Source organism: Siniperca chuatsi, linkage group LG16, assembly GCF_020085105.1.
Source record: "Siniperca chuatsi isolate FFG_IHB_CAS linkage group LG16, ASM2008510v1, whole genome shotgun sequence".
In the NCBI taxonomy this organism is placed as follows: Eukaryota; Metazoa; Chordata; class Actinopteri; order Centrarchiformes; family Sinipercidae; genus Siniperca; species Siniperca chuatsi.
Genome location: NC_058057.1, coordinates 6,286,320 through 6,388,977, shown reverse-complemented (window position 1 = coordinate 6,388,977; position 102,658 = coordinate 6,286,320). Strand labels below are relative to the sequence as shown.

General features: G+C 39.1%; 1 protein-coding gene and 1 long non-coding RNA gene across 7 annotated transcripts; one reads left to right on the top strand and one right to left on the bottom strand.

The window, feature by feature from the left end:
* Positions 1-8,886: 8,886 nt before the first annotated feature.
* LOC122863195 (CD2-associated protein) lies at positions 8,887-86,465 on the top strand. Of its 6 annotated transcripts, none has more exons than XM_044169419.1 (18): positions 8,899-9,263; positions 30,676-30,833; positions 40,978-41,155; positions 45,437-45,537; positions 46,376-46,511; positions 47,496-47,674; positions 50,380-50,467; positions 50,942-51,036; positions 54,898-54,996; positions 57,657-57,693; positions 61,472-61,534; positions 70,189-70,339; positions 70,673-70,782; positions 71,657-71,772; positions 73,491-73,574; positions 77,981-78,201; positions 80,959-81,022; positions 83,176-86,465. In XM_044169419.1, exons 1-18 carry the CDS (start codon positions 9,260-9,262, stop codon positions 83,215-83,217), a joined length of 1,926 nt encoding a protein of 641 aa, XP_044025354.1. In that variant the 5' UTR covers positions 8,899-9,259; the 3' UTR covers positions 83,218-86,465. The 6 variants fall into 6 exon arrangements, with proteins under 6 accessions (XP_044025356.1, XP_044025359.1, XP_044025354.1 ...); XM_044169420.1 differs by having other exon boundaries at positions 8,902-9,263; positions 46,376-46,502; XM_044169421.1 differs by lacking the exon at positions 73,491-73,574 and having other exon boundaries at positions 8,887-9,263.
* On the bottom strand, positions 33,393-35,339 carry LOC122863196. The gene is made up of 2 exons (XR_006374943.1): positions 33,807-35,339; positions 33,393-33,701 (listed from the first exon to the last, which is right to left on the bottom strand). It is a non-coding gene; the product is annotated as an uncharacterized LOC122863196 (long non-coding RNA).
* Positions 86,466-102,658: the final 16,193 nt, after the last annotated feature.

The following is a 102,658-nucleotide window of genomic DNA, read 5'->3' as shown; positions in this document are numbered from 1 at the left end:
ATTATAATAAAATGATATTGCCTACTTCACCTTTAATTAGTTAACTTTAGAGGTGCTGGTAGCAGATTTTTTTTTACCTTTGGACAGAGCCAGACTAGCTGTGTCCCCCTGCTTTCACTTTTTATGCTAAGCTAAGCTTACCGTCTCCTTTGTTCCAGCTTTATATTTAACAGACAGACAGATTTAACATGAGATAGAGAGTTGTATTGAGCTTCTCAGCTAACTCTCAGCAAGAAAGCAAATAAGCATATTAGTTTTAGTTGCTCAAACATACAGCTTGCAGAACAGAAAATTCTCACACACATAGTTTTGGGCACAGTTATATGGACCTCTTTTGCCATGTAGAAATGAGGACTTGTTGGTGTTAAACAATGATCCACTACATAATCACAGCCACCTGATTGGTTTCTACTGGACAAATCTTTCATCATGATATCAGGCACCAACTGTGCGACGGCCACTGTCCCATATGTGTCATTGGAGCAAACATGGCGGCTTGAGCCAGCCACTCAGTCATCTGTTGCGCGCAGTCAACCTGTCATCCATCCTGTCCTGCTGTCGACATTTACAGACACAACACATGCAGTGTTTTGGACCGTCAGGCTGGCCGTTAGTAAACAGTCTGCATAACACACAAGCTGGCGTGCTCAAACATCACTGCAAATAGCAGCAGCCGATAAAAGACTGGAGCACCATCTGCCCTGCACGTGGAGCGGAAGAGAGTGGACACGGAGTAGCGGGGGGGGGGATAAAGGGATGAAATTTGCTGCTTTGCTTTTGCTGGTGGAGAAAGAACTGAATATAAGTGGGTCAGTGACTCAGTCGGATGATGGAAGGGAAAATCCACGCAAAGTTAAGAATGATGGCAATCCTCATTGATATAGAAAGGTATGAGAAATGCCAAGAGAAGTAGACAGAAAGAGGGACCCTAGAGAGCAGGATGCAGAAGATAAACTGCACATATGTCCTGACCAATATTGCTGCTCACTCGTGCTGCAGAGCAGAGCCGACGTTCAGTGGGCCTGAGTGGCTGCAGGGCCACACATATGCTCAGACTGCAGTTACTAGGTGAAGTTGCCTTATATAAAACTCAAGTAAAAACGGGGGCTATTATGGGGAAAATAGGTTTGGTCTGTGTGTTTGAGAAAGTGTGTTTATATATGAAAAAGAGAGCAACACACTGAGCGAGAAAACAAGAAGCACACACTCAAACACAAGCTCAAATCCTCTAAGCATGCATGGACCATCTACTATTAACACCCACAAACAGCAGCCACCCTACACACAAACATGCTACTTGACAAACATTTTAATCGCTGCTGTTGTTAAAGGATAATTCCAGTTTATTAGAACTTGAGTCTTATATTTTCATTGTTTTGGCAACATTGGTAAAAAGAAGTCAGATGATGCAAGCTGTGCGACCATATAGGTTGTAAACATATCCCCGGGTTAACTTATTTCGAAGAGAAAATGAAGGCAAACAGTAAAATAGTAACTCAAAATGTAACCTGCCATATTTACTGGGGTTGTGCACGCACAGTTTCCTGTGCAATTAAGAAATATTACTGACACTTCTTTCAGTTTTACCTCCAAAAAAGGTGGTTTAGATAATCTTGCTAAACTGTTGGTTTCTGCTGGTCGTGTGTCTTGCTCCATCTGACTTTGTTGCCGCATTCCCAGATCTTAGCAATTACTTTTATAAGCACAATGTTATCATCAGACCAAGATGGCGGTGCGTGTACATTGTGAGGCTCAGTGTCTCTTCAGTTATTTTCATAATACTGCTCTATCCTGCATTTATGCACACACTTTATATCCTGCACTTGCTTATTGCACTTCTGGTTAGACCTAAACTGCATTTCGTTGCCTTGTGCATGTAAATGTGTAATGACAATAAAGTTAGATCTAATCTGAATCTAATAACTGAAAGAAATGATGACCAAAGCTATGAAAATAAAACCTTAAATGTAATAAACCAGACCTTTAAACGGAGCTTTCTACTCATTATTATGCACAATGACACGCATCCCCATTAGACATCACTGAAATTCTGAAAGCCTATGTTTTAGCTTCACTGTGCACGATGATGTATGTGCAGAGTTTGACACTAAAAGGCTGTTTTCACATTCATCTACTGAAGGAGGAACGTTTCTCCGTGCTCACCTTAAATCTGAGTTTTAGATGTGCAGGATTTTGTAACATTGCAACAAGTTTGGAGCCAATCATAGTCCAGTATGCAACTTACACATGTGTGATGTCAGTGCACATACACTGAGAATGGACTTGTTTTGTGTGTGAAGTCGGGGACATCTTGTCTCCAGTAGTTAAAATTTTGAGATGAAGAATATTTGCATATTTATAGATTCTGGATTTTTTAATGAGGGAGAAGGAGTAGATGTCATTTTAACCAGATAATTGAACTTTTTTGTGGAAAAAAATGTATTAGACAAATTATTATTCAGAGTATTTTTATATGTCTTGAAATGGAGGAGATCTTTAACATGGACAAAAATGTCTATGTCAGTACCGCCTTATGTTAGGCATGGTTCAACTCTACCTTCATTCTGGTGTATTTTGGGATGAAAGGATAAGTTTTAAGACACACACACAGAGAGAGAGAGAGAGAGGGAGCGACAATCTGTCTGTGATATTGATACTGTTGTTATGGTTTCCTGGCAGAATATGCTTTAAAACGTTAAATTCACTACTGTAGGAGGGATCATTGTGAGCCTGTTACCATTGTGCTTGAGAATGTCAAACATATAAGGGCTAAAATGAGCCAGCCAATTAACTTTAAACCCTTTTTGACCCCATCCTACTCATTTTTCTCTCTTCAACTCTTCAACAATGGGTGTTCAATACGTAAGTAAGCTTTGGTTCTCAAGGCAGAAAAGCAAATAGCTGAGCAGCGCTTTCTGTTGTGATATATTGTATTAATCTTCACAGCACATCTTTGTTGGGGGTCTGCTGTTATCGCCTACCTCACTCAGTTCTGTTGTGAAAATGTGACTTTAGTGCTTATACCCATCACAGGCGGCAGGCACGCTTCTCTGTGCCAGAAACCTGCTACATACATTTGTTAATGCCTCTTCAAATCTACCAGTCTGTATTAACAGTCACTATTTCTATACACATCTATAGTTATAAGTTTATTGATGCTGTAATATAGCTGTAACTGAGTGAGTTACTGACTCACTCATTATCTCTCTAAAAGTCTCTAGATGCTCCTTAAAAGCCCAATTGTTTAACAACCCAAATATGTTTGTGTGAAGCATTGCATTTCCATTTTAATCCATTATCCATATTATGGCCAAATGTTCATTTTTGCTATACCTGAATTCAAAGCTAAGCCAGCCATGATGATCTAAATAGAATGATGCATGTAAAGAAGGATCCTTCAGAGGTTTGGGCGTAAACTAAATGCTTTTGATGACTTGTTGTAAATGCTTGACTCCCTCTCAGACAACCAAAGCAAAGGAAAAGAGCAAAACTTTGCTCCTAAAAGGAAATATTTTTGAGTGTAAGGCTTCAGCAGCAGCTGTGAAGTGGGGTCTCCTGGTAACAGACCAAACTCAAAGACACTTCTGCTTATACTAACATTCACAAGTGTTAGATTCCAAAGTTTAACCAACTGCACCATCATGTTCAGAAAAATATTTTTATTTGAAAGTTGAAACAAAAACTGAAACAAAATGTACATTATGACTTTACATATGCCAAGTGGTAATTAGAAAACATACTTGTCACAGTGAGTCAGTGGGTGGCACAGATTTCCTTTAAAGTGGTAAATGTCAACATGTAACATATTTGTTATACCTTCTTGTTGCATCAAGAAATAAGTATTAAGTCATAGTTTAATTTGACCCCAAAAAAACCCAATACAGTATTTACAATAAAAATATATTCTTAGGAATACAATACTTTCACAGAATTTCATAGATTTAGCATGGACCTTTAAATTTGTAAAAACAACTGAGGGAGAAAAACTTGCTTAAGTTGATAATGCATCAAAATAAAACTAAGGTTAGTCTGACCTCTATTGGACAAACTTGGTGATTACAACTTAAATACAGAACCAGACTCTACTCACACATCAGATTGTTTTCAATTGCAGTTACCAGTAGTTCCTGCTTAATTAAAAAAAATCCATGATGATGTTAACAATAGCCTACATGTTACTGCATACCCTTTGATGAATTCCCTTCTTTAATGATAAAATGACACGTGCTCCTGTTATGGGGCAGCTGTAATGAAACTGGCAAATAAAGTGAGTGAGTCAAAATCTATTTAGATCTCCCAGTAAAGATGCTCAGTGTGTAAATGTATGCATACAGAGTACACAGAGGTATAAATTGCAATAATAATGAATACGTGGGCATTTATAAGCAGTATATGAACATTTAATGAATTGTTTATAACACACTATAATGTAGATGTAAGCAGCTATAAGGACGTGTGTTTATTAATGTACAGTATTTGACAGCAATTATAACATATTTTATATTACTAGAACGGTGTTTTACTATATTGTCATTCATTACCTTGATCTTGACCTTGACAGGTACACACAGGAGGAGTTGTAGTTGTTGACAAACACATTAATAAACACTGATATCTGCTTATAACTACATTATAGTGCGTTATAAACCATTTATTAAAAGTTTATATACTGCTATGAATGCTAAATAGGGGACAGAATATTTAAATGTCTCCCATTGTCCACTGAAAGTTTAATTGCTTGGTTGTAATGCATTTTTGCTCTTTATTATCATCATTAAAAATGGTGGACCCATTTAAAATAGTCAGTATTACAGGTGCGCTTCAGTGTTTTGTGTGCTGACTTCACTTTACAGTTCTGTAGATAATATATAGATAACAGCTCTGACATATACTATAAGCTGTTCAATACACTTCACAATGCAGGCTGAAATATGAGCTGACATATGATTGTTTGCATTTTCACATTTTACCCACAAGGTGGCTCTAGATTACACAGTGAAGCCAAGTTCCATGAAGTAACATATGTTTTTTGGAACAGTTATTGTAGATGATGCAGTGAGACAGGACTGGAGGGATTTATAGTCAATATGTTATGCTACAGCATAAATGTGTAAATATAAAGCTTTGTTTTCATCCAGTTACTGACCAGCAGTACCTGCTCCTTGCATTCTCATGTAATTTGTCTTTGTTTTTTCAGACAGTCACAGGTCACTTAAGTGCAAATTCTAAATGAACATCACCAACGTAAGAGCTACCATCACTCTTATACCTGGGAACTGCTCCTTATCACTGTTGGGCACTGAACAGCTTCATTGGAGGTGTTGGTGTAAGGTGCCCTTTCTCAAGGGTTCCTTAATAGTAGCTTTTTACACAGAAACAGCTGCTGTTGAGCCATGTATGGAAGCCTGGGCTAGGAAGTTTCCTGAAAAGAACTACTAAGAATTACTTTAAAAGAACTGCTCTATTGCTCTATCTATAAACCCAAATAAATAATCAGTCATTATTAATTGGTTATTTAAATGTATGCAGTCAATTGGAATTAATTAATTGGAAGTGTACCAGTTGTACATTGTCTCTATTTTCCTTACAACTAAGTTATTTTAAGGAAACTTCAAGGAAACTGTTAGGAAATTGCAGTCCCATAAAATAAAGCATTACCAAACAGATATAATAAATGAATAATAAATGAACATTTATGAGGGTTTACTAGAGCTTTTCATATGAGGACATTCCTATTTTCTTTACAATTAGCACTAAACTACATAGTTCTTAATGGAAACTGTACAGAATTATGTGTTGAATTTTAGGCTTGCCTGTAGACAATTTTCACATTTTTTCATGTTCAGCTGACATGCTGATATGACATGACTCATACTAAAGGACTTGGCTAAGCAATTAACTGGAATTTATTAATTAGAAGCTTACCAACTGAACACTGCCTCTGTTTTCCCCAAATTTAGTATTGATTTAGTTCTTTCCAACAGTCTCTCATCTTTTGGTGGACTCAGCAATGAATAATCTACACTTTTCATGGTATCTTTAATTAGCTAAATGTATTGATTAAATAAAAAAAGGCACTGTGCTTCTAGTGATCTCAAAACTTTGAGAATAAATGCATAAATGTGGATAACACCATGAAGGCTTCCACTACTGGCCAACAATGAAACATGCTCAGTGTGTCTGTGTGTGTGTGTGTGTGTGTGTGTGTGTGTGTGTGTGTGGTACTTATGTGGTCAAACACATTTGCATAGAATTTGTGTTTACGCTGCCTTTTGAAAGGTTGTTGACATTTTGCTTAAATGGATCCTGTTAGGATGAATTTGCCGTCAACTACTTCCTTTTTTAACAGCTCATTCTCTGGTGTTACAAAGATAAGCTAGGTAATTGACAGCGGGCACCGTACCTACTGCACAGGTGAAAATCAAAATCAAAAGGCTATTATAGAAAATCTAAAATCCTAGAGATTTTTTTTTCTTGGAGCAAAAAGTAATTAAAGCCATTGAAAATGTACACCATATACTGTATTAGGGCACAGGATTTGAAGATAACTTGAAGTTATTTCTGCCCGTGGGAAATGAATATGTATGTGGCAGCCAAAGTCTTGTGTCTATCAGAATCATTTAAGCAAGCATGTTTAAAAGCAAGTCCTGTTTGAAATTTTTATTATTTGACACAAATTTTCCCACATCTCAGCTGTATGATTGTTTTATGAACATGAATCAATTTTTCATTTCACTTCCTTCCCTGCAATTATGTTGTTTGGGGTGTGGTGTGAATGTTTCAAATAGCTTGTTGTCACTCAGCAGACGGGAAAGACCTTATTGTGCCCTTGGACGCCAACCCATTTATGACACTGCCAAAACTCATTATATCAAAATGGAATTAAATCAGAAACACAGAAAGTGCTGGGGAAAACAAGAGGGGAGGGGAAAGGGAGTGAAATTAGAAACATGGAGGAAGAGTTTGGAGGAAAATGTGTAATCAAACAAGTGCACCCTTTTCAGGGTCAACTGGCTACTGAAATAAGCCTCAACACTATTATGGAGCCAGAATATAGAGATGTTTTGAATTTAAAAAAATGTATCTGACAGTTTGGTTTTTCAACACATGAGAAAAGATGAGGTGACATTGGTGGTAAAGCAGCTTTGATTCTCACCCTGAACAACAAACCACTACAGACACCTGTACCTATCTACCTCTCAGACCTCATTACAATGTATAAACCTGTGTGCACTCTACTTTATTTTGATTCTAGTTACAAATTGGTTATTGTGCTTTTATATTGGTATACTGTACACTATATCATAGTATTCTCTTCCATTTCTATTATATATGCTTCATATTATTGTATCATTACTGTATAGTGTGTATATTACATAAACTGTACATATATTACATATAACATTATACTTAATTTATTATTATGTGTATTGTACTTATTATTCATACCTATATATGTTTATACTATATATATATATATATATATATATATATATATATATATATATATATATATATATATATATATATATATATATATATATATTGCACACATCATGGCTGCTGGAGATGCACTACTGGACTTCTACACTTCTACTCTTCTACTTCTTCTACAAATATTTGCACAATTTACTTATATAGTGTAAGGTATTGTAATGTATACAATATATTGTACAAAGCTTTTTAATTTATTCAATTTCTGATTTTATTTTGTATTTATTTTATTCAAAGAGTTCTCTACCTGTTTTCTTACCTTTCAGCTTGTCTCTGTGCTGCTGTGAAGTGAATTTCCCCTCTGGGATCACAAAAGTCTTCTCTTATCTTAAGATACATAGAACATAGATATAATATTTTCCTTCCTTGGTCCTTGGTTCTTTGGGTCTTTACTTTTGGAACAGTTTCCCACCAACAATAGAACAGCTTTTTCTTTTTTTTTTACCGAGAACTATCAAAGCCAGTCTTGAAAACCACATGTTCTCATTGTCCTACAAGGTGTAACCCATCAACACCTGTGTCTGCTTTAACATACAGTCTGTACTTTACAATTAAGTAATTGTCATAGTGTCAAGTCATTGTTTTATCATTAATCATGCCTTAAAACACATTTTCATAGACTTGTATTCTTGTCAGACCACTAGACTTATTTGTTCTCATAATACAGCTAGTTTTTACTGTTGTTGATTGTTTTTTGTTTTACCTTATTGGTTGTTTTATATGTAACTGTCTTTTTATGCAGTTATTTTTATGTGTGATCATTATTTCTGTTATTGCTGTTGTTTTTCATATCTTGTCTTAATTTCTCTTATCTCTAAATGTGTGTTGGTGCTAATACTTTTTTTTTATTGTTATGCTTGTTAAGATACTTGTTTTGGTGCTTTGGTTCCTTTAAATGTATCATGACTTGAAGTTTTTGTGGTGAAGAGTTTTTTTGGTTAGCTTTTCATTTCTGCATGTTAAACTTTTCATTTCTGTGTGTTAATGGCCAGAAACATTAAAGAGCTCAAATTAAATTATTCTTTTGTTTAAATCAACTGACTTGAATCATGTTTAAAAGTCCCCTCAAACAACACAAGGCATGTGAACTCTCATGTGAACAGAAGCAGTCTCGAGTCAACCATGCAACCAAGATAAAGCCAGCATCAGTTCACATGAGTGGTAATAGTATTTGTAAAGTATTTTTTTAAGAGTTGTTTCCCATTCCCATAAAATTCCTGAAACGCTAATGATTAGTGGTTCAGTAGAAAACAACCACAAATGTCACAATGGTTGGGAGGAGCTGAATTAAGTCTTTCGCTCTGTCTCTCTCACACACATAAACATACATACAGTAGTTAGTGTAGTGTACTTGCTGAGTGGGCCAATATTACAAGAGGGGATCAACATTCCATTAAAGATTCCTCTCGCGGGACTGTCTTGCCTGAAACATCGCGAAGTTTCCTGCTATTTTGTATTTTGGTGGCAGCAGGCAGCCAGCAACCCGTAACCCGTGAAGGCAAGTCCAAGAAAGGTGGAGACTCCTGGTTAACTTCCTGCACAATAATCTTAAAGCACCACCAAGAGAGAACTGGAGAGGCTGCTGCTGGGGCAAGGGCGAATGGATATACGGCTCACTTGACTTCTTTTTCGGCGGTGAATCGACAAAAAAAAAAACACTTTGCGGTTGATTATACACATCTACCTGGCGAGTAGCTAGCTAGCAGTGAGGCTGCTGGATAAGAGATTCCCAACGTTTGATAGCGAGGCGGTGCGAAGGACAGGAATGGGTGAGTTTTCAATGATGTGGCGCTTGTGTTGTGTTTATATGTTAACGTTAAGTGCTCCTTCTTTTCGACTCAACATACAAAGCAAGTCGAACACACGTAAGGCATTAAACCAAGTGTCAGTGACATAAATCATGCTATCAGCTTTTGCCAGCAGGGAGTTAAAGTTAGCAAGCCAGTTAGCTAGCTGGTTAGCCGAGCTAGCTAGCTGTCTGGTTAACTGGATAACGCCACCTCCATCCTTGGATTTGGCTGCATTTCTAGCTAATGTTAACATGAGCTACCTCAAAGCTGATGTCATTACGGCCTCTGCAAAATTACTTACTGTACTAAAACTACTGCAATAGCTTGAAATGTACAAGTTTATTGTCGTCTGGCTGTGCACACAGATTGATTTGCTTGTCTCCACTTAACACTGGACCAAAACGGACTAAGGGTCTGTTTTTAATGTGGACCCATGACCCCATCCTTTAACCTTACAACAGGGTATAAAACTAACCTGATGCTCAAGGTGATGGCACTTCTCTTTACGCTGACATCTCATATTCAGGGTCTTTCACTGCCAAACTTGAAAACTTTGTTAGAAAGATAGTTGCTATCTTTGATGCATGAGTTTAAAAAAAGACACCAGGAGTGGATGGTGCTCCTTGTTACTTTGTCACAGAGAGTGGTTGTTGTGATGGTCATGCTGACTGAATGTAGAGGAAACACTCTGATCTTTGTGTGTATAGTGCAAACCTTCTATACTGTATCATGCAACCTGCCTACTGCATCTCGCTAGATGTGCAGTCTGTGGTTTGTGTGGTTGTGTGCAGTAAGACTTGTTCAAGAACTATGCTATGTTGTAAAACAGGTTTTAAGCTCAGCCTCGCTTAGCCTTCAGATGTGTAAGGTTGCAGACTGTTGTTTTGACATTCTAAGAGAAGTGCTTAAAAAACTGCTTTACATGAACTCTGTTGCTTAAACTTAGTATTAACTGTATGTTTTAGTATTACAGTGATGCGCCACAGTTAGGGTCTAGCAGGCATATGAAACTAACACTTTACTGAAATAGCAAAGAGAGTAACAAAAACAGTGCAGAAGATATTTGGACAACAAGCTGGGGAGTTTTTAAAAATGTGAACCCAAGAGAAAAATGTATCTCTCTGACAATCACTACATATAAGAATCCACCAAAACAGGCTTCTTAGCTAGTGTCCATTTATAGGGCACTAGGTTCACGTGAGTTTGTAATGCATTGTACTCTTTTTGGTTTGCCTTTTCTCAGGCGGCTCATCACTGAAGATATCTCAGCTGTGTTTGAACATGTCCGAGCTCTGTGTGTGTGTGTGTGTGTGTGTGAGAGAGAGAGAGAGAGAGAGAGAGAGAGAGAAAGAGAAAGAGACCCTCACATTCCGTGTTTGCTTTCTCTGAACTTGGCTTAGGCTACATGCAGCCTGCTACTGGTTGCAAAACTTGAGAAAAACGTGAAAGGCCCTATCTAGAGCCAGTGTTTGGTTAGTCCGTTCTGGGCAACTGTAGAAACATGGCAGTGCAACATGGCAGACTCCGTGGAAGGGGACCTGCTCCCTCTGTAGATTATTAAGGGCTTATTTTAAAGGTAATGAAAACACAACAATTCTTATTTTCAAGTGTTTATACAGTCACGAAAACATAGTCTACTTATAAATATTATATTCCATTTCTGCCAATAGATCATCCTAAATGTTACACACTGGACCTTTTTAAGTGGTTGGAAATACTGATGCTTTGACTGGTCTGCTCCCCACCTCTGCCAGCAGCCGTGCGTCAATCTTGAATTGTATTTTGTTTGGCATTTTTCCCTTTTATTTTGATAGCGGATAGCACAGACAAGGAAGGAAAAGAGGAGAGAAATTACATGCAACAAAGGTCCTCAGCTAGACATGAACTGGGGACATTGTGATTACATGGACAACTTCTTAAACCCTTAGACCACCAGGACACCCCAGTTAATATTCTATTTCATTAGCCAACTGCAGGATTTCATTGAACCATCCAAACAAAGACTGGACATGTGCCAAAATGTCAGATTGAATATTAACCTCACTGGCCTTGACCAGTATTTACCAGCATATGGTTCGTGTTAATTTCCCACCCTCGTTTTAACTTAACTGATGAAGGTCAGTTTTGGTTAATCTAGTGCTTAAAAGTTGATTCATTTGTAATAAAAATAACCTAATTTGGTCCTATAAAGAAGTATTTATTATTATTCCGTTTAATTTTGCACCTATTCACGTGAGAGAAAAGACAATTATCACAAACATCTGAAACCGAACACCGATTAATGAGTTAATTAATTAATATCGGCGTGCACACTTGTAGAGAGTTGAAAACAACACACCTTTGAACATTGTCTTCAAATATGAAATTGTGCTGCAGGAACGCTGCGTTCTCTGTCGCTACAGTTATACAGTCTTTCAATTGTGAAAAATATCGAGTAGTTCATAATCATTATGCATGCATTTGTCACATTTCATTGGAACAAAGGCCTTCTTGGAATTAAGGTAATGCCAAATGCTGTAGCCAGGCATTTCACTGGATCCAGAAGGAAGGGGGGGACATGTTAGGCAGAATTCAGCATCTTTACACCAGCCACCATTGCATTTTGAATTGAATTTGATGTGAAAGTCCCCACACTCCCAGTCGCAAACACGCTATGCCTGCAACTAACAAATATGTTAGAGGGAAGTGGTATCATGTAAAAAAGGGATGTCATTTCTTTGTATCTGACCTTATTACCCCATATGATCTGGGGCGAACTGTGTGTTCCTCAGACACGACTCTGCTTGTGGACCCAAGGACTAGCCCTAAGACTGAGGGTAAAGTACAGTTAAGTCCTTTTTAAAGCTTCTAAAGACAAACTTTTCACACTTATATATTGGCTATTTTTAGACCTTTACACCAGCTACGCCTATTTCCTAGCTACACTTAACTTGACAGTACATGCACTATTACTTATTACTTATATTATTACATTGTATTATTATACCGTACATACTTATCGTCAACTGGTAAATCCACTTTGTACTTTACACTTATTTTAATTTTATACTTATCCACTTTGTACTTAATTTGTATAATATTTTGATTTGCTTAGTACTTCTATTCCTGTGTGCACTGACATGATAGTGAGCAGCTGTAACAAAAGAGTTTCCCCTCTGGGATAAATAAAGTATTTCTGATTCTGATCTGATTCTGATTTCTCTCCTCTCCATGCTCTATTCTTTCCCTATACTCTTTCTCCTCTGCTACATATTTTTCCACTTGATGATAACTTTGTTAAAAAAAATTTGTAGGAGAAACGCCATCTGATTGGCGACTTAAAGGTGCAGCATCGTATATTTTACAAATTGAGCAGCTCATTAATTGGATATTAATTACTATTTCTATTTTTTGCACATTTGAGCCCATTCACAGCCCATCCTCACCTACTCACTCGGTCTATAGCCTGTTGAGAGTAGAGTGGCTCCTTTAAGGAACAGGGCAGTGGCTGTGCTCAGAGCAGACAGGTGTTGGCAATCGGAGCAGAGGGAAAAGTTAGTAGTGAAGCTGTCCAGCAGACCAAGACGTTCCAATGTCTTGCCTCCCAGCTGCTGGGTAAAAGTGAAGGGGGGTTACAAAAACATACTTCCTGACCACGGTCTGGAATCTGCAGCAGGAACGGTTAACACTATGCTTAAGCTACTTCATTAAGCAGATCATTTGATGATGATGATTATTATGATTATTATAATAAAATTACCCGGACCTTAAGCATATGCTTCCACATCGTGCGGCCCATAGAGCAAGTGCACTAGAGACTCCGCTAACTAACTAACTAACTTCCAGTTTAGCTCTCCGCTAACTTGAATGGAGATACAATGCTTTAATTGTGTGGCTCTTCTAGACTTTCCAAATGTTATCAGACCGAATGGATCAAATTCTGATAGTGAAACGAGTCATTTCGCGGGGGTTGTGATGCTCAAAAAAATGTATCCACCGTTTTACAGCTGCTTCTTTCACAATGTAAGTCTATGGGGAAAAAGTCGTTTTGGGCCAGTGTACATCACATGACAGACCTGGGAGTTGTAATTACACGGTTTGGCTGCTATGTCAAATTGGCTTCAAAGCCTGGTGCACTTCCCGGGGGCTTGGACAAATGCTGCAACAGCAGAGGGGGCTCGTAGCCTTACAGAGAGAAGGAGAGAGAGCGCAAGTGGGTTGTCCAGGGCGAAGGTAGCAGTCGTCCCGCATTCCGCACATGATTGCGCACTGGAGGAACCGTTGACTGACCATTATGAGACATTGCTGTAAATGTGTGCGGGAATTTCCTGCATGATAAGTGCTAGATTTGCGGGAATCGATGAAATTATGTGCAATCTACGGCTGGGTGATTTTATTTTCAATTACAATTTTGACTATTTGACAAGATAATCGAGATAAAACGATTATTTTTGCCGCATTCCATTTCACAATGGTGCTCTCGTTTTGTCTTGTTATAAATCCAAGGCACCCCTTTTGCTTTACAGTAGTGAGCTCTCGACCCTCCCTTATAGCCCAAACTCACTCTCAGCCAGGCTCCGTATGTGTGTAGGGGGTGGGGTGGGGGGATTATAAATGCTATAACTTGCTAGTCACCATTATCTTTAGCCTATGGATTTTACACTGCATAAATTAGCCTAGCGGCTAGAGGACTTTTTCTCTAACTTACTCATACCTTAACGAATTACATATTATTTATACTTTTCTTACTCACTTAGTCACTGAATCTCCTGACAGAACACCACGGTTGAATTTCAGCGTTATGTAATGTAACGAGTTGTCATCAACTCAAGTAGTTCACCTGTCTCTCCTCTGCTCCACTCCGTATGTGCTAAACCCACACACACACTGAGCCCCCTCAGCTGAAATTCAGGCCCTGACATGTTTGGTCTTTGACATTTGACAGGCACAGCCTGCCACTGTTTGCCCATGGCTGTATACATTTTGTTTGCTCATGGAACTATTGGTGATGTAATTTGTGAAGCAGGATAACTTGAATAATAGTTTAATAACTTAAATAATAGTGAAAGACACTGTTTTGAAGTGTGTTTGATTGTCTACTTGCCCAGACTTAGCTTCCAGGTATGTGTAATGTGTGGCGGGTTATTGGTAAAAAGTACACATGTTCAGCTATTATCTTCAAAGTCTGTGCTCTGGGTATATAAAGGTGAACAGGGGGATTCAGGCTTTCATTTAGAATAGCAACACCTTTCTCTTCTCCCTCTCACTTTACCCCTCATATCAGCTACCTATCAGATCAGTGGGAAGGAATGCAGTTGTGAGTTTCCTCTTTACTGATTGTGTGTGTGAGTGACTGATAGAAGCACAGAGAGCACACTGATTTAGACAGTCTGCCTGGCAGTCAGCTCACCTGCATGGCCTTGCGTATCCCCCCTTCTTCCTTCCCTCCTCTCCCCCCTCTCTCCCTCCCCTGTAACATCCTCCTGTCTGTCACCGGCTTATATAAGACCCATATTGTACAAACTCTTTACCTGGAAGCATTGTGTGAAGAGATGAAAATAATAACCTTTCCTTTCCTTCTGCTGAAACTTGACCCAGCACACAGACAGGAAGTGAGTTCAAAATTTGCTCTACACTCTTAGTAGTTTGATTGCTACACTTGAAAGCAGAGAACGCAATTAATTAATTAATACAGTTGATTAATAAGACTTGCAAATATGTAGTGAGACTGAAATTCTCAGCTCGAATACTGGTCATAATAGTGAGCAGCGTTTGAGTCAGTCTCTCAATTTAACTCTTGGAGAATTCTTTGAGGAGAAAGAAAGAAATTGTATCTGATACGAACACGACTCAAAGCAAGACTGAACATGATGGAGGTATGCTGAAGAGACAATACACACACAACCAGACATTCATAAGCTGGATACAGGCAATAGCATTAGCGTAGATTCTCTGTGATTACAATAATCCAAAATACTTCAGTTTCATAGAATACAGTTATCCCATTTTAGAGAGAGACAATAGAATTAGAAAATATTCTAGTTTGATTGACATGTACAGGACAAAGTATCGTTTGAAAGATTTTGGGGCCAGTACAGGTATCTTGAAATTGACCGTATTGAATTAAAGCCCTACTATGCAAGAATTTGTATTTTTTGCGACTTGGTGCCCATACAGTGTCGAAGTGCCCATAGAAAAATAAATAGATAGGAAGTAAGTGCCCTTCTTTCATAGATTCTTGCTTGGAGGACCCAATGACAGTTGTTGCTGTAGTGGATACTGACACATCAGTGGGCTGAACGAAGATCGATCGGCTAGTGATTGTTATCGGCCGATGTTCGCTAAAAATATGTGAGTCGGAGATCGGAGTCGGATTAATGCTCTCTAGTCACCGATCGCGAAAATCGATCGATGACGCAAAAAACATGAGCCAATTCTCTGCTGAGTTGATGTCATTGTCGCATGCTAACTAACCTAAAGAAGCACTTTATAGTTTAAATTACACTTACACAAAAGTTACTCAAGTTTTGAAGAAAAAGGAAAGTGAGAAGTTGGAAAAAGTAAGACAACGAGACGGAGCAACGGCAACAGGCAGCATACACGTTGGAGCATGTGCACATTCTCTCTATTACGAGATAGCTTATTCACCTTGAACCAATTTGCACCCTTACACATCTCCATGTTAATGAATTTCAGCAATATTTCAAAATTTTTATAAGATAAAAACACACTGGTGTTTCTGAGGGATCCAGCTTTTGTCAAGATCAGTTGTGCGGGTATGGCTGCACCCGGGTGTGGCAGCATTAAAACTGCGCCCACAATCTCCCCTCACTCTACCCCTCCCATGTGGTCTACTGACAGTCACACATGCTCTGCAGAGAAACACACACAGAGAGAGTCTCCTGTTTATGTAGGCCTACTTAAGTCGTTTTGTCCTCCACATGTGTCTCACCTGCTGCTGTGAAAACGGAATCGCGGGTGAAAAAAATCCAAAACGGGAGTTGTTTTTTAAATTTTTATTTAGGTGACTTTATAATACATAGTGCTGATGAAAAAAGTCAACAGAGTAGACACATAGCCTACGGGGAGAGAGAAACAGAAAGAGGCATGTGGGGCAAGCTGGTGTGTGTGTGTGTGTGTGTGAGAGAGAGAGAGAATTGAAGGGAAAAGCAAGGTGAGCAGATTAGTTGTGGTGGGTCGCACTCAATCTTAATGTGTTTAGAGTCTAGTTTGAGATTCTTGATTAAAATGTCACATACTTTCACCTCTGTTTCAGCCTGTTTCCCACAAGTTATCACCTTCAACTCCATCTATTAACAGTATTATTCCTTTTACTTTGGTTTTCAATTTTCTTTGTGGATATTTGTGCTGCATGCTTAGGGTCACACACAGCTGTATCTTCCAGGGCGTCAATTCGACTATCCACAACCTTGACAGCTACTGAGAATTCTTTTAGCTGCACTCGGAGTCTAACTCGGATTGTGAGTTAGACAGCTTGGAGCGTTTCGAGCTCTTGTACCTCCCTGACCAGGGAATCTATTCTCTTGTTGGGAGAATCCATCAGCATTTGCGTAAGTCTTAAAATGTGATTCTTGTCAGTTTAAAATCTCATCATATAGTCTTTTGTTGTTACCACATTTCTTTTAAGTGCAGAAACAGTGACTGGGTCATCATCAGTTAGTGCTTTCCTACTTCGAGACATGATTACAACAAGGAAGGCACAGGAATGCTCCCATGCTTGCGTCTTGACAAACAAACTCTGCACCTCTGTTTGTTTTGTCTGAAGACCGTAGCCTCTCTGAAGTCATTAGCCTCTGTGATGTCGTTAGCCTCTCTGATGCCAATGCCGTATTTATGTCTTCTACTCGCATGCGATTAACAGAAATTCTGTAGCGCGATTTCTTTTCCTCCCGGAAAATTTTGGCAGCGCACCAGTTGCTGCCTATCAGCTGTAGCATGCTAGTTGGCTTAGCCTGCTTAGCCAGGTTTGTCAAGCTCATGTAGTGTCTGTTTCCCAGTTTGTTACAGTGAAAATGGGCAACGATTAGTGTCAAACTGTATGTCGACATTGTTCAACTGAAGTCGGGTCTGACTGTGGAAACACTTCAAACATTTACGATGACGTCATCCAAATGTGTCAATTAGCTGAACGAGACAAAAACAGTCTGGAAGGCGAGTTTCTCCCCACAGCATTAAGGCAGCCTCTTACTGCAGATTCAGAATGTGCAAAAGTAATAACTAATGCATTAGTAATGTTTATCGCTGCATATATGCGACCATACTTAGTCGTGGAGAATACAGAATTTAAACATATGGTCAAAGTGCTTGAGCCCCTCTACAATGTTTCTTCACATGTACATTTTAGTCGGTCTGTTGTGCCTGCCCTGTATAAGCGAGCGCAAACTGCATTTGTTAGGTACTATAGACAGGTCAGATTCTTATGATGGAGCATTACTGACATTTGTGTTATTTTTATTTATTTGTTCTTATTGACAATATGCCAGTATCTGAGTGCCTTGACTGTTACAGTTAGAATAATGGCCAATGAGCCACCGGTGAATGTTTACGTTTTTAAAAATAAATGACAAATGTTTTTTTCTACATTTTTTTTCCCTACATTTTTTTTTGTTTTGTTTTCCGTGCTGTACCGAAAATGTATTGAAACTTTGACCCCAAAACCGAGGTACATACAGAATTGTGAATTTTGTCTATTGTTACACCTCTACCCAAAATACTCCCAAACAGGAGCAGAGGCATTTTTCTTTTTTACTAGTCCTGTAACATTATCCCCATCGCTTGCATTCACCATCTTTCTCAACTCAGCTGCCTGTTCCACCAGTAGAGACTGACCTTTGGTGACACGCGCTGTGCGCTACAATACATCACCTCAATACAGCATCTCCATATCAGTTTAATAGAAAGAGGTGCGTCTGCATTTTTGACGGTATTGAAAATCATACCTTTTGGGATTTCTAAATACCCTAGTCTACCGTAATACCACCCAAGCCTAATGTATTCCTTTTTTCCCCTCTTTCACTCCTTTTTATCTTTATCTCTCCCCACTCTTTTAACACCCACAGCAGAGACAGATAACTTTGTTTACCCTTTGTTGCTGGTGGTTCATAAATCTGTGGGCAATGCTAAATAATCTGCCAGGAAATGACATGGTGTGGTTTGTATCAGTCTAAAAGATGTCACTGTTCTTTATCTCTGTATCATTCAGTCAAACACAGTGTTTAGGCTACTGAATGGAAATATTTTTAGTCATTTCATATCTCAGTCCATATCTATTACACACAAGAAGAAGCAGGATAGGCTGCTGAAGTCCCTGCAGTGGAAGGAGTTTATTTCATGTCTGTATAATTTGCCATTCTGTCCAGAAGTCAAAGACAACTGGACTTGCTGTTTTGTCTTGTACACATTTCATCATTTATCCAACAAATTTCAGTCTTGAACTTTGTTCCCATCACTATCATTTTGCTCAGCGCTCAAAGCTATTGGTTATACAAAGAGCAATTGCATTTTAGTACATCTTACCTACAGCTGAGGTTAGGTTCTCTTTTTCACTGTCCAGAAGTGTAGACTGTGTCATGTGCCATGTGCATTTGATATTATGCAAATAATTGTTACATGGTTACTCTGGACAAGTCTTCAATAACACCCAGCAACCCCCCGTTCCCCTGGTTATGGATTTCATCTCATTCTTGTACAGTTGCTGGACTCCTGCTATCCTCATCTGCTTGACAGCACACCACTTAGTGGATGCACATTTTGGCCATACAGGGCTCTACAGTGAGAGTATTTCACTCGCATTTGCCCCTAAAAATAGATATGTGCCAACCAGAGAAAGTGTGAGTAAAGATTACAACCTACCATAATCTTTTCTTCCCCCGCTGCTAATCGTTCAAAATATAGTGTGACTGGCCATTGGGGCCGGTCGCTCTGTGGGCTGTTTGAGCAGCCCATTATACAAAAACAAGAGCAAGAGAGATGCGTCGTTGGTCCACTTTGATTATGCACCAGCCCACATCCTCCTCCTCAACATTCTCAATACCAGTTAGTCAAGGTTTTGCAGCTGAAGCCGTAAGACAGAAGACAATAGGGATAAGATAAGCAAGGTTTGGGTTTGGCTAGCTGGCTATTTAGCTATGTCGGTTGCCTTTTGTTGAAAGGTTGAAACATGTTTAACCTTTCATAAAATCGATGCATTTGTCAATGTCACTTTTCGTCAACCAACCAATCACAGCCTGGATGGGTCGGGACATTAAAAAAGTTTGACATGCTACATCAAACTTTTGAAATGTTAAACTCATTATGCATGAATGGTTATGATTATTGTCAAGTTAACAAAGCATTAACAAATTTTAACAAATTATTCTTAAACTGCTGTATTGTCCAACTGGAATTAATATTATGCCAGTACCACATTCCACAAGCCGTAATGTGCCACAGTGTCACAGTAGAGTTTTCTGTGATGAGTGTTTCCACTAATAACTGTGATGAGTGATCATTGTTTTAAAAAGCCGTGTCCATGTTTTTAAAAGCTGTTTTTCAATGTGTCAAATGTTAAAAAAAATCTGTTTCAGAAACCTTTGTCAATATTCTAAGGCCCATGCCTAGTGTCTAGATACTAGGGTCTTTCACTTCCATAGTCCTCCACTGGTTTTCACATCATAATTGCACAAAAGGAGAAGGAGCACACACACGCAGTATATATATATGTATGTAATAAATTGTTTGTTAATAAACTCTGTGTTACTTCACTCTATTCCTAAATTTCTTTGTGTGGAGCACACATACTCCTTGGGGAAAAAAGTTACTGTAGAGCCCTGCCATAGCTCTTAGCTTTTTGACCTATTTCTGCATTTATGACAGGATAACAGAACAACTCTTGCAGCATGGTTATGGCTGCTGCTGGGCCTTATGATGTTGTTTTTGAAAGCTGTATATAGAATCTTTATTGTTCAATAATGTGTTCAGATTGGACTGGAATTAAAGAAAAATGTAAATTATTTTCACATCATACACTTTTGAGTACTCTTTATGTGTGACACTAGTAACAGGATGTAAGGATCATATTATACTGTTGTAGAGTCTAACATCACGTAGGCCATGAATGACTGGCAGATCCACATATTAATACAAAGGCAGCCATGGAGACATGCTTGCAAGCCAGCAGGGCTGGACCTGAATATTTGACTGTTCGAATATTCACACACAGACCTATACCTCTGTCTCGGCTTGCACCACCCCACCTCTTTCTGTTTCTCTCTCCCTGTATGTGTCTGCTCTGTTGACTTTCTTTGTCAGCAGAATGTTTTATAAAGTCGCCCAACAACATCTTGCGTTTTGGATTTTTTCACCCGCAATTCCGTTTTCACAACAGCAGCTGAGCCACGTGTGAAGGACAAAAACAGTAATTTTATGTTGCAGAACACAGGAGTTGCTGGTCCACTTCTACCTCATTCAGTTAGTTTGGTTGTTTTATTGTGTGACTATGGTGCTTTAACACATTAGTTGCTGTGGGTTGAGGCAGCGGTAGACCAGCAACTCCCGGGTTCTGCAACGTAAAAATGACTTTTTGTCAAATGAGTCTGGTGGTGGCTTAAGAGGGAGCGAAATAAAGCTTCAGTTCCCTGTTGGAAAGGCTGTCTGACGGTAAGGTAGTGAAAATATTCAAAGTATAGTGTACGCTTAAAAAAACTGTTTTTTTTTTTGTTTTTTTTAGGTGGGCCTTTTTCAAGTGGCTAAAACACATTTGTTGCTTCCCAAGTCCACAGACGTGCATTGCTTAGCTTCTGTGCTGGTACTCTGTACTGTTTACTTCTCCAAACTATTGATACTTTTGACAATCTTACTCCAATCTTAGCAAAAACCTTAGGGTAAACCCTGATTGAAGGCCCTTATGTGATTTGACCTTGGATAGTTGTAGTCCAGGCTACTTTGCTGTTGTTAGCAGGTTTTTCTTCACTTTCATTATTCAAGAATCAGTTTTATTCTCTGGGCCACCTCCTTGAGTCAATAGAACTATTTAGACCAGAATCCCCCTGCTGCCGCCTGACTGCAGTGAACTAGCAGGAAGTTTGCTCCTGCCACACACACACACACACACACACACACACACACACACACACACACACACCACCTGTACGCTGACTGTTTTTGGCTGCGTTTAATGTATTTAGAAAGGCATTTCCTCTGAGGAACAAACTAGGAAGACTTTGTCCACTGCCCCACTGCTGGTATTTCACAGGCCACCACCCATCACTCACTGTACCCATTCAGTAGCACGGCCAGAGTTTGTGAGAAAAATGCCTGACTACTAGAGAAGTGTCCATCAGATACCTGCTTTTATCAAGAATTGCCCCTTCTAAAATTAACTACCCACACGGCCAGTTTAGCACGCCCTGTTTTGAACTGGCCATTGTGCTCTAAAAAGAAAGTTGCAGATCTCCTCATTTACAACTGTATGTGACGCAAGCAAAATATACCCAGCTGTCAAAAAACCTTTTTCTTACCGTCTCCGCATATACCTCTCCAGCACCAAACGGGAAGCAGCAAACTACTTCAACAGGTAGTTACTTTGGTAACAGCTGAAAAAACTCCTCAAGTACTGTCACACACACACGATACATGGTAAATTGACAGTGTTATGAGTCTGTGCTTAATTCAGTGTGTATCTGATCCACCAACCAGCATGTATTTTAGTGAGAAACCTTAATTTTTGGAACGGTTCAAATCTCATCCCCACAGCCTTCTCCAACTAAAAAAGCACAGCTAACCAACGGAGGCTGGTAGAGATTTGAATCATTTTTGTGACTGCTCCTATCTCAGACTCAAATGCTAATAGTTGCATGGGTGTTGAAACTTGTTCAGATTAATTTTGATCACCCATAGCCTATTTATCAACTTTATTTTATCATTAAAATATAACAATTGCAATTAATATAATGAATTGTTCACATTTAAAAAAATCAGACAGCATTTTGTGGTCACAAAAACATTCACAGTTTAAATAAACTCATTAGTTTGTTGATTGTATCCTGTTTTGAATTCATACAATGCAATGTAATTATCACTTATTGTTATTGCACTTTTGGTTTTGGCCTTGGTGCCCTACATTTTGGCCTCAACGCTCCAATAAATTTGTATTTATCAAAGGCCAAAGTGGCCTTGCCCTAAAAATTACTTAATTCCAGGCCAGATAGTCATCAAATGCTGTTAAAATCTACAAAACTTAAGCTTTTCAATGAAACTTAGCCCAGCGTTGGACAAAAGCAGTACATTAACGTTATTTTTTTTTCAAACATTGTGTCATAATTAATGTCACACTAGTGTTGAGACTGAATAACTTATACACTCACACAAACTATCATTTGTCATAAGGGGTGATTGCAGACTGTGATCAACCCAAACATCCCTGCTTTCACTGTCACTGTGAAAATGTATTCAGTTCAGCTTTGCCACCGCACATACTGCAGCGTCGCTAGAGAACACAACCCATGATTCAGCTGACTATTCGTCTATAGCTATCCTTCTGAAACTTGCCATTTAATGTCATACACAGGACACATTACATTGGTCTGTTTAAATTGCTGCAACAACTAGCTATAGTAGTATTATTGGGTGAGGCGGGCTGAAACCAGCCACCTGTGACGGCACCCACGTGTCACTCAAAGCACAACTTTAAGTCTTAATAAAATTTAAATGGGTGAGTAAATTCACTCGCCGTACAATTGTCATGAACAGGGACATTAGCTATAGAGAAAACCGTTTTTTGTACCAGACTGTAAACATGTTTATTTCTGCGGTGAAGTTGGGCATTTTAACATGGGGTTTATGGAGATTGACTCCCTTTTGGAGCCAGCCTTAAGTGGCTATTTGAGGAACTGCAGTTTTTGGCACTTTACGTTGGCTTCATTTTTCAGCCCCGGAGGTTGTCGCTTGGATCATACACAGTATTGGAAGCTAAATGGACAGTTTTTGACATATGTCCAAAAATGTATTTTTTTCTCTCCCTACAATGTAAATGATTTTGACAAAAAAAGGTTACTTAGGTTGGATTATGGGTAATAAAACTGTAAATTTTTATGTCACATCATGTTCTTCATGTTATTTTGTTTTGTGTTTTGTTGAGCTGTTTTCACAGTACCGCATTCATTTAAAAAATGGATTTAAATTAACAGGAAATGTCAAAAAATTGCTTAAAAATGTTTGCTGTTTTACAAGATTGTTGCTTTTCCTCCACTTAAGACCACAATAAGAATAATTTAGGAAACACTGTTATCTGGTATCTTAAAGATAACAGGGCAAAATCCAAAACGTAACGTTTAAGTAGTGTGTTTAGAAGTGATACTGATTTGGCTGGCCTGTGTTCCTCAGGCAGAGTGTGTTTATGTGGTTGCTGAGGCGCTGTAATCTGTGTGGTTGCAGAAAGTCCCTCTGCTCCACATCCAACCATCTGGAAGATGAGGACTGCCCTATGTGTTGCATTATGTATGAGTATGATTCTGTCTATCAGTCAATTCAATTCAAGGAATTCGGGGAAGCACAATGCAAATACCACCTAGAATTTTAAAATAGTAATAAAGTAATGGTAGTGGTAATATTAATAAATTAATAATAATAGGAATGACAGTCATAGGAACAATAATGACAATAATAGTAACAGAGCTAATGACAACTGTAGTAGCAGTTGTCGAGCAGGAACACAGGGGCCGCAGGTGGCCCACAACCACAGATCCAGTCTCTGCAGCACCAGAGGCAGAAATACCTGCTGAAAGCGACAGAGGAGAGAAACGAAAAAGCAAAGAACTACGGGAGAGAGAAGATGTTGAGTTAGTAACATGCAGTAATGGGATAAAAATGCATACAGATGGAGAGAGGAGCAGCATAACTAAGGGATGGTTCAGGACTCACCCATGCCAGCCCTAACTATAAGCTTTATCAAAGAGGAAAGTCTTAAGCCTACTCTTAAATGTGGAGATTGTGTCTGCAGCCCGAACCCAAACTGGGACCTGATTCCACAGGAGAAAAGCTTGATAACTGAAGGCTCTGACTCCCATTCTACTTTTGGAGACTCTAGGAACTACAAGTATCCCTGCATCCTGGGAGTGCAGTGTTCTTCAGTGTTGCCTCTTGTTTTGTTTACTACAGCAGACCTTATCTCTTCCTGTGGTTACATGGACAGATAGTCCCAAATTACTCTCTGGGGCTGTGGCTGAGTTGTTTATTTGTGTGTTGTTCAGCTTGTGTTGTGTGTTTTTTGTGCTTCATGTGTCTAGACTGTTGGTTACAGTACACTACTTAGAGCTGACTAGTTAAGTTTAAATATAATCTTATCAACAGTTCATCTACACTGCTTGTGGGAAAGGGAGTTCAGGGTAGCTAGAACCCACTGGACAGCATCTGGACTAACTTCTGACAGAGACTGAAAGAATATGAGTTTTTCTCGCCTCGCCTTGTCTGTCAGTAAATTAAGCTGAGAGTGGTTTGACCCATAATGTCTGCCTGGTCTCCACCAAACCGGAGCTGAGGCAGTTTATAATCCTGTCCAGCACCATACGTATACTAGATGGTGCTTTTGACCATGGTGGGACTGAGGTGGAACAGTATCTTGGGATTTCTGGTACTAAGTGAGTGCTGGGATCCTGCAGTAGCATGCTAGGAGCTAATGGAGCTGACAGAACTGGTGAGGACGTTCTGTCTAAAATAAAACAGATGTGTGTCAGAGTCATATTTTTGTTGCACAGTTTCACTTTTGCAATTCAGCTATTAAGACTAGTTTGCAAGTCATCATCTGTTCAAACTGCTCTGAGATCATCTGGAGAGACATAGAATTTACTAGAATGCACTGACATAGGTGACAAATGTTATGGAATACAGCAAGCTGTTAGAAATTACTTTTGAAATGAGTAGAGGGCTGTGTTAATATTTTAGAATTGTGGGTCTTAAAAAATAACCTTGATTACACTTGTTAAAGTGTTGCTTTGCAGGTTGTCTTCTGCTGCATTTATGTGATGTCTGCAGAGTGAGATGTCTGCAGAGTGGGATGAAGTGTACCTTATTTATAATGAGATGGAGGATATGGCACAGCAGTAATAGAGGTATGAATAAATATTTATTGATATTTTTTCATACCTCTATTACTGCTGTGCAATATCCTCCGTCTCATTATAAATAAGCTACACTTAACTTGGCAGTTCATGCACTATTACTTTATACCATATTATTATCATCAACCGGTAAACCCACTTTGTACTAAACACTTATTTTATTTTATACTTATACCCACTTGGTACTTAATTTATTTTCTGGCCTGTATTATAGTGTATTCAATTTTTTTTTGCTTAATACTTCTATTCCTGTGTGCACTGACGTGATAGTTAGCTGCTGTAGCAAAAGAGTTTCCCCTCGGGGATCAATAAAGTATTTCTGATTCTGATTCTGAACAGGAAAACCCTAGTTTTTTCCAACTTTGGAGTCTTTTTACACAGCTCCATTACTTGCTAGCTGCTGCAGACTGGTTGAGAAGCGAGAGTGAATAATGCCAAAAGTAAAAAAAAAACCAAAAAACTCTTGAGCTTTCCTCCCGCCGGTTAACCGCTCCGGATCAGAGCAGAATCCGGTGTGACTCCAGGTGTTTATTCCTCCAGCAGCAGCTCTGGCGAGCAGCAGCTCTGTCCCTCCACTCTGCCTGGTCCTCCCCACACAACAAGCCCCGCGATATGCGTTAATTTTTTCGCCGAAGTTGAATATTTTCAACTCATTGGCATCATTTGTGTTGCCGTCTTTGCGTTGATTTTTGTATGTAATTGCACTGTGCGAAAAATTGTTGGCCTGCATGACATATGCTGAACTGCTGCTGCTACACTCTTAGTTTATAATTGTAGCTCCGTAGTCCAACTAAGTATTAATAATATGCTTAGTATTTTAAATTTTTTTTTAAATTTATTTAATTAATTTAATTTTTTAGTTTTTTTAATTTAACGAACGTGGGCACTGATAAGCGTAATCAAACCAAATGGATTGTATTCTATTAAAAAAAGCAAGATGCCATTGTCCATTGACGATGGCTGACAGTCATTCCCCCCTTTTGGCGAGTAAAATCGAAACTAAACTGTCTTCCTCTCACCTTAACAAAGTTGTCGGGGAAGAGGCTCCTTTTCCTGTTGAGGTCTCCCTCCATCCAGCCATCCTTTTTATATACCACACGTTCTTGATGATGTTGCCCAGTCGCAGGGTCAGCTCGTCATCATGGAGCGCGTCATACTCAAACTCCACCACAACCTCTACTCGAGACAGGATGAGAGAGGAAATAGACAGGAAAAGAAAAGGAAGGGGAAGAATGGTATAAGACAGAGAGGAGGCCAATACAAGGGGGAAAGAGACAACAGGAGTGAGAGAGAGCACCACAGAAAAGAGAAAAACAAGGAAGAGAAGAAAAAGTTGCAGGAAGGGCATAAGGGTAAGAGTGATATGATGAAGAAGTTTAGGGAAAGAAAGGGTTTGAAGGGAGTGGTAGGAGAAACAATAAGTCACAGAAATTAACAAAATATCAGTGACATCTTAAAATAACAACAGCAGCAACTAAATATTTTTCTAGCATCTATTCCAGAGTGAGAAAACATAATGGTTACTTCACTGAGTAGGGTTTGGCTGATGAACATTGTTATTGTCAATCGTTGATGGCTGACAAGCCATCGACCACTAGCCCTCTACCATCTTAACATTGTGATTTTAAGGTTACTTAAGCATAGTGTTAACTGTTCCTGCTTCAGCTTCCAGACCGTGGTCAGGAAGCACAGGGAAGTTTTTGTAACCCACTTTTATCCAATAGCTGGGAGGCAAGAAATGGGAATGTCTTGGGTATTGAGGAGCTGCAGCATTTATTCATGGGCAAACTCTAACCTACACATTTACTTCCACTAGACAACTTCACTGCTAACTTTTCCCTTTGCTCTGATCGCCAACACCTGTCTGCTCTGAGTGCAGCCACCGTCACTGTCTCTTGCTCGCTGAGTGTTTTGATGTAGAGGGGAAGGCTGGTCTGAGATCATTGGCCAGTTTCTCCTTTAGAAGTTACTCAAGCGACTCAATCTCCATAAGCCCCCATGTTAAAATACCCAACCTCACTGCAGAAATAAATGTTTACAGCCTGGCACAAAAAACGGTTTTGATCTCTATAGTTATAGCTCTATAGCTTTTCCTGTTCATGACAACTGTACGGGGGGTGAAATTACTCACCCGTTTAAATTATATTAAGGCTTAAAGTTGTACATAATTAAGGACATGGCTGCTTTGACATGTCGGTGCCGTCACAGGTGGCTGGTTTCAGCAACCAGGCTTCATTCAGCCCACCTCAGCTCCACCCATACTCCACTTCTTTGCCCATTTTTGGATGAGCTGGGAGCCGGTGGAGTAAGGCACTGCCAAGATGGGGTCGGCCGGAGCACCAAACTGAACTTCACACACGCTCTTTAGAAACCCATGGATGACGTGATGGAGACTACGTCCATATTTTATACAGTCTATGGTTGTAGGGTGTGTATGTTGCAGTGCACCCTTCATGTTTTTGTTTTGGCTGTGCTTGGTGTGAAGCCAGCCATGCCAGTGGAGTCACTCTGCTATGAGTCATGTGTTAAAGGGCCACGCCACGTAGTAAAATACCTCACTACCAGTTAGTCCTCTGCAGCCCGTTTATTTTTAGAGGCTGCTCAACCTGCTGCACTGGAAGCAGTCAGGCAGCCTGTCGATTTCCCCCGCCTCTCTCTTTCACTCAATGTTTATCACTTTGTGATCAGAAATGTATTTTATTCTATCGGAAGATTACACACATCGTATACATTGATACTTAAATACCTCTTTGCATGGTCTGTATTTGTAGGCTTTGTTTTTCTATGTAGAAATGTTTTTTTTTTTGGCTGTTTCTTTGAGTCCTCACGGCAGGATATATTTTCAGCTGTTTGACAAACAGCCAGGAAACAAAAAACAGAATGCATGGTTATGACAAATATAATTCCACTATTTTGCTGAAAATCGGAATCGCAATTTCAGATGATTAATCGAGATGTGTTGCCTCAGTTTCAGGAAGTGATTACTTTATTGCAGCTTTGTACCTCAACATTTTAAATGCAGTATCCTGCAAAGCAGCAGCATATTCAAAGTCTTTGAACACTCTTGTCGTTTCTTAAACATTCTTATTGTGGCCCTTATTTACAATCATTTTATGTCTATGTCTATTTTGGAGCTCAAACAGTAATTTCACAATCAAGAAGAAGGATTTTTCTATGTTATGTTGAACCAGCATTCTTGTTCTCATGTTTTTGTAAAGGTATCTTTGGTCTCATGGTGCATGTTACCCATTCAAAGATTGTGATTGGCCAGGCATAATTACTGTACTCTGTATACCCAACCAGCACTTGAATGGTAATCGAAATTATAAAACATTTGATATTGTCAAATTACTGTTTTAACCATGTAAACGTAAAATAGTAATATATCTAAGATGAATTTGTGTTGCTCTTGCACCATGACTACAAAGTTCCAATTTCACTGGATACTTGCCCTGTTTTACTAACCAGTCAGAATTTTAGAAATATTTTAGGTCTTCAAATTGATGGTTTGGTGTAGGACCAGACACTAAACCAAAGTTCTGGACTGACTGCAATTGAGCTCCAGACTAACTTTTTTTCACCACCATCCCTGAACCCTCCCAAAAACAATTTTTGTTACTTTGTTAGTATCATCTATAGTTGGTAGTTGTTAGTGGCATAATAAAAACACCATTAAAATGTTGAGGAAATAATAATTGTATTTATTTTGCTCCATTCAAAGAAATAGGTTTAAAACAAAATCTAAAAAAAGTTACCTGTAAACTGTCATAAACAGAGTTAAGAAAAAATAAATAGGACACAGAATTTAGTAACACAGCAGCGGTGTTTACGACACCACGACACCCATACAAATACAAACAAGTCAAGGGAGATTGATAAGACAGAGAACTGATGAATGTCATTCAGACTTACATAAAATCATATTGTAAACATTACTATCCGTGCTGGCAATTATTTGTCAACTAGGAAAGCTACCATGGATTTTGCCCTGTCGGCCCACATTGTTGTTTGTTTTGTCAGCTGACAATTACGTGGTTGCTGCCGCTGGCTGACAGATTCCACTCTTTTTTAAACAGTTTTCCCCGCCCTCGCCGTTATGTTTTAAGTGTTGCACCAGCGCAATGGAGTGGACCCAGTGTTTAGCTTCGTTAGCCGTTAACTCTATAAGTTCTGTTAGCTGTAAACACACCACATGACTCTGCTGCCTACTCGCTGCAATCAGCTCCTGCCGATTTTAGCACGGATTTGTTGTTCACAATGTAGCATTATCAGGGAAAAAATAATATACTCGCACACAGCCAGGGTAGCACTTGGCTAAAGTTAGCTAGCTAGTAGCAAGCAGCTGTCTAGACTGTTTCAATCAAATGATGTGCTCCATCTGTAACCAGCACAACATATTTGCGAGGTCCTGCCAGCAAGCCCTTTGTGACTGAGGGGATAGATGGACCGGTACCGTGGGGAACATTTCAGAATCTTCATATTTCTCGTCAGCCATTGATAGTGATTATAGTAACAGCAAAAGAAGACGCACTCGGTTCAGTTTGTCATTTGCTAAGCGATAGTTATACACACATACAAACAAAAAACCCTTTTGTTCCGGTGAAGATCTCTGTTCGTCCCAAACACCTTTTCTGTCTAACCATTTCTTCTTACAACCTGAATGTACTCACTGTAATGTTCAGAACATTTGTCTGGATGCCACATAACTAAACGGTTGATAACTATAACAACCAATGACATGTAACCGGAAGCTCAAATAACCAATCACTGCAGAGTCCAGTCCAGAAGTTCAGAATCTTTTTTGCTTTTCTTTGTCTGATTATTGTGACTATTGCAGGCCATTGTAACTATTGAATTACTCTTCAGTTTCCCCTACAAACTGCTGTTTCTGCCAGAAATATAAAAGTTGTTACTAGTCGTCAATAGTAGTAACCACCATTGTGCTTTCTCACTCTGGAAAAGATGCTAGAAAAATATTTAGTTGCTGCTGTTGTTATTTTAAGATGTCACTGCTATTTTGTTAATTTCTGTGACTTATTGTTTCTCTTATCACTCCCTTCAAACCCTTTCTTTTCCTAAACTTTCCCATCTTATCACTCTTACCCTTATGCCCTTCCTGCAACTTTCTTTTCCTTTTCTTTTCTCTTCCTTGTTTTTCTCTTTTTCTCTGTGGTGCTCTCTCTCACTTCTTTTGTCTCTTTCCCCCTTGTATTGGCCTCCTCTCTGTCTTATACCACACTATCTTCCCCTTCCTTTTCTTTTCCTGTCTATTTCCTCTCTCATCCTGTCTTGAGTAGAGGTTGTGGTGGAGTTTGAGTATGACGCGCTCCATGATGACGAGCTGACTCTGCGATTGGGCGACATCATCAAGAACGTGCGGTATATAGAGGAGGATGGCTGGATGGAGGGAGACCTCAACGGAAAAAGGGGCCTCTTCCCTGACAACTTTGTTAAGGTGAGAGGAAGACAGTTTAGTGTATGTTCATATTATAATATTGCTCTTTTGTCATGTCACTTATTGATGATATTAACTCCTGAGTTTTAATAGGGTTAGCTTGTTTACACTGGAGAGCTGACCGTGCATTTCCTCTGTGGTTTTAAATGTCTGTTGTTGTTCCATTAGAAATAATCCTATTGAATCTGCAAGCATTATCAGACCATATAAGTCTGGAGCTGAGAATGTTGGTCACAGGCTACAGCAGATGTGGTCACTGATTTCTTAGAGATGCACCCACATCTGGGAGTGGAAATGAAAGACATTTCTTTGTGAAATCATGTGAAAGTTTTTGCAGAAAAACACAGAAAACTAGAAGGGCACTCTGAGAGCGCAGACCTCCGCCGAGGCCAGTAGTATGAAAATTATCATAACAATATTTATTTAAAAAACCCACACAGGTTGTAGTTTTTCACATTACACTTAGATATTAGCAAGAAAAAAAGTGAAACAAATATGCTTACTGATGAAGCGTGATGTTCTGAAGTAATCCTTCACATTTCTGTGAGTGATCGCACTGTGTGCTATAACAAATGATAATCACAATATAACATTGGTTAAACAAGGCTTAAAGTGAAGGGATTACAACTACGATTTGCTCATCCTCCCAAAGTCAGGGTGAAGCCACTAACCAGCTGTAGGGGTGAGTATCATTAGGATTTTATCTTTTTCTTATCCATACTCTTATCAGCCTAATTCTTTATCAGTATTCTTACCGGTTCTTTTTCATTACTAAATAATGGTTGTTTTTTTTTAAATTATCATTTAAAAAAGAATACATTCAGAACAGGATCAGAATTGATTTATATTTTAAATATAACAGAATATTGTTTCTAGAGCAGCAACAGTAAAGTTTACAACAGCAAAATCACATATTTAAAATGTAAAATAAATAGCCTAATATTCCTGACATCAAAATGAGTGAAGTTTAGAACAAATGAAGAACACAGACATCAATCAGTATCAGTCCGTCCTCCAGTCCTCCCTCTGCTACTGTTGTGATTCACTGCCTACAGGTACCGCTTGAAGAGAGAGGAGGGGCTGGTTTGGAGGGGGCTGCTGTCCTAGCCAGCAAGTTTACAAGAATTTGCCAAATTTTAAGCTTTGTGTCAAACTAAGATAAACAGTTAGGCTATTTACAGACAGCTTTCGTTTTAGATTGTTCGTAACAATTTGTTATTAGCTTAACAAGCGTGCTGTGGTTGTAACAACAAATGCGAACAAAGCAGGTGGAAATATCACTTTTCTACTTTTTCTACTCTTTACTCTAAAGTTACCTTCACTTCGCCATGTTTATTGTCTCCACCGCAGCCTCTCTGCTGTAATGTCAGCTCTGTTTGTTTGTGTGTGTGTGTGTGGGAGCTCACCCCCACCCTCGGTCAAACACGCAGAGGAGAGGACAGAGAAGCTAGCGCCATCATAAAATATTTTAAAATATATTTTTGCCATGGATCAGTTACAAATTTAATGGGTTCTTCCTTGGCCCATGCCACACCCTTCTTCCAAGTTTTATGAAAATCGGGCCAGTATTTTTTCTGTAATCCTGCTGACAGACAAACAAATGGCACCGAAAATATAACCTCCTTGGCGGAGGTAATGAGCAGGTGTTATGATGTTACAGTATGGAGATGACTCAATTTTAGTAGACTTTCCATTATTAGATTTTACTCTACTGCTCTGGTAGAAGGCAAAGTTTGTATGAATACAGAAATCTTGCTGTGTATGCAGAGCCTTTTCTTGGCATTCTTAGAGTATGTGTATCTGTAAATCACTACACACTGTTAAGTGTGTAAACAAACAGTGCAGACATGAAGAGGCTGTTGTTTTGCTGGTTTTGATGAAGGATGTGAGTCGATTGATGGTAAAAAGTTTTATTCGGTACAAGACGTTCGGCTCAGTATGCGACTCCCTTGGTTCAGGAGGCCCTCTGACCCAAACAGTTACTGTCAAAATAGTCTATTAATGTCTACTACTCGCATGCGCAAAACAAAAATTCTAGAGCGAGTTTTACCCGAAATGTTTTGGCAGTACCATCAGCTGTAGCATGCAAGTCGGCTTAGCTCGGTTAGCCAGGTTAGTCAAGCTCATGTAGTGTCACTGCCTCTGAATGACAAACACAAATGAGAACCAACTAGGCTGCTTAAAGAAGTTTTACCAAGGGAGTCGCATACTGAGTCGAACGTCTTGTACCGAATGGTTTGGAACGAATACACATACCGTTACACCCCTAGCACTAACTCATGCTTTCAGTCCAGTGTTATCAGTACCTTGTAGGACAAGGGCAGAAACACAGGGTCGATTTAGTGCTGCTTTTAAATAGTACTTGGTTGTTATATCAACTCTGATTTCAATAAAGGCTGGACTAAAACTTTTTACCATCAATCGACTCACATCCTTCATCAAAACAAGCTGTAGTTGTTTAGGAATTAGACAGGTCAGAGTCTTATGATGGAGCATTACTTGTCGTAATATATGATTACTGAACCCAAAATGTAGAACACAACAGAGCAGAGCTGGGTATTATAGCAACAGATTTATTTAGATGTTAAACTTGATATCTGTGCAGAAGTCCGACGTAGTTCACTGTCGCTTCCGTGGACTCGACCGGCCCGGGTCGAGGAAGGAGAGGCGACGCGCTGGAGGGAGACTGAATACGACAGGTTCTGGTCTGGCAGGCGTGGTGGATCTGGGCTGAGCCGTCCAGGCTGTGGATCCGATTGGCGGCAGGCTCCGGGGGTGAGGTCGGCAGGGCAGGTGTGGCAGCTAGCTCGTGTAGCGTGGCGTGAGGTCCAAGGACAGACTGTGGCTGAGATCACCGGCGGAGAGTAACTGAAATTGACAAAGACAGAGTCAAATTACTGACAGTCAAGACAGCGAAAATGAACTGATCACTTAACTGGATTCGAGGTAGGAGCCGTTACGTGGTTGTCGTACGTGAGTACGGAGACGATCTGGCGCTGGTAGTGTGGGAGAGCCTGGTAGATATGCAGTGGAGACTGATGAGTGATTGAAGACAGGTGTGCCGGTGATCTCAGCAGGCAGAGGATCAGGAAGCCAGACCAAAACGTACACACACACACACACACACACACACACATACACACCATACACAGGAACGAACAGGGGACAGCCAGGAAACACAAGGAGGGGAAACATATTGGAGCACACGGGGAACTAGAGGCTGACTATAACATTACTGACATTTTGTGTTGTTTATTTTTTCTTATTGACATTATGCCAGTATTTGAGTGCCTCAACTCTTAAAGTGAGAATTATGGCCAATTAGGCCTGTCATGATAACTACTTTTGTCAGACGATATGTTGTCCCAGAAATAATTGTGTAATAATCCAAGTACACCCTTTTAATTAACTTAAAATCCTTAAGAATATTCATACATTGGAAGTGGAATGTGAAAAAAATATTAAAACATCCTAAATAAAAACATAAACAAAATCAAACAACCAAAACAATAAATAAAATGGACTCTTGCACTTAAACATTTGGCACAGGTGTAGACTGTAGAGTCATTCATTCGTTAACAGGCAATATAGTAATGGTATGGAAAACCCTGCTGTTTATTCTGGCATCATGTTGGCTAAAATATTGGTGACATTCTTTGTCCCTGTAGTACAAGGTTAATTCAGTTATCAGGAACCTTTTTGTTTTTCGTGGCTGTTAAGGAAAATTAGATACAGCACAGGGCTACATGATTGTCTTCCACTCATCATGGCTAGAAAAAAATCCTTGTGATTGTCTAGATATTGTCACCTATGAGGATTTTTAAGGACAACACACATTTTCCTCCACATTTTACTAGTCAGAGTAGAGCTGGGCGATATAGTGAATTCATTCAATTCATTCTAATGTTTGTTTTGCATGATGTATAAAATGTCTACATCATGAAAACCAAGTTATTACAACACGCACAAAGGTTACTTTCAGTCAAAAGTAACAGTGATGAGAACTGGCTACATTAGCTGTCTTGAGTCACGCCAATCCTGTAGACTGTGGCGTGAATAAGTGCACCAAATGAACATGTGCTGCCCTGTAAGAGACTGTCCTGATTTCAGTTGTCTCTGCTCGTCTCCATGTGGCTAGCTGGCTCAGGCTATCTAGTAGTGAATTTAACAGCCACATGTACAAGAGGAACAGACTGATAATAGACTCAGCACGCTGAACTGAGCTCTTGGTATGCGTTTGTTGATGAGATATCACCTCTGGTTATGAGAGGTGAAGCCTCGGGAGTCGACAGAACAGTGCTCAGATTTTACTTTGTTCAATCTGTCAATAAATGCTGGGTAGCTACATTCGCTAGCCAGCTCTCTCCAGATAACAGGCTGATGTCTTGTTAGGAAACACACCAGTAGCAGATGAATTAGTGTGCAGACCTTTCTGCTCTAACTGTGCTGAAACTGATTATTAAAGTGGATGTTTGTGCTCTCCTTAGTTGAAGCATGTGGTACTGACATTCCATGGGCTAACCTGTAATTTAAATACAGGTGACTTGGGGGTGATGCAGGTCTTTTATTATTCTTGCTCAACTGACTTACTCACGAAGACTTAAAATCTGATGTTTTAATAAGGTTTTTTATGTTGCTGTAATTTGCAGGGGAAAAAACAGGATTACATTTTTTGGCCATATCCTCCAGACCTAACTCAGAGAGAACTGTGATAAGCAATATTCTTTGAAAACGTTTTATCGTGTCATTTTCCAATTTTTTGTTACCAGAATGAATCGTTTTGGTAAAACATAGACTCCACTTTTGTGTTTACTCCTGCAAAGGTCAACGATGTTAAGACTGCAGGCTTACCTTGATGACACATTCATGTGTCAAAATGTCATGCCTGGATTTAATTTGCTCCCCTTGGTGAATTTACGATTATGACATTTCCATTGAAATAAATTGAATTCAGAGTGAAATGTAGCTGACATACTGTAAAATGGTGGTGTGACTGGGCTCTAGCACTAAATTAAAATTAGGTGCTAAAAATTGAACTGGTCAACATCCTGTTTATTTAAAGAACTGTGAAAAATGCGCATGTAGATCCAGTGGCTGGTAGCTCCTTCAAACTTGCCACATTTTTGTTTCAAATTGGGGGTTTTTCAGCTTTACTCTTTAGCTTTTGTAGACCAATAAATACACATTATCTGTGATTTTGAGAGAGTAGAGTTGTCATAGCCATCTCTTGTTATGACTGGTAGTACTAATGTCAAATCTGCCTTTTCTGTGCAAGATATTTACACAGCTAATGCACTGGGAAATGAGTCACTACAGTGCGGTTGGCTTCTCTTCTCTCTTGCCTTCTTTTTTCGCTCCTCACTTCTCTCTCATCTCTCTCCTGTTTTTCCCATTCTATAATCTTACATAGTGAGATAGGTAATCTTCTAAGCAGCCTGGCGCAGTCACTGAGCTTGGATAGTTAATCCTCTAAGGAGACTGCTGGCTGTTGAACTTTGCTCCTGACGACGTTACTGTCATCTGAGATGTTGTCTTCTTCCTGCTTCCTTTAATTGGTGTTGTAGCTGAAAAATCGGGGCACATGAAACATTTCTGGGGGGGGGAAATGGTAAGTAATTTAAGAGTGCTTCATCATGGTTAGTTAGGATTAACTGACACATGTATCTTGTAGGAAATGCTCAATAAACACTCACAGCTACTAGCCTCACCTCTTCACTAAGAGCATAATATTTCTTAGAAGTTAATTGTGTTGTTGTGTTGACTAAGTTCACTACCTCAACAATGAGACTTGTCAAATATGTCATGGAAGACAAAAGAACTTGCAAAAACATACTGAGAAAGGTCCTTTGTTAGCTGAGTATGCTGGAAGAAGAGATGATGCTCATATTTTATGCTCACAATGTATGTACAGTCTCATTAACACCCCAGATGTGTGAGTGGAAAACACTTTTTAAGCTCTCAGCAGAGACCCACACACACACACACACACACACACACAAAAATGAGCGAGGCAGGCAGGCATTTAATTGCTCTGAGCTCCCAGTGTGATATTTTATTTATATTTTTTAAGGGCTGAAAAATGCTGTGCACGAGTCTAGTCTCTTTGTGGAGTAATAATCGTGATTATTTCTTTATGTAAGAAGTTTGTTATGAGATTTCAAAATGAGATACTGACATGGTGGGCCTGTTTCTCTTGACAGCAAAGGCTCACCTTTTCTACAGACAGGAGTGACCTGTCTGAGGATTGTAGGATATGCTTAGGATCATAAGAAAGTTATGCCACTTGCTTGGCCTCGTCCTTAAAAGTGTGATCACACCCAAATATTGTTCCTGAGTTTCCTGTGACAGGCTTGCTTTGAGAGGCCAGACTGCAAAGTTGATAAAGAACCGGATACATAGAGTGAGAACTAAAAAGAATAGCATCTGGTGTGCCTTCATTTTTCAGATGTTAAACAGGCAGTTGTTGAGAGTCAGAATACAGTTAGCATCTACTGGTTTTAGTAGAAGGCATACTTGGGAATCGTTTCCATAATAATTAAAAGGGGGCATTATTCCAATGGTTATATCACCAAGAGAGAAGAGGAACCTAATATTCATCCTTAATAACCGAAATATTCTGCAGCTTTAGAAGATGAGGAATCTCCTCCTCCAGGGAATGATCTGTGAGTTTGGTGATTGATTTAAAATAGCATGACTGACTGTGTCAGAAACTGCACTGAGGTTCAAAAGGACCTAAAAAGCATGGTCAGTGGTATCAACAGCTAAGAAGAAGTCATTACTGACTTTGAGTAGTGCAAGCAGAAGACATTCAGTCTGGATATACCAGACAAAGCTATTTTATAAGTCACTTTGACCTCTAGCAATGAGTTTTATAGTCACCATATAGTTTGCTCATTTATTGTTGTGTCAAATAATGTCATGTACATTCAGAGGCGGCTCAGTGGTTAAGGCATCAGTATGTTTTAATCAATGCTTCAGACTGACTTTAGCTCTGCGGGGAAAAAACGTAGCCCTCTCATTGATTTGAATGAGGCAAGTCCGTCATCGCAGCTAGGGTGCCAATGCAGAGGGCTCAGGCAAAAAAAATGCAGGGTCGTTGCAAGTTGGACCTGGCTCCGAACAGGTAAAATAAAACAACCATTGAGCTCAAACATGAGGGCCAGCCTGGAGCTGATATGTCGGTGAAACTGGTTTTGTCCGCTTGCCAAAGGAGGAGGAGTTTCGGGTGTGGAGGAAGGCTTTCGCGCCGAAAACTCTATTCCTTTGTTTGAGTATGTGATCTTTTGCACGTAAAACTTAAATTAAATTCACTAGAGTCAGAAAATATGATGAGCCGTACTAAAAGTTTTAAACCTCGTTATGGCCGTACAATCACGATTTGAGACATAAACATAGCATAGTGGTTATAAAACATTCAGAGATAAATTATTCAACCAAGAACTATTTCAGCAGATCATTCAATCATGTATCTGAGACTTTTCATTAATTTTAACACACATTTTTAACACTACTAAGTGGCATAAGTTTAAAAATACAGTTTGCTTAGTACAGTATAATAGCTACAATATTATACAGATTCATAATGGCGATGGTTGCAGAGATCTCTATCTGTTGGTCAGTAGGTGGCAATGCTGTCACCTGGTAAACAAGAGGTTAAATCCCTAAATTAATAACTTGCTCATTTCATGTCCTACAAAAATAATATAGTTGGGTTATACATCAGGGAAGCATGCACTGATTAATGTTAGCTGGTTGGTTATATAGCTAATTCACATTAGTTCAGACTTGGGTTACAAAGCAAAAATATCACAGTTCTTTCACTTAGGAATGTACTTAACTTTTATGATAGGTGTCTTGCAAACCTTATCTCAGACCACATCAGGGGATGAGAGAAGAAAGGGTGTCTTGATTTGCATGTGTGTATGTGTGACATGTGTTTGTGTGAGACAGATAAGGGAGGAGAAGATGTTTTTAGTTTCTCTTCCTTTAGTTAAACAAATCTAGAAAGTCAATTTATTGTCTTTAAATTTTGCTGTTGCTCTATTAGCATGACAAGACATGTCTTTCCGTTCTTTCAGTTTGCAGATCCAGAGGTCTGAGCAGAGTTTATTCAAACCTCTCCTCCATGGAATTCCACCGGGTCGTAGACGATGTTGCTGTGTTGGTGAATGTGGGTAGACATTCGCGCCCCCCCGTTTTCACTACATGGGCATAGAAAACGGACTGATGTATACTGATGTACTAGTGTCCCTCATCTGTATCCTCCTGTCACTATTTAGTGAAGGTGTGATGTGGACTTTGTGCTGTTGTCAGGGAGTTCCCCAGGCTGGGAGAATGTGCCAGCTGTTTTACAGCCTGGCTTGTGACGTGATTGGGATCATTAGCGATTGCTAGATTTAGCATGAGTGGGCTGTAACTAGTATAATGCTGCATTGAGTACTGACGCAGTTTGTCATAGTTATGGTTTACTTTTTGTCTCTTAAGCTCACTTTACACAATTTACATAACATAAGGGGAAGTGACAACATTGTTTTTATCTCAGCTCCCTGCCTCCTGTATGATATACATTTTTGTGCACATAGGTCCTGTATGCAGAATGCAGATGTGTATTGTTTCCGACATCGAAAAAGGGGTCTAGATGACCACACTGTGTGTTTTGGCTGCAGTCCTGGGATTTTTGGGGTTGTTTTTTGCCGTCCAGTTACAATCTACTGACAAAGTATGCATATCCTCACCTCCTTAATGGGTTAATTTGGGGTTTACGGTTGGGAGTTAGAAAATTAGGATTATGGTCAGTGGTAAGGAAAAGAGTGACACCACAGAACATTAAGAAAGCCTTTAACTTTTGTCTACTACCAGATAAACTACGTGGATAAATAAAGTCACCAGCTGAAGACAAATGTTTCAAATGATATTCTAATTTAAAGTTATGGATTCTTTTACATCCATGTAACAGATCTGTCACTGTTGTGCTCTCTGAGAAGAATTCTTAGTCTTGTGTGTATGTCTACTGCTCTAGTGATAACTCTCTCTGTAGGGCAGTACTTCTTCTTGTTTTACCTTTACCTCACTGACCTATTGTGTCCCACTGTCCCTGGTGTCCCTCATTTGTAGCTTAGTTCATTTTCATGTTGTTTTATATTTTTACACTTATATTTTGGTTAAGGGTGCTCCGATTGATCGGCCACATATCGCTGATATTCTTTCTAAATTTTTTAATCGGCGGTCTCTGTAAAGGTTGATCAAAAGAGCCAATAAGATGGCACAGTGCCGCCCAGGTTTATTAACGGCCGGTGACCCATTTCAGCATTTTGTGAAACAGAGAGTGAGTGAGTTTTGATAGGCTACCTCATTAACAACAAGCCTCCTCCACACACGGCTCACCTGCAGCTGGGTGTTTTTTGGGCGACTTTATAAAGAATACTGGTGATGAGAGAAACAGAAGGCCGGCGGGGATGGCCGGTGAGACATAGGTGTGTGTGTGTGTGGGGGGGGGGGATTAAAGTAGTTCGTGAGTAAAGACTACAATAAGGTGGAGAATTAAGTGGAATTAAAATGGTGAAATAAGAAATAACCTGCTAGAAACAGAAATATACCCCCCTCCCCACCACAATTACTCTGTAATGTAGATTGCTGTCATTCTGTGGGAAACACTGTAACATCAGTGTCTGTGAAATAAAACGTATTACAAAATCCACTTTATTGATTACAATTTTCAAAATAATTTTTTAAGTCATTTTCATTTTTATGTAAAATTTGCTCAAGATAATCCACATACCTTGTTGTGAACAGTTTCATGTAGGAACTTTTTTCTTTCTTCAGATAGTTCCTACATGAAACTGATTTCTGGAAAGAGACTGCTGTTAAGTTTTTCAAATGTGTTTTTTGGTGCTTTGAGCACCACAAGCCGAATGCCATATAGTTACATAATATTGAAAAAATGCAGACATCTCTACGGCCGATATCTCCAAAACTGGGCAACTCCAAAACAACACCAAAACAGCACCAAAACAATCTAGACGGATAAATAGCACTACAGGCAAGAGGAAAAACATGTATTTTTGATATCGGGGTGATCTGTCCCTTTAAAGACAGAGTGGAAAAAGTGCTTCCCACTTATTGCTTTGTGTCTGGTGTTTTTTAGGAGTTGAAGAAGGAATCCAGAGAGATCAAGGAAACAAAGAATGAGCCAAAAGAGGAGACCTCTCAGCCTCCAAGAAAAGAGAAGAGTACAGGGAACGTGGCCAACCTAGTTCAGAGGATGAGCACTATCGGCTTCCCAACGGGTGGCTTCCAGCCTCAGCCACCAGCAGCTGCAAAGAGTAAGATGTTGTAGCAGTTTTTCCTACAGGATTTTGTGAGACTGTGGCGGACCTTGGATTCTCTAAGGGGGACTGGTGGCATGCTCCTCCGGAAGAAAGTTTTGTACATTTTAAAGTTAAATGCATCAATCTGGTGAATTTTGAAAGCAAAATTAAGAGGCTAGATCTATGAATAACTTTGTGCTCTTGTAAACAATTTAATCTTAAAAACATTATGCAGGGTTTCCCATACGTTTCTGGAGGGCTTAGGTGTGCTTAGTCGTGGAGTTTCAGGGTCTGCCCCCAATAAAATTTGTTGTTATTTGACTAAAAACTATGCGCTTTTACATAATTTTAGACTATTATCATTACAGTATTTATTTAAAAAACACACAGGTTGTAGTTTTTCACATTATACTAGGACATTAGCAAGAAAAATAGTGAAACAAATATGCTCACTGATGAAGTAGGCACGATTTCCTGAAGTAATCTGTCACATTTTTGTGTGTGATAGCACTGCTATAACAAATGATAATCACAATATAACATTGGTTAAACAAGGCTTAAAGTGAAGGGATTTCATCTACGATTTGCTCATCCTCCCAAAGTCAGGGTGAAGCCACTAACCAGCTGTAGGGGTGGGTATCATTAGGATTTTATCTTTTTCTTATCCATACTCTTATCAGCCTAATTCTTTATCAGTATTCTTACCGGTTCTTTTTCATTACTAAATAATAGTAAAAGAAAGAATACATTCAGAACAGGATTAGAATTGATTTATATTTTAAATATAACTAAATATTGTTTCTAGAGCAGCAACAGTAAAGTCACTATATACACTCAATATTTCACTGGAAACAAATCTAAAATGTCAGTAAAATAATTAATATTCCTGACATAAACATATTGAGCAAAGTTTAGAACGAATGAAGAACACAGACATCAGTTAGGAGGAGGAAGGACTGATGCTGAAGGACCTCCTGTCCTCTGTCCATCTCCCTCTGTTGCTGGTGTGATTCACTGCCTGCAGGTACCACTTGTAGAGAGAGGAGGGGCTGGTTTGGAGGGTGGTTGCCGTCTGCTGTAGCTGTGTGTATGTGTGTGTGTCTGTGGGTGGGTGTGGGTGAAATAATACCTGTAAATAATTGTCAAGAGTTTGCTTGGTGTACAGGATGAGTGTGATTTACTGTTATAGTGGAGTCTGAATTGTTATTGACAGGAACATAATGACTTCAAAAATACTTGCACCATTTTTATATTCCTGCCACTGATTTGCATTACCTTGCTGCAAATCCCATTAATGTGGCATCTGACAGGTTAAAACAAAGTTAACACTTATTTGCAAATATTATTTCACCGGCATCTATTGTGTGTGAGCTCAAGTGTCCTTTTTATGCATACGTATGTGTGTTGCGTTTGGCTTATAGAGCTCAACAAGGAAAAATTCAGCAGTAAACGCAATAAAATAGTTAAACCCTGCTAATGGTGATGTTTCTTGCATTTGTGTCACCACTTTTATGTGATATACGGTAGGGGTGTAACGGTACACAAAATTCATGGTTCGGTATGTACCTTTGTTTTAGGGTCATGGTTGGGTGCATTTTCGATACAGCAGGAATACAAAAAAAAATCCAAAAAAAATTATTTTTGTAATTTATTTAGAAAAATGTTAACATTTAACAGTGGCTCATTGGCCATGATTCTTACTGTAACAGTTAATGCACTCAAATACTGTCATATTGTCAATAAGAAAAAATAAACAACAAATAAATAACACAAATGTCAGTAATGCTCCATCATAAGACTGTTGATAAATCCTGAACAACTGCAGCTTGTGCTCGTTTATACAGAGCAGCACAACAGACTGACTGAAATGCACACGTGAAGGCACGTTGTAGCGTGGCTCAAGCACTTTGACCATATGCTTAAATTCTGTATTCTCTACGAGTATGGTCGCATATCTGCAGCGATAAATACTCCTATAGCATTAGTTATTGATTTGGTACGGTCTGAATCTGCAGTGAGAGGCTGCCTGAACGCTGTGGGGAGAAGGACTCAACTTCCAGTCTGGTTTTGTCTCGTTCCGCTAATCAACACATTCGGGTGATGACATGTTTGGTGTGTTTCCACAGACATACTCGACTTCAGCTGAACAATGTTGCCATACAGTTTGACACTCATAGTTGCCCACCGCAACTAACCGGGAAACCGTAATGCTCCCATACAGAGGATCTAAATGTCACAGGAGTATCCTCCAGCTCTGGTCTCTCATTTGTGTTTACCATTTCGAGGCAGCGACACTACATGAGCTTAATTAACTGGGCTAAGCCTACTAGCATGCTACAGCTGATAGACAGCAACTGGTGCTCTGCCAAAAGGTTCCAGATAAAACACACGCTCTAGAATTTCTGTTCTGTGGGTGCGAGTAGTCGACATAAACAGACTATTTTGACAGTAATAGTTTGGGTCACAGGGTGTACCGATCCGAGGAAGTCGCATACCGAACGTCCTGTACTGAACTGGGGCGCACCGTTAGCTCAACTGGTATAGCGTGTCATGTACCAAGGCTGAGTCCTTACTGCAGCAGCCCGGGTTTGAATGCAGCCCTTGGCCCTTTGCTGCACATCATCCCCGCTCTCTCTACCTTTCATGTCTAACTTTGGCTGAACTATCAAATAAAGGAAAAAACAAAACCGAATGTCCAGGCCAAGGGTGTATAGTGTGGGGGGGGCAATGGCCCTTTCCCTACTACCCACCTTTTTCCAGCACCCTTGCTAGGACTACACCCATCTTTGAACTCGGCCTTCATTTTGATTTTCGCAACTGCATCTTGCATGGTTGTGATGCTGATGTGTTGACAAAATCTGTCGACAGACAGACGGACGGACGGATGGACAGACGGACAGGACAAGACAAGACAAGACAAATAAACAACCGACAACACTCGATAGTTCCCGCTACAGTAGGTGTAGTAGGCCACACGGGCAAGTCATTTAACGGTACTTGACACACAAATCATGGCTGGAATAGTGTTGTGTGGCCGAGTCCATGACACTTTGTTTATTTCCCATTCACAGAGCCACTGCTGTGTACAAACACCAGAGTTGTTTTTTTTTTTTTTTCAGCGTACACACTGAACGGACAGCTAGTGTACTGTGAGGAGATATTGGCTGAATTTGACAAAAAGACATGTATTGGAATAGAATCGCATACCCCACCTTTAATTCCAGCTGAGGACCATTCTGTCATCTGCAGGCTGCATTGCCTTGTATAAGTCTTGTATGCAGATGTGTAGCACCACACAGCTGCATGTCTCTGATAGAGTGACAGCTGAGCTCTGGGTTAGCTCCCCATCATCCCATTGGGTATCGAAAATGTAGACGACTGCCCAAGCGTGTAACTGGCATGTATATATTTGAATTTAGGGACAATAGTATTTGGAAGAAGCTCATTATGACATCATAAAACACAGAAAAGCCCAGGCCAAGATTTAAACCCAGAGCCAAAATAATGTGACATATCTGTTATTACTTGGTAGAGAACAAGTGTGTATCTTAAGAACATTATTTTTTTTCTACCCTGGGCCCCATTCACATTAAACATAATCTGCTACTCTTACCATGCAGCAGTGACCACTCTGATCACTTTATTAGTTGATCAGAGAATGAAAATTAACACATTCCAATATCCCTTTTTTGTGTAACCAGCCATTCTAATAGAAATTTGCTATTTAGTATAAAGGTTTGCTTTCCAATTTGGGCATTGAAAACATGTTCCTGCCCAGTGTCACTAGATTAACTAATTGTCGGTAAATGGGAACCAGGTTGGTGCTGACTTTCCTCAGTCTGGACTTGAAACTCTGGTCTCCATTGTAACAAACCTGTCTCACATACATCAGCTCAGACTGATGCAACATCTTGTGCTGTTAAAGTTTTTTACACATTCACGTCAACACCATTTCTTCTTTGGTTGTTACATTTTATGTGTGCAGCTCTGCTTGTTCAGCGGGGCGTGTCTGCTGCCTGCCACTGGATCACCTTGCAAAACAGTTCCAGAGTTCCTTGTGGGGTGGGGTTGTTGATTGCCCTCCCACTTCCTGGATTTACACCTTGCTTGCTTTCTCACCTGTCCCAGTTCTCATGCCGCCCTCTTGGACATTCATGAGACAGAGTCATGCATGTACACACAGCCAAGCTCTTCCCCTTTGATAAAAACAAACAGACAGGCACAAGCTCCTATACACATGTGAGGCCATGCAGCAGGTTGGTTGACTAACTGGTGTTTTCTAACTGCCTTTCACAGAGCCCAGGAAAAGACAGTGCAAGGCGCTGTTTGAGTATCAGCCACTTAACGAAGATGAGCTGGAGCTGAAAGTTGGAGACATCATAGACATCATCGAAGAGGTACTTTTCATGTATGCATTGACTTGATAGATTGTAAATGTATACTATACTCTATCTAACCAAGTCACATTAACTGCACCTTCTGATATAACTGTTTTCTTTTGGAAAGGTTGAGAAAAGTAAGTGGGAATGCAGTTTCTTGGGATATCCACATTGGCTTTGGCCTTTGTAATTGCTGACCTTTTAGTGTTTAGGATAAACATGACACCATCAGTTTTTGGTGTGTAATTTGAGACATGCTTGTGTAGGTGTAACATTACAACCACTTAATGTGTTTAATCACTGTAGACACACCAAATGGTTATTTGTGGCGCTGTCAAGTCATAACAAGTAAGGACTTGCAGCAGACAGCACTGAGAGTGTATACTGTATTAAACAAGACATGCTAATAATAAGTTTGTTGAAGGTAAAATGTGGCGTGATGGCCTTTGAACAATAAACAGATCAGGTGTGTATTACAATGTAAACAATTGGTCTTAAATTATGATAATCTTAATTCTACTAATTGCAGCAAATACAAAACATTTCACAGTTTTTATTCTGAATTTTGTTTTGTTTATTTTGAATGTACTTGGCAGGGCTGGATATTGTTTTTTGTTTTTCAATGAAGAAAAACTTTGTATCATATATGTGTTGATTGTATATCTATCATATATCATATATATCTTACTGTATATGTGTATCATTAGTGGCACCAGTGGAATTTTAGTGGAACTGCTACCTAAGACTTTACTCCCTGAGGTACGCAGGACCTCAGAGCCACCAGATTTTTACATTTAAAAATACAGAAAAAAACATTTCCATGTCAGATGGTTTAGTGAATATCTTCTCTGTACAGGTTGAAGAGGGCTGGTGGAGCGGCAGCTTGAACGGCAAGTCAGGACTGTTTCCCTCCAACTTTGTCAAAGAGCTGGATGCCATAGGAGAGGACAGAGAGTACAACTGCGCCGCAGCAGATGAGACAGGTGAGACAGGTGAGACAGAAGCAGCAAACAAGCAGGGCCTCATTAATGTGAAAGGTGAAGTTAGCTGGAAAAACACCAGAAAAGGTGTATTGGAATTTCATGTTTGGTTAGACACAATATAAAAACAAAGCTCAAGGCAGGTGCAGTTGCTGCAGTTCAGTAAAGTGATTGTTTTTCTTGTTCTTTGTCTGGCTGTCAATCTGTGCAGAGCGCCTCCTTTTACCAGTTCAACTGCATACATAATTTTTCAGAGAGCAGAGATGATTACTTTCTCTTATATCTCATTCAGGCATTTATTCTCTGGTTGAGATATTGGTGAAGTGTTTATGCAGTGCATTTCTCACCAGTTTTTCATGGTGTTCTTTTTTGCATTATGGCCATTAATTCATTGGCAGTAAAATTGAGTGTAGTAATTGAGCTGTTCAGGGGTGATTGCAATCCAGCTGAAACAAGCCTCAACAAGAAGTTTGGCTGAGGGTTCAGTCTGCAGCTGGATGTTTCTAAGCCTTTGATCTGCTTGAGTTTGATTTGCTAGTTATATGACTGGGATGTACAGCAGCTCTTTAAACAGTATGTGTGTGGTGTGTGTGCGTGCACATTTGAGGATCCACAGCTTGAGTTTAGATATTGTATGACTAAATGTGAGCTCCATAATGAGGAAATATTATGTAGCATCTAATATGATACAAATTCCCTATCCTGCATCTGTTTTTCATTAGAGCTGTGGTATATTATTGACATTCATAATTTTTTATGAATGAATCTTTTCATTCATTTGTTTAGGGACGTTATAATTTAAATAGTTGTTTCTACACAAACACAATTTTAGCACCTTCTGGTGGTTGAAAGGGGAATAAAATGTGTACTTTCCAAGATGGATCATGTATCCTATCCTACACAGTATTGCCACAGGGGAGAAAGCAGCAAGATGTGATACTTAAGATTGTGTGGATTAATTCACCATCAATTCACCCTGTTTTATCTCCTCCCCAGATGGAAGTGCAATGGAAAGCACCGCCACCCCCACATCGCCTCAACCGGATTCAGGGAACGGAGTTGTTGCTCAGCCCAAGAAGATCCGAGGCGTTGGTTTCGGAGATATTTTCAGAGACGGGTCAGTCAAACTAAAGGTCCGACTGCCAAGTCCCGAAACAGAGGAAAAGAAGGGGAGAGTAAGTGTGATGCAAACTTTGAATATACAGTATATGTAACACAAGAAATGTTGTTAAAGCCCAACTCCATAGAAAAGCATTATGATATATCCTTTTTGTATATTTACATATGTGACATAAGATATTAGCAATATTGGTGAAAGAAACAGAAATGTTAGTCCCTGTGGTTTATTGTTGCATATACGGTATATAACACTGCAAAATGTTGCATACTCGCCAGTGTTAAAACGAGCCAAACATTTGGAGATATTGACTGTCAAACATTAAAGAAACTAAAGTTGAAATTTTCCGTTTTTTAGAAATATTAATAATAATATTTAGAAATATTTTCTGAGCAGCTGAATGAGCAGCTGAATTTTATTGAAAAGTGACATTACCAAAGCACTTTGAAATTTTTAAACTTTTTCAAATATAGTACAAATTCAGATTCAGTACAGTATTCTTGTTAAGACATATTTTTCGGTGTAAAGATACAGAGAGACATCGAAATTTAGCTCTTACAAAGAGCAATCATTGTCCTAGTTTTGCTCGTAGATTTAGACATTTCATTTAGATTGAGATCAGTTGAAGTGCTGATGAGATCAATCAATTTGAAAATTATATATGTATGGGGGATTAGTGTTGTGTTGCATAAAATTTTAGAAATCTGCACTCCCGCTGTTTTCTGTCAACCAAAACTGGTCGCGGAGGCTCTGCACTTGCTATATTTAATAAGCTAACACCATAACAAGACCTGCAATATACCACGGCCTGTTGTGAGCTATTGCTTAAAATTATTATATTCAACCGGAGGCGAGTAACAAGAAGAAGACAGCACTGTGAGTGAGAGAGAGGAGGCGGTGCTATGTGGGCACTGCAGTGGTGTGTGTGTGTGTGTGTGTGTGTGTGTCAACTCGCTGTCGGAGATAAGAGAGAGCGAAAGTGCAGCTGGTAGCTGTGTATCGATAGTGCGGAAAATGAGTATTGAAACAGTTTCAAAAATTCGATATAATAATAAACAAATATTCGAATCGATATGTATCGAAAAATGTATATTTGTATATCGTGCCTGAATGTGTATTTTTACTGACTTTTAATGACTCAAAGCAGCTCCAGTCCACTGTGATACGATGAAACAGCCAATCAAATGCTTTTTATGTAGGCCTGTTTATTATTTACCTATTTTATAGAAATAATCTAGTCAAAGTCATTTATTACATAGATTTCTCATAATCCATTCACTCTGGGATCTTGTTGAGCTGACAACATCAGGCTATTTAATATTTCCCCACTCATAGCCTTTCTCTTGCTGGATGAATACATGCACAAAGCAGCCTGGTCATCAGATCTTATTTAGCAGCAACTTGTGCAAATCAGATTAACTGTCGCTGGTCTCATTTACATATTTTGTCTTAATTAGTAAAATACATTGTTGTAATGCATAAATGTTGTGCTCCTGCCCGTAATTTGCAGCAGGCCAAGTAAACATCCCCCTTATTCTCAGTAACTTCTCTTAACTACATCTATATGACGTATGTTATCTATATTCTCTGTCTGTGTTATTTTGGAAGTTTCCCAGATCAGCCTGACACAGATTTACCCTTAGAGAGGTTGGATGCTTACTGTCTTCACTGATGGAACATACCCAGATTCATGTGAAGTTTCTGTTTGTTGTGAATACACTTGTTTTGCTGTCATCAGCACATGTGCATGACATAGAATTCAAGCAGGAAATACCATTCACACTGACACACAGTTTGCGATTGGAGCTTCTCTGTATGTCATTTTAGCCAGTGTGGGAAAAAGGAAAACCTTAAGAAAACCCAATTTTAGATTTATTTTTCTGGGTTTTTAAAAAAATGTATTTAATATTTTGAAATTGACATACTAAACACAAGGAAGGATATATTCAGGTCAATGGCATGTTGATAATTACATACTGACATGGTACAGATTAGCATGTAACTCCGTTCTGAAATTCCCCCCTCTTTTCCTTCTGTTTCCTCTTCACAACAGCCCTCACACTCTCTTTCACCACTAACACGGCTTCCTTCACTTTCCTTCACTTCTCACATATCACCACATGTCTCATGCTCTTACACTCTCCTCTTTACAGCCAAGGATATCTCCATTTGGCCTTACCCAGCCCACATGATCCACTTACTGCTGTCCCCTCTGTCTGCAGTAGTATCAAGGACATAAAGCATCCTGCTTGTTTTCAACTTCTGACTTATTTGGCAGTTTTTGATGATTTTCTGTAAATCCAAAAAGTTCTGTTACATGCCTGTTTGGTACTTTTAACAGGTTAAACCCAATACCAAGCATTAATTCCTGTTAGTATCACTGCATAGTAGTACTCCCTTTTTATTTTTATCTTCTTTATTTCCATGTAGTCTTTTTGTGCCTGTGACTCACTAATCATCACTTAGAAGTTGTAACATCAGACATTCCCTGTAAAGCAGAAAAGGTACAAGTCTTCTATGTTTCTCTGTTCACTTTATTTCAGTAATTATTCTTTCTTTCCATATCCTCCACAATGCTGCAAACCCCATAATTAACAGCATCTTTCATAAACATTTATACTTAATAGCACAGAGTCATGATCAGATTATTCCGCTCATTCGGTTCAGACGCAAACTGTCTCATAGACAGGACTCCTCCACATGAAACCACATTTCCACTCGTTCGATAAATCATTTCCATCTGTATGGTTTGCTTCATTTTAGCCAATCCCATCATTACCATCTGCTGCAAAACCCGCCCATCCAAACATGACAGACTCGCAGAGAGCAGACGGAGACAGCAAATTCAAAGGTAAAACATTAAAAGTACTAAAAGGATACTTTGACATGTGGACAGTGTATTTAATGTCACCACATTCTTGTCAGTGTGAAAGAAAAACTGTTTTTCTGTTTTACTTATAAAGTTGGCATGTTAGCATCTGTCATTAGTTACAGCTCCACTGTTTAGTTTCGATATGATGAACCATCACTTGCAAATACTGAAAACGTATTTAAACTTTTACCAGTTATTAAAAAAGAATTACCCTTACGTAAGTGAATTCAACCCTTGTGTTGTATGTTTGTTTGGGAGATATGATAGGATGTTTATATCCCAGAGAAATATGTCAACTCAGACGTTCCAGTTTTAAGACATTTGTGCTTGTCTGTGTGCTTACATGAATAATAAATAGCTGTACAGATGTACATCTAGATTGCTCTATTTGGTTTCCTTGTGTGTGTGTGCCTATGAATCCTTGTTAAGACCCCATTATTTCTATTTCCTCAGCAAAAGAGTGCTGTAAGGTCACGTTTGCTTTTGAGGCTACGAACGAGGATGAGCTGAGCATGAGAGAAGGTGATATCATCCACATCCTGAGCAAAGTAAGTTTTCACTACTTTATGCATTAAAGTTGTGGTATTAAATGAAAAAACAACACTGCTGGGTTTATCTGGGAACAGTACAAAAGTGAACAGAATGAGTTTCTTCTGTGTCATCAGTGAACAGAACATCTAAACCAGAGGAAAGGAACAAAGCACTGAGCCATGTTAGCTGAACTAACCTGCTAGATTGGTTGTCTTATATCATCCTGCGTGCTTCCTCATGACTGCAGAACTGATTTTAAAGTTTGCCTAATAGCTCAGCCAACATTTTTTATATATATATGTACTCTGACATTGGGATGTCATTCGGGCTTGAGAAGTGTAGTCGAATGGTGACGAAGAGAGGGAAGGTAGTCCACACAGAAGGGGTCTCACTCCCAGAATGAACAATAGCAGACACTGAGGATGGTTACAAGTACATTCGAATACCACAAGCAAATGGCAACCTCGAAGAGGTAACAAGGAAAACAGCAACTGCCGAATAGGTCCTAAGAAGTCAGCTCAATGGCAAGAACAAGGCCCAGGCAATAAACAGTTACACCCTGCCAGTGATCAGATACCCTGCGGATAATAAGGTGGCCAAAGGAAGAGATACAGACCACAGACGTTAAGACACGAAAGCTCCTCACCATGCATGGTGGGTTCCATCCCAAATCCAGCGCCCTGAGACTGTACGCTAGCCGTAAGGAAGGCGGCCGTGGACTAGTGAGTGTGAGAGCCACTATCCAGGATGAAACATCCAAGATCCACAAGTACATCAAAGACAAGGCCCCAACAGATGACGTGCTAAGAGAATGTCTCAGGCAATGGGGAACAGAGGAAGAGGTGCTGGAGGAGGGACCATCATGGGAGGACAAACCCCTACATGGGATGTACCACCGGAACATAACTGAAGTGGCTGATATCAAGAAATCCTACCAATGGCTAGAGCGGGCCGGCCTGAAGGACAGCACAGAGGCACTCATCATGGCTGCACAGGAGCAGGCCCTGAGCACCAGAGCGATAGAGGCACAGATCTACCACACCAGACAAGACCCAAGGTGTAGGCTGTGCAAAGAGGCCCCTGAGACAATCCAGCACATAACTGCAGGGTGTAAGATGCTGGCAGGGAAAGCATACATGGAGCGCTATAACCAAGTGGCTGGCATAGTGTAGAGGAACATCTGCACCGAGTATGGACTGGAAACCCCGAGGTCAAAGTGGGAAACGCCTCCAAAGGTGGTAGAGAATGACCCAGCCAAGATCCTGTGGGACTTCCAGATCCAGACTGACAGAATGGTAATGGCGAACCAACCAGACATCGTGGTGGTGGACAAACAGCAGAGGAAAGCCGTTGTGGTTGACGTGGCAATACCAAGTGATGGCAACATCAGGAAAAAGGAACATGAGAAACTAGAGAAATACCAAGGGCTCAGAGAAGAGCTGGAGGAGACTTGGAAGGTGAAGGCAACAGTGGTGCCCGTGGTCATCGGAGCACTCGTGGCAGAGACCCCCAAACTGGAGGAGTGGCTACAGCAGATCCCTGGAAGAACACCAGACATCTCGGTCCAGAAGAGTGCAGTACTTGGAACAGCAAAGATACTGCGCAGAACCCTCAAGCTCCCAGGCCTCTGGTAGAGGACCCAAGCTCGAAGGATGAGACCACCCGCGAGGGTGAAGGACCACCCATGCGGAATATATATATATATATATATATATATATATATATATATATATATATATATATATATATATATATATATATATATATATATATATATATATATATATGAGAGAGAGAGAGAGAATTTCCACAGTTCCAAGATAATAATCCATGTTTTAGGTAGAGTAAATGTAATAGCTACATAGCCTGCTCCAAATATTTTTCCAACCTGTCAGGGGCAGTAACATGACATCTGTGTCTGCCCTCAGTCCCTTCTCTCAGCACTCTCCAACAAGGAAAAGCTAAAGCTACACCAATGATTATACGTGTTTTTCCTTGCCGTCGATCACTTTCTTTTTTTGACTGTAATCTTTCCTCTGACCGCCAAGTTTCTTTTTTATCTGGAGCATCAGAAACATTTCTTGGAAGCTTCTTAGGTTTTACTCCTAGCTGCTGTAGCCTAATCCGTCGCAACGGTTGCTCCAGAGCCATGTAGAGAGAGTGAGTTGCAACATCTCCATTCAATTTTAATTCAAGTGGCTTTATTTGCATGGCTCTGGGTGGCTCCCCGCTTCTGCTCTGGCTAACCAGTCATTGCTGGTTGGCTTATAACGCATCATTACCAGTGCGTCAGCGCAGGAATTACAACAGACACTAGATTTACAAATTCTGTATACTGCGAAATATAGAGATATTTACCTACTCTACCAGTGATAGGCTTAATCATCATTTTGTAAACTCGTTTGGCAAGGGCCAATGAGTTTTAACACAAGTATTAAAATGAAATATTCCCTTGGGAACACTGAACACAATTTAGACTTGAAAAAGAATGTGCACCTTTTGATAAGAAATATTTCCTTGTGTTTATGTTTTACTAATTTTTCTTTAAGAGAGTTTAAATTGATATAGACAGTGTATAGTGATAGCTAGTTGTACTTAATAATAGTTTAGAGTCTGTAAGATGATGTCAGCGCTGTAAATGGATAGATATTGTGGGTTAAGTTATGTTTTTTCCTAACAGGACTTCGGTGTTCCCAGCAAACCTAGTGGTCAGAGAATCTATCCTGTATTAGCATTTGGATCATTTGAAAATCAACAGAACAGACTTACAGCTCCCTTGTAAGAGAAATTAACAGAAGATATGCACTGATAAGAAGGATTATTCTAAAACATTTTCTTCAGTTTAAAATGTGAGTCAGCACATAGAGATTTCTCTGCTTTTTTGTTTTCCAAAGTTGTCTTAGAGTAAATACAGTTAAACCAGTGTTGCAACAGTACATGGCCCATTTCCAGTGTTCGTCTCACAGTTACTGTATGAAACTTTTCATGTGTGAGTAGGGTAATGGATGTTTGTCCAGACTGTGATAGAGGAAGAGTGATTTGTTCTGAGAAGACAGCAATGATCTGTCGTTCACTGAGCACATTGCATGTCTTCATTTCCTTTTTTCATACTTGTTGAGGCATGTACAAATAATGCGTGATCGCTGGGATCAAGGGAGAGCTTTGTTTCATTCTTGACGCTTTTTGTCTGGTAGTATTTTGTCACTTTGATTATTTCATTTGACATTATTGTGCATCCTCTAAAAGTATGCATTGTCAGTAGTTTAGCATCTTCCTGTCACACCTCTGTGTTTTTTTTTTAAAGCCCCCTTTAGTCATCTCAGTTGACTAATTTAATCCAGAGAGCTGGCCCTGAGTCCCTCCTGTAGAGTCATACAGGAGTAAAGGACTACAGGGCAACCAGCCAGCACATAATGATCCTCTGGCTCAGCTCAGCTGCCTCTGGCATGTTGTTGAGGAATGATGACTCCGACTCAGGAGTTATTATTTAATAGCAGGAGAATGTTGACACATAATCATGACTGCTTCAGGTTCCCTGCCAAGACTATTTTAGAAAGCTACCACCATCTAGTGGAGACTGTTGAGAAGTGCTTGTAAAATGATCATAAGTGTTGTTTTTGTTATTTTGCTTCTACTGTTCTGTGGAGACAGTAGAAGCTTTTTTTTAATTAGAGACATTTTTACATCTTCCTTCCTTCCTACTACAGTAGAGTGACTAACATTAAATGGTGCTTTGTGAAGTTGTATTTCTTTTCTTCTGAATCTGGTTCTTGCTGCTAAATAAAGGCATATTAGAGAGAAAGAGACAAAGTAAAGACCACAAATTGATAACTAAAGTGTTGTCACCTTTCGCTCTTCTTTTATGCGTTCTCTAACAGGACACAGGAGAGCCTGGCTGGTGGCGAGGGGAGATCGGGGGCAGAGAAGGTGTCTTCCCTGACAACTTTGTAGTCATGCTGTCTGAAGCAGAGAAAGAGGTGAGATCAGAGAATGAATAAAATTAACTTTTGGCAACTATTTTGATAATTGATTAATCGTTTTAGTCATTCTTTAAGCAAAAATACCAAACATTTCCTATAGTTCCAGCTTCTAAGTTCTGACGATTTGCTGCTTTTCTTTGTTTTCTGAATATATTTGGGTTTTGGACTTTTGGTCGTACAAAACAAGCTATTTAATGACATCACTTTGGGCTCTATGAAATAGTGATGGGCATTTATAACTATTTTCTGACATTTTATAAATTATATCATTACAAATGATTGGTGGATAATAAAACTTGAAATGTTCTGTGCATCTATTAATGTTATGAGGTTTTAGGTATGAATATCCTGTTTTTTTTTTTTTTTTAAATCAATTGCAGTTTTACATAGAAGTCTCTAAAATCAGAGATTAAACCAGTCACACAGATGAAATGTCAACATTTGTTTTGTTTTTATTTTTTTACTTTTTAAATGATGAAGGTCTTAAAATGGAAATTGGAAATGTTTCATTTTAATGTTCTTCCACCAAGATGTGTTTGCAGATATGAATGATACTGAGCAAAACAGGTAAAATAAAACAAAACATATCATGTCAAGTGGGAGATGAGATAAAATGAGCAGTGTGAGGAATGGTTTCATTATTGTCTGAACTCTGACATATGGTGTGTTGTACCTTAAATCATCTAATTAATATTATGAAGCAGTAAGCACAACTTAAGTTTCCCACATCACAATTGCAGAAATCCTGTTTGATGTCTTATGAAGGCTTTTCCACATGGGTAATAAGATAATAATAATCTGTGGCTCAGGTGGTAGAGCGGGTCATCTACTAATCAGAGGGTTGCTAGTTTGATTCCTGGTTCAGTCCAGTCAAAGTGTCCTTTGGCAAGATTCTGAACCCCAAATTGCTCCCGATGGCTGTGCCGCTGATGTGTGATTATGGGTTAGTATCATTGTGAGCGCTTTAGATAGGAAGCGTATCACTGAGCAGTTGGCACCTTGCATGGCAGCCTCTGCCATCAGTGTATGAATGTGTGTGTGTGTGTGTGTGTGTGTGTGTGTGTGTTAATAGGTGAATGTGACAAGTGTTGTAAAGCGCTTTTAGTGGTCGTTAGACCAGAAAAGCGCTGTGTTTGTAAATACAAGTCCATTTACCATTTGTTTCTGTAAGTGTGAATTTGTATATGTATAAAAACAGAAATTTACCCCCCTGAACCAAAATTGCAGACCCCTGATAGATTTCCATTGACAACTGCCATTATGTGCCTCTCCTTCGATCACTTTCCACAGTAGATGGAACCCCTTAATGTTTACATGCTGGTCAGAGTACTGTAAGACCTATGCCATATGTGTTTGCCATTGCAGTCAGCAATCCATGTTTGATGCTCTTGGTATTGCAGGATTCTCATTGGAATTACAGAATCTGCTTTTAAGGCCACACAGAGCCCTAAAAGCCATGCATAAGAGTTTTTACTTCAGTTCAGTTTCACTTACCCCACTAATGCATGAAAACTACTAACGCTCTGTTCTGCAGTTCTTTAATGCTATTTGATGTACTACAAATGACGATGATTTTACGTGATTGTAATGATTGGAATGTGAGGGTGAGACAGCATTGATTAAATATTGAGCGGACTTTGATTTTCAGATTTGATTTGGCTTATATCTTTTACAATTGAAAGGTGCTTAAGGAATAGTTATGGTTCACTACAAGCACAAGTAGAAATAACATTGCTGGTTTGAATGTTTATGATAATGTGGATCTATAATTAACATTTGATATTAAGTAAAATTAAATGTGTGAGAGGCATCATTAAACAATCTGGCTTCAATTCACCACCTCACCATCTCCATCGCCAATTTCCCCTGTCTCAAAAATGTGCGTACACATGGGTCAGAGTTTACTTACAGGTGCGCACATTGTCCTGTAAAGTTTGTTTTTATAGATCACAACTTTTGCGTGGGAAGTGGCGTACGCCTCTTTCAGGCCCCGTTTTGTGTGTACGCAACACTTATAAATGAGACCCCTGTACAGACAGCGTTACATTAGTCGAACCTACTGAAGTCCTGCTGAGATATAAGTCCTTTAATTCCTTTAATGGCTATTGAAGTTTAGGTCCATGACAACACCAAGATTTATGGCTTGGTTTGTGGTTAGCAATACCAAGACTGAAATTTTACTGTCTGTGTTAAAGTGGATCTCATTCACCTTAACAAGAGCAGTCTAGAGAGACTACCAAGCAAAACCAGCTGACTTACTGGAAGAGTCTGAACTTTCTTCAAGTCTGCTGTTGAAGTGCATATTCATCCTGTCAGTTGCTATTGACACGCTGTCTGACTGGTGAAATCTCTCTACAAATGATAAGGGAAAAAAACATATTGTATTGGCACAAATTGTATTCAGCTGACAACTTTTTTTTCAAATAGCAAAGTAGGAGTAGTAGTAAGGATGGAGGGAGGGCTAATTCGGGAGCTTTTTCATATACAAGCTGGTAAGCACGGTTGAACTCAATGTCATAAGGTCATAAGTCATTGTTTTTATATTGATTGCGTATTACATCATATATTGAGATAATAGATGTCAGTAACTAGTCATCTACTTCCACTTCGATGCCACTCTGACCTATTTTTCCTCTCCCCTTTTCTCCTCCTGTCAGAAACCGAAGAAGCCACCTCCACCATCAAAAAGCATAGGTAAGGAACACATTACACCCTCCACCTCTTTAAATGCTATCAACTCAGTGGTAAGTATGAGGAGAAGGTGCTACTTGATATGTCTTGCAGTGGTTCTTTAACAAAAGCTCACTAAATATTGAATAAATTCAAGGAGGCTTGACACATATGTTCGCTTCTTGATTGGGTCTTGTCAGTCACTACGTGTCCTTCCCTGATTCGTCACACGCCTATTACATGTCCCTTTTCTGGAAGAAAGTCTCGACTACCAGTTGCTCCTTCAACATGGGTAAGGAATTCCAGGCGATGCTGACCTTGTTGTCTATGCCTCATCGTCGGTCCAAGCAACGAAATATCTGGTCTTACTTTTCGCCTTTGCTGTTTCTCGTTCGCAGTATTTACTACAACTGAGCATCCACCGGCAGAGTAGACAATCTGCTTCCTGTTTACACCGGCCCGCTCATGCCCAGTGTACGTGAATAGTCACGTGATATGCGTTTTCAGGCGTGTTAGTATAGACAGAGATTATTTCTGAAATGCTCGTCTAGATGGAGATCGTTTTTGTTTTTAAAATGCCGTTCTAAAATGAAAAGCTCCAGCTTACTAATGTCAAAGAAAAGAACAGGTTGGAAAAACTTGTTTTGGAAGGTGGAGTGACGAGCCTTGCAGATCCTGACAGCCTTTATGATGGCTGGGAATATTTTTAAAATATTACGCTGAAAGAACGAAACCTTGTCTGGCTATCTGATGGTTGTTACGTGTGAAGGGTGTGACAGTTGCCTCTTCTAATCACATAGCCAAGTCATACTAATTAAGGTTTCTGCCATAGACTGTATATAAAAAAAAAATGGACGTATTGTCCGTGACGTCACCCATAGGTTTCTGAAGAGCCATTGTGAAGCTCAAAGTGGGCGGCTCCGGTGGCTCCAACCGTCACCATCTTGGCAGTGCCTGACTCCGGCTGATCCAGAAATGGGCAAAGAGGTGGGGCTGAGGCGGGCCGAATGAAGCCTGGTTGATGACGCCACCTAGGCACCCATAGAATGTAATTTAATACCTTTTTCACGATCATACTGGCCAAAGTATGATGGAAAACTAATAGGGAATATTTGATCAAGAATTATTTCTGTCACATTTTTTCAGTACTTCCCAGCAGTAAATAACAATAATTCCTAATGATATTAATTATATTCGTGCGACCTGGACCTGGATAAGCGGCAGAAAATGGATGGATGGATTAACCAACGAAAAATGATTAACTTATTTAAGTTCATTTAGGGTTTTGTTAACAGTAGTGACAGTGTTTGCTACAGTTCCGATGGTGCTGACTGAAACGTTGAACTGGTGTCCTGCTGCACAATCCACCGACGAAACAATCACCTTTTTAGTTTATAGTTGCGTGACATCTCCCGACAGCATCCAATCACATATAAAAACACATTTTAGCACTAACAAGTAGGCAAGACAAAATATGTAAGACTTTTTAATACCTTTTATTTCTTTAAGATTTTTCAATACCTGCAGATACCCTGCAAATGTATAATTGGGCATGACAGTAAATAATAACAGTATATCAAATATGTCTTGATTGATTATCTCGTGATATTGTTCCTTATGTCTTTTGTGTTTAATATTTTTATAGTGATAAACAATCATTTGAAGATAAATGCCAATAGATTAGTAGCATACAAAGGGATTCCTAAAAATATAATTTTAGAGTTTATGAAGTGATTTCTACAAATTCAGGTCGGTTAACATGTCATATTTCTTCAGCAGAAAAATATGTGTGTAAGCCAAGTTTATCTTATTTCCCTAAGCCAGTGGTTCCCAACCCCTGGGCCACAGACCAGTACGCGGCCACAGAACATTTGCAAAGAAAACAGTATGACTGGATGGAAAACAAAAACGAATAATAATAACAATCACATAACTTTTTAGGTTATTTTTGTGGTCAGGACACTGAGTTTGAACTAAAGTAGGTATGTCTTTATTAACAGTTTTATTTTGATTTGTCACAGTAGGACCTTATCTGCCTGGCTCTAGCTAGTGTGGCCGTAGCTTGCTTTGCTAACATTAGCTAACTGACCTACTGAAATGACTAGTTTACGTATGCTTAGTTATAATGTTAAGTGAGAGAGCATGCTTTGAAACTCGCTGCCTCAAGAACGCACGCACTACGTTCTTCCTCACGGGTCAGCTCTGGTCATGGTATTTGTAAATAGGAGACTGCTGATGACTTGTAAGATCGTGATAAAACTGTGCCACGGTCCATCACTATTACGTTCTGTGCTCTCTTACAAATATTCTGTCTTCTAAAAATCATTTTAATTATCAACACCCAAAATAAATCAGAACATGTATGAAAACCAGTCATCACCCACTCAATCTCGGAACCCATCGTTTATTGTCTGACAACGATTTAGCTGTTGTTTGTTTTGGGGCTCTCAGTGTAGCCAGTGGATATCCGGATAATGGATATCCACGCCATGACTTCCTCGTCAGACAATAGTTGATGGGTTCCAAGATTGCATTTTGGCCAGTGCGATTCACCTCTTTTGCTCTCCACATGGACTGTTCACCTGCATGCAACCAAAGCCCGCTCAAACGTCATTAGTCAATGCTACTCGCACTACAAACGAACTACAAGCGGAAACCAGAACGCCTCCGATGCCAAAATCTTGTCCCCTGCCTACAGATTCTGCATTCATATGCTGCAGATATCTGTTTATAGAGATTATCACCCACTTAGTGGGTGCTGTGTCCTTGAGTTTGAGATTATCTGCAGAGGAGGTAGGGAGACAAAAGTCTTAAAGGGGTGTTCTAGTAACCAAATGTACAGTTCGCAAGAACAGTGTCAGTATAAAAACAGTGCATGAAGCAAAAAAGGTTGGGAACCCCTACCTTTACCTGATGAAGCAAACTGTGTTTCTTGTTTGCATGATGTTTCAGAAATCAGATTACCGCTGAAAACAGTCAGTAATCATATAACTTAAGTGCATGTAAACATACTGAGGTCAGGCAAGTGGTTTACAAGGGAATTTACAAGGGAGGGGAATGTTCATGTGCAGAGGTCAATAGTGGCTATTTTTGTTTTTTTTCATAGAAAAGACTATCTCCTGACACTGTCAAAGTCGCCAAGTAAACCAAGGGACTAAGCCTTAAATGCAGAGTTTTAATTTAACTCAATACTTATCTGTTCCAGATTGACATGTGGTTTCTCTTAAAGAGTTTTTTAGTTTTCCTTTCACCAAAGTCAAATGCAGCATTTGATGTATAGCAGTTTCATGGTGGTTCAGTGTTACTGTAACCAGTAGTGCTTTATATCAGCACCAAGATCTCCAGTTTGCAAAATGCACACTTTCATTGTTGTTTTCCTGCACAGGAAGTAACAGAGTTTGCATTCATATCCTTCTACCACTGCATTGTGTTTCAACTGCATCTGTGTATGTCTGTTTCTGAGACATCAGTGAATATGTGTCTGCACACGACTTTCTGTCTGTGTTGAGATTCTTTTTAATAAGTGTATATCTCTCGCGCAAACAAAACCACAAATGAGTGCATGTAGCTATACATGCTCAGTACTGTGTTTATGTGCCAGATAGAGATAAAAATTGATCTATGTGTATGCGTGGTAGAGGTGTGTGTGTGTGTGTGTGTGTGTGTGTGTCAGAGAGCAGTGGTTTTATTTGTGATTGTACTTGTGAAAGTGTGTGTGTTCCTTCTCATTGTCTTGCGAGTCTTGAGTCAGTCAGGTCAGACAGACGGGGTGATTATCTGTGGACCATGTTTCGTTTTTCAGCTTTCAAGCCGGAGGTTCCCAGTGCCGACAAGAAGCCTCATCCCATCAGGCCAGAGGACAGAGGTAGGACTCTCACATCCATCTTTACCCTCCCCAACTCAATTTATCCTCTCATGTCCTCACGTTGTTCACAGCTTTGCAACACACAACAGAAGATACCTTTTTTTCTTTTTTCTTTTTTTACATTTCTTTCCAAATTTGGGACACTCTATTCCTTTTGCACCGTGGTCCATGTCACCACTAACTCCACTATTGACCTGGCTAGACAGACCATTTTTCAGGGGCCATTGTGTTTCCTTTTTATTAATCTGAGTCGTCCTCTCCAGTGGTGAAAGAAGTACTCACATCATTTTACTTAAATAAAAGTACCAATACATTAATATAGAAATACTCCATTACAAGTAATAGTCCTAAGTTAAATTACAGAGGTATCATTAGTAAAATGTAGTGGAAACAGTAAAATGTCCCCTGTGACTGATATATTATTACATATCACATTATTCAATCGTTAACACTGATGCATCAATTTGTAAGCAGCATTTTACTGTTGTAGCTACTAGTTTTAACTCTAAACCTAGTGAGTAAGAGTCACAAGATAAATCTGAGGGGTTGTGAGATGATTAATGGGGGTAAGAAAGACACAAAGTTCTGCCACACAAATTTGTATAAATTTTTTGGACTGGATTTCATCTAAGAGGTCACAAGCCAAAAAGGTTGGAAACTCTGGTTTAATCTCTAACAATGCATTGTATTTTTAAAGATTATCACATGTTTTTTATGTAAAAATCTTAATTTGAAAAGTAAAAGAAAATATTAACAATAGCTGTCAGATAAATGTAGTGGAGTTTATTTCCCTCTGAAATGTAGTGGAGTAGAAGTAGCACAAACAAGAAATTCTCAAGTACCTCAGAACTGCTTGAGCAAATGTACTCAGTTACTTTGCACCACTGTCAGTCTCCTATTCGTTTCCCTCAATGGCCTTGTTTCTACACTCTTTCTTTCAGTGTATTCAACCTTCCTACTTTTGCTCTCCGAGCTTCAGCTTTTATCTTCCATAACTCATGCTGCTCTCCCTCCAGGTATACTTGGTGTGAGTAGCAGTGCCGGCAGACACATAAAGACAATATAGTCTCTTTAGTCACTGTTGCATTTGCACTCATCCTCTTTGCTCTTAAGTCCATCACTATTGTGTTGTGTGTGATTCTAGCAATGCTCCTTTGAGAATGGAAATTCTGTGCATTCTGGGCTGTTGTATAATGTATTATTGCAGTAATGTGAGTTTAAAGTGCAGAAAGCACAAATTAACATTGCATTTTTAAAATAAGCAGCACAAAAGCTCCACAAGAACTAAACTTGGGGCTGAAACTGTTTGAATAAATTAATTTTGGGATGTTGCTCTGCTTTGAAAATCTTTGAAAATTGCTCAGCACCCCTGAGGAAGGTGGGTGTACTGTACCACCACTGGCAGCATTGGAGTTAAAATACTGTCAAATTGGCCTGCTGATGCAAATTGTTGGATAGACTAGAAAACTATCTGAAAATTAAAAAAGAGGAAGATAACAGTCATTGAGCTATAGGCCTCATCCATAAGGGCTCAAAAATCATCCTCTTTTCCTGTAAAGTCCCAAGTTGTAAAAAAGCTAAATGTTTGTCACCTGGGTGGATATGGTTTAAAACAAATAAGAAAACTTTGAAAAGACATTCACACAATCATTTTTTTGATGCTGATCAGTAACCAGTCTGACTACTCTGACCCGTAAAATTCTGAGAGAAGTTTTGAGGTACAAGTTTGTATCCACCAAAATTGTCCCTGCAGTTGCTTGTAATTGTTTCTTTTGCTTTTGCTTTCTGACTTTTTCTGTTTGTTTGTTTTTCTCTGAGCTTCAGAGAGTTTAAGCTACATATATGTTTTGATTGGATTTGTTTTTGAATCTACTGAATACAGAATTCACTTTGGCTATATAGAGCCTTTTTAATCAATATTAGAACACATTTATAGTAACAGAATAATTATAGTTCATTGATATATAATTATAAAATGGGGATGGGTAAAATAAATGTAGATCAGCAGAGCAGAGAGGCCGCAATGAAGACAGTGAATCAGGTGAAGTGAAGGTAACGTTGTACTTAAGTTCACGACAACTCGAGTAAAAAGTCAAAAAGCGATTTTCCCACCTACTTTGTCCGCAGTTGTTGTTACAATTCAATTCAACTGGGCTTTATTGGCATGGGAAACAGATGTTAACATGGCCATAGCAAACTAAACACTGCAGCATTATATTTTTTTGTGTGTGTGTGTGTGTGTGTGTGTGTGTGTGTGTGTGTGTGTGTGTGTGTGTGTGGGTAATTCACTGTTCACTTGTGGCATGTTGACATATATTGGGCAGCAATATATGCCCTGTTTCCTTCTCCTAGGAGTATTTTTAATTTAGAGAGGTAATTTAGCTCTTTGAAATCTGAGATTACAGAGTTGAACTTGTTAAAGTAAACATTCCTTATTTCACTGAATGCTGTACGTTGTAGGAGGAAGTACATCTCTGTCTCAACCTCACCTGTCAAACAGTGATCACATATTCTGTTTTATGATATATGATATTTTTTGTGTGTTCCTTTTTTGATTGCCAGTTTGTGGTCACTGAGCCTGTACTTGGTTAGGATCTGTCTCTGCTTTCTATCTCTGACAGTAGAGAGATATTCGGCCAATTCATAATCTCTTTTTAGGGCCAGATAACATTCTAATCTACTTTGGCTTTTAGTTTCCTTTTTCCAATGTTTCTTTAAGTTGTGTTATAATTTGGTTTACTCTGACTGGTGTTTGGAAAGCAGTGTTGTTGTATAAATATTTTAAGCCAAATTGTGAAAAAATTGGCATTTAATTGGAATTTGAAATTTAGAAAATGTTCTCTTAATTGCATTTAGAGCTCTTTGAGCTTTTCCTTTTAGTGAATTCACTGCTATGTTGAAACTTCCTGATGCTGTTATGGTTATACCAAGGTAGGTATAACTCATACTGTGTTCAATGACATGATTATTAATGGTAAACTGGTATTTGTTCTCCTCGCATCTGTGGTGTTATTGAAAATCATGACATTAGTTTTCTTCATATTTACTGCCAGGGCCCAATTCTGGCCCGATCATGTCCAACTGTTGCTGTAGTTCTTGTTTGGGTAGGAGAGTAGAACAAGATAATCAGCGTAAAACAGAGACTTCACTAATCTATTTAGGAGGGAAAGGCCAGGAGCAGCACACTGATCCAAAAGTCCAGCAAGTAAATTTATATACACATTAAATAAAGTCAGGTTTAAGTTGCAGCCCTGACGCACCCCTTTTGCTTGGTGTACATGTTTGATAATTGAAGTGTGAAGGGTGTATACATGGTCGGTGGTGCAGTGTTTTGGGAGGAAGTGGATTCGATTTTTACTCGAGACAGAATGCTCTTCAAGGAAATCTAGAATTCTTTTATTTAGAATACCTAGACAATTGCTGACACAGATGCCACAGTAGTTACCAGGGTAGGATTTGTCCCCACTCTTATGAATGGGGGAAATGAGCCCTTTGCACCAGATTGTACTACAATCAGGAAAACATCCTGATTGTAGTACAATATTGAACAACTTAATCACTGCACCCTGTATGTCTGGGGTGCTGCATTTGAGCATTTAGTTTTTAATGTTGTCTTGAACACAAGCTTTTCTTGGCTGGAGAGACTTTATCTGTGTGGTCAATTCTTCCAAAGTAATTGGGAATTCAAGAGGGTTTTGGTTATCTTTAATTATTTCTTCTAATGTTTGGAGGTTTTTTTTAAAATCTGAATTAATTAGATTTATTGGTATGTCTTTGTACAGATTTTCAAAATGTGCTCTCCAGATGTCACCATTTTGGATGGGTAGTGCTTGTTGGTGCTTTGTTTTGAAGTTGTTCCACATATCCCAGAATTGATTTTAATTAATGGCGTTTTCAATATTTTCAAGTTTCTTGTGGGTATCATTTTGTTTTTTGTTCCTAATTGTACGTTTATATTTGTTAAAAATGTCATTGTACCTAATGTGTAAGGCTGGGTTGTTTGGTTGGTGATGTTTTCTCAAGTCTTTTCTGATGGTCTTGATCAAGCCATTTGTTGGCGTTTTGCTTTTTAATAGGCTTCCATTTTTGTTTTATAAGGTTAGCTTTAACAGCTGATTTATGAAATATATTGATATCATCAATAGCCTTTTTTACATCATCTCTGGTAGGGACATATTGATTTTACGAACAAGTTTAAATGAAAGCTATCTCTATGTAGACTAACTGTGTTTGCCACAAATCTTAAAATTGGGCAAATTTGGTAAACTTAGCTGCTGGCTGAGACAGCAGCCCCCCCTCCAAGTCAGCCCCTCCTCTCTCTACAAGCGGTACCTGCCACCCGGCAGTGAATCGCAGCAGCAGAGGAAGGGGAACAGAGGACAGGAGGAAGGACTGATACTGAATGATGTCTGTGTTCTTCAATCTTTCTAAACTTCACTCAGTACTTTGATGTCACAATTATTAGGCTACTTATTTTACTGACATTTTAGATTTGTTTCCACTGAAATATACTGGAGTATTATTTAGTGACTTTGCTGTTGTGAACTTTACTGTTGCTGCTCTAGAAACAATATTTAGTTATATTTAAAATATACATCAATTTTAATCCTGTTCTGAATTTATTCTTTTTTAAAATGATAATTTAAAAAAACCCAATTATTAAGTAATGAAAAAGAACAGGCAAGAGTACTGATAAAAAACCAGGTTGATAAGAGTATGGATAAGATAAAGATACAATCCTAACGATACCCACCCTTACAGCTGGTTATAGATTCACCCTAGCTTTGGGAGGATGAGCAAATTGTAGTTCAAATCCCTTTACTATAAGCCTTGTTTAACCAATGTTATTTTGTTATGGCACACAGTGCGATCACTCACAAAAATGAGAACGATTACTTCAGGACATTGCGCTTACTTCATCAGTGAGCATATTTGTTTCACTTTTTTTCTTGCTTATGTCTGAGTGTAATATGACTACAACCTGTGTTTGTTTGTTTGTTTTATAAATATTGCAATGATAGTAGTTTAAAATTATGGGAAAATGCATAGTTTTCAGTCAAATAACATCAAATTTTATTGGGGGCGGACCCCCAAACCACACAATAGCATGACTCCTAACAGTTCAGTTCTTCTTTCATTTGATTATATAATGCCTTTTTTTAGCTTTAATCTTCAGAAGAGATTTTAAGAACATTCAGCAACCTTAAATTTTCTAGTTGCATCTATTAATCACAGCAGAAAAACAACTATCTTCTCTGTTCCTTAAATATCTCCTAACGTGGTTTAGCCCAATAGCTATTTAACCTCATTGCAAGTGAAGCTTATTAATTCACCTTGCAGCACAGGTGATGTCAGTTAGCACAACTCATTTCAGAGGAGTTTATCCCCACATATTAAACAAGTATATGCTAAGCCTCCCTTTCAGATGCAAATTAGATGGAGCATTTACAGCATAAAAATAACATATATATCTGACAATTATTAACTGCAAGCTACAATTATTAACTGCAAGCTACATCAATTTAGCTAACTTTCTTTTAGGGCTGAACGATATGCAAAAAATTCATATTGCGATTATTATTATTTTTAACCAATATTGCGATTGCGATATGAGATTTTAGTGGGAATGGTCATTTTTGCGTTTCATTTTCACTGGAAAAAAAAATATAAAAAATGATGTGATTTTTGCTGGGGTCTATACCAAACAAGCATGTTCCCTTACATCTGGAGAATATGATTTGTAAGCCTGGTGCATCATTTATAATGGATTTGTTGTAATACATTTTACCTTTTTATCAAAAAATTTTATCAAATCATTATTTTATACTAGAGCTAGACCAATAAATTGGCCAGGCCTATATATTGGCTGATTTTAGCTTATTGCAAATATATTGGGATCAGTGTACATGTCAGCTGATAAGTAATAAGAAACTGCAGTACAGAAATGCCAAACTAGGTTTGAGGTAATTTAAAAACATTGTCTCCATGGTAAGCTATGAGTTTGGCTGTATTTAACCACAGTAAAAGTGATATAAAGTGCCATAGGTATGGAACCAGGACAGTGACTTTAAATTTTGGCAACGAATATAAAATTTGGCATTGAAAAATCTTTTGCAGCCACAAAGTTTTGAACATCTTATCTTTGTCATCTCATCTATTTTACAGCATGTCATAATGTTAAATTAATCAGTGCATCAACTGAAACATGTCGCTTTAACAAGCAGAGCTGGCTGACAAGCAATAATATGATAATAAAAATCTCTATCAACCACAAAATGGATGCAGCTGCTCTTTAATTTCTGAGAAGTCCTGCACTCTTTCAGGACATTGTGAAAGTTGTTATGACTGTAGTCATCATCTACAGAATTATTGCCCATAGAACAAAATGTCATCAGTAGGTAAAGAAGGTAATAGGACTGACTGTTGACTAAAAGTTCAGCTATGGACAAACTTTATCAGCAGACAAAACATTAATTTGTCCTGGTCGTTTCAGCTCTGCACAAAAACAAAAAACTAATTGACTTTTTGTGTCTCAGACTTAAAATATTTTACCTCAGTTACTGTTGTGTAATTGTAAAGTTGATTGCAGGAAGGTGAAATTTAGTTTAGTTTTCTCTTGGAGACACGGTTTTTGTTGACTGTCCAGAATAAAAGGGTATTTTCATTATACAGTGGTGTGAAAAAGTGATTGCCTCCTTCCTGTTTTTTTATTTTTTTGCATGTTCGTCACACTTAAATGTTTCATATCATCAAACACACAGGGCCATGTAGGTTTGGATTTTGTTTTCCCTTAATAATAACACCCTTCATTTAAAATCTGCATTTTGTGTTTACTTGTGTTATCTTTGACTAATATTTAAATTTGTTTGATGATCTGAAACATTTAAGTGTGACAAACATGCAAAAAAAATAACCACTGTATATGTGTACAATTTCTCCTCTTTGACATTTTGTTTCTCTTTTCTCTTTCACAGTTTCACCAAAATATGGTCCATCAAATATTGGAAGTTATGGATTGTATTGCGCCCTTTTTACAAATTATTTTTAACAGCTCGCTGTCTACTGGCTGTGTCCCTGATTACTTTAAAACAGCTTGTGTCCAGCCAGTCCTAAAAAAACCTGGGCTTGATCCCACCCTCCTTGATAACTATCGCCCAATCTCCAAATTGCCTTTTATTTCGAAGATTCTCGAAAAACTTGTATCTAAGCAGCTTCTTGCTGCTGTGGAAAACAATAATACCTTTGAAAAGTTCCAATCTGGCTTTCGTCAACACCACAGCACTGAAACAGCCCTTCTCAAAGTCACCAATGACCTTTTAATGAATGCAGATGCAGGCATGTGTTCAATTCTTGTGCTGTTGTACTTAAGTGCTGCCTTTGACACAATTGATCATGGCATTCTTTTAGATAGACTGAGGCACTGGGTGGGCATATCTGGCACTGCACTAGATTGGTTCTCATCTTATCTGTCCAATAGGAAATTCTGTGTCGCCATAAATAACTTCATGTCATCCTTCTCCCATATCAAGTATGGTGTGCCTCAAGGTTCAATTCCGGGACCAACACTGTTTTCTTTGTTTATGCTTCCTTTGGGTGATGTAATCCGCAGACATGGCATTTCTTTTCATTGTTATGCGGATGACATGCAGTTGTACCTCCCTGTCACCTTAGTACGCTGAGTTCTCTGCAGGACTGCTTGTCTGACATAAAAAATTGGATGTCGATAAATTTTCTTCAGCTCAACTCAAATAAAACTGAAATCCTTGTTATTGGGCCCCAACACATCACTAAACAAATACTGCCATCTACTGGTAACCTGTCACAACATATCAAGCCTGTTGCAAGAATCTTGGTGTCCTGTTTGGTAGCAATTTATGTTTTGAGCAACATATCACTAAGCTTGTCCAATCATGTTTTTATCACCTCAGAAACATTGCAAAAATACGATCTATTTTGAATCTTAGTGATACAGAAACTGTTGTACATGCTTTTATCTCCTCACGCCTTGATTATTGTAACAGCCTGTTCACTTGTCTTAATCAAAAAACTTTGACACGACTGCAAACTGTACAAAACTCAGCTGCGAGGCTGTTAACCAGGGCCAAGAAGTATGACCACATAACACCTGTTTTAGCCTCTTTACATTGGCTGCCTGTTGGTTTTAGGATTGATTTTAAGATCTTGTTAATTACTTTTAAGGCTCTTCATGGCCTGGCTCCAGATTATATTTTAGACCTTGTAATCCCTTATGAACCTTCACATAGTTTGAGATCTTTGGGCAGGGGTCTCCTGTCTGTTCCTGAGTCCAGGATGAAAACTAAGGTGGACAGAGCTTTTGCTATCAGGGCACTGAGGCTCTGGAACAACTTGCCCAAAGAAATTAGGTTGTCTGAGTCAGTGTCTTCGTTTAAGTCTCATCTCAAAACACATTTTATCTGAAAGCATATCCTGATTTTACCTGAACTGGCTGTTTATTTTATTGCTTTTGTGTATTTTATTTCTTTATATCACGTCATTCACTGTGGTATTTTATTTCTCTTGTGAAGCACTTTGTACTTTGTTTTGATAAGTGCTCTATAAATAAAGTACCATTGTTGTTGTTGTTATTATCTTTCCTTTTCCAACTCTCCTTAACTCTTCTTTCTCTGTTTCAGTTGATAGGCCTACGCCAGATCACAAACCATCCAAGCCTGCAGCACCGGTGGTCCCACCCAAAAAGCCAGTCCCCCCTCCTGGAAAAGGCAGACCGGGAAACCTCCCACCAAAGAGGCCTGACAAGCCTCTCGCTCCCTCGCCAAACCTCAAGTAAGTCTATTATCTCTGTGTCTATTCATCTTAGTCCAACACCTGTTGATCCATGCAGCCTGTTTGTCCATCTATCTGAACAAAACGCAGTGCTTTTCTATACATACAGCACCAGCGTAGGTCTCTTGTATATGTATGTTAACAGCCACTTTTACACAAAGGTATGCTCAAGAAATAGCATTCTGTTGAAAGGACTGGAAAGTGTCTACTATATATAGTAGACAGTAATGACTGATGACGTAGCCTTTGCAGTGGACAGATAAGAAGAGTCCAGTAATTTCATGTTGTTTGTGTTTTTTCCCTTTCTTTTACATTTCTCCCTGTTATCTGCAGGCACAATGGAGAGGTGCCTTCCACACGACCAAAGTCCGACTTCGAGCCATTATTGCCCACCAAACCCAAAACACTGTCTGGCGACTGGGGGGAGAAGTCCTCGGATATGGGTATGTACAGTGTGGCCTACAGACTATGTCAAACTACAGTCAAAATCCTGAATAATGGAGTAATTAGTTTTGCTTCATATCGTGTCAAACTCTTTATTGTTTTAATTAAAGAAGACTTTCATTATGAAATAAAATGTCCGTGTTTTCTCTCATTCCAAGAGTGAGCTGCATTCACATACAAAATTAGTTTTCTTAAATAAACCTATGCCCAAGCTGTTTACAAGCAATTAGAATACAATCATTCATTCAGTTGAATGAAATTAAATTAGAAGAGTCAGTTCACCCGTGGATGTTTTCTTACACCATCTCTTGTTCGGGTGGGTGGCAGGTGGATGATTTATGCATACATGCGGATTCAGATCACGTCAGGGCTGATCCACGCATCACATTCATTTCCCACCCGTATTACTTTCATTTTTTGCACAGTTCTGTTGAATAATGCATCTTTTGGCGCTTTCATGGCACATAATAGATGTAGGCCTATAATCAGTAATAAGAGGCATGTCTCTTTCAGCCTTCTCGTTTGCTTGCTCTTTAAATTTGAACAATAACTTAGTTAAAAACAAATATCTGTATCACGGATGGCAACACGTTGTACGGATTGCGCTTACACCTACCTAAAGATCCAAACACAATGTGAGACAGACTACTTCCAGATGTGGTCAGGCAGATCCAATTATATTCCGATCATGATGCATTTACTCTTTGCATTAGTTTTGCACCTTGTTTTTCTTTATCTGAATAATGTGTCCAGATACAGATCGCATTTTAATACCAGGTGTAAATGGAGTGTTAGTCACAGCTGAAATAATTTTCTCTGTTATTTTCCTTCTTTATCTCTTTCTCTGTCTCTTCCTGCCTCATCTGTTAACAGATCTGATGAGCTTTGATGAGTTGTCGTCTACCTCAGAGAAGCTCTCTCACCCCACTGCTAACAGACCAAAGATGCCTGGCAGGAGGCTGCCTGCCCAGTTTGGTGGAGGACATTCGGTGAGCACACACACGAACACTCAGCATACTCACACACCGATTAACAAACTAAAATTCAGGGTGCCTATGCAGATCAGCAAAGTATGAAGAGTTTTATGATTTTGTCATTTGTACATGTTGGAATCTATAGAATAAGTGAAATATGGAAATTATTACTGTTTCTTTCCAGTTTGCATTTTCCGACAGATTTATTTGCATTTTACTGCAGATTTATTTTCATTATGAGAGAAAGATGTCATGTCACATTGCTGTTGCAGGTGGATAGTCAGATGTCAGCTGACTTCCGAATGCTGTATATCAAATAGGGTTGGGTTCTGATAGCAGTTCCATTTTAGATCCGGTTCTGTTGGCAGAATACCTAGATTCATTAAGCTTAGACACTAACTGATGCAGAAAAACTTGTACTTCTTATTCTTCATTCTTCACTTTGATAAATAGAAAAATGAACTCGATCAGCCTTAGCTGTCCTTACTTGAATATATAAGTTTATTACAACGCAAATCTGACGTCATATTTTATGCTGCTTATTTTCAGATTGTAGCTACAGATTGTGAATGTTATCTAGGCTACCATTAAAAACTTTCTGGCTTATCAGCCAATAAAGATTATCACAAATCTAAATTGAGTCTTTGAGTTATTATTATTTGTAACTCAAGTTACCTGCAAATGTTGAAAGCTAAACATAATTAGATTCAGTTAGGGATATGAAATGTTTCCAGTCAAATGCTATTGAACCCCACATCTAATATTACACCACTTTACCTCTAATATCATCAAATACACTCAAGAAATTGCAACTCTGAAAACATAAGGGATTTAGAACTTAAAAATATAAGTCACAACCTTATGATAATCCCACAGTCCATTGTGTCAAATGGAATCACCTTACCATGAACACCTGCAGCTAGGTCTAGGTATCATTTGCAAATTTTTGATGGCGTGTCAATATGATACCTGGCTTTTGGTACACATTTTTTAAACCTTACATTAAGAAATATGAACACGTTTTTCTACAAAACCCTTTTTATCATTTAGCACAAGAGATCTGCTTCTCAAATATTAAATTTTAAGTAAACACGAGGAGCTGTAGAAGCAGTTAATATTGGAGATATTTACGTAGATTAAATCAGGAGCTATCTAATCAAAGAATAGGTTGTCAAGAAAATTTGATTCCAGCTTGCAGTACTTGATCATTTATATTTATATAGGATCTGTTTTTTGTCTTTTCTCTTTCTTTTCAAATTGATGTGTCTCTCCATGGGACATCTTACATCTTACGGCCCTCAGCTCTCTGTAACTTGTCACCTCCCTTCACTTACTCACCCTCTGTCATTCTCTCTCTCATTCACACACATAAGGTTGTGTGAGGACGCAGCAGCTTTTCCCATGTTTTTTTCCACACAATTTATTGAAACATGAACGTCCTGACCATATAAGATGTGGTGAAACGCCCACTTAATGGCAGCCCTCCTCACACAATCATCTACACACAACTCCTCTAAACATCTTTCAGAGCAGTGACTTGTGACAAGATATCAGTCAGCTGCACTTGCTCAAATAATTGTGTGAGATTAACTGTCAGACATAGTTGTGGCTAGGCATTTTCTTGAATGTTGGCATAATATTATCAATTTTTTTTGCTTTCATCAGTCAGGTAATAACAATCAATAAAAAATATTACAGTAAATTGAACATTAAATTAAACTCTTCCCTTGCAGCCCAACAAGGAAGTAAGCGTTGAGAAATCCTTCAATATCGATGAAGAGGATACAGCCAAACCAAAGCTAACAGAAACCAGAAAGGTAACGTAGAGCACCATTATTCACCAATTTCAAGATAGCTTCAGATGACAAACACAGCAAATGGCATGATATCCTTTTAATGCATCACTGCAACAATGACCCCCTTAAAACATAAAATGTCTCATCACTATAACTTCCTGCACCCAATTTCCCCCCATAAAATCAAGAGCAGGATCAATGCTGTTAACAGGCTTCATATTTTTACTTTTTATAAGCTGACATTTTCTGTGAAACTGTTGGCTGTTACACAGTAAACTTGCATTGCAAACTGGTGTCTGTACGCTCAGCCAAAGACAGATTTGTTAGAGAGAAAAACATCACTCTGTATTGTTTTGACAGACAGAAACATGAATTAGCTTTGAATGTGTATACCTAACAACCAATCACTGATCCCCATTGTTTGTCTGTGGAACTCCTTATCCTTTGTTTTTGTTATAAATGATTTAACTTGAAAAAACGTCAACATACAGAGTTTACCAAGAGTTTATTCCAGTGTCTGGATCCTCTCTATTCATGACACTTCAGTTCCACGGTTAGAACAACAGCCTTCATAAAAAGTCTTTGAAATTAAAAGTAGATTTAGATGCATATTGATGTGGTGATGATAACTTAAAAAATAATAATAGCTAATGATAAAGCTAGTTAGTCAGTTAAGTTTAGCTCGACTTCATTGTTTTTCCTTTAGTTAAAATAAACTTGTATATGTAAATAGTTACGTGATGATGCGCAAATTAGCGCATGACATAATCTAACAACCTCTAGCGACTTTTTGAGCAGGCTTTAGCTACTTTCCATTGAAAATAGTTACCAACGTTGGATAGCAGTCGAGCACTGACTGAGAATTAATGCTATTAACACTATCTGCTAGCTTAGCTGTCGAGCACTGATCAACAGCTAACACTAGCGGATAGTAAATAACAGTCAAACCTTCAGGTGTCTGTGTGTGTGTATAAATATATATATAATTTCACTTATAAATGGAATGATTAAAATAATAAAAAACAGTAATTTTATGTATCATTTTATGTATCACAGTTTTGGTTCCTTTTTGTCACTAAATGTGAGCTACAGTACGTGGTATGGTTTACAGCTGAATTTTAATGTTCTTTGAAGTTGACCTCAAACGAATTACTGATTTTAAAATGTTTGTCAGTGGCACAGCCCTGGTGAAACATAGAGGGTGTACTTTTATGATCGCCCTATTTTTCATCCATATGATTTTATTACTTCCTAACAATTCTCATTTGTTTAGTGTAATTAAAGTTAGATGTTTAATATAATAAGTGTAATTTCAATTCTCATATTTTACTTTTTTATTATTATTTTATAGCACTCAATGTGTGTAGAATTTTCACAGTGTTATTTATTGTCCCTGTTGATTGGAGCAGTAACCCTCTAGAAGAGTGGCCCATTTGACCCCCTCCCTGAAAATCCCAGCTCAAACACTGAACAGTTATTTTCAACATCACAAGGGCTGCACAGACTTAACATTAATCTTTACGTGTATAATCAGTGCAATCTCATATACCTACATGAAGACATTAACGTGCAAGGGACAAGTAATGACTAGATTCAATGTGTGCCTCCTTTTGAAAAACAAGCCACAATATCCCGCTGTATAAAACAGCCCTGGGTTGTTCTTACTACACTACAGCTGTGGATTTAAATCCTCATCTCTCCTGCTGGTTCCAGTCACGCTGGATTTTATTTGAGCCTCACCATTAACCTTATATCACGCTTTACCCATGGGATGAAAGCATCAAAATGACAGGATAAAAACATCTGATTAACAGTTTGCACAGTGTATGGGGTTACACTCTCGTTTTGCTATGCGCATATTATCATCGAGGCTGGACATACTGTGGTATTCAGCTAACAAATCCAAAAAGTTTCACTTTGTAATAGACCTTTCAACCTATCACCATCCCTAACATGGTCAGGAATGACTTCAGTGATCATGGCTTTAAGAGATACACAATCACCACTCACATAATACAGTTACATTGCCATACTGTTTCCTCACTTGTTTTTTATTGCAATATCCTCCTTTTTGAAAGCATAAAATAGACCTCAGTTGTGCAGAAGTAGAGCATTTGTCACCAGTGCAGATGACAAAGTCCTCCCCTCCACCTGCTCTGTTAGTCCACTGTGTAATGAAAAAATAGAAGATGCTTAAGTTCAAACAAACTCACTAGTACAAATGGTGGAGTTTGAGCAACTTACAGGGACAATACATCAACAACATGAAAGATATTACAGGTTTTTACCCACAAACAACTTCACAAAGATGACCTGACAATCACAAGACAGTTAATTGGCACCTTCCCAACAGTGAAACAGTTCTCTGCTGTAAGCAAGGAGAGAGGTAGATGGAAAGAAACACAAAGAGAGATGGAGGACCACCACCTGCTGTTCAGTCTTCCTGTTCAGCATTTCATTAATTGCCTTAGATGCTATCTTGTCTGGATTGGTCATGGTCAACCAAGACTAATTAGACCTGGCTGTTCAGCTGGGGGTACACAGCATCAAACCACCACTATTGTTAAAAACAAACACACAGACAGACAGAGAGACAGACTGACAGCAGTCAGAATAAAGCCTAGCTTGGAGCACTCATAACCCAGCGACTCAGACTTCTAGAGGTGAAATTACAGGACATCAAAATGAGATTCTGACTCTTGTAACATTTTCACCAGAGAAAGTGAAGGAAGACAGCAGAATAGAGTATGTGAGCCCTCCAGGGCAGGATAGGTTACAGCCATTGAATTCCTTTTTGAAACTGAATAACTGGAGCTGCTGAGATAGAATGAAAAGGTGCATCATAACAGCATCAGAGAATCTTAAAAAGACAGTCCTGCCTTGATCTAACAAACTCACAAAAAATATTTAGTGCAGTGTTTAAACAAAACAGAACACAAGAGAACAAAATAAAGCATAAAGCAGTATATGTCATAGTTTGGAGTTTTGTTCTGTTTCCTGTTTTATTTTGTAGTGTTCTCCTCTCCTTGTGTGTCTTGTGGATTTACTTCCTGTCTTTGATTGCTTTCCCGCCAGTTTAGAGTGTTGGCCCCACCTTGATTGTTTGCACCTGTGTCTCGTTGTCTCCCTTACCTCAGTGTATTTAGTCCGGGGTTTTTCCTTTGTTCATTGTCAGGTCGTTGCCCTTGTCATGTGCATTTTGGTTGTGCTTTGTTCCCGTGTCAAGCATCCTGGCTTTTGGTTACCTGTAAGTTTTGTTGGACTGACTCAAACTTTTATTAGTTTAAATAAATGAGTGGGATGGTTCACAGGACAGCTTTACTTGCAATAGGTTTTAGGATAATAATATGGACAGTTACAATGAAATACTGTAGATATAGATGGGTGATAAATTAAAGGAAAAACCTGAATACATAAGTAATGAAACATAACAATAAAGGTGTACTGTGTGATTCAGTTTTAGAGGATAGGTTTGGGGGGGTCTTTCTTAAAACAACACTCATATGTATGTTGGGAGAGTTACTAGTCACTGTAATCATTCATTCATCATTCAACCTCCAATATAACAAATGGAGGACCTAATCCACAGTCCTCTGTCCAAAAATGTTTTCTAAAGTTAAGCTGAAGCTAATATGAAGCTCCAGTTAAATAAACTATCCTTGTATTCATGTACAGTTTTATTGCCAGTGTTTTGGCCCAGCAACAAATCTACATGCTTCGCTATGGTTCAGCAAGGAAACACTGTCCAAAGAGAGGGATTTTTGTAGTATAAAGATAGTAATTTGGAGTGGAAGATACCCACCCAGTTTGGCTAACTCAGACTTCTGACAGCTCAATAAAACATTTGCAGAGCTGATATTGGCACATTGCTACATTTCTTAGCACTTTACTGCCACTAACTACCAATCAGTGTAATATAGGGAAACCATCAGCAGGACTGGTATCACGTTAACTGCGTTTATGTGCATGTGCGTCCTTGTGCACGTGCCCAAGATGCTAACAAAATGGGGGCCCGCGCTTAAAAAGATTGCTTCATAGCACTACTAGTAGTCATAAACTACTCCTATGATGAAACATTTTTATCATCATCATATCAATAATATTATAAAGAGTACGGTCTAGACCTGCTCTATAGGAAAAGTGCAATTAGATAACTTCTGTTATGAATTGGCGCTATATAAATAAAATTGAATTGAATCATGAATGCAGGATGACAATGTCCTGCACAAAGGACCACTGAATAATTTGCTGAGTAGGAATTATGGGAATCTTAAATGCAATGGCTTTCAGTCACCAGATCAATGAACCAAATGAGGGAATATGTTTTGAAAAAATGCTGTCCATCCCTCCAGTAGAGTTCCACACATTTGGCAAATCTGTCTGTCTAACTTTGTCTTCTATTTTTCTCCCTCATTTGATCTTCACAGCCTTCCACAAACACCTTATCCCAGTCACCGTCACTCCACAAGCCCGCCATGGCCAGCACTGAGGCCAAGCCAAGCCCCGCAGGAGCCCAAAGCTCTGACAGTGTGTCACAGAGCAGCAGGGCCCAGCTGGAGCCTGAAGAGCCGAACTCCCAGCTGGAAGAGCTGAGGAGCCAGATGAAGGAGCTGCTGCTGTCTGTGGAGCTGCTCAAGGCCCAGCAAATGTAATGAAACTCACTGTGGATGAAAACAGGGTTTGAATATGTTAGCTTGAAAAGCAGAAATGGTAAACAATGTGTCAGGCAAGGATCCAAGCTTGTAGAAATGTGCTGTTACTCTTGCACCTATCATGCATCTTTCAAAGAATACATACTGTACATTTGTTTGGACGGTGACAGGACTAACTTAAGTGACAGAATGAGATCTGACAGAAGTTACAGTACAAGCTGGTTTTGAATTTAAGATGATTTAGAAGATTTTTTTTAAGATGAATTAGTAATAGTTTTAAGTCAAGCATATACATTGCCTACAGCAATTTTCCAAGTAACATTTCCCCATATACGACATCATAGTGAAGTTGGTTACCTAATACTATTCTGTATTATATATCATAATATTATACTGTATATAGGTCAGACTGTCACTATGAATATTGCGATTCTCGCTGTAATGTGGGTCACTGAGCATTAACCATGAATTCAGTTAAGTGATTTAAATGCAGTGCTTCATGCTGATTCTTTTTCAAACCTCGCTCGGTATCTCATTATGGGAAGCACCTTCTGGCTTGACAAGTCATGGAAGCTCCAGTACCACCACGTCTGTCAGGAGACAGACCAATCATCTTGAGATGTACGGGCCAGTCCCCCTTTTATAAACACCCCTGGTGCCCTACATGATATTCTCTCTTTCTTCCCCATGAAGATCATTCGAGCTCACCAGCTGTCCTCTGATGCAGCCATAAATGTAGTCACTGAGTGTGGCTATCTGGTGTCAGGTTTTTGAATTTTTTTTGTTGGTTCAGGTAGGTGTTCTTGCATTTTGGCGGACTTCTACTTGAGTCTAACTGCTTTTGGAACAAGCTAACACGTCAAGGTGAGCTGTGTGTCCATTATTACTGCTGCTAGCCATCAAGGTTTTTAGCTAGCTATGGCAACCACTGCATTCTCTAAGGGGAACACTGGTGGCAGCAAGGTTAAGGATGTTGAGTTCTGCCCTTGCCCAGCCGTATGTGGGTTAACTATCTAGGGGAGGGACCCCCATCCTCTCTGCATCGCCTGTAAGGGTGTTAAGCATGCCCAGGCATGTCTCACTTAACTATGAGTCCTATGAGCACTGCTGCACCATACCGGGTCGACATCCTCAAAAACCAGCTCTTGCCCCCGTGAAGTCAACCTGCACTAGGTGTGTAAATTGGGCCAAACCATTCCGACACATAGTTCCCATCAAGGGTTACTCTGGCCTGGATATTGCAAACAGCCAACAATTCTGGGGATTGCAGGGGTGTACAGAAAAGGCCTTTTGTAATGTGTTCCATGATGACCCTGATGAAGGCCACAAGCCAAAACATATTGGTCTAACATTAAAGTTGTTCCATATAAGTGTTGCTAGAGGTTTGACCTCTTTAGTATTTTTCCTTTCTACGTGCACCTTGGAAGTAGATGAAGTTGTGCCAAAAACCCCTACTCTGCTTCCACCAGTATGGTTCCCAAGGCCAAGTATTGGGGCAAAAAGTGTTTCGCCGCTCCCACTTCCGCCACCATGTCGAGCCGCTCATCTCGCCAGCCAGACGGGAAGAAGAGGCAGGCTACTTAGGATAGTGTGGTTAGTGGAAACAGAGGCTTAACAGTTAGCACTCAGTGAGATCCCTGCTCTGAGCCTCCCAGGGACAGACTGGCAGTTTCCTCTTTCCCCCAAGAGGCGGAGAGGAATCATACCAGTGTACCAACCAGCACTGTGTAACGGCCCGTCTTGTTCACCCTGTTCACAGTAGTGAATAAGCACAAGTTCCCCCAGTGCAATGGTGTGGTGTTTTCAGAGGCCGCAGGGGAAGCCGCAAAGGCTTTGAAGAAAATTTCTTCTCTCTTTAGCCAAGGGGCCGGAGGAGGAAATTAATCTGGGCTTCTGTTCCCAGTATGTCCTCATTCCAAAGAAGGGAGTTTCATTACGTCCAATTCTGGATGTATGTTTCCTCAATTCCCACCTCCAGAAATACATACCGGAGTATTTGGGACTCGAAATAAATTGTTTCTTTTAGGGCTTTTCTATCACAAAATTGAGTGGAGAAATTTTGCCAGCACCTCGCTCTGTTTCGCTGGGGGAACTCCTGCCTGCCTTCAGCTGAAGGGGCCGATGGCCTCAGTAATTTCTGCCATTCCTCAGAGGTTGTTAAGGATGCACAATTTCTGACACTGGATGTCCTCCCTATGCCTGGATGTACGAAATCATTTCAGTTGAATAGTGAGGGTTCCCCCAGAATGTCTCCTAGCTTCAGAGCATGCACTTTGGAGTAGGCCATATCTCCCATAGTGAGATGCTGAGCGAGGTTTGAAAGAGAACTTTTGGTTACCAGGGTAAACCCGGTTCTTTGAAAACCGAGTGAGGTATCTCAGAACACTGCAATATGCTTGAAAATGCCATGTAGGACACCAGGGGCGTTTATAAAGGGGGACGGGCTAGCCCGTACATCTCAAGATGATGGGTCTGCCTCCTGACAGATGTGGTGGTATTGGAGCTTCCATGATTGGTCACGCCAGAAGGCGCTTCCCATAGTAAGATACCTCACTCGGTTTTCAGAGAACCGGGGTTACCCTTTCAGCTTTATTTTAAATTTAAAAAAAACCATTTGTATTGGGATTTAAACCTTTATCTCCAAAGAACACACAATAGTTAGAACATGAGTTTGAACCTTTTGTATATGCTGCAGGGGTATGCACGTGCTAATGAGTATGTATATATGTGTGTGTGTGTGTGTTTATTTCCAGGAAAGAGATGGCAGAGCTACGAGGAGAGCTGGATGAGGAAAGGCTAAAGCGCATGGCCCTGCAGGTAACATTGATCCCCAGAGCAACACATGCTGTGCTGTCAACACTCATTACTCTCATTAGTTTAGCCATATATTGATGCTATGTCTGCACATGAAGTGCAAAACAAGCACGCTGACTGGCATGCACACAATTAATGAAATGCATAACAGACAAGTACATACTGTAACAAACAAAAACAATCTTGACAAAATCTGGTTCCATTTAGTAGCTGTTTTTTTTTTTTCAACCCTATCACATGATCTTCATTAGCAGATGGAGCCTGTCAAGTTGACATGGAATTGTCAAGATTTTTTTCTAAACACAAAAGAAAATTGTTTACATTCAGTGTTACTCACCAAAACACATTGTGTGTATTCTTGATGTCTAACAAATGCTGTGTCCTTCATCGTAAAACATTTGCAAAGCCGATTTTTAAAATATTCTAAATCCAGCTTTGTTACGTTCATGTTTACTTGCTAGCAGTCGTCTTCTTCCCTGCCTTTGCTAGTGCATTGCTGCACATTATCTCCACCGATTGATCAGTGGAATAGTTTGAAACTAGTGTGGACCGTGCATTCACCATATTCACACGGCAGTTATTTTCCTCTGACGTCATGCTCAGGTTCAGAAGCTCAAATGCTGTTATCAAAAGCATAATGTCATATGAATATGGTGAATTGCGTGACCCGCTTGTGCATCCTGATGCGTGCGGTAGATAAACAAAATGGGGACCCACACAGAAAAACAGCACTGTAGCGCTACTAGAGGTCAAAAACTCTGTAGGGAACCTTTAAGTCCTTAAAGGGCACACCACCAATTTTACACATGAAGTTCAGTTTACTTGTCACAAGGAATACTAAACAGCATATGAAAACAGTTGTACGATGTCTTTTGTGGCTCTTGAGGAGCTTTCTAAAGTTAAAAAAATAACGCTGATGGGTTATCTCTGCCTGAGCTTGAAATAAATTTTATAAAATTTTTAAAAGAACGCCTGTATTATAAACTGGAGGTGTTGGGTTTGAGAGAAGTGGGCATTTAGGAGGCAGGAAGTGTCTAATGAAAGATGTTGTTGAGTTGCACTATGGGAATTGTAAGATCCAGCATTTTTGGAACTTAAACCAACCTGGAGACCAAAAGTCAGGATATCTCAGCCAGTGCTACTTCAATTTCGATTGCTTTTTTTAATCTGTTCTTTGAGAGTCACCCATTTTTTATGAAACATAACTGCTCCATCTGAAGATCATGTGATATCTTTGAAAGCTCCAGAACAGCTAATAAATGGACATTGATTGTTTTGTTGCTTTTTCCAAGGTCAAGAATAAACGTAGAAACTCAAAAAAATCTTGATTAGAAATATTTATTTGGCAGTTGGTACAAGTAAACTACAAGTAGTTCAAATTAGTTAATGTAATAGTACTACCCTTTTTTTTTTTGACTTACTGACTGACAATGGCAAAGGGAAAAACCTGAGTTCAGTTTTATTGTAGTAAAACAATGTTACCCCCCCCCCAAAAAACCCCAAAACATTTTAAATTGTTCTATTACATAAAAGTATAATAAAACATTTTAATAGTGTTTCTTTCTTCTGTCTATAATCTGTGGAGAAAGTGTTTTAAGGAATAATTAGACAATTTGTCTGAATATGAAGCCAAAGATGGTTAGCTTAGCATAAAGACTAGAAACAGAGGGAAGCAGCTAGCCTGTTCCTTTTAAAAATCTGTTAACAACATTCTTGGATCCTCAATAATTAGCCAATGACTTAAATTTCCATCAACTTTGAAATCTGAGATATTCTGTGATCCAAGAAACATGGGACCAAAGACATAACTAGATTGCTGGTGGTAATAAAATTAGTGACTGATACATCTGTATTGAATACAAAGTGTCATTGTGCTGTTTAAACATACTTTGTCAGACATTTTCTGCTCAGCTCAGGTTCTCCTCCAGCATGTGGCTTAATTGTCATTCCAACTCGCCTAATCCCTGCCCCTAAAAAATTCCCTTCCACAGCAGGACTTCCCACCAATGTGCTTCACAGAGGGGATGATGTTTTCTGAATCCTGGGCTCAACCTACCCTGGCAAATATAGCACTTTGTATCAGTCTTCCAGCACTGATCTACTTTTTCAGTGTTATAATCTCCATACTGAGTGTGTGTTCAATTGTGTCCTCGCAGATGGAGATAGAAAAGCTAAAGTGGACCACCCATTCGACGTGAAGCCTGCGCTCCAATCAACCGCAAGCCTCGAGGTCAGCTGCAGGCCTGTCAACCAACCAGAGAGCAGGATGGTGGTGACAGACGGATGGTTGAATGGATGGAGAGAGGGTGGGGAATCAGATGAACCACCTAGACCACAATCCTTTTTCAGTGACCTACAAAAATAAACTCTCCCCATATTTGTAAGATTTACATTTTGCACACACATTTTTTTGTTCAAGCTTGATGTAATTAAGTTACAGATGTATATGTTTCTGTCTTTTCTTTTTTTTTTTTTCTTTTGCCAACACAAAAAAATGAGGCCTTACTTCAAACTACTGCGCAGGACTTACAACTCTGCCACTCAAGCTCTCCCCTTCACTCCGGCATTCCTTGAACCCCTCAGGGAGGAGGTTCGCTCTCAGTACTACTGACTTTGTATAAAGCAGGGGGCGCTTGTTTTCCAATCCTGATTTTCTTTCTCATATTTTTTATGATGCACAAATCGTTGATTTTAAAAATCAGAAAATGTTTGATTTCAGTTAACAACTTTTGATCCTCACAGCAATTTTTTTTCCTTTCCTATACTGCGCTTGTCAGCAGTACTCCGCTCCATGGCTGCAGCGCTTCAGAGCGCTGTGCTTTATTTTTTCTTTGTCTTTTCTAGCATTCTTATCCAGGGTAACACTACTGTGCCTGTTAAAAACTAAATTATATTAAGTGTTTGTAATGGGAGCTTACATATACCATGATGGAGTCTGGAAATTTTGCAGCATGATATTGTATATCTATATTTTTAATGTCTACTGACATGCCTAGTCAAATACTATATAGAGGGCCTCTTCTATGCTGGTCTCTTCTACTCTTGTCAAACTGTTTCACCTGCTGGGAATGTAATCAGGTTTAGCCAGAGTTATAGTCTGCAGGTAATGCAGACAGAATCCACATGCAAAAAAAACTGTAAAGCAAAGAGAAAAGAAGGTGAGACGGCATTCTTCCATTAACAAGGTTGCTGACCAACACATTGCCATGTTTATCAAAAAAGCAGCCTCATTAGGATAATCTCTACAACCTGCTTTTCCTTACTTGTTTTTAATCTGGCCATCATCCCTGTAATCCCTGTCCTGGCCCATTCTACCTCTTCCTCTCCTTTCTCCCATCCCTCTTTGATTCAAAGTGAATCATATGATCTGAAAGGAGCCTTGTCTTTCTGCTCTATAATGTGTTATGCATGAGCATGCACTGCACTCATCTGTTGTTCTGTCTTTATTGTACATGTTTGTCTTCTAGTCTAAATATCTTCCCACATTCCAAGTACACAAATTAAGCTAACTAAGCAATAATAATGAAATGGAGGAGCAAAGTGTTAAAGCCCCTATGAGTAGAATTTTATGTGATATTATATAATCCTTCAAATTATTCTCTTGGTGCAAGTTTTTGTGTGTAGAAAAATGAGACAATCCTGGTGCAAATTGGGGCAAACTGAGTCTGCCACAGTGTTAATTTTTAGCCACGCTATCATCAGAGCCCTAGAGATAGCAATCACTTTCAGTCTGTCAGTTGATTGGTCGGTCCACCAGACTGAAATATGGCAATAAATATTAATGGATTGTCATGAAATGAAAAACAGACGTTCATGGTCCCACAGGATGAATCCTAATGACTTGGGTGATCCCCTGATTTTTCGTGTAATGCAGTTTTCAGTGATAAAGTGAAATATCTCTATCTAACAGCTGCATTGGCCAAACATTTATTGTTACCAGTTGATGTATCCTTATAACTTTGGTAATCCTTTGACTTTTCATCTAGCGCTGCTATCAGGTTAAATCTTGTGTAATTTAACACCTATGTTTGTTTAGCATGCGCACACGCTAACCAAACGCATGGTAACATTATTGCATTATTGCCTGACCAATATGAGAGTTTAAAATAATCTGATAACAATATATCGGCCAATGTTTTTATATATATATATATAATATATATATATATATATATATATATATATATCATAAACACATGACATAACATTTGTGACTTTCTTTTCCCAATTCTGACCAAGTTATACTTGAGTCTGACATTTTACAGTTGGAAAATGAACTTGTAAGTGCTCTCTGCAAAAAAAAAAAAATGGTCATGCTGTTTCAAAAGCCTCACAGAGCCTCTAGCATGGCTCACTCTGTCTTGTTTGATACTACCACTAGGAGTCGCCAAAGGCTCAAATGTTTAAATCCTACACAAAGGGGCTTTAAGATGAAGCTCATAAACAGAAAAGGAAATGAGGTGCTTACTTGCTGTACTTTGCTGTTTTTTATTTCTCACTACTACTGCTGCCCTTCTGGATGCAAATCTTTTTTTAATATCGGGTAACTGGATTCTTATCTCCGTTATCAAGGTTCAGGGCTACAGAAACGTAGAGCACAGTGCGAGTCAAACTAATGCATTGTAGGATGTGAGTTACCCTCAGTCGGCTCTAATCTGTAGCCATGAGCTCCGAATGTACAGTGTGTGGTTCTGTGCTGATGAACAGCTTATCTCGATGTTGAGATATTTCTGAGAAACTGAGACCAGTACAGTACCCAGTGTAACCCCCTCTGGCCTCTATACGGGTTAGAGGACCATTTCACCCCTGAGTATTGGTCACAATATTTACAGCACGTTTCAGTAAAATCAAGTTAAAACAACTGTTTGACATCTACAACTGTGTACCACAAAAGAAGTGCTGGTTACTGTTTTTCCTTGTTTTTTGGGTTTTTTTAAAAATATCTTTATACATATTTCACAAACGTCTTAAAGAAGTGTTACTTTGCTTATCAATCATCCTCAGGCTTCGTTGCATGTGTTAGATGAGTGTGTGCACACTTTGGTGGTGTCAGCTCACACAAATTCAAGCATAACAGTGTCCATGGTGTTAAATTCTGGACTCCATAGTGCTTTGACCTTAATGAGCATGGCACTCATGCAATGTGTTGATGCCTAACCTAAAACAAATTTCCTTTTAGCACGTAGCTCTTTAACAATATGGCTGGGCAATGAAATAATCACAATGTGGGAAAGAGGGACCTGGGGGTTTGGGTGACAGCTCTTCATGTAATATCTGTAATACGGCTTAACTTTCACATATTGTACATTCCAGAGTTTGACACCAAGAAAAGAAGAAATCTGTGCATATTTTAACATATTTTCAATTGATTTTGTTTACAAGAGCTGTATCCTTGCATGGGTTGAGATTCTTCTCAAAAATGAATAAATATCTTTATTTACTGTCACACTCTTCTTTTTTTTGTTTGCCCTTGACTTGTGCTTCACTTAAGTTTTCATAGCCGCACAACAACATTGAGGTTTTTTTATGCTTGAATTGCAAAACATAAGCAACTCTTGGAAATAATGAGTGAAAATATCGACTGTTTAGAGGAGAGAGTGAATTTCTGAATAAATGCAGTTTACTGTTAAATTAGCCCTGGATGATGCATTTCATCTATTATTGTATCTGACTTCTGTCTGTCTGGCATTGTATTGGATTGTTGTGGTGAAGAGGGAGCTGAACTGGAAGGCAAAGCTTTCGATTTATCAGTCCATCTGTGTTCCAACCCTCACCTATGGTCACAAGCTTTGGGTAGTGACCGAAAGAATGAGATCACCAATATAAGCGGCCAAAATGAGTTTCCTATGTAGGTTAGCTGGGATCACCCTTGGAGATAGTGTAAGGAGCTCATACATACGGAGGGAGTATAGCACCTGTTGCTTCAACGTCAAAAGGAGCCATATGAGGTGGTTTGGGAATCTGATCATTATCCTCCTGGGCGCCTTCCTGTGGAGGTTTTCTGAGCACGCCCAACTTTTAGGAGACCCTGGGGTAGACCCATAGGACCTTGGAGAGATTATATCTCATCGAGCTTGGGAATGCCTCGGGATCACCAAGGAGGAGTTGGAAGACATTGCTGGGGTGAGGGACATCTGGACTACCTTGCTTAGCCTGCTGCCACCGCGACCTGGCCCTGGATAAGCGGCAGAAAATGGATGGATAGACGTATGTCTGTCTTGCCCTGTGTTTGTGTGTATACATATGTGTGCGCTTGATCTGTTTTGAATAATACAACATCATAATGTGTGACCGTTGCTTAGTGGTAGAGCAGGTCATCCACCAATCGGAAAGTCGGCAGTTCGATCCTGGCTTCTCCCAGCCCACATGTCGAAGTGTCCTTGGGCAAGACGTTGAACCCCAAATTGCTCCCGATGGCTGTGCCTTCTGTGTGTGAATGATTAGTTACTTTGATGAGCAGTTCATTGGTGTATGAATGTGTGTTAATGTGATATGTAGTTGAAGCGCTTTGAGTAGTTAGAAAGTACAGTCCATTTACCATTTTACCATAATATAATCCAAATTACTCTGACTCGAAGTCTTGCTGCAATATTCTATTCTACAGCAAATGATATATGACACACATTCTATTTCTAACCAATTCACACTCCTCATTACCACCCCGACCCAACAAGGAAACCAGAGGGGTCGGTCTGCATATAGAGTGGCTTACGTATAATTCAAAAAATGACCTCAGATACTAATACAATAAAAAAAAAAATAATAAAAGCATACAAAGCATATTTGTCACTTAGGAATCTAAAACAGTGTGCTTCCACCTCATCTCTTATAAAAGAATAATACATGCCACACTTGAGGAAATATTTTTGTCCTAACAACAAAGGGCTAAGCGGTGATCCCTGATGTGTACCCCTTCCCAATTCAAAATATGAATATGTATACAATCGGTTTGTACTGCTGCTTCTGGCCGATTATATAGTAAACGTATCCAAAACTAAGGTCTTAAACAAATATCCCCATTGTACCCTATCAAATGTTTTTTTCCTGTCAAGAGAAACAGCAGCAATAGGTGAACTGGAATTTGAGACTGCCCACATAATAGGTAATGAAACGTCTAATCTTATCTGTACAACTACGTTTATGAATGAAACCCACTTAATCTTCATGTACCAGAACGACCATTACCTTCTCCAGCTTATTTGCAAGGATTTTAGACAAAATCTTGGCATCTTATCGTTATAGGAGAAATTTGGATGGTAATTCTTACAGTCATAAGGATCCTTGTCTTTTTTGAGAATAAGTGTAATTAAGGCTTGTGATAATGTTGCTGGCAGGTCCCCACTTTCAAATGCCTTATTGACGTTTAATAATAATATATAACAATAAAACTTTATTTATCAAAACAAAGTACAAAGTGCTTCACAGAGAGAGAGAGATAAAATACCACAGTGAATGATAAAATACACAAAAAACATTTAAATAAACCGACAGCTCAGGTAAAATCAGGATATGCTTTTTGATAAAAATGCATTTTGAGAAGAGACTTAAAAGAAGACTGACTCGGACAGCCTAATTTCTTCGGGCCAGTTGTTCCAGAGCCTAAGGGGGGCAGAGCTTTTGCCATCAGGCAAAGCTTAATTTTCATCCTGGACTCAGGAACAGACAAAAGACCCCTGCCCGAAGATCTCAAAGGTTCATAAGGGATTAAAAGGTCTAAAATATAATCTGGAGCCAGGCCATGAAGAGCCTTAAAAGTAATCAATAAGATCTTAAAATCAATCCTAAAACAAACAGGGAGCCAATGTAAAGAGGCTAAAACAGGTGTGATTTGATCACACCTCTTGGTCCTAGTTAAAAGCCTAGCATCTGAGTCCTGTAGAGTCTGCAGTCGTTTCAAAGACAAGTGAACAGACTGTTGGTGTGAGGAGATAAATGCATGTACAACAGTTTCTGCATCACTAAAATTTTAAGTAGATCAGATTTTTGCAATGCTTCTGAGGTGATAAAAACATGATTGGACAAGCTTAGTGATATGTTGCTCAAAACATAAATTGCTATCCAACCAAGATTCTTGCAACATCCTTGATATGTTGTGACAGGTAACCAGTAGATGGCAGTATTTGTTTAGTGATATGTTGGGACCCAATAACAAGGATTTCTGTTTTATTTGAGTTGAGCTGAAGAAAATTTGTTCACATCCAATTTTTTATGTCAGACAGGCAGTCCTGCAGAGAACTCAGCGTACTAAGGTCAGTGGGCTTGACAGGGAGGTACAACTGTGTGTCATCCACATAACAATGAAAAGAAATACCAGGTCTGTGGATGACATTACCCAAGGGGAGCATATATTAGTAGAACAGTATTGGTCCCAGAATTTAACCTTGAGGCAGACCATAGTTGATATGGGAAAAGGATGACATGAAGTTATTAATGCACACACACAGAATTTCCTATTGGACAAATAAGATGAGAACTAGTCTAGTGCAGTGCCAGATATGCCCACCCAGTGCCTCAGTCTATCTAGAAGAATGCCATGATCATTAGTGTCAAAGGCAGCACTTAAGTCTAGCAGCACAAGAATTTAACACATGCCTGTGTTGACATCCATTAAAACGTCATTAGTGACTCAGAACGCCTGTCTCAGTGCTTCGGTGCTGACGAAAACCAGACTGGAACTTTTCAAAGGTATTATTGTTCTGCATGGTCGGAGACTAATTTGGTCCCGATTGAACAAGTAACTACTGACTGTAAAAGGCTTTTGGAAAAAAAAAAAAGTCTATTTCAGTAGAATAAAAAGCATAATCTCTTCTCTTCTTTGGATTTAATAACCTCCATACATCCACACAACCCAAGGACTCAACCATACACCTAACTGCCAGTAAGGCCCTAGGCATCCTAGTTGGCATTGCACTACTGCGATCAATAGTCCATTATGAAATTAAAGTCACCGCCAATAATCGCATTATAATATCCAATCTGTTGTATTTTTGCCTCCGAGTCAGCAAAAATATTGTGGCTCGTCTCCATTCAGAGCATATTTAGTCTGAATAATTGTACAACATTGTATTTCTGCAAGCATTATGAGCACCCTTCCCACTGTGTCTTTAATTTGCCTTATGCATTTAAATTGAATTTTTTTATTAATAAGTGTTATAACCCCTCGACTTTGGCTAGACCCTGCACTGTAGAAAACATGGCTCACCCAATCCCTACACAATCTCTGACTCTTCTGAGGACTCCTTATAAATCATATTCAGAAATCACAAATGAACAAAAGAGCAACAGTCACCGCTCCAATACAGTATGCTTATGGAACGTGACATTGATAGACCCCTCAAAACAAAATACCCTTAACCCCCAAACATAGCTTACTTCCCTGAACGCCAAGCTTCCCCCTGTAAAAGAACAAAACTGACGGTCCATGATCAGCGACTGACCAAGTGACATACCCAGCACAGGCAGACAACATCACTATTGCTAGTGGCCTATACAAAACCAAATTATAGAGAGGCCTTTATAAACAGAATAACACAAAGAGGTAATCACTGGACCACAGTCCCATAAGTCTTTTAAAGTTCAGTGGGAGAGGGAAGGAAAATGACCAAATACTCACACACAAGGGCTAAAACCCATCTCCCACTCAATTATACCCTCTGTCCCAGTTATAACACTAAAAACCTCCTTCAGAGTGCATGTCCCAAAAACTCTCCTGTCCTAGTCCCAATTGTTTCACATAACAAAATCTTCAGAATATAGTCCATTGCTTGTCTCTCTCCTCTCTCCTTCTGTCGCTTTCAGCAGGTATTTCTGCCTCCGGAGCTGCAGAGTCTGGATATGTGATTGTGGGCCACCTGCTGCCCCTGTGTTCCTGCTCGACAACTGCTACTACAAATGTTATAATTTATAACAATTATTATCTTATTTCTATTATTATGATTATTATTTCTAACACTATCATTCCTATTATTATTACTTTATTAATATTATTATTATCATTACATTATTATTATTTTAAAATTCTAGGTGGAATTTGCCCCCCCTGTCTAGACATGCTCTATAGGAAAAGTGCAACGAGATAACTTCTGTTATGAATTGGCGCTATATAAATAAAACTGAATTCGATTGAATTGCTTGTTTTGGATTGACGAAGCTCTTGTGTTCCTTGATGTCCTCGATCCTCCGGAGGGCAGGACACAGCAAAGCAAACTTTATGTTGCATTTACAGTATTTCTGCAATAATAATATTCTTGACGATATAAAATATTTTTGGTTTAGAACTCACAAAACTGTTGAGCTCTTCTCACAGGATTTTTGGCTCTCCTTGTACCTAACGAGGTGCTTCTGCTTGAGGTGGTGAAATAAGTTTGTTGTATTTCCCCCTTTTGTTGATAGTCTTCTTGCACTTCTTACATATTACCGTGGTTTTTTGTACATCTGATCTTTTGTAACCAAAGCACTTCCACACCACTGAAGTTGCTCCCCTTTTTGGAACTAACTCCTCCACTGTGGAGCTGGTAGCAATGTTACTTTTGCTTTCAGCCATGCTTTTTGTTGCAGACGTCATTTCATCAACAAGTCGGAATATTGCCATTATCACAACATGAATGTTTTGTCTGAGTCCTTGAGCCATTCCACCCTTTTCTCAACTTTGGACATCTGCAAAATCAACGAGGACAGTTTTCCCTCAACCGAGACTGTAGTTCGGTGTATGTCGTCAAGGTTGGCTAAATAAGTGGACATTTTCTGCAGCATGGCAAAGATGTTTGCAATACCCTGAGTAACATGTGGTGCCTCCTTGTGTACTGAGCTATTGCTATCGCCATCTTGATGTGAGCTCTGGGTCCGCAAATGTTTCTTAATGTCCCCACTTTTAAGCTGCTTCGATGTCCTAGGTAATTGAGGGAGTTTCGAAGTGTAATACCTGTTCGTTATATTTGTTGTAGACAACCAATGTAGTATCACTTCAGTGATGCTAATTGGAGTCTCTCGCTCAGGCAGCCATCCTCACCAGCTGTGTCACGTAATTCCTCTGTGGAATATTTGAATGGTTTACGGCATGCAGGACCCCTATGTTTACATACAGTTGTATTTCTTATGTTTATCTCGCCTTAAGGAGCTTCAAAGCCCCTGAAAGCATTTCTTTATAATATTAAATATTCATGACTAAATAAACAACAATTAAAGTTAAAACATCTTCAGGTATTATTTATTAAGAGTTTAATATGTAAAGACTAAGACTAAAAACTCAGCTAACTGCTTCATCAGGGGTGTGTGCGTTTGATTTAATCAGTAACCAATGGCAGTAACCAAACAACCTACCAATTGCCATCAGATTCTGATTCAAATGTTGCTTAATCTTGATTGGTGCATGGAAATATGTGACATCACTTTTTTTCCAAATGAGCCCACTTTAAACCACTGAGAAGAGCATGGAGAAAAAAATTAAATACATAAATCGCTCATGTGAAATAACATAAGCTGTTCTAATTTTGGCAGAAAACTTTGTGTTCATGTAGGACCCCATCACTCAAAATAAGAAGCTGATGGAAAAAATAAGTTTTCAGGTCCATTAAAATCATCGTATTCCACACTGTCTGATAGTATCAGCTTGTTGCTTTATCTTAATGCTGAGTAAAATATTAAAACCCAAGACTTCATGTTTTTTATGGCTGCACCATTTTTTGGGCCACTTGGGAGCAGTAGAACAACTTTTAAACACAACAGCATACACAGAGCAGTGTTAGCATTCATTTCAAGTTGTGTTTCTGGCCTCCTGACGAATGTGAATCCAATATTTCATTTAATTTCTTTATAAGAACAACGAACATTAGTCAACATTTCTGTAAATGTGCCAGTGTTAGCCAGCCAGCAAATTTTCAACTACAGGCCTAAATGTTCTAAAACCAATGAAGTGAGAGGTAAAGAAATACAAACAGGACAATATAAGACACTGAAATGTTAGCTCAATTTTTAGCTCTGTTTGAGGACCTTTTCACACCTATAAGCCCGAACCAAAATTTGTGTTTTTGTTACATTGATAGATATTATCCAGTTAGTTTTGGTTTCACATTGCATTAATGCAAGCGCACTAAAGATTCTGTCGAATCTTCAGCAAGTCCTGCTAGCAACTACACTAGTGACACTAATGACATTGACAATAATGTAATAATAATACAAATATAAATATATTTTAAATCATATTTACAGAGGGGATGCAACTCAATTTAACCCCTTGTTCATATAACATTTGCTTCTCAGTAAATTGTGTATTCATAACCATAACTCAATGAACATATTACACTCAGTCTTTAACCATGTGTTGCCATCGAGAAAAACAAAGGCTTAGAGAACTGTAGATAGCAAAGTAGGCAAAATTATTTAAAATTAAAGCATTTCAGTTAAAATAACATTTGTTATTTTATCTAGAGAAAAGTCTATGCTAATTATCTTAACATATGCCCCTCAGAAGTATTAGTGTCAGTGTGGTAAATTAACTAGATCAGATCTTCCACACAGCTGTGCTCACAGCTAGCATCCAATCACAAGGACGTGTTGAAGTAACAAGTACTAGCCAATTACAGCACATTAGGGTAGGAGTTGACCCAAATGGGTGGGGAAAAAAATATTGCATACATGACATACCTACTTCCTGTCATCATCACCTACAGTGGTGTGAAAAAGTGTTTGCCCCCTTCCTGATTTCTTATTTTTTTGCATGTTTGTCATACTTAAATGTTTCAGATCATCAAACAAATTTAAATATTAGTCAAAGATAACACAAGTAAACACAAAATGCAGGTTGTTATTATTAAGGGAAAACAAAATCCAAACCTACATGGCCCTGTGTGAAAAAGTGATTGCCCCCTAAACCTAATAACTGGTTGGGGCCACCCTTAGCAGCAACAACTGCAATCAAGTGTTTGCGAGTCTTTTACAGCGCTGTGGAGGAATTTTGGCCCAGTCATCTTTGCAGAATTGTTGTAATTCAGCCACATTGGAGGGTTTTCGAGCATGAACTGCCTTTTTAAGGTCATGCCACAGCATCTCAATAGGATTCAGGTCAGGACTTTAACTAGGCCACTCCAGAGTCTTCATTTTGTTCTTCTTCAGCCATTCAAAAAGTTCAACTTTTGTCTCGTCAGTCCACAGAGTATTTTCCCAAAAGTCTTGGGGATCATCAAGACTTTTGGGAAGCGCTTTGAGTGGTCAGAAGACCATATAGTCTATTTACCATTTACAATTAAGTAGTTTCTTTTTCGCGTACAAAACGCAGTATGTGTTGTTGAAACTTTTTGAATACAACAATGACGCAGGTGGAAGCACTGGAAGATTCCTACCACTCTTGAAAAGCAGAGTAATAAACAACTCTGTGCTTCTATTTTGGTGGGAAGAAAATCGAGCATGATTGGCACTTGCCTGCTTGTCGCTCACTTTGTGTGGCCTGAAGTTGAACCTTTCTCAATGAATAGCGGCCTATTGCTGTCCCAGCTTTTGAGTCTGTATGTGTGAACAGTCTGTTATAGTGCTTATTGGTCTTCATTAAAATAATCCAAATGATCCCCCAATGACAGACCACATTAATCTTAAATTAAACCCGTCACCTTTGAGGTTTAATTTAAGCCTTCATTTAGTCCTAGAGTAACTCCAGTCTTCCCTCAGGAGCTATTTAAAGACTCGGCTAAATCTAGGACTAATCCAAACCAAGTCCTAGAGAGCCACTTTGAGTTTGTCTGGTTTTAAGAGTCATTAGAAGTCATCCTCTGGGGACCATGAATATACAGCAAATCAGGACACAAGGTTTTGAGACAGCTTGTCACGGACCGTAGAGTTGTTCACAGGAAAAGTTTGGAAAAGTTTTCCATGCATGGCCAAAAGTTAGGGGTCATTCACTATATGCCTTTGAGATTGCTGCCTTCTAAAAGCACAGAAACTTGTAGATGCCCAAACCCGTGCTTTCTGTGTCTCTTAGATACATGTCTAAATGTGTATTAGGAATAGAATATTCTATTAGCTCATGTGTTAAGCTCATTCACAGTCATGGAGTCACACACACACACACACACACACACAATAATAATAATGTGCCTTTCTCTTTCATACAGTACCCAACATTCACCCAAAGGCCATTTTTGAGATCAAACTGTATGGACATGTTAAATTGTGGTTGTGGGGGTTGTGTGTGTGTGTGGAACTGTCAACCCACTTCACTAAGGCATGAATAGATTTCTCTGACTCACTCTCTTTAAATATATTTGTTTGTGTGTTGCTCTTGGCACAGATGTAATAAGGTGAATAGGGCTTAATTTTAATCTACACAGTTTTTAACAGTTGAAATGTATGTCATGTAAACATCCAATTCAATTTATTTTCATTTACAACGCCTCAAGCACTATGCGTCAACCAAGCTTGTTAATGTTCCACTCCAGTGTTGTTACAAGTTTGACACTGCAGCAGAAACAGTGCAGCTCCATGCTGCTACCAAGAGAAACAAAGTACCAAAATTATATGGCACTGGCATTATTTCTTTATAATATGGCAATCTTTTGATTGATTGAAATGCATGATAATGTAAATGATTAATTCTTTTTCAATCTATACAGCTGAAAATTCTATAATATTAATGCCATAAAAATATTGTCAATAAAAGAACTGAGAAGCAGCTTTTGGCAAAGGGACTGTTTACAAACTACCATACATAAACTTTAGTCATACTTTCACAATTGTTGTATAAATATAAATAAGGTCACATTAGGAAAAAGAGCAAGGAGTCTCTCACCACAGATCAAAGGAAAAATATTCAGTGTTGCAATTATCTATCAAACTGTGATGGGTATGTGTAGTTTACAATAGGGCTGTCACTTTTTATTTAAAATTAGAATAGCCTACCGTTTGAACGTGGGAGGAAAAAATTATATTTGATCTGTTAATCAACTATTCTCTGAATTCTCACTCTAAGCGCAACAGGTTTCAACCAGTTTCCGAACATGCAACTTCTGTTTGCTGCCTTTGTAAAACATAACTGCCTTATAATTAGCTTGTCACAGACGGTCATAAGAGCACGGTCAGACCTGCATGCTGAAAGGTACTTGCATGCTGAAGCAAAAGGCAGGACAAGAAAAAAGCGTGGGCAGAGTTGTCAGCATTACATGCAAGAGATGGCATGGCTAGCAGGCTAACAATAGCATTCAGTTCGACCCAGAAGTTGAAAATCGCACCTTTCCTCATATAAATGTATTGGGTGCCAAATCTGGTGTGACCGCAGCCTCAAATGAATTTGAACAAATTAGGTGTTAGTTCGAATTCATTCAAATACCTCATAGTAATTTTTTAACTAATGTGTCCTTGATTTCAGATAGACAATCAGGCTTTCATTCCCTGCCAGTGACGGTCGATTTTGCCAGCTGAAATGACAAGCAGATTTTAGGAGCTGTAGCTACCTTGCTAATTAACATTAACTCTGTGAGTTAAACTCTGTCTCTCACTGACTTCTTTTAAAACGAGAACCCTGTAAAAGTGTATTATGCACTTCATGGCTACATACATGCTAAAAGTGGCTAAAGCTATATGTTTTTTCTAACGTGATCTGTAACCCCACAATATAATGTAGTTAATGATATGCTCTATGGTCGTGGAAGTAATGCTAGTTACTACTGTAAATAAGCTAATTAGCTAGGCATGCTATAACGTTTGCAGCTTACTGTAGAGCTGACAAACATTGTTTAATCCATTCCTTACACTTTTGCTTTTGTTTGCCATGTCATGTTTTTGGTTCTGAAAAGACAACAAAATGGACACCATGGTTCAAACTCTTTGTATACCGATTATCGCTGTTACTAAAGCCTCATGCACACTGCTTCAACATGTGGAGAAATCCAAAGTTTGACAGACCTGGTGTGCCTAGTTGTGGTTGCTAAACTATAATTGGACAATTGTTGTTTGGGGGAGGGGTTGTGTCCTTTTTTAAGCATTAAAAAAAGACAAAGTGGCTAGCAAAAAAACTTTCAGATAGAAATGTTATGCATAACAAGATCATTTTTTTTAAAACTTTTAATTTCTGAGTTGCTGCCACGCCTGAAATTCCATATCTCCAGTCCATTCAGTCAACTCAAGAAACATCACAAATGAAGTATGCAGGATGAGTTTATTTCTTCAAATGAAATCTCACAATGGTTCTACATCTTGTTAAAGGCAGCAATAATCAAAGAGGGAATGTAGAGCATCTCATTCTCTGATCCTGCCCAGATTTGTTGCAGCTGGTGTTGAGATTCACTGAAATCAGACTATCTGAGGAGACAGATGGAGGAAGTCATATTCATTTTAAGGTGCTTAAGTTAAATTATCACCTCTTTCAGACCCTCCCACAGCTTTTCCAGCATCAGTCAGTGGTGTACAAGAAATCCATTGTTCAGATTTCTTGAGGAAAGAATAAGTAATTATAAAACAATGGGCTGGGTTTACTGATTTGAGCATGTGCTTAGTGATTACCAACTGCACGTCGGTGATTCTTTTTGTACTGTCACTCTAATTATGCACATCCCTTTTCTAGCCAGTGTCATCCCTCCACCGAGCACCTAACTGCCATTTCAAATGCCTTCCACTGCATGTGCTGTGTGTCCTCTTCTCACATGTCCACATGGATCAACAGCTATACCTTAAATGATGAATCTCAGGTGTCCACAAAGAGCAGGACCTCACTGATTAGAATCAAATCACTGACCCTGACGCAACCTTAGCAGTGTTTCAGGCTGCAGCACATCAGTGCCAACGAATCATCAGACTCCCACTGAGCCCTGCTCATCCCAGGATTAAACTATCATCCTTTTCAGCCCTACTGACATTTCCAGAAACTCAGGCTGACTACTGTTCGCTCATCTTTTTCTGATGTCCATCTTTCAGTAGTTATTAGACTTTTATGCATTTATAAGGAAGGGAGTTTGCTGTTGATTGTTGGCTTTTCTGAGAATGCAACATGCTGTCTTTGTTAGTTAATTGTCAGTTAATTTCTCATCAACCAGAGTTGCAGGTGAACTGGATAAAAGAATTGCCCGCACACTGACAAAAAAGTAGAAGAGGCTCTTCAGATGCAAAAATAATCTATTTATTGAATGTGCAAATGTTGACAAAATGTGAAAAAATGTGTGTTTCAGTCATAGGACCAGCATAATTTACAGACCATGCAAAGCACGAGACGTAAATATTTCTTGTATTTTATTTCTTGGAAAGCCTGGTTTGAGAGTGCAAACCAAACAAATGTTTACAGCCATACAATTGGACAAATTTGGACAAAATACAATTTTTACCTCATGATGGTGCTAGATCAATTCATCCTGAGGAGAACATGAATGTCTGAACTAAATATCATGACAAATAATCAAATAGTTGTTGAGACATTTCACTGAGCTAAAAATGTGAACCTGTAGGCTTCATCCACTGGGAACCATAAATGTGAAAGCAGAGGGCTCCACAAAAAAAAGTTAAATCTGGCTCAACTTTTGCCATCTAAGGTGCTGTGGTGGCCAAATACATGCAAGCCCCCATTCCTGATGGATTACTTTGTAATGTGAAATGCTGGGAAATGAGTCCAGGAAGCTGGGCTACAAGGATGATGATGACAATAATGGAGGCCATGATGAAGATGAAGGCATGGATGAATTATGAGAAAATGGGCCCCTGGGCACATACATGTAAAAGGCCCTCCACCCCTCCTACATAGGAGCAAGACATCCAGATGCAAGATGGCTGCATTGTTTGTAGTCATTTTGTGTCTATTTGTGTTCACTTGGCATCTCTGTAGTTGTTTTCTTGTCTATTTGTCATTTTGCGTCTTTGTAGTTGTCTTGGGTCTCTTTGTGGTCGTTTTGCATCTCTTTGTAGTTGTTTTGCATCACATTCAGTGACATTTAGAAAAAGGTGAACTATACTCTCAAGTGGTGCTGTTGGTTGAAAAACAGCAGCTGAACTTTAATATTTTCTTCTTCACTGGAGATGAAGAGAGGCTGACTGACTCTTGTCCAAAGTTTTCTGCCACAGCAGATCAACACTGACACTCCTCTGCACACATATTATACTAAGTACGACAGCACACTATGTAAAATATTATAGGAAACCATCAAAGAAAGCAGATCAGGGATGCAGGTTCTAAAGCAGAGCTACTGTTCTGCTTTAAACCACTTTGCTGATTTTACTGTATTTTAATGAAATGTTACTGTTGCCTCAGAGCAGCTGTAATATGAAGAAAAAAATAAAAACACAAATTGGATTGGATTTGGTTGTCAGATATTCAATATTAAAAGACTGAAAAGGATCAAGAGCAAAAAACACGATCAGTCACAACAGTCACTACAAACACTACAGCAGCAGCTAGATAGTTGATTCACAATTACTTTGACATTGTTGTCGCTCCAGTTAACAGGTGCTAACTGGCTAAATTTGGTAGCAGTTGTTGAGTATGCTTGCTCAAGAGGCAGGTGGCATGTGATTGGCTGAAAGGTGAGAGGGCAGTGACAACACCGCAGTCATGAATAGTTCCTATGAAATAAAAACAGACTTTCGATAAAGGGCATTTTGAAATTTAGTTTTCTATTATGAAATGAAAATGAGGAAAAAAAGGTAGGTTTCCCCGACAGTGTGGGTTTCACACTGTTGGACCTTCTTACATTTCAAGGCAGTTGTTAAGGCTGCAGAACTAAACAAAAGATTATATTCAGTGGTGTTTTTTTTTGTTTTTTTCTCTTTCACTGTCAGATCAAAGTCCTTCAGTGAAGAAGAGGATTGCCATGTTATTTCCGTATCTAGGGAAGTTATTACCTTTAAACTACAAAAGGATGTTTGTGTATTTATTTGAACTCTGGCTTTGATGTCAGGGAGTCTACACAATCACCACAATCTCCGCCCACCACAGTCATTAGATCCCAATCACCCGACTACCGATTACACTCACCTGTCAGCAATCACCCACCAGCACTATAAAGCAGCACTCCTCCCGTTCATTCACTGTCTGGTCTCAACCCTACCATGTTGATATACCTGACTCACCCCTGGAAAAGAAAAGGACTTCAATACTCAGATAAGACTTTAACAAAGACTTTCTATCATCCCGTTCCTTACCTGCATTCTCCTTCATCTGTGTTGGTCGCCTGCTGTTGTCAATAAACCTGCCATAGTATCTGCACTTACCTCTGTGTCTTGTGTGTACCTGCTGACATTTGAGTAGTCAGAAGACAAGAAAGGCGCTATACAAGTACAGACCATTTATCATTATATGTCTAATGTCTCCTCCTTGTCTGATTTTTTTTTTTCTCCTCTTAAAAGGTCCAGTATGTAACATTTAGAAGGAGCTATCTGATCTTCCCTTACACGGAGGCCACCACATGAGGCACCTCCATTTTTCTACAGTAGCCCAGAATGGACAAACCAAACATTGGCTCTAGATAGGACCTTTCACGGCCACCACAGTTTCTCCTACACGCTTGGAACGGAAGGGTGAGGTGAACGCTATTGAAATGGTTGCAACTGCAATTTCAACGCTAGATGCCACTAAATCCTACATACAGGACCTTTAAGTGTCCAACTGAAGCTATATGTGAGAAGGTGCTTGATCTACTTAAAAAAAAAAAAATTGAGGCAGCTTTTTTTTAAAGTTTATTTTATTTGACATGGACAGGCACAGGCACATAGCATTGGCAGTGCAACATGCACAAGCACCGGATGCACAGATAAGTTTAGTGTTTGTAGCGAAGCGCTAATTTACAACTGTCCGCAGGACGTTTTTAGTTAAAAAGTTAAAATAGAAAGGGGGGGGGAGTCAAAAACGATAAATAAAAATATAATACAGGTACAATTACATTTCAGGTATAAAAATACAATAAAACTAAGGTGTATGCCTATAGGGTATTAGGTTAGACAAGAGACACAAAGACTCCAAGATACAAAAAAACAGGGTGCTTGAGAAAGATACAACAAAAACGATCTGACACACAGACTAAATGCACTCAGGTGAGAGGAGATAACGAGACAGAGGTGTAACTAATTAGGGTGGTGCAAACAATCAAAACTGGAGGGAAAAGCAAACAAAGAAATATAAAGGGAGGAGAATATCACAAAAATAAAAAAACAGGACAAATACCCAAAATCATGAGTTACATTTTCAACTCCGTAAGTAGTTAGTTTCAAAGTTTTGCTTTGAGTATTTCTTATATTATACACAGCAAAAATCACAGTGTATATTGTACTCTAGAAGTGTACAAGGTCCAAGACTTGGGTGTTCAGTGAACACTGTCAAAAGTGTAAAATATATGGGCCTACTCCAAATATAGTTACATATGAACACTTGGAGAGTGAAAATGTACTGTAATACACAACAATGCCATACTCCAGTCTTTTTAATTTTTCTCTGGTGTACACCCAACACTTTCAGGGTGAATCTTTAACTCTTCAGGAATGAACAGATTCTTGAAAACACGTGTTATTTTCAACAATATTTAAATGTTTGAATAACAACATCTAATCAGTGGTAACCTGAACCAACCCACAAAATACATTAGTCATAGGTGAGCAACGCACATATAACAGGTCTGTGGCTAGAATCCCTGCTTGCTGCTTTTCAGTAGGCTATCGAGGCCTTATCCTTTACATGAAAGCAAAAATACTTTAGATGTCAACAGTCCAAAAGGACAAAGTGGATTATCATCAGTTCCGTAGGAAAGACCTACATCAATGTTGATGGTGGTCTGCACAAATGTGTACATGCCATTTAAGGCCTGGTCATAGGGGATGCCAAACACATAATATGCTTTGAAAAGTTCATTAAAGGCTGACAGGGAAGACTTGGCCTTGCAGGGAAGGAGTTCACCATCCAAAATGATGTAGTACTCATGGATGCTGTTTCTTGTTATCCCAACTGCCGGGATGTATGGCTGCCTCTGCTGGTCTGGACCAGAGTGCTCCTAAAAGCTGCGAAATGACTAAGAAAACAATAAACAAAAATATAACTACACTGGACATCCCATTCTGATGGATAAGTCAGACTATAACAGAAACCTTTGATGGCATAATTGGCTTTTTTCCATTAAGGATCTGTTTCAGCATGTGATAATGCAATCAATGTTTTTGTAGCACTGTCACACAAAGAATATTAAACATCAGAGAGGTCATCAGTGTTGTTTACCCGCAAACGCCAATACATTGGCAAGACAAACAGACAACTGTTAAATAAAATTCCAAATTAATAAAAACACTACTCTTTAATCTGCTTGGAGTAAAGAGTAGTTGGCGCTGAAGATTCAAAATGTTGAGCTCTGTGATATCCACCAGAAAAACCAGGTCGGAAATCGAATTAAGAATTGTTTTCATTACCTTTTTTTAGAATAAGTCATTTTTATCCACATAGGGAGCAGGTCCCCTTCCACGGTGGTCGCCATGTTGCACCGCCATGTTTCTACAGTAGCCCAAAATGGACAAACCAAACACTGGCTCTAGATAGGGCCGTTCACGGCCACTGTAGTTTAACTCCTACACGCTTGTAAGGGGAGGGTGATGCGAGTGGTATTCAAATGGTTGCAAACTGCAATTTCACCACTAGATGCCACTAAATCTACACACTGGACCTTTAAGTTTAGCTAGCAGGTCACTTGCCTTCCC

What these genes read in the sequence shown, in the direction of transcription:
- LOC122863195 (XM_044169419.1), top strand. An exon ending in CAGAGGAAAAGAAGGGGAGA is followed by an intron (nt 47,675 to 50,379) that starts GTAAGTGTGATG and finishes GCTTCATTTTAG; the next exon opens with CCAATCCCATCATTACCATC. An exon ending in CATCAGGCCAGAGGACAGAG is followed by an intron (nt 61,535 to 70,188) that starts GTAGGACTCTCA and finishes TCTCTGTTTCAG; the next exon opens with TTGATAGGCCTACGCCAGAT.